We start from the raw sequence: 123451 nt of genomic DNA, 5'->3' as shown, positions 1-123451 counted from the left end.
ATCTCAGACGCCTGTGATAATTAGTTTGCCAGGTGTGCCCAATCAAAGGAAAACTACTTAAGAAGGAGGTTCCACATTATTAAGCAGGCCACAGGTTTCAAGCAACATGGGGAAAAAAAAAGGATCTCTCTGATGCCGAAAAGCGTGAAATAGTGCAATACCTTGGACAAGGTATGAAAACATTGGATATTTCAAGAAAACGTAAGCGTGATCATCATACTGTGATTAGATTTGTGGCTGATTCAGAGCACAGACGGGTTAGTTCAGATAAAGGCATAATGAGGAAGGTTTCTGCCAGACAAATTAATAGAATTAGGAGAGCAGCTGCTAAAATGCCATTGCAAAGCAGCAAACAGGTATTTGAAGCCGCTGGTGCCTCTGGAGTCCCGCGAACCTCAAGGTGTAGGATCCTCCAGAGGTTTGCAAGTGTGCATAAAGCTATTATTCGGCCACCCCTAAACAATGCTCACAAGCAGAAACGGTTGCAGTGGGCTCAGAAATACATGAAGACTAATTTTCAAACCGTGTTGTTTACTGATGAGTGCCGTGCAACCCTGGATGGTCCAGATGGATGGAGTAGTGGATGGTTGGTGAATGGCCACCATGTCCCAACAAGGCTGCGATGTCAGTAAGGAGGTGGCGGCGTCATGTTGTGGGCTGTAGTCATGGGGAGAGAGCTGGTAGGTCCCTTTAAGGTCCCTGACGTGTGAAAATGACCTGTGCAAAGTACATAGAGTTTATGACTGACCACTTTCTTCCATGGTACAAAAAGAAGAACCGTGCCTTCCGTAGCAAAATTATCTTCATGCATGACAGTGCACCATCTCATGCTGCAAAGAATACCCCTGTGTCATTGGCTGCTCTGTGCATAAAAGGAGAGAAACTCATGGTGTGAACCTTTGGAGCATCCTCAAGCAAAATATCTATGAGGGTGGGAGGCAGTTCACATCAAAACAGAAGCTCTGGGAGGCTATTCTGACATCCTGCTAAGATATTCAAGCAGAAACTGTCCAAATACTCTCAAACTCAATGGATGCAAGAATTGTGAAAGTGATATCAAAGAAGGGGTCCTATGTTAACATGTAACTTGGACTGCTAAGTTTTTTTTTATTGAAAGAGCTTTTGATTTCTGTAAATATGACCTCCTGATGCTGCAAATTCAACAAATTACCATTTTAGTTCTCTTTACAACCTTTAAAATGTTTTGATCTCTGTTGTGCATAATAATTTGAAAAAGTGCATTTTGAGTTTTTTACTTCTAAAAAAAAAATCTGTTATCATTAGGAGATTTGTTCAATAAAATTTGCATTATACTCCAACGGTTGATGGCTTGAAGATTATACTGACTGTCATTTGCATAGACTATTTAGGAAAATCAGCGAAAAATAACATTTGCATAATAATTTGGAACGCGGTGTACTAAAAAGAAGGCTCCAAAATCCACTAGGTGCTCATTTGCTTCTGTGGCCTGTGCCCCAGTAAATTACCACACTTGGGCCATATGTGGGATATTTCTAAAAAAATTCAGAATCTGGGCAATAAATATTGACTTGAGATTCTCTGGTAAAACCTTCTGTGTTACAGACAAAATGGATTAAAATTGAATTTCTGCAGAGCGATGCGGGATCGTGCAGCTCTTTCTTTTAAATCCTCCATAAGAACTGAGTCGGGGGAGTTAGCGTACAAGACGGAGGATATAGCATCGTCCTTTTGTGCGTACTATTCCTCGCTTTACAATTTGCCGCCTCCAATTTTGGGTAATATTCCTCCCGAGCCATTGCTATCTCTGTCGGAATATATGCGGGATACTGCGCTGCTTACGCTGTCCCGAGAGGAGGCTCTGAGTCTGGATTCGCCGTTCACTAAGGAGGAGATAGTGCTGGTTATTAAAGCCTTACCAGCTGGGAAGAGTCCGGGGCCGGATGGGTATACGGCGGATTTTTACAAGTCATTAGTGGAGGAATTGGTGCCATCGTTGCTGGAGTCGTTTAATTCGATATTTGACCATACAAAATTTCCGGATTCATTTTTGCAGGCTCATATCACGGTCATACCAAAGGAGGGTAGGGATTCGCAACACTGTTCTAATTATAGACCGATCTCTCTCATCAACACTGATGCTAAGATGTACGCTAAGCTGATGGCAAATAGACTGGCCGGGTTCTTGGGCTTAGCAACAAAACCTAAAGATTGGAGTCTGACACACCAAAATTAAATTAAAACAATGTCAATTTATTAGAACAGTTTAAAAATTGCAAAACACATTAAAAGCAGAGATGATTACCACAGTTCGGAAAGACAACCAGATCATACAAAAAGGTATATATATATTTGAATATAATGCTGTGTAAACAAAGAATGATAAAGTTATAGCAAATTGCACTTGTATGACATAATTGTATCACAGCATAGAAGAGTAACTCACTCAGCCTATTATATGTGGACTATATTGGACAGCTAATTCAAGTGGCCAAATGTAAATGAACATATAGTAGTTCAATGGTAAATGTGGATAATGATGTATACACCATGTATGTACTCTACATGATGCACACAGGAATTTGCCCAAACCAATAGAGAATAAATTTAGAAAAGAAGTAGATACATCATATATAAGAGGTATATTCAACTAACCAAGAGAGTCATGACAGAGGTCTAGAGATTAGTAGAGGAGACCTCCACTTTTGATATTAAATTAAAATTAAATAGGTTTTCCCTCCATGCTCAGGTGTACACCACCTATTAAATTGTAGAAATGATAGGAAAGGGGAGAGGAGGAAAAGGAGCGTGGAGGGTTAACAGTCGCCTTCAATTTTTGTGTATTGATACCGACTGGAATAAAAGCAGAAAGATTATGTTGTGCAATGTCCCCTTTTGTTATTGCCACGTTGTAAAATATTAATAAATTGTTACAATGTGTAGTTGCGACTTATATCTGATTCAACAAAGTAGAAAATCTATTAGTTGCTTTCACTACTTTGGTGAGAATAGAAGAGGTAGTGCTGCAAGGATAATTGGTATGTGTGAAATTCCTTGCATAAGCACTCCGCAAGAGGTTGTATTCAGATTCTGTGAACAACTGCGTATTGCCTGATTGCGTTTTTGGTGTCGTTCCAATTGGTTAGTTGGTTATACTATAGTGCAATACGGACTGCAAATTGTGCCGTTAAGCAGTTGGTTTGCTAGTGCGTTTTATATACAACGCTGAACAAATAGTATATATCGTAATGAACTGCCAGTTCATAGTCTATTGTGTATTATATTCAGGCGGCAGTATACACAGGTAGACAGGCTCTGTTTAAATTGTGAGCATTACTTGATAAAATCAATTGTGAGGTTTGCTGTTTTTTTGCGCCAGCAAATAATCAGGATGTAAGCTGTCAGAGCCACGACAGCTCAGTAGCCTGTGATGATATTATCACCACGTTCGTTAGTTCCCCCTTTGTGCGGAGCGAACTGACAGCTCAACACCCTGTAGTGATGTTACCACTACCTCCGTTCGTTCCGGGTTTGCAATGGACGAACTGATTGCGGTAAGATTAGATTTAAATTTTCTATTGCTAATCTTGCCCTCTATAGTCGATAATCTTTCCCTATTACCAGAGTCGGTATGGTCCCGACGCGCGTTTCACTGAACTAAGTCAGCTTCTTCCGGGGGCGGGAGCATTTTGTTTCTGGAGCTACTTAAAGCCCAGAAATTGATTGACGTTGAGTGTAGCCAATCAGTTTCAAGGTGATCTGTTACACTGTTACAATTGTGAAGGGAACTGTGATTGTATCCCTGTCAATAGTTGCAAAACAACCTCATTCCATACAATATTCACCTCAGCGATGTTTAGTGGATTGACTAAAATCTTTAACATTTATTTGTATGTCCAAATCATTCGGACATGTTATGTTGAATGGTATCACTTCTTATACTATATGTTATTCAATAAATTTAGAAGTAATATGCTACTGAAGTATTTTAGGCTTTACTTATTTTATTATTTGACCTACAAAATCTTTATTTTTTATTTTTTACTTTGTATATTAAATATTTTTGTAGTATTTTTAATATTAATTTTTATTTTTTGTTTTTTGTTTTTATTCCTTATTGTTTTTAAATGTTTTTGGAAAGATTTTTGGGGTTTTAAATAATTTTTATATTTATTGTTTTTGGTAATTCCTAACCCTTATAGGTAAAGTGCTAAATTATATATACCATTTCTGCTGGTTCTAAGTAGAAACCATGTATGCGTAAACTACATCATACATCGGTAAGGGGAATTGTCCCAAAATTGAGTCTACCCTAAATAGCTGATAGCTAGGATTCCGTGTATGTTTATGTAGAATGATTTCATGTGAATATTATCACTATTTGTCAATCCCTTGATTGTTATCTCATTAATATTCCAGAGGTTCCAACCTCTGCAATTCTTTGTTTCCTGAGACATGTTTCCCATGTACCCTTTTAGTGGATATTCCTTGAGATTATGGCATTTTATTGCACACAATCTAGCAGGATCTCCTAATTGTTTGTGATCTAATTTTATTTTTGACTTCTTATAATATACGACTGGCTTGAGACTGCATGTAATAACACATATTGCAGGCTAGTTATTTAGACTTCTTATAATAAACGATTGGCTTAAGACTGCATGTAATAACACATATTGCAGGCTAGTTATTTTGTCATGGGGAGAGAGCTCCCCATGGGATTAATGTGATTAGGGTGATTAATGTGAATCCATGGCTACTTACAATATAGTGGATAAAATCAAAGAACGACAAAACAAACAACTATCATCAGTACACAATTTATTCTCAGCAGAGGATGTACTAACAAATGAAGTGGATAACCCTAATTTAGACATTTCATCACTTTTGAAACAATTCAAGGACTTAACGCTACAACAGACTCAAGCCTGGTGGACTAAGTCCACATTAGAGCAATATCTGTCTTTAAATCTGATTACTAGAGGTTTGAGAATACCGTTATTCCCAAGCTATGAACTCAGTAAACCAGAATTAAAAACCAGGTGGGAGGAGGCTCTGACAGTCTGCTCTAGAACATTGATGACAATTCTGGTGGAAGATGAATCCATCCTGCTAGAAAAAATAGAACCCCAGCTTAACAAAACAATAGAAGCCCTTGAAACACACAAACAAAATAAAGAATTCGAGGATAAATTTGACAAAGTCCTGGTCCAGATTGATAAAATTGAAGCTAAAATAAAAGAAAAAAAGAGAAGGAAATTTTTACGTGACCAGCGTGACTACAAGTCCAATTCAGTATACATCTGGGGTAATAGATCCGAGAGGGCTGCAGACAAAAATTATAAAAAGAGTACTAAACCAGGATTCTCTCGCTATAATCAAGAAAATAGTGAATCTGAAGTTTCAGACTCTTCAGAAATAGAGGGGGAATCCGAAAGAACAAAAAGCAGTACCTCCAGGGGCTATTTAAACCCAGAGACACAACAAGTACAACAAACTTTTTTACGGGACAGATTACGCTGGGGATACAGGGGACAACAGAGAGACAGAGGAGGTCCCCCCAGGGGCAGGAGAAGGAGATAAATATACACACTGGTGAATACAACACAATGCAAATAATTAATCTGTCACAACATGTGCTTACGAAAGCACAAATCAATATCCTTAAAAGAGGTTATAACTTTTGCATAACACCTAGACTGAACAAGTTTGAGGTTATAAAAGACTTACACCTATTTGGTCGGAAATTAATATATAAAAAAATCTTTACTCAAAGAGATAGGGAAATGGACCCCTTCAAAAGGAGCCTTAATGCACAAGAAAGTGCAACCTTGAGGAACTTAGAAGAACTAGCAATAGAAGGCGAGATTTTGAGTGAAGTAATTAACTTGGAAATTGCAACAACAGAATTAGAGGAAACCAATACCCTAAATCCGAGATTAAAAATAAAATCTAAAAAAATGCCCCCTTTGGACATATGTCCACAAGTAAAAATTTTCGTGGAATTAGTCACAAAAGATCTTCAGAAAATAAATGAAAATCCACGACAAAATAATATCACACGTGACGAATATAAGGCTCTTGAAGAATTTAAAACCTGGACCGATGTGGTATTCAAACAATCGGACAAGGGTGGGAATGTGGTCATCTGGCCCAAGGATCTTTATATAAGGGAAGCCAAAAAACAGCTCAATAATAAAGATTGCTATAAACCCCTATGGGGGGATCCCACCATTCAATTTCAACAGGAATATGAGAGACTTATTAAGTCAGGTGTAGAAGAAAGGGACATTTCTGAAGGTGAGGCCAAGTTTCTCTCAGTTGGACATCCTAAGGTGGCAACCTTTTATATGCTACCAAAAATTCATAAAAATGCGGAACACCCACCGGGTAGACCAATTGTGTCCGGCCAAGGATGTCTAACTGAGAGGTGCAGTCAATGGCTCGATCAAGAATTAAGAGATTTTGTATATAAACTACCCTCCTACACCAGGGATACGATGCAAATACTCCAAGAGCTAAACAATGCTAACTTGGAGGAGGGAGAAATTTTCGTAACCCTGGATGTAGAGAGTCTTTATACGAACATCAGACATGATTTGGGCTGCAAAGCTGTGGATTTCTTCTTGGGACGAGAACAAGATTATAACCCCAACAGGAGGATCTTTGCCAATAAGATATTGAAATTTATTCTAAGTAGAAATTACTTTGTGTTTGACTCCCGCTTCTTCCTACAAATCCAGGGAACGGCGATGGGGACAACCTGTGCACCTACCTTTGCCAACCTGTTCCTTGGATGGTGGGAAGAAGAAGTTGTTTTCGGGGAGCCACTCCAGATGTACATAGATAAGATTACGATATGGCGAAGATATATCGACGATATCGTGTTCATCTGGAGGGGTACAGAGGGCGAACTACAAAATTTCATTAAGGAACTTAATACCAACGACTTGAATTTGAAATTAACCCTAAATTACAGCAGGCAGGAGGTCACATTCCTAGATATTAAAATTGGTACTGATCATAATCGTGATATTGTCACGAACCTGTATCGGAAAGAGACAGCTACTAACAGCCTGCTAGATGCAATTATAGGGGTCCCCAAAGGGGAATTCCTCAGATTAACCCCTTAACGCCGAAGGACGGATATATCCGTCCTCAGCAGCTGCTAGTTCGCGCAGGAGGACGGATATATCCGTCCTGTGATCGCGCGGGTACTGACAGTTTACCCACGCGATCAGCGGCAGGAGCACGGCTGTTATACACAGCCTGGCTCCTGCTGCAACTGCCGGAATCGAAGCACGCGCCGATTCCGGCAGTTTAACCCATTAAATGCCGCTGTCAACAGTGACAGCGGCATTTAATGTGTTTGACAGAGGGGGGAACTCCCTCTGTCTCCCGATCGGCGCCCCCGCAAACAAATCGCGGGTCGCCGTCGGGTTTCCATGACAGCCGGGGGTCTAACAAAGACCCCCAGGTCTGTCTTCAGCATCTGCCTGTTAGGCGATGCCAGAGGCATGACCTAACAGGTTGCCTGTCAGTTTTACACTGACAGGCAATAATGCTTTGGTATACGAAGTATACCAAAGCATTATATATGCGATCGGCATATCGCATAGTGAAGTCCCCTGGTGGGACAAAAAAAAAAAAAGTAAAACCGTTAAATAAAGTTTGTGAAAAAAAAAATAAAAAAAATTACAGTCAAAGTCAAATAAAACTACTTTTTTGCCCCAAAAAGTGGTTTTATTTAATAAAACGGTCAAAACAAATCACACATACACATATATGGTATCCCCGCGATCGTAACAACTTGACCAATAAAATGAACACATTAATTAAACCGCCGGATGAACGGCGTCCAAAGAAAACGCAAAAAACAACGGCAAAATTCTCTCTTTTCTCCCATTCCCCCCATAAAAAATAAAATAAAAGTTCATCTATAAGTCCTATGTACCCCAAAATAGTACTAATGAAAACTACACATTGTCCCGCAAAAATCAATCCCACGTACGGCCACATCGACGGAAAAATAAAAAAATTACGCCTCTTGGAACGCGGCGATGCAAAAACAAGTAATTTTTTTCTAAAAGGGTTTTTATTGTGCAAACGTAGAAAAAACATATAAAACCTTTACACATTTGGTATCCCCGTAATCGTGCCGACCCATAGAATAAAGTTAACATGTTATTTACGCTGCATAGTAAACGGCGTAAATTTATAACGTGAAAATTAATGCTGGAATAGCTGCTTATTTTCAATTCTCTCCTAAAATAAAGTTAATAAAAGTTAATCAATATGTTATAAGCATCTAAAAATGGTACAATTACAAAATACAACTCGTCCCGGAAAAAACAAGCCCTTATACGGCTATGTCGACGGAATAAAAAAAGAGTTACGACTCTTGGAATGCGACCGTGGAAAAACAAAAAATAATCCTTGGTCATTAACGTGCAAAATGGCCCGGTCATTAAGGGGTTAAGGAGAAACTGCTCTACCTTTGAAAATTTCAAGAATGGAGCAGTAGACTTGAAAAAAAGATTAAAAGACAGACATTACTCTGGACACCAGATAAAACAGGCATATAACAATGCACTTAGGACAGACAGGGACACATTGCTAGTTACGAAGGCAAAGTCGAAAAGCGACAATAGAGTAAGGTTTATCACCACACTGCACGAAAAATGGCAAGAAATGCATAACATCATGGCAAAACATTGGCAGATTTTACTACTGGATGAAGACCTTAAACAACATCTCGGTACAACAATCTCCTCAGGTTACAGAAAAAGTAACACCATAGAACAACACATTGTAAAAAGTCATTTTTCGAGGGATTGCATAAAAAAGAAACAACAAAAATACCCAGGGTTCTATCCATGCGGCCTATGTACAGCCTGTCAAATCCTCATAAAAAAGCAGGGTTTTAAGAATGCAAAAGGAGATCACTACAAAATTTGGGAACATATCACCTGTGCCACCAAAGGGGTGATATATGTCCTAAGATGCACGTGTAACCTACATTACGTGGGAAAAACCAAGAGAGATCTCAAAACTAGAATAAGGGAACATATTGGAAGCATAAGAAATTATGACAAAGTGGAAATGGAGACAAAAAAACAAAATAAACAGTTTCAACCAACACCAGTGGCCAGACATTTCAAACACAGCCATAATCTCAATCTTAAAGAATTATCAGGCTGGGCCATTTGCCACCTCACTACGGGAATTAGAGGTGGGGATGTGGACTCTTTGTTGCTAAAAGAAGAGAGTAAGTGGATTTTTAACATGAACTCTGTGAGCCCACATGGATTAAATGAATCCTTCAATTTTGGCTGCTTTCTTTAAATAAGTGACACTCCCATTTTCACCGTATCCACAATAATTACAACTTTCCAAAATAACTAGCCTGCAATATGTGTTATTACATGCAGTCTTAAGCCAATCGTTTATTATAAGAAGTCTAAATAACTAGCCTGCAATATGTGTTATTACATGCAGTCTCAAGCCAGTCGTATATTATAAGAAGTAAAAAATAAAATTAGATCACAAACAATTAGGAGATCCTGCTAGATTGTGTGCAATAAAATGCCATAATCTCAAGGAATATCCACTAAAAGGGTACATGGGAAACATGTCTCAGGAAACAAAGAATTGCAGAGGTTGGAACCTCTGGAATATTAATGAGATAACAATCAAGGGATTGACAAATAGTGATAATATTCACATGAAATCATTCTACATAAACATACACGGAATCCTAGCTATCAGCTATTTAGGGTAGACTCAATTTTGGGACAATTCCCCTTACCGATGTATGATGTAGTTTACGCATACATGGTTTCTACTTAGAACCAGCAGAAATGGTATATATAATTTAGCACTTTACCTATAAGGGTTAGGAATTACCAAAAACAATAAATATAAAAATTATTTAAAACCCCAAAAATCTTTCCAAAAACATTTAAAAACAATAAGGAATAAAAACAAAAAACAAAAAATAAAAATTAATATTAAAAATACTACAAAAATATTTAATATACAAAATAAAAAATAAAGATTTTGTAGGTCAAATAATAAAATAAGTAAAGCCTAAAATACTTCAGTAGCATATTACTTCTAAATTTATTGAATAACATATAGTATAAGAAGTGATACCATTCAACATAACATGTCCGAATGATTTGGACATACAAATAAATGTTAAAGATTTTAGTCAATCCACTAAACATCGCTGAGGTGAATATTGTATGGAATGAGGTTGTTTTGCAACTATTGACAGGGATACAATCACAGTTCCCTTCACAATTGTAACAGTGTAACAGATCACCTTGAAACTGATTGGCTACACTCAACGTCAATCAATTTCTGGGCTTTAAGTAGCTCCAGAAACAAAATGCTCCCGCCCCCGGAAGAAGCTGACTTAGTTCAGTGAAACGCGCGTCGGGACCATACCGACTCTGGTAATAGGGAAAGATTATCGACTATAGAGGGCAAGATTAGCAATAGAAAATTTTAATCTAATCTTACCGCAATCAGTTCGTCCATTGCAAACCCGGAACGAACGGAGGTAGTGGTAACATCACTACAGGGTGTTGAGCTGTCAGTTCGCTCCGCACAAAGTGGGAACTAACGAACGTGGTGATAATATCATCACAGGCTACTGAGCTGTCGTGGCTCTGACAGCTTACATCCTGATTATTTGCTGGCGCAAAAAACCAGCAAACCTCACAATTGATTTTATCAAGTAATGCTCACAATTTAAACAGAGCCTGTCTACCTGTGTATACTGCCGCCTGAATATAATACACAATAGACTATGAACTGGCAGTTCATTACGATATATACTATTTGTTCAGCGTTGTATATAAAACGCACTAGCAAACCAACTGCTTAACGGCACAATTTGCAGTCCGTATTGCACTATAGTATAACCAACTAACCAATTGGAACGACACCAAAAACGCAATCAGGCAATACGCAGTTGTTCACAGAATCTGAATACAACCTCTTGCGGAGTGCTTATGCAAGGAATTTCACACATACCAATTATCCTTGCAGCACTACCTCTTCTATTCTCACCAAAGTAGTGAAAGCAACTAATAGATTTTCTACTTTGTTGAATCAGATATAAGTCGCAACTACACATTGTAACAATTTATTAATATTTTACAACGTGGCAATAACAAAAGGGGACATTGCACAACATAATCTTTCTGCTTTTATTCCAGTCGGTATCAATACACAAAAATTGAAGGCGACTGTTAACCCTCCACGCTCCTTTTCCTCCTCTCCCCTTTCCTATCATTTCTACTCTCTCATGACAGAGGTCACCGTATCTGGTGTCAGCCCCTACGCGCGTTTCAGCCTGGAAGCTTTCATCTGGGGTTCTTGGGCTTGCTGGTTCACCCGGATCAAGTGGGTTTTGTCCCAAGGCGCGAAGCCAGAGATAATACGCTGAAGACCACCTCCTTGATTCACCATGTGAAGAAGCATAAGATTCCATGTATGCTCTTGTCTTTGGATGCTGAGAAGGCCTTTGATCGGGTGGACTGGGGGTTCCTGTAGGCGGCTTTAAGTCAGATGGGGGTGGGTCAGTTAATGCAGATGCGTATACTGTCTCTGTATCATAGTCCTCAGGCGAGAGTTAGGATCAATGGTTCATTGTCTGCTCCATTTAGGATTGGGTATGGCACTAGGCAGGGATGCTGTAATGACAGGGTAGGGAGACAGACAGGTGAGCTCTAATCTACCCGCCACTCAGTCCCTGCCTACTTGCAACGACCCGTCCTAAGCGACGGGGTACAACTGGGCGACGGTCCCTACGCTCAGTAAGTGCAAGACAGACAAACAGACAAGGGTACACAGAAGCTAGGGAAACGGGGCAACTGCCCAAGGAGACACCGTGAGCAACAAGAGTAGTGAACAAGCCGCTGAGCAGGAGAGTGGTCAGAAAGCCAAGGTCAATAACAAGCAGAGGATGAGTAGTACAAGCAGCAGCAGCAAGCCAGGAAACAAGCATAGAAGAATCACAGGCAAAGGAGGAACAGGAAAGGCAGGTACAAATAGACAGTGGGCGGGAGCTGGCTCCGTCTGGCAAGGCCGTGACAGGCTCTCCCACTCCTAAGCCTGCCATCCTGGGTGGTGGAAGATGGAGTCAGTCTCACAGACATAGGAGCAGGTGCAGACTGATTGCCCACGGGCGTCGACACAGAAGCTGTGTCTGGCAAATCCTTTACAGTACCCCCCCTTTTATGAGGGGCCACCGGACCCTTTCTAGGTGGACCTGGTTTATTGGGGAAACGAAGGTGGAACCTCTTGAGCAATACCCCAGCATGAACATTCCGGGCGGGTACCCAAGTCCTCTCCTCAGGCCCGTATCCTCTCCAATGGACCAGGTACTGGAGAGAGCCTTGGACCATCCTGCTGTCCACAATCTTGGCCACCTCCAATTCTACCCCCTCAGGGGTGAGAACAGGGACCGGGGGTTTCCTCGAGGGAGCCAAGGACGGGGAGCAGCGTTTAAGGAGGGAGGCATGAAAGACGTCGTGCACTCGAAAAGACGGGGGCAACTCCAGTCGGAAGGAGACAGGGTTAAGGACTTCAATGACCTTGTACGGCCCTATAAACCGGGGAGCAAACTTCTTGGACGGGACTTTAAGGCGCAAATTTTTAGAGGATAGCCACACCAGATCCCCGACCACAAACAAGGGGTTAGCAGAACGTCTTCTATCTGCCTGAGTCTTTTGTATGCTCTGGGACGCCTCTAGGTTCTTCTGAACCTGGGCCCAGACTGTGCACAGTTCCTGATGAATGACATCTACCTCGGGATTGTTGGAACTACCAGGTGAAACGGAGGAGAACCGTGGATTAAACCCAAAATTACAGAAAAAGGGGGAGACCCCTGACGAGTTACTGACCCGGTTATTAAGGGAAAATTCGGCGAGGGGAATGAATGAGACCCAATCATGTTGACAGTCAGAGATAAAACACCTTAAATATTGTTCTAGAGACTGATTAGTCCTCTCCGTTTGGCCATTAGTTTCAGGATGGAAAGCCGAGGAGAAGGACAGATCAATCTCCAACTTTTTACAGAAGGCTCTCCAAAACAATGAAACAAATTGTACCCCTCTGTCAGAAACAATATTGACAGGAACCCCATGGAGACGCAGGATGTGTTTGACAAACAAGGTAGCTAACGTCCTAGCATTGGGTAGTTTCTTGAGGGGCACAAAGTGGCACATTTTACTTAAGCGGTCTACTACAACCCACACCACCGACTTGCCTTGAGATGGAGGCAAATCGGTGATAAAATCCATGGAGATATGGGTCCAAGGTCTCTGGGGAATGGGCAAAGAACATAGTAAGCCCGCTGGTTGGGACCTGGGAGTCTTGGACCTAGCACAAACCTCACAAGCGGCGACGTAGGCCTTAACGTCTTTAAGCAACCCAGGCCACCAGTAGTTTCTGGCAATGAGGTGCTTGGTACCCAGGATGCCTGGATGGCCAGATAGTGTAGAGTCATGATTTTCCCTAAGTACCCTTAGCCGGAGTTGCAGGGGAAAAAACAGCTTGTTCTCAAGAAGGTTCCCGGGAGCTGAACCTTGATCAGCCGCAATTTCGGAGACTAAATCAGAATCAATAGAGGAAATGATTATACCTGGAGGCAAAATACAAGCAGGATCTTCCTCCGAAGGAGGGCTGGCCATGAAGCTACACGACAGTGCGTCAGCCTTAATATTCTTAGACCCAGCCCCATAGGTGACCAAAAAGTTGAATCTGGTAAAAAATAACGCCCATCGAGCTTGTCTCGGGTTTAGCCTCCGGGCAGATTCTAAGAAAACCAGATTCTTGTGGTCGGTAAGGACCGTTATCTGGTGCCTAGCCCCCTCCAGGAAGTGGCGCCACTCTTCAAATGCCCATTTAATGGCTAAGAGTTTGCGGTTGCCAATATCATAGTTACTCTCAGTGGGCGAAAACTTCCTGGAGAAGTAGGCACAGGGACGGAGATGGGTGAGGGACCTGGTACCCTGGGACAAGACAGCACCCACTCCCACCTCGGAGGCGTCAACCTCCACGATGAATGGCTCCATTTGGTTGGGCTGAACCAGCACTGGGGCCGAGATAAAGCACTTCTAAAGGACCTCAAAAGCCTGGACAGCCTCAGGAGGCCAGTGGAGGAGATCAGCACCTTTGCGAGTGAGATCCGTAAGAGGCTTAGCGATGACCGAGAAGTTAGCAATAAATCTCTTGTAATAATTAGCGAATCCCAGGAAGCGCTGTAATGCCTTCAGGGAGGCAGGTTGGACCCATTCCGCCACAGCCTGGACCTTGGCGGGGTCCATGCGGAATTCATGAGGAGTGAGGATTTGACCCAAAAATGGTATCTCTTGCACCCCAAACACACATTTTTCGGTCTTAGCAAACAGTTTGTTTTCCCGAAGGACCTGGAGCACCTTCCTGACATGCTCAATGTGGGAGGACCGGTCCTTGGAAAACACAAGTATGTCATCAAGGTACACTACAAGAAATACCCCCAGGTAGTCTCTTAAAATATCATTTATAAAATTCTGAAAGACCGCGGGAGCATTACACAACCCAAAGGGCATGACGAGGTATTCGAAATGACCTTCGGGCGTGTTAAACGCAGTCTTCCACTCATCCCCCTCTTTGATGCGGATAAGGTTATAAGCCCCCCGTAGATCAAACTTAGAGAACCATTGGGCCCCCTGAACCTGATTGAAGAGATCAGGAATCAAAGGAAGGGGGTACTGGTTCCTTACAGTGACTTTATTCAAGTTCCGATAGTCGATGCACGGCCTAAGACCACCATCCTTCTTCCCTACAAAGAAGAAGCCAGCACCTACCGGAGAAGTAGAGGGGCGAATGTAACCCTTGGCCAGGCATTCCTGGATATACTCTCTCATGGCTTCACGTTCGGAACAAGAGAGATTGAATATCCTACCCTTAGGGAGCTTAGCTCCTGGTACCAAATTGATTGCGCAATCGTATTCTCTATGAGGAGGTAACACTTCGGAGGCCTCTTTAGAGAAGATATCAGCGAAGTCCTGAACAAACTCAGGTAGAGTGTTCACCTCCTCAGAGAGAGAAATAGAATTAACAGAAAAACATGACATCATGCATTCATTACCCCATTTGGTAAGATCCCCAGTATCCCAGTTAAACGTGGGATTATGCAACTGCAACCAGGGAAGGCCTAAAACCAAATCGGACGATAATCCCTGCATCACCAGTACAGAGCACTGCTCCAAATGCATGGAGCCAACAAGGAGTTCAAAAACGGGTATGCTGTGTAAAATAACCATTAGCAAGAGGAGTGGAGTCGATACCCACTACCGGGACAGGTTTAGGCAAATCAATCAATGGCATAGCTAGAGACATAGCAAATTCCACAGACATAATATTAGCAGAAGACCCTGAATCCAAGAAGGCACTGCCGGTAGCAGACCTACCACCAAAAGAGACCTGAAAGGGAAGCAAGATTTTATTAGGTTTCATCTTAACGGGAAATACCTGTGCGCCCAAGTGACCTCCCCGATGATCACTTAGGCGCGGAAGTTTTCCGGCTGCTTATTCTTACGCCTAGGACAGTTGTTCACTTGATGCTTGTCATCCCCACAGTAAAAGCAGAGACCATTCTTCCTGCGGAACTCTCTACGTTGTTGGGGGGACACGGAGGCCCCGAGTTGCATAGGTACATCCGTGGAAGACCGAAGCAACGGAACCTCGGGAGGCATCGTGGGGGAGTCAGAGGAGAAGGCACAAAAACGTTCAAGTCGTCGTTCCCTGAGACGTCGGTCAAGTCGTACCGCTAAAGCCATAACCTGATCTAGGGAGTCAGCAGAGGGATAGCTAACTAGCAGGTCTTTCAGGGCGTTCGACAGACCCAATCTAAACTGGAACCTCAAGGCAGGGTCATTCCACCGAGAAGCTACACACCACTTCCTAAAGTCAGAACAATACTCCTCTACAGGTCTCTTTCCCTAACGTAAGGTCACCAGCTGACTCTCGGAATAGGCAGTCTTGTCAGTCTCGTCATAAATGAGCCCGAGAGCAGAAAAGAAAAGATCAACGGAGGAAAGTTCAGGGGCGTCAGGAGCCAAGGAGAAGGCCCATTCTTGGGGCCCGTCCTGGAGCCGGGACATAATTATATCCACCCGCTGGCTCTCAGAACCTGAGGAGTGGGGCTTTAAGCGAAAATAGAGCCTACAACTCTCCCGAAAGGAGAAAAAAGTCTTCCGGTCCCCTGAGAATCGGTCAGACAACTTGAGGTGGGGTTCAAGAGGTGAGGCGGGGGGCACTACCAGGGAAGCATCACGCAGGTTGTCCCTCTGAGCCAGGGCCTGGACCTGTAGGGAGAGGCCCTGCATCTGCTGAGCCAGGGTCTCAAGGGGGTCCATAGATGTGTCAGGGACCAGGGTAGACTAGGTATATGGGCCTGTGATTATGTAATGACAGGGTAGGGAGACAGACAGGTGAGCCCTAATCTACCCGCCACTCAGTCCCTGCCTACTTGCAACGACCCGTCCTAAGCAACGGGGTACAACTGGGCGACGGTCCCTACACTCAGTAAGTGCAAGACAGACAAACAGACAAGGGTACACAGAAGCTAGGGAAACGGGGCAGCTGCCCACGGAGACACCGTAAGCAACAAGAGTAGTGAACGAGCCGAGTCAAACCTGGAGAGAACGAGGTACAAAACGCTGAGCAGGAGAGTGGTCAGAAAGCCAAGGTCAATAACAAGCAGAGGATGAGTAGTATAAGCAGCAGCAGCAAGCCAGGAAACAAGCATAGAAGAATCACAGGCAAAGGAGGAACAGGAAAGGCAGGTACAAATAGACAGTGGGCGGGAGCTGGCTCCGTCTGGCCAGGCCGTAACAGGCTCTCCCACTCCTAAGCCTGCCATCCTGGGTGGTGGAAGATGGAGTCAGTCTCACAGACATAGGAGCAGGTGCAGACTGATTGCCCACGGGCGTCGACACAGAAGCTGTGTCTGGCAAATGCTTTACAGATGCCCACTTTCTCCCTTGTTATTTGCTGTGGTTATGGAACATCTCTTGGTAGCGGTGAGGAACAATGGTGACATATGGGGTATTCAGGTGAGGGATATGCAATTTAAGGTGTCTGCGTTTGCGGATGATTTGTTGTTTTATATTACACAACCACATTTATCTTTGCCGTCTCTGCTGAAATCCATACGAACATATAGTTATTTTAGTAATTATAAGATGAATATCTCTAAGAGTGAGGCCATGAACATCTCTTTGCCAGCTTCAGAAGTGGGACAGTTGCGCAGTAATTATTCTTTCTCATGGAAATCAGGCTCACTGAAATATCTGGGGGTAAAGATACAGATTGATCTTGCGGATTCCTACTCTCTCAATTTCCTGCCTATTATTCAAGCTATTAGAGCTGATTTGGCCAAATGGGAAACCAAGGATTTTTCTTGGTTGGGAAGAATCAGTGCTGTTAAAATGAATGTCTTGCCTTGGTTGATGTATTTATTTCAGACAGTACCGTGTATACTCCCTAGACAGTTTTTCCTTTTGTTAAATAAAGCTTTGAACAGGTTCATTTGGCGATCTAGACCACCTAGGATTGCGAAAGCTACTCTTATTAAGAGAAAGCGATATGGGGGATTGGGTCTCCCTGACTGTCAAGCCTATTACTTTGCGGCGGTGAGTTCTCGAATATTGGACTGGTTCCATCATAAAAATTCTAAGTTGTGGGTGAAGCTGGAGGAATTCTTGGCGCCGGTTCCTCTTTATGCCCTTCCGTGGCTTAGAATGCGGTATTACACAGCTAGTTGCAACACTCAACTCCCTTTTGTAGCAGGACAGGTAGTCCTCACATATAAACGGTTCTGGGGACTAGCGATAGTGATACCTTCAGATGGTCCGCTGGTGTCGATATCCCACAATGTTGATTTCCCCCCGGGGTTGCGCCCCAATTTTCTCTCTTATTCCTCTAGACCTTCTCCTTTAACTTTCCATCATGTTTTAATGACTCAGGGTCTTAAGTCTTTTGATGTAACTTGTCCCGGAATTGGAGAGATCTATAATTAAACGCTGGGACTTTTTACGGGTACAACACTTCTATAATGATAATAAGACGAAGCTGCGTCTGCATAGAGACCTGACACCACTGGAGCAGTTGTGTGTTGCCTCTATTCCTCCAGTTAAAACTATCTCTATCATTTACAATTTTCTGCAGGATTTAAGTAATGATACACTTCCATCCTTTGTGAAGGGGTGGGAGAGGGAACTTGCTTCGCCTCCGTCGGTGGTTGACTGGTCAAAAGCGTTTGCCTTGTGTCATAAATTCTCTCTCTTGTAAAGCCCAGGAAACTAACTATAAGATACTATCTAGGTGGTATAGGGTCCCGACGTTGCTCCACTCCTTTTATCCATCTGTACCAGATGAATGTTGGCGGTGCAACAGAGCAGGTGGCACTATTTTGGATATTTGGTGTGGATGCCCATTAATACACACATTCTGGTCTACAGTAGTGGACCTGATTCACAAGATCACAGGTCAGGTGCTTCCCAATACTCCGGAGGTGTTGCTTCTCTCTATGCTCCCTGGTGCGATTAAAAGATATATGAAAACCCTGATTAGTTTCCTGCTGATCGCAGCTCGCACTGTTATCACGCGTCTTTGGTAGACCAGTAGCGTGCCCAAGATTACTGACTGGATTCAGGAGGTACTAAATCTACAGAGAATGGAGGAGGAGAGTGGAGAGTATTCCGTGAGTCTGACGATTATTTGTTGTATGCATAGGCTTCATAGGGAGGGGAGGGCGGGTCTCCTTGCAGTTTGAGTCATGTTTCGTTAGCTGGGAGTAGGGGGAGTGCATGCCCTGTACTGATGGGGACATTGATAGGTTCTGGGGGGGGTGATATCTCAGATCCGTTAGAGTTCTCTGGGTTTTCTTGTTCTACTCCATTTCTAATCCTCTCTCTGACAAAGGCGGTGTACATTGGTGATCTGCACTGCTGAGTGGTTTTGGTTCTGGTCGCTGTGGTGCCTACAGTCCTGTTAGTAATGCTCATTTGTATTGACATGTATATGCTTTCTAATATCCATGCTTTCTGTTTCCATTATAACTGTTTCCTCTGCTGGGTCAGAGGACTGCTGTACATTTTGTTTTGGAACTTTGTATGCATAATAACATTTTATTATTTTGTATTACTTTCTATATGTATGCTGTGTGCGAATATTTTATGTTTTGCTGTATACTAATCCAGAGGAAAATATAAATCAAGAATGTTAAAAAAAATAAAAATTGAATTTCTGCAGAAAAAAAATTAAATTTCAAAATTTCACTTCCGCTTTGCTTTAATTTCTGTGAACGCCTAAATGGTTAAGAATCTTTCTAAATGCTGTTTTGAATACTTTGAGTGGTGCAGTTTTATAATGGGGTGATTTATGGGGGCTTCCTCAAAATATAGGCTCCTCAAAGCTACTTCAGAACTGAACGGGACCCTATAAAAATGGGCTTTTGAAATTTTCTTGAAAATTGGAGCAATTGCTTCTAAACTTTTAAGCCTTGTAATGTTCTAGAAAAAAAAAAAGGGTGTTCAAAAAACAATGCAAACATAAAGTAGACATATGGTTAACTAGTAACTATTTTGTGTGGTATTACTATCTGTCTTACAGATACATTAAAATTTTTGAAAATGCTAATTTTCTCTAAATTTGGTGTTTCCCACAAATAAGCAATGAATTTATTGACCAAATTTTACACCTGACATAAAGTACAATGTGTCACGAGAAAACAATCTCAGAATGGCTTGGATAGGTGAAAGCATTCCAAAGTTATTACCACATAAATTGAAACAGCTAAGATTTGAAAAATAGGGCTCTGTCATTTCGTCCAAAAGCGGCTGCGGCGGGAAGGGGTTAAGCTCTGTATCAGAAAAACAAATCTCCAGCCACGATAATGATATATTAAGAAATTAATCAGTGCAGAGTTTTGGACCCATTTGCTTTTTTATTTAAATGATGTTCATACGGAAATTCACTTTAACATAATTTTTAGTATAAACTTGGCATGTCTATTGATTCACAGACAGCCTTTAGTCATGGTACCTATCATAGCCTCTTATTCTCCATTTTTTTTCCAAGTCATAATTAGGCAGTATCAACTAATCCAGAGAGAAAATAAAGATCACGCCAAGTTCAACATCCCACTGCGAATCCAGTTTATTTTACAGGTACAGCAGTAAAGAGAGGCTCCAGAAGATGAACATAGCGAGAGAGGCCCGTGCAGTAAAAGAGATATTATTTACATGGTATCACAATAACAAGGTCATGTCATCTGTGGAAGTTTATATACATAAAAGGAGCGAGACACTAAAGAACACCATTGTTACGATTGTCAGACAAGTGGAATAACAAGACACAATAATATCCTATTGGGCCCATTCAGGCAAAGGGCAGGTGAAATTGCGCAAACAGCTAAATATTTATTGAGACGTTCAGCGTATTTACTAAGTACAGAGGAAGAGAAGAGCATCTGAAAAAACTCGTATCAGCTTCTTATAAATAAGGCTAGGGATTAGTAATATCCCCTTGAGACATAGTCCTAGTACACAGGCATATATAAAGTATACACCTCCCTTCCTACACACAGGGGAGCAGTCACTTGTATGCTGAACTCATAATCAATACTAATTCAGAGATTGGCAATGACCACACCATTGCTATGAGACCCAGGAGTCATGGGTAGCTGGCACCAACCTAAACTTTTAACAAGGGCACAACCTGGATAGCGGTAGCTGGTTTCTACAGAATGGTTGCATCTGAAAATTCCCTTTAGGGAACTTTAGGGTACTAGTGGCAATTGAGGACCCGCATTTTAAGGGTGGCTCTGTTTTGATATTCATTGTGGGAACTTCTTTATATGCCCTGTAACTGACATTAATGCCCCCACTGTGTGTAGAGTAATTGTACACTTAAAGCAGGATTTAGCAAACTAGAGTGCCCAAAAGTACGGTTCTTCATTAATACCTCGATAGTTACACTTTTTTGCGAACTTTTAGCAAATATCCTAATTTTGATATGTTGAAAAGCCTGTTTTACGAGCCACACAGTCAGTTTGTCCCATGCATCTATTTGTATATATAGAGCAGAAATATGTAGGAGTGATGTAAACATTTACTACAAAAACAAGTGCGTGCAGAACACTTTCGGTTTGGTCCCTAAAGCTACAAGTTGAAAGATACAAAGTGTGTAAACAAGTAGAGTAATCTAGATGATTGAGATTCCTCCTTTTATATGCACCATACTGACTCCTCCTATGTCCCATGGCTTTATATATACATGCATGCATACATATGCAACCACCTTGGGGATTATTTTATAGTGTTTTATGTCATGTATGTTTTTAATTATTACTACTGTGAAAATATGAAAGAGTGAAGCTGCCATTTATAGAACCTTCAGGACAGTTGCTCACATAGAAGGGTCCCCTGGGGGGTCATAGTGGTGATCAAAATGGGCCCCCTATTATGGTGCCAGGTTTGGTCACCCAGGACAGAAGTGTCTGGTATTTGTTTGTCACTTCACATCCTTTCCAAGACCCTTGTGCCAAGTTCCTCAGGAGAAGGTAGTCCTTCACAGGTTCTTACCGCCAGGTAGCAATGAGAATGGTACCAGCCAGTGCTGTGCCACATCTTTCTAAGGGCTTCATAGCAGCTACATGATCTGCGTCTATGGTATGTATGCCCTTGATAAGGATCTTCTACCCACAAATTCTCATCATGCATCCAGCCGAGCTGGGTGGCAAGATTGACACGTTTTCCAGGAAAGAGGGGTCTCTAGGCCCCATATTGAATTTTCTACGGGGGACCTTCCTCTTTCTGCTGATGAATATGGAGCAATATGGGAAATGCAAAACACTGAAGACGAGCAGGACTTTCTTACTTCCACCTATTGCTTGTGAAAATGGCACCTATCAGGGACACTGCTGTGTGTATGCCTCAAAGTTGTCCAAATATCAGTAGTATTTGTTTTCTCTCGATACATAATTCGTAAATGTTACAGGGGTTGTAAACGGCAAACAGATAAAATTCAATATAATAGTTTTTGCCCTGACACCTTTGCATGGGGTTAGGATTAGTCATTACACAAATTAGATGCATGGAGTTTATTTATTAAGGGGTACTTTTTGTGTTTGTAACCCCTTTAAGTCAAATGACTGTATGTCTAAGTGCTATAACCAAAGTCGTCTATTGACATCACCATGAACAGAGAAGGAATATAATAAATAATGCACTAAACAATAATATTAAAATGGTAACATAATTCATAAAAGCATGTAGTAGTGGCTTCTTATTATTGCGCCATTTTTGGCAGGACAGACCTTTGGCAGGCATGTTGTAACCATCGCCACTTGCACATGACTAAAATAAACACAATGCACTCTTAAATACGGCAAAAATAAACTTTCAAAAAGAGCCCACAAAACCAGTAATGTTGTCGTAAATGGAGTCCGTAAAGAAGCCGTCTAAGATGTGGACGATTATAAAAATGTATTTTCTTTGTGAGCTAAGCAAGTATCTGTCCCAAGAGTGAGTGGACATGCTGTGTTGTATGGTCACAGGCAGTACAAATCCCCTAAAAAAAGACACCTCAGGAATAAGTATCCCCTTCAAACTCTTGAGTCCATACATACGTAGTAGTAGATGTATCTCCCTTCACTGCCCCAGCCTGGAGAGCAAAGGAGCCTGTATACCTTATCTGACAGGACAGTTTTATGGATCAGGAGATCAAGACTCTGCCTTCTCTTTTTCCTTCTTTTTTCCTTTTTTTAGGAATGAAGGGGTGCGGAACTTCTTTTTCTTTTTGGAAGGGGATTTAGTAGGGGATCCTTCTGGAGAGGCATTGGACACTGTCTCGTTTTTCCCCTTAGGGGTTTCAGTGACTTTTGGAGGTGTCTCATCCTGAGGAGCTTGATCCTCCTCTTTGCCATTCAACACCACCGCTGGTTGGACCTTCTCCTCTGTGGCTTCAGTAGATTTCGGGACAGTCTCCTTCTTCTCTGCTTCTTTAGAAAAAAAACAAAAATGACAGTTCATTAATACCAACTACTTCTGGTTATTTTAATATTCACAGGCAAAACAGAGTATTCTCAAAAAGCAAGTTGACAGCCAATATGGCGACCATTAGGGTTCCCACAGTGGTTGTCACTAAGCTTTTGGTAACTCTTAAATTGGAAATCTGTCTGTTTATACCGTAATATAGGAGTAAGGACTATATTACCGTAGATTGGTTATCTCCGATCTTTCCCAGGAACAAATATGACTAAGGAATGACTGAATAGGACTTTTAGCAACTTTATACAGGGCAAGTGAACGACTTAAGGTATTATTACACGGCCCGACATGGGCCGTGTAAACAAGTGCCGATCAACAAGACAGATCGTTGATCGGTGCTTGTTTGCTCCTATCACACGGAGCAATGATTGGATATGTATTGGGACGAGCGCTAGTTACTATGATGGCTCGTCCCCATACATTTTCATCATGTCGGCAGCACGTCTCTCTGATTATACAGGAAGATGTGCTGCCAACAACGATGATTTTTAATTCTGCATAAAAGAGCAGATCAGCCGATGAACAGCTGATCGTTGCCCTTACTATACAGGACAATGATCGGGAACGAGCGTTCATATGAACACTTGTTTGCCCGATCATTGCTCCATGTAAAAGGCCCTTTAAATTTATTAGCGATTTTAAGCTTAAGAGGAAATATACTTTATAGGAAAAGTACTAAAAGCATTAATTTTTTTTTTTTCCGTAAGTTCTCGTGTGGAGGTATCGATGATTAAAGTTACAAGCCTGAAGGTCATTTAATAAAGTCATCCCACGACGACACTTCATGATTCATCATTAACGTACAGTACAGGGATTTTAGGTCGTTCGCCAGACTTAAAGGCTGTTTCTTTTTCGGTTTGACGGTTTCTTTATACAAGTGATAGTCGATAAGATGTCTTACTTCAGCCAGGCACCACTTCTTTACTTGTCCTCACATGCAAAAATATGTGAATTTTCACCGCAGCAATTTGATGATCATTCACCTGTAACTTAGACAGCAGCACCCACCTGCAGTAGTAAATTATACTACCCTACAGCAAGACTTTCACAATATTGTGGGGGAAATTCAGTACTGCAATGGACCCATTGAGCTGCAGATTTTGTGGGCCAATAATGTAAATAATTGCCCTCTGTATTCTGTGGATGTTGCTTGCAGGGAAGCAGAATAGACCTACCTCAAACTTTTGCCACAAAGGTAGGAAATCATAAATATCTAGAAAGTCTTTGTACACTAGTGCAAGTTGCAATGTGCTTTACCCGACTCCAGCTGATGCTTGTCATTGAGCGTGTTGATCTCACAATGCTGCTGTGCATCTGCTCGCCTGAGGTAACCCAATTCAGGAAGGTTATGCTGAACAGTTCCCATACTGATGTGACTTACATAGGAGGACATAGTAGTCAGTTTTGCAGCTGAAATGGTAATTTTTTTTCATGTACTGTGAGCTTGTACGGTCAATACTTTTGTGACTGAGCTAATGTTGCCCCTTGACATTGCCACTTTACATAAAAGCAATTACAGTTGAACTAGACCGCTAACGTAGGGCGAAATTTGACAAACTGACCTGTTCCAAAGGTGGCATCCTACAACAGCGCCATTTTAAACACTGTGCACATGCACCCTATAGTCCCATTGAAGTCCAGAGCTCTTTTATTCAAGAGACTAATGGACCACAGGCTCATGGACTCTTTCTATGACACTTTAGAAGTTTTAACAATGGACATACACTTTAATTTACACCATGGCCTAATAGCTGAGATCTTATGCACCATGGAACATATCATTTAGGACATCAGACCACTTTAAGCCAGGAAAACACACACACACACACACACACACACACACAGTTTTGATGCAGTTTTCGTGGCAGTTTTTGGCTCAGTTTTTTGAGCCACAGCCAATAGTGGATCCAAAAGGAAGGAAAGATCTAATGAAAAGACTGATGCATCTCCTTTCTTTTGTGTCCACTTCTGGGTTTGGCTAAAAAAACGGAGCCAAAAACTACATTGAAACGGAGTGTGTGATCCTGGCCTTACAGTGCCTGGTATAAAAACTACATCTCCCACAGTGCAACAGAGTTGAACATACTCTGTGCAGACAATGAATCAGCAAGGGCTACTGGGAGATGCAAGCTCAGCGCTAAAAAGAGCTAAGGGCTAAGAATTTTGAATGCATCTCTGGATGTGCATAGGTATGATGTAAATATCAACACAAAAAAATATAGACAATTATTTGTAAAGTTACTAACTGTAAAGTGCTGTACACATGTAGAGATACACTTTAACGCTAGTCAACAATAACCACAATTTCAAGCTCAATTTTCAAAGCAAGCAGCTAGAAGTATACACAACAAAACTCCACGTTAATAAGTGTTATTGCTGCTCTGGCTGTTAGTTAGTTCAAGGGGAATGCATTAGTCTTTTTGTGCCTGTGGCATTAAACATCACATCATAACAACATGCATTATTAGAGGGTCCTGTCTGAAGAAAATGTAATGCAAGTACTGTCCTCAAACTTACGGTAAAAAATGAAACAGAGTATTGGAAGAGGAGGTGATGTGCTGTTAGAAGGGGATCCATAAAGAATTTGGGTACCATGCAGTAAAAATATTGCAGATATTATATGCAATGTAACCATTGTGCTAATTGGAGTTTGGATTTGGATTTTATTTACAAACTGAAAATATAATAGTCAGATAGATATGAAATAGATAGATAAACAGATATGAGATAGATAGATAGATAGATAGATAGATAGATAGATAGATAGATAGATAGATAGATAGATAGATAGATAGATAGATAGCACATAGGTTTAGCTAAATTCTTTCAATATTGCATGGTAACCAAATATTAGAATTTTTTTATAGGTAATTCTCTGGGGAGCAGAAGCATAAGGGGTGAAAAACAACAAGCCAGGGCGTCTATACTTACTACAGAGACAGGTATTCAGAGTCTGAGGTGACTCCTGCCATGAGACAGCACATGGAAAAAGAAGGGAAACATTGTGGCGACACACACACAAAGACACAATGACAATGTATGATCACAATGAATACAGATAAAGCCGAGGGGAGAAGAAAGGGACAGGACAGAGGTAAAGATCGATTTCTAGGGAGTGACAGTAATATTCTGAATCTGTGTTCACATTAAGACCATATAGTGTGGGCCTACACACCAACCTGTAAGACCCCAGACCAGGGGGGAAGGAGAAGCCACAGGTCGCCTGGCCAGCCTGACTTAGTAAGAACTTTGTTGCTGAATCATCTATTCTACTAATTTAGAGTTGGGTTAAGCAGGACAGACACTAGATTTGCCAATAATGTGTCAAATTGTATTGATGACTACTGACCACCAGTGGCGGTATACACAATACTGGTAATACCGGCCCGACTATGAGGATGTACCCATAAGTATGTTCTACATAATAACATTGACCATGATTACTAATCCTAACTGAATACATGAAAGAATTTACCTTCGGAGGACTTGGAAGGAGACACGATCAGCGATGTGGTCTTTGCTGGACTTCTTACAGGAGAAGTGGGGGGTGTCACCAGTGAGGATTGAGTGTCCTCATCTGCAGCTTCTTTGTCTGTACACATAAACAGGGCATTGATGTAATACAGAGGCCACATTGAAAATATGCAACACATTTCTATAATGATGTGTGTTTGGAAGCAACTGTGGCGCATGGTAATAAAATGTGAAAGCTACACCTATTAAAGCTAACTTTACTGCTCTACCTGCATACACATAGTATAATTCATATTAAATTCCTTCACAAAATCTATGTTCATTTTTTTTCTTGCAGCTACTTTTAGGCCTCATGCACACGACCGTGTTTTTGCGGCCGCAATTCCCCCGAAAATCCACGGGAGAATTGCGGCCCCATTCTTTTCTATGGGGCCGTACACACGACCGTAGTTTTTGCGGTCCGTGCACGGTCCGGGAGCCCGGACCGCAGAAAGAACGGGCATGTCTTATTACGGCCCGGTTCTGCGGTCCGGGCTCATTGAAAACAATGGCCGCGGCCATGTGCATGTCCCACGATTTGCGGCTGGCCTGCGGCTGACAGTCCGCAGCGGGCCGACCCGAAAATCACGGCCGTGCACACGGCTACGGTCGTGTGCATGAGGCCTTAGTGTATTGTGCTGGTTGTGTGAGTTTGGGTTACCTAGCAACCAACTGACTTTATGTCTGGGTGACCACCATTTGAGTTTATGTAGCTACATTTAGTTAAGTGGTCACAGGAAGTTTTATCTGTCATAATGACTGCCTTCATATTTTGCAAGGGCTTGTTTTAGGATGCGTGAAGACTGCACAACAAATCATACAGTTAAGGGATAAAAAGAAAGAAAAAAAAAAGCAGGATCGTGGAAAATTGTAATTGATCTCTTCCAATAGCCAAAGGTGATGTCCTGAGATGAATGAACTGGAGAGGAGATTCTAGATTCATTATTTTGTCCAATAGACCCCAACCCGTAATCCACTATTTTAAATACTAAAGTCTGTTACACCATAACGTTTATTAAGTTTTCTTAATATTCGTATTAGTGTTTCAACTTTGTATATTCTGTTCACAATAGAGGAGAATAATAAAGTGGATTATCTGTGGTACCTCTGAGGACGCCGCATGAACGGAAACACGTCGAGCACAGCCGACCGCGTCAAATAGTTTTTTTTAAATTCACCAACAGTATAATACCCCAACAAAGCAACCCTGATGAGATATGAGCGGTGGCATTTGTGGGAGCATTCAGCTTTCACATGGGCATCTATTGGACCACATAGTATTTCTCATTAAAATCACAGAAAAGTGGATTAGACTCAATTCACATATCACTGGCCACACTTACTGATACTAGGCCCCACCAAAATACCAATCCCCAGCAGGATGCAGACAAGCAATATAATATATGGAAAGTCATAGGTGCCAAATACTAAAATATACCACATGGTTATGTCCTTTGTGCAGAATACTTAGTAGGTGCTTGGAGGGGAAGAGGCCCGCCCCGGATCTCCACAGACTGCCATAACAGGCCCCGTTACTGTGCCGTGGTTTATAGAAGGACCTGATGCCAAGCCGCGTTAGGACATTGATTGTGATGCAGCACAGAACGCCCAGCGTCAAGACCTTTTATGCGCCACGGCATCAGGGCCTGAATCAGTGGAGATCCGGGGTCTGGCCCTGAAAAAACACCATGAGTGGTTAGTAAATATCTTCCTTTTTTGTTTTAAAGTCTTATCTGGGGTCAGATTTAAAGGGGTTTTCCCATGAGAGATATTTATAACATATCCACAGGATACGTCATAAATGTCAGATAGAGGCAGGTCCCACCTATGGGACCCGCACCTATCTCTAGAACATGCTCCCCTAAACCCCGTTCTAGCTTTTTGTGCTCATGCTGACTCCCAGCCACTTCCCAATTACATGGTCGTCAGTTACGGAAACAGCATAACTCGCTGAGCTACACTGTTTCCATAACTCCCATGGAACTGAATAGTAGTTACAGAAACAGCGCAGCTCACATGCTACGCTGCTTCCGTAACTGCTGTTCACTACTATTGGAGTTACGGAAAAAGTGAAGCTCAGCAAGTTACGCTGTTTCCGTTACTCACGACCATGTAATCGGGAAGTGGACGGGAGTCAGCGTGAGCACATAAATCTGGAACGCGTTTTAGGGGACCCCGTTCTAGAGATAGGTGCGGGCCACAAAGGTGGTACCCGCATCTATCTGACATTTATGATATATCCTGTGAATATGTCATAAATGTCCCTCATGGGAAAACCCCTTTAAGGATCTGATCTTGGGGAGCTCATTCAAATGTGTGCCCCTGTGTGTAACCTGGGGATCTTGGGTGGCTTATTTGAATGATTACGCCCCTGGGTGTGACCATGGATGATAGGCATGTGAGTGGATGCTTATTAGTATATTGCGCCTGTACGGCCTCCATCACTTAGCATTGTTGCTTGCTTGCATCCTGCTGGAAACTGGTGTTTTAACCTGCCATTGTATCAGTACGTCAGACCTTTCCAATTATATGGATATCATTTTTGTGGAGAGGTAGACAGGAAATATACCAGACCTGCTTAACAAAATCAACAAAAAATGTTGGCGTCTTATACCCACCATCAATGGCGTGCTTCTTTCTCTCCACCTCTTTCTTATACTCTTCCAGCTCTTGGTCTGTCAGCTGACTAAAAGGGTTAGGTGGCTCAGGTTCTGGTGGGACCTCTTCCACTGGCTGCTCCTTCAGTTCTGCCTCTGTTTTGGATGCCAGTTGACTATCTGCAGACTTAAAATATTAATAAAAAGTGTTTCTCATTTACTCCTCATTACCTTAAAAAAACACCTATTAACTTTCCCGCAGTCCATCTATTTTCTAGCATCAGTCTAATCACAAGTTTTCCGTTTTAATGTAAATAAAGTGTAATCATTGTATACACTTTGAATAATCTTGAGAAACGGAATGACAGAGTGTATCTATTTGCTGTCAGTGAATGGAAAAATGATTGCTTACTTTCAGGGGTTGAAGACCTGTACAAACCTAATACTTCTCACAGAAAAGACTATGCTACAATGGTATCCAGTCTAGATTCTCCTCTGTGAGGTAAACAGCCTGGTCTCCAGATTAATGCACTGATACATTGTAGCAAACTATCAGGATAGTCAAAGACAATAGCCTGTATACAAGAGGCAATATAAATTAAATTGGCAATAGACATTTTAAAATGCTATACTATACCATTAATATCCGGCAAGTCTATTCTATGCTATAATATTCTACAGTTCTAAAATATAATATAGACATTCTAGATTTCTGCAATTAAGATGTCCGATACTGGCCAAAAATGCATATTAATTCGGTAGGGAAGAAGAGTGTCTGTCGGACCCTTGTCTGCTGCAAAACTTTCTAATTCATTTCTCCACCTATTAGGCTGGGTTCACACGTGGCGGAATTTCACTTAAATTCCGCTGCGGACACTCCGCAGCGTTAATCCGCAGCGGAGCCGTTTCTCCATTGACTTCCACTTTAATTTAGCAGTGTTCGTTTAGACGATGCGTAAAATTCCGCTGCGGAGCATAGGCTGCGGAGCGGAATTTGGTGTCCGCAGCATGCTCTGTCTGTTGCGGAGGTGTGGCGGACTGTTTGCGGACTCATTGCGGAATTTCTCCATTGACTTCAATGGAGATTCTAATTTCCGCAATGAAGTCCGCAGCTGTCATGCACATGTTATGTGTGCTGCGGATGCGTTTTGCTTTTTTAACTTGACATTTCTTCATTCTGGCTGGACCTATGTATTTCTAGGTCTACAGCCAGACTGAGGAAGTCAATGGGGCTCCCGTAATGACGGGAGCGTTGCTAGGAGACGTCAGTAAATAGTCACTGTCCAGGGTGCTGAAAGAGTTAAGCGATCGGCAGTAACTGTTTCTGCACCCGGGACAGTGACTACCGATCCCAATACACAGCAACCTGTCAAAAAAAATAGCAGTTCATACTTACCGAGAACTCCCTGCTTCTGTCTCCAGTCCGGCCTCCCAGGATGACGTTTCAGTCTAAGTGACGGCTGCAGCCAATCACAGGCCAATAACAGGCTGCAGCGGTCACATGGACTGCCGCGTCATCCAGGGAGGTCGGGCTGGATGCCGAAGGAGGGACGCGTCACCAGGACAACGGCCGGTAAGTATGAATTTCTTTGACTTTCACAAGGGAAAGTGCTGTCCCTTCTCTCTATCCTGCACTGATAGGGAGAAGGGAAGTACTTTTCCCGCAGTCCGCAGCAGCTAGTCCGCATCAATTTACTGCACATTTTGTGCAGATCCGCAGCAGAATCTGCAACGCAGATTCTGTGCGGCATTGATGCGGACAGTTGCGGAGGAAATCCGCCACGTGTGAACATGCCCTTACAAGGCATTTGGCCAGAGTCATTAGATTGACTAGTCATTAGATTATATAGTATCTATGGGCAATGTAAGGGGTTATCTGCTTTTGATACTCCCTTTTTTTAGAAGGCCCCAAAAAATAAGATAACAGGGTGTCCGAGTGCTGGGAACCCCAACAGTTATCTGTAATCTGCAGGAGAACCTCGCAAAAGTTGTCAAATTGCAGCGCCACCACAGGGATAAATAAGCATTACATTGTGCCTATTTGTTACAAATATGGATACCCTTTATTAACTCAGAATTTTTTTAAAGAATATTTAAAATGGTGTTTTCTTCACTAGACCACACCACTGAGGAACCACAGTAGACATGATAGTACTATCTAGTGGGCACTGCCCCATTTGTTGGTATGGATCCATTCAGATATACCCATGTAGATGAGATATCACAATCTGACGTCTACAGTACTTATAAAGACACCAGAAAGTAATCAGGTAGCCAAGTTATGGCTAAAAGTTCCCATTAAAGGACAAGAAGATGCATAACAGGACTGACTGATGTGGAAAAAGTATTATAATATTAAACATTACACAAAATATTCCTTCTCGATTAGCTTATAGGAAAAATGCACATACCGGACTTCTGCTCTTATCCGTTATCACGCTGGCTAATAACTGAGACTGAGGTCCAGCAGACTTCATGTCTTGGCGATTTTGCTCCCGAATCTGTTTAATAAAGTAAATATACAATGATTAACAGCAGGAAATGTAGCAGAGCCATCCATATGACATTCCATACAGTATGTTTTCGCATCAGAGACATTTATAACATATAAATTAGGAGTCTTCCAGGACCATGAAGAACTTTCTTATGTAAACGGGGGGTTTGCTGGAGCAGCAGATGGTGATCTCTTTGATGTTTAATAATTTGCATATATTTTTTAAACTTGGGATATATGTACAAAAAAAATCCAGTATGGTTAGGATTGCCTGATGGAATATCATTCATTAAATGTTGTAATATCAGATATTAAATTATAGGTGTATAATAGCGGAGGGCAATGATCGCCCAGATCACTTTCTCAAAATTTGGTTGAGCTGGATAGTTTAGATCAGGGGTATCAAACTCGGCCCGGTAAGTGGGCCACATATAGAAAAAATGGGAAGTTGACGGGCCGCATTACTTTCAAATTTGATACAATACTAAATTATTGTTAATCAATTAGTTATTTGAACTACTATAACACTACATTACTATAATAATACCGCTAGGTTTAGAGAGAATTCTCCATGTGCTTATTTCAACAATCCAGTTTTCCAGTTTAAGTGTCGCTAAATGCAGTCCGGCAGCTCAGTTGGTAGCGTTTGGCAGACACACATGTCAAGATTGGGCAGCCGCTTTTTAGATAATGCCACAGCGCCCTCTGTAGATCATTCCACAGTGCCCTCTGTAGATAATGCCACAGTGTCCTCTGTAGATACTGCCACACACCCACTTGTAGATAATGCCACAGTGCCCTCTGTAGATACTGCCACAGTGCCCTCTGTAGATGCTGCCACAGTACCCTCTGTAGATGCTGCCACAGTGCCCTCTGTAGATGCTGCCACAGTGCCCTCTGTAGGTGCTACCACAGTGCCCTCTGTAGGTGCTACCACAGTGCCCTCTGTAGGTGCTGCCACAGTGCCCTCCGTAGATGCTGCCACAGTGCCCTCCGTAGATGCTGCCACAGTGCCCACCGTAGATGCTGCCGCGGTGCCCACCATAGATGCTGCCACAGTGCCCACCGTAGATGCTGCCATAGTGCCCTCCGCAGGTGCTGCCACAGTGCCCTCTGCAGGTGCTACCACAGTGCCCTCTGCAGGTGCTGCCACATTGCCCTCTGCAGGTGCTGCCACAGTGCCCTCTGCAGATGCTGCCACAGTGCCCTCTGCAAATGCTGCCACAGTGCCCTCTGCAGATAATGCCACACACACCCCAAGTAGATAGCTCCATTGGGGCTCCCTCTAGGAGTGGAATCCCCAGTGTTGTCTGCACTTTGGCTGGGGATTCCTCTGCTGTTGGAGCCCCTGACGTCACTGTCCATACTCAGTGACGTCAGGGGATCCTCCTGGACCGGAATGTGATGGTCCATACACAGTGACGTCAGGGGATCCTCCTGGACCGGAATGTGATGTCAGGGGCAACCCCAGAGGCGGTGTAGAGCCACTTCTAGCACTTTGCCTGGGATTCCAGCTCTGGATGTCAGGGGCAACCCCAGAGCTGGAGTCCCGGGCAGAAAGCTAGTAGGCTCTTCCTGAGATTCCAGCTGTGCTCCTGACATCACTGGGACTCCTGCTCTGGGGAAGCCCCTGACATCACTGTTAATGTATGGACAGCGATGTCAGAGGCTTCCCCAGAGTCCCGGAGCAGAGCCTATACTAGCGCTATGCCCGGGACTCCAGCTCTAGGGAAGCCCCAGACATCGCTGTCCATATGTGGACAGCGATGTCAGGGAATTCCACTGAGTCCCGGAGCAGAGTCTGTACACGCGGCTCTGTGTCCCGCGAGCCACAGATGACAGCCCTAGGGGCCGCATGCTTGAGACCCCTGGTTTAGATAGAGTCCTGACTATTATCATTTAATCTTTTACGTAGTTATATAGTTAATACAGTTAAAAAAAAGACATATTTCTATCAAGTTCAACCAGGGAAGAGGAGAAAATGCGAATAAAAGGAAAGAGGGGAAGGGGTGGATCTAAGGCCCCATGCAGACGACCATATTTTTTCCCTCCCGTAAATACAGGTCCTCTGTCACCTGTATTCCACCCGTATTTACGGACCCGTTTTCTTTGCTTCTCTTTACACGTAGAGAGAGATATTGCACTGCACTAATCGGCAGCCCCTTCTCTCTATTCAGCACTGATAGAGAGAAGAGCCTGCAGATCAGTGCTGGATAGAGAGAAGGGGCAGCCCCTTCTCTCTATACAGCACTGATCGCCAGCCTCTTCTCTTTATCCAGCTCTGATCGGCAGACTCTTCTCTCTATCAGTGCTGGACAGAGAGAAGGGGCAGCCCTTTCGGGCAGAGTTATCGCAGCGGAACGCAGCGATAGAAAGAAAAAGAAGTTCATACGTACCCCGGCCGTTGTCTTGGTGACATCCAGTCCGACCTCCCTGGATGACACGGCAGTCCATATGACCTCTGCAGCCTGTGATTGGCTGCAGCGGTCACATGGGATGAAACGTTATCTCAGGAGGCAGTAACTCTTTCAGCACCCTGGACAGTGACTACGGCTGGACAGTGAATACCATGCGTAGCAACACTCCCGTAATTACGGGTGCACACACGTAGCCATCCGTAATTACGGGAGCCCCATAGACTTTCTATGGGCCTGCCCATGCCGTAATTACGGTCTGAAATAGGACATGTTCTATATTTTTCAACAGCCCGGGCACCTTCCCGTAAGCAAATGGGAAGGTACCCGTGGCCAATAGAAGTCTATGGGCCCGTAATTACGGGTGTTTTTACAGTCGTGTGCATGGGGCCTAAGACTTTGTTTCCCCTATTGATCCAAAAGAATCCAAAAAATGTGTATAAGGCATGAGCCAGAGGCATAGCTAGGGATTTAGCACAGGGCAGGCGAAACATATCTGAGTGGGCCCCAATCCAGTGGGCCCCTCCAACGCATGTAACACGCAGGATTGAGCGGTTACCACATCTAAGGCTTTGTTCACATCTGCATCGGGGTTCCAACACACCTTTCCGTCAGGGGAATCCATGAACAGAAACCGAAAGGAAACAATAGCTTTCCGTTTGCATTACCATTGATTTCAACGGTAACGCTTCCGTTGCTAATGGTTTCCATTTGTCCCTAAGGTTTCCGTTTTTCAGCAGAATCAATAGCGTAGTTGAAATCAATGGTAAGGCAAACGGAAAGCTATGGTTTCCGTTCATGGGTTCCTGACAGAAAGGTCTGACTGAAGCCATGAACGGAACCCAGAAGCAGATGTGAACAAAGTCTAAATTCATAACTTAGATGTGATCGATTACAAGTGATCCTGCATGTCAGAGACACACAGGATCCGCTGTTACTGAAACCGTCAGTCCCGCCAGCCTTGACAGATTCAGGTGCGCTAGATTCTCTGCGCTAGCTACAACCGCTCTGTATACAGGATATAAAGCAGCTGTATCTCAAAAAGTAAAAATAATTTTTAATAAAAACGAATTAGAAATTTGCACAAAACACACACACACACACACACACACACACACACACACACACACACACACACACACACACACACACACACACACACACACACACACACACATATAAAAAGGTGAACATAGCCTTTAATCTGACATCTGACAGAGGAGTTTGCATTAGAAAGTGTTGCAGACCTCTCTGAAAGTAAACGGAAGGGTATATAACCCCATCATCCCTGTATGTATGAACCATCATCCCCGTTACTGTAAATACCAGCCATCATCCATGTATATACCAGCCATCATCTCTGTATATATCACCCATCATCCTGTGGATATGTCATAAATGTCCCTGGGAAAACACTAAATGTTTCTTTCAGCAGCCATAACTTTTTTATTTTTTAATTGACCTGGCTGTATGAGGCCTTGTTTTATGCGGCAGAAATTGTATATATTTTTTTCGCAGTTTGGGTGTAGGTAAAACATTTTTACCGCTCAATCGATAAAAAATTAAAAAAGTTATGCCTCTCAGAATGTGATGATACAAAACTATTTTTTTTTTTTAACAAATAGTCTTTTCTTTGTAAGGGGGGATTCACACGAACGTGTATTCGGTCCGTGCGGGCCGCGTGGTTTTCACGCGCCACGCACAGACCAATACAAGTCTATGGGGCAGTACAGACAGTCCGTGCTTTTTGCGCAGCGTTTGTCAGCTGCACAAAAAACGCGACATGTTCAATATCTCCGCGTATTTCGCGCATCACGCACCCATTGAAGTCAATGGGTGCGTGAAAACCACGCAGGTCGCACGGAAGCACTTCCGTGCGAACCGACTGAAACAGCGCACCAGCTGTCAAAAGGATGAATGTAAACAGAAAAGCACCACGTGCTTTTCTGTTTCCAAACATCCAAACGGAGTGTCTTTTTAGATGAGCGAACCCAGACAACCGAACCGAACTTCACCGGGTTCGGCCGAACTCGTTTTGGCCGAACCCGGCAAAAAAATTTCCTGTACGCGACGTCAGGAGATAGTCACTGTCCAGGGTGCTGAAAGAGTTAAACTGTTTCAGCACCATGGACAGTGACTACCGATCCCAATAAACATGAACCTGTAAAAAAAAACGAAGTTCTGACTTACCGATAACTCCCGGCTTCTTCCTCCAGTCTGACCTCCCGGGATGACAATTCAGTCCAAGTGACAGCTCCAGCCAATCACAGGCCAAGCACAGGCTGCAGCGGTCACATGGACTGCCGCGTCATCCAGGGAGGTGGGGCCAGATGTCGAGAGGCGCGTCACCAAGGACGCGTCACCAAGGCAACGGCCGGGAGAGAAGTTCTCGGTAAGTACGAACTTTCTTTTTTTTTAACAAGTTGCTGTATATTGTGATCGGCATTCACTGTCGAGGGTGCTGAAAGAGTTACTGCCGATCAGTTAGCTCTTTCAGCACCTTGGACAGTGACGGGCGTCGACTAGCCTCATCTCTATGATGGCGGCTGCGCGAAAATCACGCAGCCGCGCATCATACACGGATGACACACGCAGCTGTCAAATGGTTTTTGCGCGCGCAAATTGCCGCGTTGTTTGCGCGCGCAAAAACGCAACGTTCGTCTGAATCTGCCCTAAGAGTAGTAAAATATTAAAAAAAAAACGATATAAATTTGGTATCACTGTAATCGTATTGAGACAGAATAAAATTAAGTTGACGTTTATACCGCACAGTGAAAGACGTAAAAACAAAACCCCAAAAACAATGGAGGAATTACAGTTTTTTCCAATTTCAGCCCGCAAATAATTTTTTTTCAGTTTCCCAGTACATTATATGATACTTTCAATAGAAACTGCAGGTCCTCCCACAAAAAATAAGCCCTCACACCACTCTATTGACAGAAAAATGTAAAAGTTATGGCTCTTGGAAGGCGGGGAGTGAAAAACGAAAATGAAAAAGCAAAAAAGGATCAGTCCTGAAAGGGTTAATTAATTTCTAATAAAAAAAACATTTATGACTACATGTGGGGTATTGCCGTACTCGGGAGAAATTGCTTTTCAAATGTTGGTGTGGTTTTTATCTTATATCCCTTGTGAAAATTAAAAAATTCAACCTTTTCGTGGACAAAAATGTTGATATTAATTTTCACGGCCTAATTCCACTAAACTCTACAAAAAAATCTGTGGGGTCAATATGCTAACTATACCCCTACGAAAATTCCTTGAGGGGTGTAGCATCTAAAAGGGGGTCACTTTTGGGGGGTTTCCGCTGTTTTGGTCCCTGCAGGGCGTTGTAAACGCAACATGGCACCGAAAACCATTCCAGAAAAATCTGCGCTACAAAATCCAAAAGGTGCTCCTTCCTTTCTGAGCACTGCTGTGGGTCTAAATATCAGTTTATGACCCCATATGGGGTATTGCCGTAATCGGGAGAAATTGCTTTACAAATGTTGGGTGCTTTTTCTCCTTTATTCCTTGTAAAAATGAAAAAATTCTATGTTTTAGTTGAAAAAAAAGGTACATTTTAATCTTTACAGACTAATTCCACTAAATTCTGCAAAAAAACTGTGGGGTCAAAATTCTCACTATACCCCTAGAAAAACGCCTTGAAGGGTGTAGTTTCCAAAATGGGGACACTTTTGGGGGGTTTCGATTGTTTAGGCACCAGAAGACCTCTTCAAACCTGACATGGTGCCTAAAATATATTCCTAAAAAAAGGAGGCTCCAAAATCCTCTAGGTGCTCCTTTGCTTCTGAGGCCGGTGCTTCAGTCCATTACCACACTAGGGCCACATGTGGAATATTTCTGAAAATTGCAGTATCTGGGCAATAAATATTGAGTTGTGTTTCTCTGGTAAAACCTTATGTGTTACAGAAAAAAAATGCATTGCAAATGAATTTCAGCAAAAAAAATATAATTTGTAAATTTCAACTCTACATTTCTTTAATTCCTGTGAAAAGCCTAAAGGGTTAAAACACTTTTTGAATGCTGTTTGGAATACTTTGAGAGGTGCAGTTTTCAAAATGGGGTGACTTATGGGGATTTTCTAATATATAAGGCCCTCAAAGCCACTTCACAACTGAACTGGTCCCTGAAAAAATAACCTTTTGAAATTTTCTTGAAAATGTGAGAAATTGCTGCTAAAGTTCTAAGCCTTGTAACGTCCTAGAAAAATAAAAGGACGTGAAAAAAATGATTCAAACATAAAGTAGACATATGGGAAATGTTAACTGGTAACTTTGTGTGGTATTACTATCTGTTTTACAAGCAGATACATTTAAATTTAGAAAAATTAACATTTTTGCAAATTTTCACCAATATTTATTTGTGAAAAACTTCAAATTTTACATTTTATATTTATCGACCAAATTTTTTCACTAACATAAACAATCTCAGAATCGCTTGGATAGGTTAAAGCATTCCAAAGTTATTACCACATAAAGCGACACATGTCAGATTTGAAAAATTCATCTGTGTCCACAAAGCCAAAACATGCTGCGTCCTAAAGGGGTTTTAAAAGTTCCACCGGATAGGTCATCAGTACATGATATGTGGAGGTCCGACACCCTGGCTCCGCACAGATCAGCTGGTCCGGTGCCTCCGTGCACGGGACGTACAAGTCGGAAGCAGTTAGCTCCGGCCACGGAATAGCGGGCGAGCAAGTGAATAGGAGCAGACCTGCAGTTCTGCAGCATGGCCGCTATGCTATGTACGGAGCCAAGTGCTTCTGGGCTCCGTACGTAGCATTATGTGCCACAACATCCAGTGCCCGCAGGCCACTGGAGCGGCTTATCGGTGCGGGGTCCGGGTGTCGCACCTGCGCCGATGACATACTGATGACCTATCCGGTGGATAGGTCATCAGTTGTCGGAATGTGGACAACCCCTTTAAGGGAGAACTTTACTTACAACTTTATCTTTTACTTCTGTATGCTAATACATTATACTGTGTCACTTTGACATAGTGTGCCCTAACAGCAGGCAAACTGAACAGTCAGCACTGGTGTCTTTTCTAGGTCCCCAGGGCTGACTGCAGAGGGATTCCCTGGTCTTTGATCACGTCACCGGGTTTTCGGTGACACAATCAAAGAGGGGAGTTCCCTTTGATCATGCCGTGGTCATGGACCGCGGCGATCCGAGGGTTAAACAGCTGGGGTCAGAATGTTTTCCAACCCCAGCTGGATTTAGCAGGCTGCTCTAAGATCAGGAGCTGTAAGTTCCAGCTTCTGCTTAGAGAATGAGCGCTCATCAGCCTCTTCTACAGCGACGCCAAAAGACGTCGCTGTAAACGAAGTACCTGCACCGCCTGAGGTCAAAAGACGGTGGGCGGTCAATAAGGGGTTAAATAAGTATTGACGTTGTTTTCTTGGAAGAAAACATCTAAGGTTCTGTTCACATCTGCGTCGGATGCTCCGTTAGGGGCCTCCATTGCAGTTTTGGTAAAAAATAGCACAAGAAATCGACAGAGATGTGGTAACAGCCCAACATGGCTCAGGTTTTATCTAAAGTATTTGAACACACCTTATTCCTGGTCTCTAAAACCTCACGAGGATCGGTAAAGAGCGGCACAAACTGGTTGGAGTTTTCTATACGAATGGGCATGCCGCTGCTGGGTTTTACCACTTCATCTGCTTTCAACCACTGAAAGATCAAACACAGAAATAATAGATTGGTATGACCCAAATATTAAATGGGTTATGTGGGGACTGAAAAATATTAGCAGTGTACTCACTGCAGTATGTGAGTACACTCGCTATTATACATTCCAGTCTCCAGTCGCAATGATTTAAATAGATTTTTATAGCACTGGCGGGGGGACCGGAAGTCTAGTAGAACAATCTTCCTTCATGACGACACGACACTCGTCGTCATGTGGCCGGCCCCACTGTACTCTATGTAATCGCTGTAGCAGTAGTACAGCGATTACATAGATTACATCGGGGCTGGTTACATGACGATGAGTTGTGTCATCATGAAGGAAGACTGTGCCATTAGACTTCCAGTCTCCCGCCAGCGTTATAAAAATCTATTAAAATCTCATAATCAGCGCGATGGGGGACTGGAATGTGTATTAGCGATTGTACTCACATTCTGCAGGGAGTACACTGCTAATAGATTTTGGTTCCCGCATAACCCCTTTAAGTAAGTAGAATGTAGATTAGAATGGCCCATATATAACAAATATCAAGATACTGCAGGTTTGAAAGATTTTGGGGCCTCTCAATGAAACTTCAACTCCTTCAGAAGACAGAGCAATGTTCTACCATGTGCAAACCATTAATGTAATAAGCAGCTGCCAAAAACATCATTAAATAATAACAATTATAGCTAAAGATCGTGTTTTATTTGTCATAAAAATGAATTATCTTATGTATGAATCATACTTGTGGGTGTATATATTTTTTTAAATCTAAAACTCAGCCAACTGCAGCAGAACTGAGTGAGTCCAATATGGTTGTTTACAGCCAAATAGAGCAAATTGTTTGAACATTTTACACAAAAGAAATTGTTCTCGATGTCGAAAGAGTAACCTATGTGTTCCCGAAAAGGTCATGTTGTATTTTGGGTGTTGGTTGGCTGAAACTATCCATGTATGGTGTCTGATTAGTACCAGTCATTCTCCATTTGGCGCAAGCGCATTTTGTTTTGTACCTACATTTTGTGTTAAAACATTCATCTGAATTGCTAGTTTCACATGGGATTTTGAAAGGAGGATTGTTTGTCTGTATGTCGGCTGTGCTTGGTCAGCTTAAAAGGATTGTCTCATCAGATTAAGGCAGCTCCGGTGATCAGCTGCTTCCAGCACCCCCGGCATACAGCTGATTTTGCCGGTGAAAGCCTTGTCTGGACAGACATTTCCCTTGCAGCAGCATTCAGATGAATGGCTTAAGTCTACTAGAGCTGGAATTACTGTAATAGAACGGTCCTCCATTCTGGTTCATAGACTAGGGCCCCCGAATTAAGGACATCCCTTTATGACGTCCATATGCCCTAATAGGGCATAAGGACAGGGGTTGTCTTCATGAAGTAAACCTCTTTAAAGGCTATTTCCAGTTTTGCCATTTTTTTTATAGCTCCAATGCATCTAAAACAAACAGAATGAAGCAAATAATCTTCATTAAAAACTTCCTACAGTTTTGTGTCTACAGCTCCTGTGCATACTTGTGTCTCGATGTTACAGACTAAAAGCAAACCCATCCTGCTAACACACATTAGGTATGTAGGGGGCAAATAAAAGGGAGTATGCAGGGCCGGCCTTAGGGGTGTGCGACCTGTGCCATTGCACAGGGCACATCACTCCAGCAGGTGGATGGGGGCGCTGCGCTGGCTCCGTTCCCCTGCTTGTGTTTCAGAAGCTCCCGGGCCCCGTCGACTCAGCAGCTGCCTTTCCGCCTGGGCGCTTCTTCTCTCAGTGGCGTCACTAGCAAACGCTGTGGCTGCTACATCGGTAGCGACGCCACATTCAATAGTATCTGTGTCCTTAGGACGCAAATACTATTGAACACTATTGCAGAGCAGGGAGGTATCTCCCTGCTCTGCAATCTACTAGCGCCACTGTAGCTCCCTGAAGGAGTGGAATCCCCGTATGGCCGGGAATTCCGCTCCTGGACGGATCGCTTGATGTCTCTGTCCATATATGGACAGTGACATCAGGGGCAACTCCTGAAGCATAATCCCCGGTCACAGCGTCGGCAACGCTGTGGTTGGGGATTCCGCTTCAGGAGTTGCCCCTGATGTCACTGTCCATATATGGACAGAGACATCAAGTGCTCCGTCCAGTAGCGGAATCCACGGCGACAGGGGCATTCCGCTCCTTCAGGGAGCTACAATGGAGCTATCTACAGGAAGGTGGATGGGTGCTATCTACAAGGGGGCTGTGTGGCACTACCTACAAGGGGGCTGTGTGGCACTACCTACAAGGGGGCTGCGTTGTACTACCTACAAGGGGTCTGTGTGGCACTACCTACAAGGGGGTTGTGTGGCACTACTTTCAAGGGGGCTGTGTGGCACTACCTACAAGGGGGCTTTGTGGCACTACCTACAACGGGGCTGTGTGGCACTATCTACAACGGGGCTGTGTGGCACTACCCACAACGGGGCTGTGTGGCACTACCTTCATGGTGGCTGTTTGGCACAACCTTCATGGGGGCTGTGTGGCACTACCTTCATGAAGGCTGTGTAGCACTACCTACAAGGGGGATGTGTGGCACTACCTACAAGGGGGCTGTGGGGCACTACATAAAAGGGGGCTGTGGGGCACTGCCTACAAAAGGACTTTTTGGCACTACCTACAAGGGGGCTGTGTGGCACTACCTACAAGGGGCTGTGTGACACCTACACCTACAGAGGGCATCTTTGAGTGGCGGGCAGATGGTCATTTTAGTGAGAGTGACGGGCTGATGGTCATTTTAGTGAGAGTGGGGGGCTAATGGTCATTTTACTGTGAGTGGGGGGCTGATGGTCATTTTACTGTGAGTGGCTGGCTGATGGCCATTTTACTGTGTGTGGGGGGCTGATGGTTATTTTACTGTGAGTGGGGGGGCTTATGGTCATTTTACTGTGAGTGGTGGGCTGATGGTCATTTTACTGTGAGTGGCGGGCTGATGGTCATTTTACTGTGAGTGGGGGCCGATTTTTTTTCCAGGGGTGCCTCGAGTCCAAAAAGGTTGGGAAACTCTGTACTAGGCTACAGGATCACGCCGGGCTACGCAAGGATCCCGTCTTCGGCATTGTGGAGCAGCTCAGTTCCTCGAGAGAACGGGGCCTATGTGAGTACAATTTTTTTTGTCTGGGGGGCACTGTGAACATGGGGGAGGTGGGGGCTGTATGGCACTGTCTACAAGGAGGAGGTGGGGGATTATGGCACTGTCTACAGGGAGGCTGTATGGCACAACCTACAGGGGGGCACTATCTACAAGGGGGGGGGGCTGTGTGTGGCAGCCAAGGGAAGGGGACATCATACCGTGTGGAGGCCACTAAGTGGACGTGATACTGTGGTCGGGGCACTACAGGGGGCAATATACTGGGTGTGGCACTTAGGGGCTATAATACTGTGTGAGCACAATTAGAGGACAAAATACTGTTTCCTTGAAGGGGTTATAATATATTATATTATTAAATATTATTATTATACTGTATGGGGGCACTAAAGGGTCATTATACTGTGTGGGGGCGCCATCTATCCTAAGTCCGGCGCTGGGAGTATTACTGCAGGATCAGACTACACTGGGTTTGTAGTCTGTAATTATGGAGACGCATAGGTGCTGCAGACACAAAACTGTGTGATATTTTTAGACTATTGGCAAAGTTGCTTCATTTGTATATTTAGATGCTTTGGAGCAATATAAAATAATGGTTACAAATGTGGACACAACTTTGCAGACAATGGATCTATAAGAATCATTAGTCACATCCTTTTGGCACGTTACTCACACGTGTGTTTATTGTGCAGGTGGCCATAGACATGAGATATTTGTTGTCAGATCAAGATGATTTTGATTAGATCTGCTGACAATCTGATGTGCATGGTTGGCAACAAACATTACACATCATGGGTTTGCTTCTTCTTCTTCTTCTTCTTCTTGTTCTTCTTCTTCATCTTATCTTCCAGGTGGATAAAAAATGTATTCACTTTGACCTCTATGCAGAGCAGAATGTATGTGTACCATTAAAGGTCTGTTGTGGCCTTTTGGTCCCCCTCAGAAAATGGGCCAGGGAGCGACTGATACCTCTGCACCCCTACAGTGATGCTCCTGTCTACACTTTAGAAAACTAGGGTTTAAACATAATACACGGCGGCAGCTTTCAGAATACAGTTATTGTAACCTGCAGCTCTGTATTCATGAGGCAGCACAGATTATACATGAGTAAAGGTCTTTTGATTGTAGACTCGATTGTTAAAGTTAATAGTTCTGTGTAGTTAACCTGTGGCACTATAAGGGTGTAATTACATGGGACATTTTGTGTTTTTCTTTTTGGTGGCACAATTTTTTAAATCGCTGCGGCAAAAAAAGAAAATCTCATATAAATACAACCTAATATTAGAAATTGGCCAGATTTACCCTATCTGAGGGGAGCATGTTTTTTCTGTATTTCCACCTGCTGGTAAACAGTGGTACAGCAGCACTTTTTCCAGTTGTGCTGAATGGACTTTAAAGAGACTCTGTCACCACATTATAAGTGTCCTGTCTCCTATATAAGGAGATGGGCGCTGTAATGTAGGTGACAGTAATGCTTTTTATTTAAAAAAACGATCTTTTTTCACAACGTTAGGAGCGATTTTGCTTTATGCTAATGAGCTTTCTTAATGCCCAAGTGGGCGTACTTTTACTTTCGACCAAGTGGGCGTTGTACAGAGGAGTGCATGACGCTGACCAATCGGCATCATGCACTCCTCTCCATTCATTTACACTGCACTAGCGATATAGATATATCGCTATGTGCAGCCTCATACACAAACCCTAACATTATTACAGTGTCCTGATAATGAATACACATGAAATCCAGCCTGGACGTCATGTGTACTCAGAATCCTGACACTTCTGACTCTTTTTTTGTGAGATTCCGGCAAGTGAAACCAAATCTCGCGAGATCACGGAGCTAAACGAGATTTGGTTTCACTTGCCGGAATCTCACAGAAAAGATTCAGAAGTGTCAGGATTCTGAGTACACATGACGTCCAGGCTGGATTTCATGTGTATTCATTATCAGGACACTGTAGTAATGTTAGGGTTTGTGTATGAGGCTGCACATAGCGATATATCTATATCGCTAGTGCAGTGTAAATGAATGGAGAGGAGTGCATGATGCTGATTGGTCAGCGTTATGCACTCCTCTGTACAACGCCCACTTGGTCGAAAGTAAAAGTACGCCCACTTGGGCATTAAGAAAGCTCATTAGCATAAACCAAAATCGCTCCTAACGTTGTGAAAAAAGATCGTTTTTTTAAATAAAAAGCATTACTGTCACCTACATTACAGCGACGATCTCCTTATATAGGAGATAGGACACTTATAATGTGGTGACAGAGTCTCTTTAAAGAGGATCTGTCACTAGTTTAGTAATGCCCAATCTCCTCGATAACCTAGTAGACACTGTCACACTGATAATGCTAGTGAGAATTGAATCCCAAAACATTAATTATTTTAAAAGTTATGAGCTTTTTTCTAAATATGTAAATGAGTCTATACCTGACAAATGGGAGGTAACAACAGCGATTCTCCTGAGGTAGAGCCACCTCACAGCCGCTGACGCTGTCCTATCAGCATGAAGCTGCTTTACACAGTGTGAGAGACTGAGGCTGGAGGGAAGGGAATCTCTTAAAACAGCCATATCTCGGGTTGTGGACCACCTAGAAGAGCGGTTCTGATATCATATGAAAGATGAGATTCTAATCTATCATATGACACCAGAATCGCAGTTCTAGATCAGGCTGTGTTGCTGGGTAGGGAAGGGAGAGAAGCTGTATGACGATTGGACAGCATCATACAGAAAATATTACACCGCCCAGAGTGAAAAGAAAGAGTTACCTCCCATTTGGCAAGTATAGCCAAATTAGCATATTTACAAAAATGCACGTAACTTTGCAAATAACAAAGGTTTTTGAAAAAAAATATCACACTGTTGTTATTAGCATCATAGCGCCTATTAGATTAGTTAGGAGATAGGGAATTAATAAAATATTGAGAGAGCCTCTTTAATATAAGTATATCTACTAAAAATGGCTTCACTCATTTCAAGTAGCTTCTTACTGTGGTCTTGCTCCTCTGGCTGCTCACATTTTCCTCTGACACATTGACCCTCAGGTAAGTGTTAGGTGTATTCAGCCAGCGGGTCTTCTCCTTCTGCTGTTTCTGGGCATGTTGTCGTAATGTTGAAAGTGGGACACCTTCTTCTTCAAAGACAAACGCAGTTACTGTGGCGGGTATCTCCACATCACTCTTGTGTCTTGTCTTTTCTTGTACAAATGGGTGCCGGTATGTATATCCTGTACGGTAACCCTATGGAATATAAATCACATTTTACTAAATATTATGTATGAGTGATCCCTTAATTTTAAGTTTATTTAGGCCATACAATACCCCTCAGATTTGCTTTTTGGTAAGTACATTATCCTGATAATGTGGTTACATTAGATTCAGAATAGTTATTGTTAATGTTGATTTCCTAATAACAGAATCTAGATAGGCTTGGCATAAACTGTTTTTTGAAAAATTATGTAAACTTACCAAATTATCCATCATTCTCATTAAAGCCTCAAATTCATGTTCTCCCAATCTGCTCTTCTGCATAGGTCCGAACATGCTCCCTGCCCAGCCAACTGTGCCCACTTCATGTGGACGATACTTTTCTCGGTCCAGCAGGATGAGATTCTCTGGTCCTCCAGCGCTAGGCACAGCTGAGACCTAAAACACAAGATTTCAAATTATTATTATAACATTTCATAAGATTTTCCAAATTGATTTAAGTGACATGCTGGTTCAGTGCAGTTTTGCAGGTAACTTTGTTGGTGGTTAGCCAATTCCTGGTAATTTAATTGCAGTGATTTTTATTGATGGAAATATGAATTGAAAGCACTAATGGCGTCTAACAGCTTTTGGGGAGAAGTAGGGCTATGCTATCTTCTAAAGTGAAGGATGCTATAGGGCAGTTCTGGTAGGAATGCCACTCACAACACATAGAGGGCAGCAGTGTGGTGGGTAATACAAGTTATTGTCATTATTAGATAATGAAGCAGATTTATCAATGTAATGTAAAAGAAAACTGAAGTAAATACATTGTAAAATATGCCATTCGGCGCGATATGGCATTCATGTGCAATAATTGTAATGATAATGAGATCTAGTTGGCTTGGGTACAAAGATGATATCCTTGAGTATCACTAGGAAATTATCATGGCACATGATTTCCTTGCCAAAGGTTTGCAGCTTCTAATATATCAGGTGTACAGCTTCACTTAGGCCTGATTCCCACGGACCTATGTAATTCAATGTGGCCGTTCACACAGCCGTTGTTTCAACGGAACGTGTGAAGGGTCTGTGGGAAAATAGGACATGTCCGTTCTTTTCACGCATCACGCATCCCTCCATAGACTCTCAACTATGGGGGATGCGCGACATCGCGTCCCGCAGCGCTGAGCACGGATGCACCTCGGATGTGAAAAACTGCAGTTTTTCATGTCCGAGATGCGCAGCGTTCGTGTGAATCAGTCCTTAATATCATAGAATAGTCTCAAGAAAGCAAACTAAAAAATTCACAGGTCACAATATTTAAACAGAAATTCTCCATTTTGATTGGCATAAAATGGATAATTTCTTACAATAGGGGAGGACTGGACAGGCATGTGTCAGGGTCAAATGCAATGATTTTTAAAGGGGGTTTCCAAGCATGTTGCTGCCCATGCTATGGACTGTGCAGGAATTTACAGACGATTGGTAACCTTGGTTAACACCTAATATCCGTGGTGGTTTGGCTATGTTCACACGGAGTATTTTGGGGGAGGAATATCTGCCTCAAAATTCCGTTTGGAACTTTGAGGCAGATATTCCTCTCCCTGCACGCCGATTTTCGCGGCGATTATCGCGCCGTTTTTCGCCCACGGCCATTGAGCGCCGCGGGCATAAAACAGCGAGAAATACGCTTTCTCCTGCCTCCCATTGAAGTCAATGGGAGGTCAGAGGCGGAAGCGCCCGAAGATAGGGCATGTCGCTTCTTTTTCCCGTTTTACTGCTCGCGGGAAAAAGACGCCGACGCCTCCCATTGAAATCAATGGGAGGCGTTCTCGGGCCGTTTTTGCCGAGTTTTGCGACGCGGTTTCCGCATCAAAAAACTCGGCAAAATACCCTGTGTGAACATAGCCTTAGGATGACAAGGTATAGGTGAAGATGGTATAGGGCAGGAAAATGTACCTACAATGTAGTTTGGTTTTTAGGTTTGTAGGTTTTTATTGATAAGAAAAAAATCCTCATGCAGGAAACAGCTTTATACATCACAGAAAAGAAGGGGGACTGTTAAGAAACAAACCGAAAGAAGGGAGCATGACAGGACTTCACATGGATATGTAGTTTGAGAATTCCACTACTTGTAAGTAACTCTGTCAGTGGCCTCAAAATTACTGAGCGGGTGATATAGGGGAGGGGGGAGGCATTGTAAACACACCTTTTTTCTCAGTCATGCAAGTTGATTAATTTACTAGGTAATTAAAATACTACATGTCAGAGTCATCATTTCGTTTTTCCCGTCAATGTAGATCTGTCCAGGAGCATAACTACAACAGGGAGCAGAGGCTGTGATCGTATCCGGGGTCCTGGAACCTTATCGGGTCCTAAAAGTTTCCTAGGAGAGTAGTATTATAATCTATGCATGAGAATGGAGGGGCTCTTACAGGTTTTGCATTAGGCCCCAGGAGATTTAAGTTAAATTTTTGTATCTTTATAGTGGCTAACATGGACACACTACACTTCTAAGTACCTCTGTGTATTTGTTTATTTAGACTAGTGGTCTTCAACCCGTGGCATTCCAACTGTTGCAAAACTACAACTCCCAGCATAGCTGTCAGGACATGCTGGGAGATGTAGTTTTGTAACAGCCGGATGCAGGCCTAACGTGTCTGAAGAGGCCTGCAGAGCAGTTCTGCTCGTCGTGGGAACGGGCTAGGTGTGTGTAAGGGGGGCACAATCTACAAGGTGGGGCTGTGTGGCACTATCTAGAAGAGGAAGCTTTGTGGCACTATCTACAAAGGGGCGGCTGTGTGGTACTATTTACAAGGGGGGTGTGGCACTATCTAAAGGGGGGGTGTTTGCACTATCTACAGGGGGATTGTGGCACTATCTACAGGGGACTGTGTGTGGCACTATCTATAGGGGGATGTGTGTGGAATTATCTACAGAGGGCTGTGTGTGGCACTCTCCACAGGGGGACTGTGTGGAACTCTCTAGAGGGGCACTGTGTGGCACTACCAACAGGGGGAATGTGTGGCATTACCAACAGGGGGCACTGTGGCACTATCTACAGGGGGCACTGTGGCACTATCTACAGGGGGGGTGACACTATATACAGGGGGTGTGGCACTATCTACAGGAGAGTGTGTGGCACTATCTACAGGGGGCACTGTGTGTGTGCCACTATCTACAAATCTTTACTACTGTATATACATTAATCAAAAGTATGTACATACATTTTGTATATAGCGTGAAAGGTTAGATTAATGTAAACTCCATTTACTTACCCCTTGATAAAGCTACAGGCGAAACGCGCGTTAGGGCGCTTCTTCACATCTTGGGTCATACTAACATTCTCTAAATATGGGTAAGTGCACCAGCTAGGCTTAATTAGGTCTTATGTTATATATCTAATGCACTTGTCACTTTAAGTAAATATAAGCTTTTACACTGAGCTTCTTACACTTCGTTTCCGTGCTATTCCTACTTAAGCCTACCTAAACAGATGTATCCCGTATTGGAGTTTACATTAATCTAACCTTTCACGCTATATACAAAATGTATGTACATACTTTTGATTAATGTATATACTGGTGATCCAGATACAGATTTGTTTTAGATTCTCTGTTTCTGTTCTTTTGTTGTTATTAATAAAGATTGTCTATTTTTCATACTAGATAAACATGGACTCTTTTGTTCTCTAGTTTATATATATTTCATTGTTAGAGTCCATATCTCTAATAACTTGAGTGGGTGGTTGAGATTTGCTTCCCACCCTGACATTTATATGCCCTGTGAGACTTCTTGTCTAATTATTGACAAAATGTACAGAGCAAAAAGGGGAACAGACTACAGCATATATTTCTGTCACTCTGATCTGAGATACAGTATATACATTACAATTTTATATACTGTACCTGGATTTCACAGGCCGCCTGCAGGTGAAAAATTTTATAATAGGCTTCTTCTACTGATTCACCAAGAGCCACAACACCATGATTCCTCAAGACAAGCACCTAGGATGTAAAAGCAAATCACAACTTATCAAGTTCCCTACAATGCCTCAGAAATAAAGATTGTATTGTGAAAGGCCCAAAAGTATGTAATGGAGAATAGATATGATCTAACCTTGCACGTTGGTCCCAAACACTTCTGTAGTTCAATCCTGTCCTTTTCTTCATCCATGTCGCCATTAAAATCATAGTACACCGCTTCTCCTGCCAGCAAAGCATTATGTGAGATAGGTAGGAGGCCACATCTCATGGCCGACACCTGCAATAAACCAGAACTATTTCAGGAGAACTTTGTGACCAGTCATGATTGAGCCACCCATCTCTGTATGAGCGGACATGTACGATACAATAGAAGTCCACTGGTCTCACCGCAGTTGTTGCTGCTGTATGGAGCTGAATAATACATTTCACGTCTGGTCGCGCTGAGTAAATAGCTGAATGTAGGCTGAAGTCGCTGGTGTCCACCTCGAAGCTTGAGCTACCAACCTCTACCATCTCCCCCAAAATATTTACCTTTACCTGTGAATGACATTGTACAAGTCTATAAATAGTGCCATAGGTGTAATAGTTTGGTGGTTCAATAATCATAAAGGCTTTGGAAGAAGTTTAGCATTTTAATGTGAGGCTCCTTGCTAAACATCCTGGCAGATAATGTGGGCCATGTAATAGGTCTAGGTGCAAATATGGGGAATGAACGAGCCACAATGTGTAGGCTCTGTATGGGGGTAGTCACAATTAAATGACCCTCCTACAGGTAGAAAATGCCACAAAAAGGAATTTAATGGAATGTAGAATTGGGCAACTTCTTTGTATCAATTATTCCCAAGTGAAGAGCAGTTCATTCCCTCAGGGCAATCGGCAGTCAGATTGGTATGAAATCATTGTCAGAAGTTATAAAACCCCTCGAGGCGGGACCTACTGAAAACCTGATTTTACATGTTGCATTCCAAAAGAGAAATGATGTGACACATGGCCGATTGGTTATTATATATAAAAAATACACTTCCCAAAAATAAAGGCTTTTTCCACCTTTTCAACCATTTTTTTTAATTATTATTCCAAATAATAGATGAAGCAACTTTGCAGATAGTCTTCCCGTCGTATTGTTTTTACAGCTTTTCTGCAGACGGTAACAAACAACAAACAAGTCAGGTGTAGTCTTATCCTGCGGTCACACTTCCTTTCATCTGTCCTCTACATACATCCGGCAGATTAGCCAAAAGTAGGAAACAGATAAAAGGGAGTATGACTGCAGGATTAGACAACACAGGATTTGTTTGTTATCTGTTACCATGGAGACACATAGGTCTGCATTGTAGCTGTAGAAAAAAATGTTGCTTCATTATTTAGTTTAGATGCATTGGAACAATAAAAAATGTTGTAACTATCATTACATGAAATTAAAGGAAATATTCCGAATACCAAATAATGAGGTAAATGGCTCATTAATGTATAGTATCTATTTATTCTACCTCTGGCCCCGTTATAGATTACTGCCATATATTAATAATCCAGCAGAGGGCAGAGCTCATCTATGTGATCATCATGTCTAGTGGTCATGTGATGTATTTGTGTTATTGCATCATCCAGGGCCTCAGGCTCTGCATGGATGTCTGATCTCAGACTGTGTTGATGCGTGTAGAGAGCCATGGCCCAGGACAACGCGGTCACGTGATTATATCATGTGACCACTGGGTGACATCATATGGATAGCTTTCCCCATAGTTTTATTGTTTCATATATTGATTATGCAGTGGAGAGGGGGGCAAAAATAAGACTATATACTGGTAAGTCACTTATGATCCTCTGATAAGAACGTTTTTTAGACTCTTGAACCCTTTAAGGTTTCCGTTTTTTTGCAGAATCAATAGCACAGTTGACTGAAATATTGTTTCCACCAAAAAACGTGAACCTTACGGAACAGGGACCAATAGAAACCATTAGCAATGGAAGCTTTACCATTAAAATCAATGGTAATGCAAACAGAAGCTATGGTTTCCGATTGCCTTTCCGTTGATGCGTTCCTGTGACAGAAAGCTCAGATGGAACCCGTCAAGGGAACCTAACGCTGATGTGAACACACCCTTACTTACTAGGATTGCAGCAGACACTTCATTACAAGCCACTCCACGCGGACTGATTAAGAAATGATCCTGTTCTTTATTAACCCTTATCTGGAAGCAGAATAATAAAATAACAGCATAATATTACTGAAATGACAAAATATCATAAACCCTATGAACTCTTTACCCCCTTAAGGATGCAGCCGATTTTGGGCTTTCAGGATTGGGTAAATTTTGTTTCATTTTTGTCATCGATGTATTTGAAGAGCTATAACTTTTTTATTTTTCCATCGACCCAGCTGCATGATTGCTTGTTTTTTTCAGGGCAAATTGTAGTTTTTATTTACCCAATTATGGGGTACATAAAATTTATTGGCTAAAATGTATTAATTTTGGGGGGAAATAGAAAAAAAACATGAATTTCGCCATCGCTTTTTACTTTTAAGTTGTGCGGTGTAAATAATATGTTAACTTTATTTGGTTTGATTATGGCGATACCAAGTTGATATACTTTGTTTTATGCTTTACTACTTCTCCTGAATGAAAATATTATTTGGCGTAAGTAATGGGGAAAAGAGCAATCCTGCCATTGTTTATGCAGATTTTTTTATGCCATGTCCAATATGGCTATCAAAATATGTCATCTTTATTCTACGGGTTGTCACAATTGCAGAAGTACCATATGTATATATATATATATTACTACCTAAAGAAGAAAAATCTATAATACAAAATATTTTTTTTTATACATTTTCTTTTTTGGTGGTAGTGGTGGCGGTGGGGGGCGTTATTTGATCTCAATTGTACTTTTTTTTTTGTTCCACTAGGGGACTAGAAACATTATTGACTGTCAGTGTAACATGGCAGTTAATATATCAGGCTAATGCCTACTAGGCTTGCACCCATTGCAGACCTTAGAGCCCCCTCTATCTGTCAAAGAACTTAGATGCAGTAGTGCCTATTGACATCTAAGGAGTTAAACTGACAAGATTGGAGTCATTTCCAATCCCGACAGTTGCAGCAGGAGCCCGGCTGTGTAGAACAGCCTCGCTCCTGCCGCTCATCTCTTGGGAACAGTGGCAGTGGCGTGAACTAGCACCCACTTGTGCCGGATGTACACTAAATCAGTACTGTGGGCACTTCATTCTCAGAATTGCTGGAGGTTCCAGAGGTCGGACCCCCACTGATCATAAAGTGATGGCATATCCTAGAGATAACACTAGTATAACACCTTTTTAACAGTTTGGGTAAAAAGCCTCTTTAAAGACTTTAAAGCCTCTCACAAAGACAACTCATATTTAAATTGAAGCCGGCAAGCTGATCAGTAGTTTGTCGCAGGTCCAACTTCTCTCGATCTTGGTGATCAACTCTTATCACTGAAGGAAGCCTCACCTAGGCATATATTTGCATTGGCCTTGGGAGAGGCAATAACACATAGCAGCAATGCAAATGAATGACCATCCATGTAATGTCCCTCTAGGACAGGGGTCTCAAACTCGGCCGGGTAAGTGGGCCGCATATAGAAAAAATGGGAAGTTGACGGGCCGCATTACTTTCAAATTTGATACAATACAAAATTATTGTTAATCAATTAGTTATTTGAACTACTATAACACTATATTACTATAATAATAATACTACATTACTATAATAATAGCGCTAGGTTTAAAATTTTAGATATTTCTCCACGTGCTTATTTCAACAATCCAGCTTTCCAGTTTAAGTGTCGCTAAATGTAGTCCGGCGGCTCAGTTAGCACACATGTCAAGATTGGGCAGCCCCTTTTAGATAGTGCCGCAGTGCCCTCGGTGGATGCTGCCGCAGTGCCCTCTGTGGATGCTGCCGCAGTGCCCTCTGTGGATGCTGCCGCAGTGCCCTCTGTGGATGCTGCCGCAGTGCCCTCTGTGGATGCTGCCGCAGTGCCCTCTGTAGATAATGCCACACACCCCTAGATAAGGCCACAGTGCCCTCTGTAGATAAGGCCACAGTGCCCTCTGTAGACAAGGCCACAGTGCCCTCTGTAGATAATGCAACACACCCCTAGATAATGCCAGTGTCCTCTTCAGATACTGCCACAGTGCCCTCTGTAGAGGCTGCCACAGGGCCCTCTGTAGAGGCTGCCACAGTGCCCTCTATAGAGGCTGCCACAGTGCCCTCTGTAGAGGCTGCCACAGTGCCCTCTGTAGAGGCTGCCACAGTGCCCTCTGTAGAGGCTGCCACAGTGCCCTCTGTACATGCTGCCACAGTGCCCTCTGTACATTCTGCCACAGTGCCCTCTGTAGATGCTGCCACAGTGCCCTCTGCAGATGCTACCACAGTGATATCAGGGGCTTGCCCAGAGCTGGAGTCCCGGAGCAGAGCCGCTTCTTGCACTCTGCCTGGGATTCCAGCTCTGCTCCTGACATCACTGTCCATATATGGACAGAGATGTCAGGCGCAACCCCAGAGCTGGAGTCCCAGGCAGAGCGATAGTAGGCTCTTCCTGGGACTCCAGCTGTGCTCCTGACATCACTGGGACTCCTGCTCTGGGGAAGCCCCTGACATCATTGTCGATGTATGGACAGTGATGTCAGAGGCTTCCCCAGAGTCCCGGAGCAGAGACGATACTAGCGCTCTGCCCGGGACTCCGCTCTGGGGAAGACCCTGACACACTGTCCACATATGGGCAGCGATGTCAGGGAATTCCGCAGAGTCTGTATGTAGATTGCCTGTTACAGGAGCTTTTCCTGACTTTTGACATACACTTACAGTCCCGGAGCAGGGCCTGTACTAGCGCTCTGCCCGGGACTCCGGCTCTGGGGAAGCCCCAGACATCGCTGTTCATATGTGGACAGCGATGTCCGGGAATTCCACAGAATCCCGGAGCAGAGCCGACAACAGCGCTCTGCTCGGGACTCCGGCTCTGGGGAAGCCCCAGACATCGCTGTTCATATGTGGACAGCGATGTCAGGGAATTCCAGAGTCTCGGAGCAGAGCCGATACTAGCGGCTCTGTGTCCCGCGGGCCGCAGATGACAGCCCCAGGGGCCGCATGCGGCCCGCGGGCCGCGTGCTTGAGACCCCTGCGCTAGGACTCCCATATGCCATAATGGGGCATGTGGACACAGGTTGTCATCTTTTAAAGATTTTTGAGTTACATTAATCCATGGCAGTCAGCAAAGTACATGTCATTCAGCATGTACTTTGATCTGCTTAGTGCTTTTTTCCTACAAAACCCAGTAATTTCTGGTCTGGTAGGTCTAAAAAAAAAAAAAGACTATATGGGCCACAGACATTTTTCCTGAGAAGATTGTACTGTGGCAACAATGATATCACCCTCATTACCAATCTGCTCAAGAGCGAACATATTAACAGAAAATAGGCAGATTACTCACTGAAGCAGAAGTACCACTGAGTTGGGCCCATCCATAGAGGTCAATGAGTCTGTAGATACTGGCCAGTTTGCATCTCATTAGCCTTTCTCCCTTTGCCAAAGGTACAGGATCATTGCAGTGGATGTCATTAATAGGCGCCACCATGGACGAATCTGAAAATGAAGGTTACGTTTTTAGAAGTTCAATCCTTGGACAATTTATACCAATAGGACAAGTCAGATGATTAGTGATTGCAGAGGTGAGTACATCCCATTTATAGTACTTGTGATAGTAAATATAATTATAAATAATATAATTTCTTGTCAGAATCTACGTTATCTTCCTAATAATGATGATAATAATTATTTTTTTTTTTTTTAAATGGACACTAAAGGGGGTTTTACACAGGACGATTATCGTCCAGACAAGCGTTAATATAATGCTCGTTGCCGATAATTGCCTTGTGTAAACAGGGCAGCGATCAGCAGATAACCGAGCAAACGCTCATTCATCTGCTGGTCGTATTGTTTTAAAAAAGTAAAATATTATTGTTGTCGGCAGCACATCTCCCTGTGTAAACAGGGAGCCGCCCTGCCGACATGATAAATAATGTATGGGGACGAGCGATCATAGTAACGACTGCTCGTCCCCATCCATAGCTCGGTGTGGCAGGAGCAAGCGAGCGCCGATCAACGATGTCTCGGCTGGTGTAAAAGGGCCTTCACTTTCCAAACAACTAATGCTTATCTAAAAGTATACCTGATATAGATCAACTTTGTTATTTACTTACTGATAAAATTTAGTTGTTTTATTCATGCAAATTCTGTTAAGTTATTGCCACTAGGTGTCACCCTTCCTGTAATCTGCTGAACACCCCCTGTTGCCTGATTTCAAGATAAATCCATCTCTAGCTACAGACGGATTGCAGAAGGTGGGGTGATTCCCTTCACTGCCTGTCTATACAAGTCAATGCAGACGGAAGGAGGGAGCAGGAGAAGGGAGCAGAGAGAGAAAGAGACACAGACACGTTGCCTATACAAGTCCATGGAGAGGGGGTGAAGAGAGAGAGAGTGAGTCAGCAACAGATACGCTGCATACAAGTCTATGGAGAGGGGAGGGAGAAGCAGAAGGAGGAAGCAGGAGCAGAGTGAGAAAGACACAGACTGCTGGTAAGATTTTTATGTCAACCCAGTGCTGGATTCTCAGCTACACTTCTCATTACTGCTGCATAATTCTCTCTCTCACTCTCGACGTCAGCACCTGGCGAACCCGGGCAAGTGCCGGGGCCCACGACACCGGGGTGAGCCCACACGGCCGCCGGATGCTGACGCTGTTGTCGTCATGGCATCACTGTCCATATATGGACAGTTATGTAAGGAGGAGAGAAGGAGTCCCAGGCAGAGCGCTAGAAGTGACTCTGCTCCGGGACTCCGTCTCTGGGAAAGCCCCTGACATCACTATAGGGGTCGCAACTGCGACTGGGCCCCTAAGCCTGGGGGGCTCGCAGGGCCCCCTTTGCCACACAGTGCTGACCACGCTGGTCCCGCTTCCAACTGAATCTGCGTCCGCAGGATGCACATTCAGCTGGGTTCAATGCTGGAGCCTTGCAACATTCACTGTGCCGCGAGCAGCTCGGTGAAGGCAGGCGCGATGTAGTGGCGTCATCGCGCCTGTCTGCACCGAGTCACTCACAGCACAGTGCAGAGGAGGAAAAGACCTCCTCCCCCATCATGGGAATGGACATAGGTAAGTAATTATGTTATTATTTTTCTATTAGGTACATACATATGGGGGCATTATACTCTATGGGACAGCTAAGGGGGGCATTATACTGTATGGGGGCATTATACTGTATGGGACAGCTATGGGGGGCATTATAATGCATGGCAGGCATTATACTGTATGGGGCATTATACTGCATGGGGGCATTATACTGTATGTGGCAGCTATGGAGGGCATTATACTGTATGGGGGCATTATACTGTATGGGGGCATTATACTATATGGGGCAGCTATGGGGGCATTATACTCTATGGGGTATTATACTGTATGGGGCAGCTATGGGGCATTATACTGTATGGGGACATTATACTGTATGGGACAGCTATGGGGGCATTATACTGTATGGGGCATTATACTGTATGGGGCAGCTATGGGGGCATTACCCTGTATGGGGCATTATAGTGTATGGGGCAGCTATGGGGGCATTATACTGTATGGGGCAGCTATGGGGGCATTATACTGTATGGGGCATTATAGTGTATGGGGAAGCTATGGGTGGCAATACACTGTGGGGGCAGCTATAGGGGCATTATACTGTGGGGGGCAGCTATGGGGGCATTATATTGTGTGGGGCAGCTATGGGGGCATTATACTGTGGTGGTCAGCTATGGGGGGCATTATACTGTGTGGGGACAGCTATGGGGAGCATTATACTGTGGTGGTCAGCTATGGGGGCATTATACTGTGGGGTGGCTATGGGGGCATTATACTGTGGGGGCATTCATGGGGTCTGTCGGGCAAGGCAGCTGGGCATAGGCATGTGCAGGGGTCTGGTGGTGTTGGAGAGGGGTAGGGGGGCCCAAGTTGAATTCTTGCACCAGGACCCATGAGCCTTTACCTACGCCCCCGGTCCCAGGCAGAGTGCTAGTAGTGCTCTGCCTGGGACTATGGCTCTGGGGTTGCCCCTGACAACACTGTCCATATATGGACAGTGATGTCAGGGGCTTCTCCTGAAGTGGAATCCCCAGCCGGAGCGTCGGCAAATCACTGGCTGGGGATTCCACTCCTAGAGGGAATCCCAAGGGCGATACCTACAGGGAGGGGGGCTGTGTGGCACTACCAGGGAGGGGGGCTGTGTGGCACCACCAGGGAGGGGGCTGTGTGGCACTACAAGGGAGGGGGCTGTGAGGCACTACCTGGGGTGCTGTTTGGCACTACCTGGGAGGGGGGGTTCTGTGGCACTACCTGGGAGGTGGGCTGTGAGGCACTATCTACAGAGGGCACTAAATGTATGGGGGTACAAACCGGGGGCCTAACTTCTATATGGGGGCATAAACAGGGCCTAACGTCTATATGGGGGCACAAATTGAAGTTTTCTGACATTTTACTGGCGCCATGAGTTCCCCCGCAAAGGGGCCTAGTAAGTCTGTGTTGCCCAAGGGCCCACATAAACCTGGAGTCGGCCCTGTTTATATATATATATATATATATATATATATATATATATATATATATACATATATTATATATATATATATATACGGAACCATAGGAAAAGGAACGGCACCAAGACTTCGGTAGAGATAAACACACGGTTGTTTAATTCACCTCAAGTGAGCAACGTTTCGGTTCAACATAGAACCTTTCTCAAGCTCTGTGTTGAACCGAAACATCGCTCATTTGAGGTTTATTAAACAGTGTGTTCATCTTTACTGAAGTCCTAGTGCCGTTCCTTTTCCTATGGTTCTTTCTATATTCAAGCTGGGGAATTGATTCATCCTTGGGTAACGTGCACATGGCCTGATATTCATTTTGATTTGAGTGCTCTGTTCATCTTTGTTTGGACTGTATATATATATATATATATATATATATATATATGGGTCAAACTAGCGGGAACGCGCTCAAGTTACTGTGAAGTGTCGGATGTAACACACAGCCGACACCCGCCCCATACTTCCCCTACCTGGCTGTGACGTAGGTATACCTCATACGTTGGGAAGGGGATAAAGAGGCTGAAGATTCTACAAAAATAACTTGTGGCTCTCTGGCCAGACACTCCTGTGTTGAGAAAGCCCTTGACATCATGGTCCATATTTGGACGCTCTGGCTGGGGATTCCGGCATCTCAAAGCCCCTAACATCACTGTCCATATATTCTAGGCAAGGAAATGGGGTTTCCAAAGGCGCGCAGCTAACATCCATAAAATTGTGATAAAAGAAAATAATTTCTTAATACTTATCATGGCAACGCGTTTCAATGCAAGTCCGGCGTCTTCCGTAGGCAAATTGGCTATATGTTAGCATCGCCTCTTTGGAATTTCCATTTTTTATTTTTCCTTGCCTAGAAATCGTATGCATATTAAAGCGGAGGTGGAATTTACCCACCAGTTGGGGATGGCAGCGGTTGACATCTGTCGACACGCACACACCAGAGTTGTACTTGGACTGTACAACCTAACAAGGTGAGCGCTTATACGTCTAACACAAAAAAGGCCATACTTACTAAGTGGGTAGGTGGGTGGGTGAAAACCCGATCCCAGCAAAATGCTGCATTTTTTGACCTGTCTGCGTCCTGCTGGGAACGGGATTTCACCCACCCACCCACTTAGTAAGTATGGCCTTTTTTGTGGTTGTGAAGTTATCTATGTCCCATTTTTCTTCTGGTGTTTTTAAATTAGGAACGAAAAGTTCTAGTTAGGGACTCGAAAGGCACTGGGGACCCTTGACGTTGGGTTGCGAGCTTTGCGTATTTTCGCCAAAATAACAACTAATACCCCATGTTTCATGGATATTTTTACTATGTATACTTTTTTTCAGGACGCGGCCAGGTCTTATATGCTGGGAGGGCATGATGTGCTGGCGTTTGGTTTGGCATGCAGAGCAGCCCGCCTTAGCTAACAGTAGCGGCGTTACAAATAGGCTGTGATCCGGCAAGATATGCTATGCCTGACGACCAGCACATTATCCCTCCATGTATTACACATAGTACTGACACCCCATGTACTATTCACAGTACTGACCCCTATTCATCACACATTTACTTTTTATTACATTATCACACAGTTCTGACACTTCCATACATACACATTTCTTTTTTACCATACATTCACACCCTAGCACTACACTGACACCCATTTATCACACACTTGTGAGCACTTAGTTCGCCACTACCCTCAAAACTAGTGGGAGTGGCTATCACTATTTAATGCACCCTCCTTCTGCAGCATTTTTTGACCTGTCTACGTCCTGCTGGGAACAGGTTTTCACCCACCCACTTAGTAAGTATGGCCTTTTTTGTGGTTGTGAAGTTATCTATGTCCCATTTTTTCTGCTGGTATACTTCTAACGATCCCCCATGTCTCTTCCTACTTAATAAACCGCACGATGTGACGATGGACAGTGATGTCATAGGCTCCTCCTGGAGCGGAATCCCCGGCCACAGCGAGAGGAATCTCCCATAGCGCTGGCTACAGTGGGGGGTAGCGCTATCTACATGGGAACTGTGGCACTATGTGGGCATTGGCACTTTATATATGGACACTGGCACTAGGGGCATTATACTGTATGAGGGCGGCTAAGGCAGCATTATACTGTATGGGGCAGTATAGGGAATTATACTGTATGGGGACAGCTAAGGGGGCATTATACTGTATGGTGACAGCTAATGAGACATACTGTATGGTGTCAGTTAAAGGTACATCATACTGTATTGGGCAGCCATGGGGGCATTATACTGTATGAAGTAGCTATATGGGCATTATACTGTATGGGGCAGCTGTGGGGGCATTATACTGTATGGGGCAGCTATAGGGGCATTATACTGTGTGGGGGCAGTTATTTGGCATTATATTGTGTGGGGCATGGCTTAAAAGGGAAAAAAAAATCCGCACCGCGCTACGTATCTGTTGTCCTTCTTTGAGATACTAAGCCCAGAATGAGCAGAGGTTTAGATCAATAAATTACAAGTTCTACTGAATAAGTCCCCACAATCTTCTCAGCTCCTCCTGTTCTATAACATGAGAATATCACCTACGTCAACAGCAGCTTATTGATGGTTTGCAGGAAGCAGCAAACATTACAAATATTCTAGATTTTACTATTACTTGTTGTACAGTCAATAAAGCTTCACTTAAAATAAATTAAGCAACAATTAAGGAACCGCTACTGCAATATTTAAGTCCACATTTTGTTATTTAAGTAAAGAGTAGTTCTACTTTTTTCCTGCACAGACATTTCAAATTCTCACAGTTGCTTCTTAGATACAAACTAAATTCTCCTAGTTTCTCCATAGCAACAGACTACAAACTCCTTGTACTAACAAAGGAGCAATTTGAAGTGTGCTGCAAAATAAGCAACAGAGAGAGTATTAAAAAGGATCTGCCAGGTGTAGGCAAATACTGCATATTACAGGGACAGGTCTGCCCTTTAAAAGCCAAAATGGCACAAAAAAAATATGGTGCCGTTTGGCTAATAGTAGCGATCAAAGAATACTCTGGATACACTGCAGCCAGCCATCAATCACTGCAAGGAGGTGGGGGAGGTTGTGGATCGCTCTCCTTATGAATAAATCTTTGATCGCTCCTAGGAGAACGGACCGTCCCTGTAATATGTTGCCCTTACCAATTTCCTACAAAAGTGGAGTTGTTCTTTAAATAATTTCCAGCTATGTAAATGATGCTCAGAGAGGACAGCTCACTAGCTTCACCCTCACTAGCCCAACTCCCTAGAGAAAAAGTGGAAGAACGTACTGACTGGACAGGTGGGGAAGACAGAAGGTGCAGTGCTGGCCATGAAGTCAGCGATTTGCCTGAGAGCCCAGATATTGGAGGAGTTGTTTCCTTTCTTCATCTGCTCCTGAATTAAACTTTCCAGTTCCTCCCTAAAAGACTGAAAGAAAATAGATCCAAACATAACACTGATGTTAGAAGACGATAAAACAAAGTGATCATCATATTATAAGGGTCTGTTCATATCAGCGTCACCCTTCCGTCCATGGGTTTCCGTTAGACCTTTCCGTCGGAGGCGACTGCGCTATTGTTTCCGAAAAAAAACGGAAACCTTATGAAACAGAAACAAACGGAAACCATTGGCAAAGGAAGTATTACCATTGAAATGAATGGTAATGAAAATGGAAGCTATGGTTTCCGTTTGCCTTTCCGTTCATGGGTTCCTCCGACAGAAAGGTCAAACGGAACCCATGAACGGAAGGGTGACCCTAATACAATATACTATTAAATAAAGTGAACTTATTACAAGTACTATTATATACAGTGAACTTATAGAATGATTAACATTTTTTTCTTATACAGAATTCATCATGAAAAAAAATCTAAATACAATTACAAACATAGGGGTCCTGTGTTGCATGAATGTTTTAGCCCTCTGTAATAACCATTAGAAATTAGTCACTAATGCATAAAAATAAAAAAAATCCATCTAATTGTGGTTTCGAAGGGCTAAGGGGTTGGCCGAGAGCCAATAGAATGATGGTAATCATCTTTTTCTATTATCAGACAACTAGAAAGTTGTATTCTACATTGAAGGTGAAGTTAGTCGAGGGCACCAAGCGTGTACATACTATAAAGGCTGTAACGTCCGCAGCCGAAGACTCCTCTCATCCTGCTGACGCCTTCCTTCCCGGAGATGCCAGCACATGCGGCCATCCTGGCCTGCAGTGACCACTAGGGTGCGCGAGCGAGCTCAGTCCCGGCCTTAAAGGGCCAGCGCACACACTTGTTTAGAATTGTATAATCACCCTGGACTTTAAGAAGGGCCCTGCCCCTTTACTCATTGTCTGAGCGTTGATGTGTTGTCCTGTGTCAGTCTAGCAAATGGTCCCTTAGTGTTTTCCTGTTCGCAGTGTTCTTAAAAAAGAGTTGGACTCGTGTTGTGTTACCCCCACACCAGGTGTCTGCTGCCAAGGTCCCATCAGAGCCTAGCCACCGCTACTGTCTGTACTACCACAGGTACCCTTGCTTGGACTATAGATTTTACTTGGTACACTGTTTGGCCAGCTGCTATCCCGCTACAGCGGTATGGCCCAGTGGGTCCACATACCCACAGATCGTGACAAAGGAATACCATGTCATTGCTTTTGGGCCACTGGAGTGAGTGGGCCAGTCCTGGTTGGTCACGTCCTTTTAGCTATTGGGTGGTAAATACCTGTGCACGACTGTCCTCTACAGAAGAACTACATTGTCAGCAAACAATGGGGCATGGAGGGGGAACAAACACTAGGCCATTTTATCCTGCATGGAAAAACCCAGCATCATAATGAAGGCCAATGATGATATTTTCTTTAGGGCCCTTTCTTATACGTATGCCACTGAAGGGCACATATGCCAACGCATTTCTGCCTGGACACTAGTTACTGCAAAACAATGTGTGAAAGAATTGAAAGTTTTTGCTATGTGAAGCACTAGGAAGGCCCTGACTGGGCTCATATTACCCTCTTACACTAGCCAAATAGCTAGTATACGTTCAGCAACAGACAATATATGCTTGTACTGTACATTTGAGATATTTTACACAATGAAGCAGTTGTCCTTGAGGTAGTAGTTTTAATCATGGTAGGGAACATTTGGAAAAACATGCAATTCTTCATTCCCCATTCCAACTACTCACCGGGCTCTGTAGAATCATGGTTACACGTTTTTTCTGCTCCATGACATTAAAATCCTGCCTCAGGTCGGCTGCCATGTTCCTTATTCGGAGGTATTCTGGATCATTCTCTGTATTTCGCTCAAAATATTTCTGTCCCTCTAAGGGAGGGGAGGACACAGCCTCAGGTGTGGTTTGGTTGCTCATTTTGGTGGGTTACTTCTGTCTCCGCCACACATGAGTCCTATGTGTTACAAAGAAGATTGGTTAATATCTAATATCAGATGTACCCATCACACTGTTACAAATGGTGTATAGAATGCTTTCAATGTGATTGACTGGTCTGGTATAGCTGTTTACCAAACTGGACTGGACCCTATGTATTTAGTAAAATGGCCCAAACACACGAAATCACTATCTTGTAAATACGTTTTGATTCCAGCTTTTGTGATCTGTGACTCCGATTATGATATTTGATAATCCAGCAATCCAATCAAACAGGATCAGTATCAGTCAGGTCTTTAAGCGTGGACCAGTGATGGCCTCCATTGACTAACATCTAGCTTGACTAGCAGTACACATGCATTCTTTGTTCCCTTTGTATGTCTGAATCTTCAAGCCAAAAATTAAACTTTTGAATATAATTTTGCAGTTAGATATAATTGAAATAAAAGTTCAGAATATATTATACAGATCCTGTGAAACCGCAAATCTTACATTCCAAAGCTGCATCCAAAATCGTGCTGGCCTCTGCTGGACATAGCTACTACATAATTTATCTGCCCCTAAGGCCTTATTTACACAAGCGTAGTTCATGTCCGTGATCCGCGCGTGAAAATCACGCGCGTCGCATGGACCTATGTAAGGCAATGGGGACATTCAGACATTCCGTGTTTTTCAAGCAGCGTGTGTCCGCTGCGTGAAACTCACAGCATGTCCTATACTTTAGCGTTTTTTGCGCATCACGCACCCAATGAAGTCAATGGGTGCGTGAAAATCATGCGCAGCACACGGACGCACTTCCGTGTGCCGAGCGTGATTCGCGCAACAGTTGTTCAAGAAATGAAGGGGAAAATAAAACCACCTCCTTAATTTCATTTTCTAAACCTCAAAACCGCGTGTCATAAGGATGCCATATGCGCGAAAATCCCGCAGCCACGCACCAAACACTGATGACACTGCGCAAAAAACGCAGCGTTTTTTGCGCCCGCAAAAGGCACACGTTCGTGTAAATAAGGTCTAACAGTTTGGCTGAGCTCCTATTATTGTCCATTCTGGGGAAATATGGTGATATGACTACACGCTCCGGTATTGAAATCTTCAGACCTTGCTCTGTAGAGGCACTGAAGAAGCAGGGAAGTCCCATGAATTGAATTAAAAAATAAATAAATTGCAATCAGTACCTTATGTAACAAACTACGCCTTTATAGAATACTACATCCTGTATAGCTGCCTGTTAAGCTACACCTAAAAAGTCAGAGCAAGGAGGCATAAGGGACGCCATGCGTGTCCCTTAGCCATTATTAAGGGTAAAATGGCTGCAGCCGCATGGTTAGAGGCGCAGGCATGTTTGAGGTGGTAAACTTATTTATGTCTCAAACACACAATTTGTGCATCAAAATAATTCTAGACATATAATTGTCCAAGTAACATATATTTTATTATTCCATAAATATGGAAGCCCCCCACAAAACCAAACAAATATACATACAAAATTTAAAACATACTTAAAATAGTAGCTCTTAGGCCCCATGCACACAAACGTAAAAACGCTCGTAATTACAGTACGTAATTACTGGCCCATAGACTTCTGTTGGCAACGTGTACATTCCCGTTGGCTTACGGGAAGGTGCCCGTGCCTTTGAAAAATATAGAACATGTCCTATTTCAGGCCGTAATTACGGCACGGGCAGGCCCATAGAAGTCTATGGGGCTTCCGTAATTACGGGTGGCTACGTCTGTGCACCCGTAATTACGGGAGCGTTGCTAGGCGACATCAGGGGTTAGTCACTGTCCAGGGTGCTGAAAGAGTTAAACGATCAGTGCGGGATAGAGAGAAGGGGCTGCACTGATCGGCAGTAACTCTTTCAGCACCCTGGACAGGGAGTACCATGCGTGGCGCTCACAAAAACCCTAAAAAAAAAAAAGTTAATACTTACCAAGAACTCCCTGCTTCTTCCTCCAGTCCGGCTTCCTGGGATGACATTTCAGCCCATGTGACCGCTGCAACCAATCACAGGCTGCAGCGGTCACATGGACTGCCGCGTCATCCAGGGAGGTTGGACTGGATGTCAAAAGAGGGACGCGTCACCAAGACACCGGCCGGGGTACGTATGAACTTCTTTTACTTACAGTCGCTGCGTTCCGCTGCGGAAACTCTGCCCGAAAGGGCTGCCCCTTCTCTCTATCCACCAACGCTCCCGTAATTACGGGTGCACAGACGTAGCCATCCGTAATTACGGGAGCCTCATAGACTTCCACGGGCCTGCCCGTGCCGTAATTACGGCCTGAAATGGGACATGTTCTATATTTTTCAACGGCCCGGGCACCTTCCCGTAAGCCAACGGGAAGGTACCCATGGCCAATAGAAGTCTATGGGCCCTTAATTACGGTCGTGTGCATGGGGCCTAAGACCATCAGCAAAGTGCCAGCAAAGCCATATAATGTATAATGATCATATAATATGCAACAGGTTAACAAGGAGAAACCGAGAAATCATGTGATATGCCTCAATCACAATTCCCCCTAACAAAATCCACAGTCTATACAACAATATGTTGATGGCGGTATGCACACACAATAATCAGAGACGTGACGATCTCAATAAACTGTAGCTGGAATGATGGCTATCAGTGGTCTCAGAGAAAAACACCTTGACGCTGCGTTTCGCCCCCTTGGTCATGAGCTCCTGATGGTCTTAGAGCTACTATTTTAAGTATGTTTTAAATTTTGTATGTATATTTTTTCGGTTTTCTGGGGGGTATCCATATTTATGGAATAATAAAGTATATATTATTATATGTCTAGAATTATTTTGATGCACAAATTGTGTGTTTGAGACATACACAGGTTTACTGTTGTTTGGATTATGTCTTGCGCTAATACTAATGCCTAAAGGGTAATATAGGTGTTAATTAATGTTTGAGCTGGACTGGGTAGGTAGCCCATCTGGGGTGAAAAAGGGGGCATTTCGGCGGGAAAAGCCCGCTGAATGATTGGTCAGTCAGGTAAAGTGGGTGGGAGGATAGGGGTAGATAAGGGGTGGCCAAGTAAGAGGGTGGCCAGTTCTTTGTTGGAGAGCAAGGATACCCACCTTCCCTCTTTCCCTGTTGAATGTTATGTTAATTGTTGCAATATATTGTAAGGCGGATCCCGACACTATGCCCTGAGAAAGGCGGATTAATATGGTTGGCCACAGCGAGCAAGCCATGAGCCGTATAGCAGGGCGACCTTGCTAGTGGGGAAACACGAGCCCTACAGCAGGTTCCCAGGTAGGATCATGGCTCGGGTAGCTACGAAGGTCAGCTTACGGCTGCCCGGAGGACTAACCGAGTGTAGGCGGGTGGGGTCGGTATTACGGTAGGAGGCTCATAGAGAGTGGTGTCGTGATTGATCAGGCTCCCCTTATCACTGTAATAAAATGGGTTGATAGCCAATGTTTTTTTTACAAAGATGATGTGTTGTGTATTTACTGTTGGGGGGGTTGGTCAAAGGGATAGGGGAGGTAGCATGTGCGCTCCTTATGTGATTTTGTAATTGGAATCTGCTGGGCTGATGCAGAAAATTATTTCACAAAAAAAGTTTCATCATGGTGGGAAGTTCAATGCTAGAATCTAACGTCTAATCCCCTCATAATGCGGTGCTACAGCAAACAGTGGTGTGTGGAAGACTATTAACACAATAAGCCACTGTAAATCTATTAAGTGATTGCGACTTTTAATCTGGATCCTGGAAACAGGATTGTGTGAAGCTGAAGGTAATGCTATGTCTTAGACACTGAGGTGTGTTATCGCCTGTGCAGAGAAAAAAAGTCTTGTGTGTAATGATGTTACCTATACTTGTAACCCCAAGTAAATACCCCTCATTGACCTAGGGACATCCATAGAAGACAGGGGGCTACAGGAAATGGTTCTGAACCACTCCCTACAATACACCTTTCTCCTGGGAAGGAAGACTGCAGTCCTTGTTCAAGCTCTAACCTCCTAAACACTTGCACAGGAGATGAGTGACCCATCAAAAGGACAGGAGGATCCTACATTGGGCCCAGGCTGTGATAATGAACTCCAGCCAAAACAGGGCCTATGAGGTCCAAGGAGTTAACAAAGCAACTAAAGGAGACATAAACCTGTTCTGTATAAGTGGGTGGAGGTTTCTTCTCCTCTGGTGAGCTTAAAGAAGTCCAGTCCGACCATGCTCAAGCCAGATTAACCCTCTATAGCTTGCTATGTTAAAGGGTTATTCCCAACATAGAGATCAATGTTCCAAGCCCCAGACATGTAAAAAATAAACATATTTCTAAATACCTTCTGTTTTCTGTAGTGCAGCGTTTGTAACATATGCCCTCCTCTGAATCTGTTGTATTTAGATGTGCTGGTCGTTTCCATGGAAATGACCACCGCCGGCGTTTCCTTTATTATGTCGCGCTTGTGCACTTCTTTTTCTCGTTCCTATTCTGTAGCGTGAGCGCGCATAACACGGACACCCTTTATGCCGAGGGCACCGTGTCAGCCGCTATGGCTGATACACTGGTAGTTACACCGCCGGGTAAAGGGGTGAAGCGCTCGGTGGGGGTGTTCTCAAAGACAGCTATGATGCGCTATGAATGGTGTATCATAGCAGTCTCGGGAGCACGCAGATACAGCAAGCAGCGTTGTCATTTTATTACATTGCCGCTTGTTGATCAATAGTGATATAAAGGGAGATATTTAGTAAAAATCTGAAAAACATTTGTGATTGAAAGTGATGAAATAAAAAATAATAATTGACTTACAAAAAAATATGTAAGGGAAAATTATTATTTTAAAATAATTAAGAATCTAAATAAAAATTAAACATTTGAGTGAACTTGGGAATGACACTTTAAGTTTCACATTGCCTAAAAGAAAGTTATATGGGATCACTGTTCACAAGCATTGGTTGACTATATGCCCTCTATATGCATTGGACTCATTTCACTACCCACAACCAAACAACTACTGCCATCCTTGGAAAGTGAAGATAAAAGGATTCAAAACCTCACCAGACTGCTCCCATTCACCCACAATTACAGCTTTTTAACCATTGTCTTTTCTTGCCATATTGATCACTCATTGACACCAATTCAGTGTCCTCAGGGAAGTCTTGCTCTTATTTGGTACATTGTGTTAATAAATTTTATGCCCCAAGATACCATTATATAGATATAGAATATTCAACCCTCATTTTACAAAAATATACTCTCACTTATAAAGGGTTCTTCTGTAATATAATGTCGATATCTTCAGGCTTGGGTTTGTAGTGAAGTCCACACAGGCTTATGCCTAAGGCACACACTTTATGGACAAAGTATTGGGACATATTCCATTCAATCATTGAATTCAGGTGTTTCATTTAGTCCCATTACCACAGGTTTATAAAATCAAGCATCTAGCCATGCAGTCTGTCTTTACAAACATTTGTGAAAGAATGGGTCGTTCTAAAGACTGAATTCCAGCGTGGTACGGTGATAGAATGCCACCCTGCAACAAGTCAGGTCATAACATTTCTTCCCTCCTAGATATTCCACAAACAAATGTGAGTGGTATTATTGCAAAGTGGAAGTGGCAGACCACGTAAGGTTACACAGCGGGGTTGGCGAAAGCTGAAGCGCATAGTGAATAAAAGACGCCAACGCTCTGCTAACTCAATAACTGCAGAGCTCCAAAACTCCTCTGGCATTAATAACAGCACAAAAACTGTGCCCTGGGAGCTTCATGGCATGGGTTTCCATGGCCGAGCAGATGCATGTAAGGGTATGTTCACACGGCAGCCTCCAATACGGCTGAAATTATGGAGCTGTTTTCAGGAGAAAACAGCTCCTGAATTTCAGATTTAATGGCAAATGCAGGCGCTTTTCACTGCGTCCATTACGGACGTAATTGGAGCTATTTTTCCATTGTGTCAATGGAAAACGGCTCCAATTACGTCTCAAGAAGTGACAGGCACTTCTTTGACGCAGGCGTCTTTTTTACGCGCCGTCTTTTGACAGCGGCGCGTAAAAAAAATGACCGTCGGTACAGAGCATCGTAAAGCCCATTCAAATGAATGGGCAGATGTTTGCCGACGCTTTGGAGCCGTATTTTCGGACGTAATTCGAGGCTAAAACGCCCAAATTACGTCCATAAATAGGGTGTGTGAACCCAGCCTAAGACTTACATCACCAAGCACAATGTCAAGCGTCAGATAGAGTGGTGTAAAGCACGGCACCACTAGACTCTGGAGCAGTGGAAATGTGTTCTGTGGAGTGATGAATCACGATCCTCTATCTGGCAGTCTGATGGATGAGTCCGGGTTTGGTGAATGCCAGGAGAATGTTACCCAGTGGCGGATTATCATATGGGCGAATCGGGCGGCCGTCCGGGGCCCGAGGCTTCCAGGGGCCCATGGCAGCCCGAACCGCACATCATCTTATAAATATATTCAGCGCGCTAGCACTGCTAACTGCCGAAGATGAGGAGGAGGAGCAGGGAATTGGCCGGGAAAGGGGTAGGACACGCCTCCCTGACAAGTGCGGGCCGCCGCCATTGAGTAACAGAACAGCGATGGACAGCTGTTCTGTTACTCCAAAGCAGCAAGAGAAGAGCCGGGCGGGCGGTCACCGGCGCTGAGGTTAGTTGGCTTAACCTCCTGCCCAACTGGTTCCCGACCGCTGGCTGTATTTTTACGGCCAGCGGTCAGGAACGGGTCGTTAAAACCCGAGCCATAGACTTTCTACGGCTCGGGTTTTAACTTGCTGCCCGCGCGATCGGGCAGCTGAATGTCGGGTCTCCGGCTGTCAGTGACTGCCGGGGACCCTGAGGAGAGGATAGAAGCAGCTTTCACTGCTTCTGTCTTCTCTGATGACTTGTACACAGCGCTGAATGCGCGCTGTGTACAGGAATAGAGACAGCAGCAGCGGCGCTGTCTCTATTCCTCCCGGTGATCATGTGACTGGTCACATGATCGCCGGGTGCCGTTAGTGGCAGACTGTTGCTGGGTCTAACTAGACCCAGCACAGCCCTATTAGTGACAATCGTCACTATGAGAGGGCTGATTTCCCCTGTAACTGGGGCTGCTGTTCAGCCCCAGTTACAGTGGAAAAACGTGGTGTAAAAGAAAAAATATATATAAAGTTCCCCAAAGGTCTTTTTTGACCTTTGAGGATCAGACCGCAGTAATAAAAAAATTGTAAAGTAAAGTGCAAAAAAAAATTCAATAATAAATACACATAAAATACCCACCCCAAAAAAACGTTCCCCCCCCCGCCAGCGCTGACCCAATTACCCTAATATAGACATGTAATATATAAAAATTTACGGTAAACAATGACGATTACAAATAAAAGGTCTATTTTAGGGTAAAACTATATTACCCAAAAAAAAATAGCTGAAACTTAAAAAAGCTTATTTTTTTACTATTATTTTCAAACTATGAATAAAAATTCTAAAATTGCAAAAAAGGTGTGTATAAAAAACGATAAAAAACGAAACCTGCATTGTCTACGGAAAAAAACGTCGCAAAAATCACGTCGGTTTTATTTTTTTTTAATAAAAATGTGTGTTTGGTGCAACTTTGTAATTACGTTTTATTAAAAAATATTTTCACTTTTTGAGATACAGCTGCTTTGTATCCTGTATCCGTCAGGTCAGCAGGACTGACGGGATCAGTGAAACGGGCCCTGCGCTAAATTATAATCTTAGATGTGATAGATTTTTTTTTTTTATAATTGTATGTTTTTTATTTTCATTTATCATAACATAAATATACAAAACCGTAGTAAATTCAGACAAGTAGATACATCTTATTCGGATAAAGGCGACAACATTTTGCATAGTATATTGGTCATTTTTACAGACGTCAACATCTTATTACCCCAGTGTAGCATATGGATTCCATATGCAAATTGCCCTCTGTCCGCTTATATATCCGAGAAACATTAAAGAGGTTATTGTCTGTTCTGAGTATGAAATAAAGGATATGAAGTTTTAACTCGTTCCTCAATTCACAGTTGTATCTCTCGCCTACACAAAATAAAGATTAATTCCAACAATATTAACACGACAATCGACAGACACATTAGGATAGGGAAGGGATAAGGTAGGAGTTGTAGCTTTAGGAGATATCTTAATCTCTATATTAAACCTGGATGTACTTTAAGAACAGTGGTCTTTCTCTCTCATGGAGGTCTAGAGGAATCGTACATGTCCCAAAACCTCCACACACTTGTAAGATGTGATAGATTTGAGGTGGATCCTGCGTGTCACTGATCCTGTCAATCAATCAATCACACTGATACACACACATACTAATATATATATATATATATATATATAATTATAATATAAAGTTTTTAAATGTGTACATAACCCTGTGGCACTATATACAAGGGGGAGCGCTGTGTGGCACTATATACAAGGGGGAGCGCTGTGTGGCACTATATACAAGGGGGAGCGCTGTGTGGCACTATATACAAGGGGGAGCGCTGTGTGGCACTATATACAAGGGGGAGCGCTGTGTGGCACTATATACAAGGGGGAGCGCTGTGTGGCACTATATACAAGGGGGAGCGCTGTGTGGCACTATATACAAGGGGGAGCGCTGTGTGGCACTATATACAAGGGGGAGCGCTGAGTGGTACTATATACAAGGGGGAGCGCTGTGTGGCACTATATACAAGGGGGAGCGCTGTGTGGCACTATATACAAGGGGGAGCGCTGTGTGGCACTATATACAAGGGGGGCTGTGTAGTGCTATCCACAGTGGTATGTGTGTGGCGCTCTTTATAGGGGGGGCTTTTTGGTGCTATTTACAAGAGGGGGAGGGCTGTGTGGCGCTCTCTACAGGGGGGCTGTATGGCACTATCTATAGGGGGCTGTGTGTAACGCTCTCTACGGGGGGGATGTGTGATATATAGAGGGGGCTGTGTATGGCGATATCTATGGGGGTGTGTAATATCTACAGGGGCTATGTGTGGCACTATGTACAGGGGGCTGTGTGTATGTGGTGTTTTACAGTGTGTGGTATTATTATATTCAGGCGCGCAGTGTTTGGTGCTATTATATTTAGGGGCACAGTATGTGGCATCATGATAACTTTATTTTCGTTTATAGGTGTGGAAATGTTGGAAAAGTGAGGAGACGTCTGAGTGGCAAATTCTGCAGAAATGAGTCATGGCCGGGAGAAGTCGTCATGAGCGCTGGACCGGATGAAGAAGAAAAGAGGAAAAAAACTACTAGAATCTGAGACGTCGTCACCTGTGAGTCACTAGATTTATAGAGAATCTGTCACCTCTCCTGACATTTTTATTATAGGAATCCTAGTATTTCACAAAAAGTATTTCTGCAGTCCAGGACTGATAGACAATTCCCCTTGTCAGGAGGTTGTGTCCCTGCACAGTGTGACAAGGGAAATCGTAACACTGTTAATGCTTGCCCAAAAAGGTAGTGTTAAAAATAGTTACGGCGCACAAGGGCGGCGGTGAGGAAGGGGGGCCCAAGTTTGGGTAACAGCCCAGGGCCCATGGTCTACTTAATCCGCCACTGATGTTACCTGTCTGACTCCTTTGTGCCAACTGTAAAGTTTGGTGGAGGGATAATGCTATTGGTTTGTTTTTCAGGGGTTGTCCTAGGCCCCTCAGTTCTAGTGAAGGGAAATCTTAATGCTTCAGCATACCAAGACATTTTAGACAATTGTTCAAACAGAGCCCTGACCTCAATACCCTCGAACATCTTTGGGATGATATAGAAAGGAGATTGCGAGCCAGACCTTCTCCTACCAATATCAGTGTCTGACCTCAGAAATGCTCTTCTAGATAAAATGAGCAAAAATTCCCACAGACACCCAAATTTTGTAGAAAGTCTTCCCAGTAGAGTGGAAGCTGTTTTAGCTGCAAAGGGGGGACCAACTCCATATTAATGCCTATAGGTGTAATGTGTAGGTTTTCCAATACTTTTGTCCATATAGCGTATCTGAGAATTCTCCTGACTTGAGAATTGTGCAATGGGTAGAACTTTGTTTCAAGTTAGCAGAACCAGATTTCGTAAGGCTGGGTTCACACGTTGTGGTAGTATCTGCGTATATAATGCTTGTCAGTGACAGTAAGTGACAGATCGGTGCCAAAAAGTGGTTTTTCAGAGGCCACTAACGTTTTGATTCACTGCTTTTAAAAATCTGGTAGTTGCTCCTTAGAAGCATGATACAAACTGCCTTGAGAATATAAAGAGGCAGTTTAATGTTAGGCTATGTTCACGCCCTAGGCAAATCCTTACACTTGGATTCGTGGCAGAACTCTGAAGCTTATTGTGGATTTCTGCCATGGATTGGCATTTTGTTGTGCAGAAGATCCCGACACGGATTAGCCCCTTTCAATGGGGTTAATACACATGTGGAAAACCGCCGGCTTTTCCGCACGGAATCCGCCTCGAGTGACATGTCACTTATTGACGTGGATTTAAAATTCACACAGTTAATTTCTGTGACGTCAGTACAGACATGCACATTCCCACAGTTGGAGACGGATTTCTGTGTTAAATCCACACAGAAATCAGCTTGAAATAATAAATGTGTGAACGAGGCATTAGTTGCTGAGATGCAGCGGTCAGAAAATCAAATGTCATGCAGCAAATATCAACTAATCTCCATAACCTTTTCATGGTTGCGTCCCCCAGGGATCCCCCTTCCTGTCTCATGTGGCAGATAGAAACTTCTTACATCATCGCAACGTCTCAGGTTTCCATGACAATTGCTCACATGAAGTTTCCTTCCTACATTCGGGCTGTAATGTTAAACATACGCCAGCTTTGAGCAGATCCTATCATGTCAGTAGCATCTTGCTAACCTATAGAATCTCTTTAGCGCACTATACACCGCATTCGGCCATTAAAATGTTCGATGTATATTAATGCTGACATTACACGTCAAAGACAACTTGTAATTTTTGCTGCGATTTTTGTAAAATTGCTGTAAAATGGCAGTTTTGATAGCGACGTGTGAACACAGCCTTATTTCCTAACTTCATGAAGTTTGTGATCACCACTGATTTCTGGAATGAACGAGCTCTATAGAGAGATCAAACCCCTTTGGCACTGCCTAAAGAATTTTGTGACTAGAAATCGGACACAATATTATAAATTAATGGTTAATCGTTTAGAATGTTGTGTCAGATTTTTGCTAAGAGGAAGGGGGTTTGAGCGATCTTTAGAGCCACTTTTGATACCCTATCGCTCTGCAAACCGGCGGTGGTCCAAGATCAGACTTCACCAATGTGGTATTCTCTTACGTATCTATGACATTTCAGAAGATCAGTTTGTCTGGGTTCACCCTTAAAGGTTAAAAAATGAGACATACGGGGCTGCTCAGAAAACCTAAAAGTAAATCCAGGCCCTGCTATTAGTCATTAAACACAATGCTTTCCAAACAGCCCCGTATGTAACCACATTAGTCTTTCTCCCAGTACATTATATCTCCGCACAGTACTCTGGCGCTTTCTGGTCCAAGCACTTAGCACAATGATGATGATGATGAATTTCTGAGTCCGGCCTCCCTGCTCCATCAGAATAGTCTGCGGAGAGGATTAGAGCTGTGAGATCAGCCTGTTGTCCCAGAACTGCACATTCACATGCCATTAAAATGCACGCCTCAGCACATCAAAATTATACTATAAATCTAACGTTGAGTAACTGGCACCAGGTTATGAGCTGTGCTGAATGTGCTGTCTGCAGAGAGGCCAGCAAATTAACGATTTACATCCTGGACATTTGTAAACCTCAGTGTGTACATGGCCTTATTATCAGCATTATTGTAAGATAAGCTCATTTTATCATATGAATTTATATTTTAATCAGGAACTTGAGAGGTGGATCTATAAGATGCCTATGGTGTGTAGTAAAACGATTAGTGGACCCTATGGAAGCATATTACATAGCACCCACAATCAGTTTGTGGGGCAGAACACGGTACACCTCTTTCACTACTGAGTTGAACTGGATGTCTGTTATATTACAATATTTGCACGCCTAACCTATATATTCAGGGAGCGTGGCTAAGGGTAAAAAAAAGTGTGTGCCATGCTCCACTTTATGCGTTTGCAGTGTGCATTTTGCCATATGCGCTGGGAAAGTGCGCTTTTGGCCTCAGTTGGACCAGTATCCATTGAGTATACTGTTTTTCTGCTGTATGGAATAGCGCATTAGACTGCGCTATTCCATAAGGAGGCATCCAGTAAAGAAATGTATACCGTGCAGGAACCTATGGGTGACGGATGCCACTGTATGTTATCCGTCACACCCTCTGCCTTGCTTTTCCTAAGTTATAGGTATTATGCCTCATTTTACGTCTGAAAATACGGCTACAATACGTCGGCAAACATCTGCCCATTCATTTGAATGGGTTTGCTGACGTACTGGGCCGACGACCTGTCATTTACGCGTCGTTGTTTGACAGCTGTCAAACGACGACGCGTAAAATGACTGCCTCGTCAAAGAAGTGCAGGACACTTCTTTGAAACGTAATTTGAGCCGTTTTTCATTGAATTCAATGAAGAACAGCTCAAGATTACGGGCGTCAATGACGCCCCGCAAAATGCGAGGAGGAGCATTTACGTCTGAAACGACGGAGCTGTTTTCTCCTGAAAACAGTCTATAATTTCAGACGTAAAAGCGAGCTATCGTGTGCGCATACCCTTAGCTCCTACTATGGACATCTTATAAATTCATTTTGGCCGTGGACCTGGTATCAATTTCAGACAGAACAGTGAGGCAATTTAATGCTCTAACCATCACCTACACTAACAATGGAAGGGGGAAAAAAGGAGAATAGGCAAAGGGACACAGAGACATTTTTGCCTTTGCAATGGTTTCGATGGTAAAATGTTTCTATTATTTCTTTTTCTTTTTCTTTAGTGTCCTATTAAATAGAAACGTGTAGAGACTTGAACAATAAACCCAGCATCAGAAATCACGACTTCATCTGGAGAAAACATCACATGAGTAATAAGATGTCAGATGACAAATAAAGGCTCTGAGCATGGCAGTGAATGAGTTACTGGCGCATAATTCCCACTTCTCCATCGCCTCCTCCTTCCAGGGTTGCAGCATCTCTGGAGTTGCTAGGACACAGACATGGGGACGGATGCTCCTATAGCTCGCTCGTTGCATCTCTGCACACACACATTACAAGAATAAGCACAGCTGCTGCCAACCAAACACACCTAACACTGCCAACCCGAGGCACACACGCCACCGCAGCTGAACCCGGCAGATCAGCTTTACATGTCACAACTTCTGAGTGGCGGCCAATTGTTTGCAGAATTACAACCACAGCAGAATAGGTCGGGAGATGCCACATTTACAGCATCACGAGACTAAAACCATCTGTGCATTCTAGATCTATAAATGCAATACATTTGTGCCATTTTTAGATTTTGCCACTGAACATTAAGGGCGGGTTCACACATAGCGGAATTTCACTTAAATTCCGCTGCGGACACTCCGCAGCGTTAATCCGCAGCGGAGCCGTTTCTCCATTGACTTTCACTTTAATTTAGCAGTGTTCGTTTACACGATGCGTACAATTCCGCTGCGGAGCATAGGCTGCGGAGCGGAATTTGGTGTCCGCAGCATGCTCTGTCTGTTGCGGAGCAGTGGCGGACTGGTTGCGGACTCATGGCGGAATTTCTCCATTGACTTCAATGGAGAGTCAAAATTCCGCAATGAAGTCCGCAGATCTTATGTGTGCTGCGGAGCGTATTGTTTTTACTACCATGACATTTCTTCATTCTGGCTGGACCTATGTATTTCTAGGTCTACAGCCAGACTGAGGAAGTCAATGGGGCTCCCGTAATGACGGGAGCGTTGCTAGGAGACGTCTGTAAATAGTCACTGTCCAGGGTGCTGAAAGAGTTACGCGATCGGCAGTAACTGTTTCTGCACCCGGGACAGTGACTACCGATCTCAATATACATGTATCTGTAAAAAAAAATATAAGTTCATACTTACCGAGAACTCCCTGCGTCTGTCTCCAGTCCGGCCTCCCAGGATGACGTTTCACTCTAAGTGACGGCTGCAGCCAATCACAGGCCAAGCACAGGCTGCAGCGGTCACATGGACTGGAGCGTCATCCAGGGAGGTCGGGCCGGATGCCGAAAGAGGGACGCGTCACCAAGACAACGGGCGGTAAGTATGAATTTCTTTGACTTTCACTAGGGAAAGTGCTGTCCCTTCTCTCTATCCTGCACTGAATAGGGAGAAGAGAAGCACTTTTCCTGCAGTCCGCAGCGGCCAGTCCGCATCAATTTTCTGCACATTTTGTGCAGATCCGCTGCAGAATCTGCAACGCAGATTCTGTGCGGCATTGATGCGGACAGTTGCGGAGGAATTCCGCCATGTGTGGTCATGCCCTAAACACAAACACTTCTTAATATAGACTCTGATTAAAATGTAATGTAGTCTTCAAGGACAGTCTCAAGGCTGCAAGAAGAAACATGGCCATGTATTTGGTGTTTTTTACGGAATTATCTCATGTCTCACATTCATATAGCAGCCTCTATGGACGAAATGTACCAACAACGTCTCCCCCTGCAGCTGATTTCCTTAAGATGACTGTATTTTAACAATATATACTAGTAAATGTGAGAACAATTTTATTTTAGTGCTATTTATAAATCTTATATAACCCCTTTAAAGAATTATGAACAGTCTGAATTATTTTTCTCTAAGGGGGTCCTATTACATATATCTTAAAACAGGGGGGCTCAATGCTTGTAGAATAGAAGGGCGTTATGGCCCATGGGTCAGCTTCCCCCTCTCTTGTTTGCTAAATTTGTAGTGCTTATAGAGACGGGGGCCCAGAATAGGTCCACATTACTTCTTCTTGCCATGGACCACAAGTCAGCCACAGTAGATGTCTCTATGGTACATATGTCTTTGTGTATATAGTACTGTATGTTGTAAAATCCCCATCAATCTAATCTGCAAAAGCTATTAATCACTAGATATAATATACAAATATGTAGTATACGATTTAGTCTTTTGGACCATGAATATAACCAGGACTGAATTAAAGTTGATGGAGGCCTGTGGCCCATGGGCAACACATTTGGTGGGGGTCCGAACCCACTTCTGGAACCCGGACCACATGACCCCTTATAGCCCTGCATGCGTCTTCCTTCTCCACTAAAAGCTATGGGAGTTATAGAGATAGCTGAAGAAGTAATTCCCTTTGCGACACACATGCGTCTCCACTTCTTTTGGTTGGAAAGTATCACTGAATGGCCAACATAGTTTTCCTGAAACATGTATAAAGCATGTAACTAAACTAAAACATAATGATATATGGTAGGGTAAAAAAAACAAAACCCACATAGTAATGGTAAAATACTGAAAAATAGGGACTGGATAAGGCTTTGTTCACGTCTACATTGGAGGCTCCATCACAAATTCCATCACATTCTTCCCATCTATGGACTCCATGATGCAACCAACGGACCCCATTATAAGTCAATTCATTGTATAATAGGTCTGGAACTGCATTGTGGTTTCTATTATTAACAGAAGCTAAAATACACATGTGAACAGAACCTAAATAATTAATGCAAATATATAAATAGCACGGAGGAATTAGTCATAAAGATAGAAGAGTATCAGAAATAGTGATACAATATTTGTAAGCACTTAGTGGAAAATGGGGCAATATGTGATAAACTATAAAGAGCAAGAAATACTTAAATAATCTATGTGTATATAAATAGTGCCGAATCAAGGATTAAAACACAAATTGGAACACAAAAATAAGTAAACCAAGGACATAATAATTCTAACTGTGTGTTTGACCAAAGGGTTCTCTATAGCAATGTTTAACATAACATATTAAACTAATAACTTAGCTGTCATGGCTCTTTAAATTCCACAAAGTTTAGCAATAAACCAAATAAAAAACTATTTTTTGTATTTTCTTTTCATACAGAAACAGTCCTAGGAAATGTTCCTCAAACTGATTATTCATAGAAATAAAAAGACACTGGTGCCTACATGCAGCGCACATGTCTGTACAAATGCCAGGAGAACATCATCAATCAGTCATGGTGCCCAGTGCACCAATTACTCACCCTATGTATGGGTATAAAATAACAGACAAGGGGCCCAGTATTTTGGGTTCTTCAACTGCAGACAACCTGTCCTGAGCTCAGATGGCGGTCCCATGGGGTAAAGTGATGTGTACTTTCTATAGAACATGCAGAATCACATGTGCCTCAGTTCTGCTGAGAATCTACTCTGTAATCTGGTGACAGAGGGAGGACAGATGGCTGTATTTAACAGATAAACCATAGCCTACCCCACCCAGATTTTAACACCCCCCCCCCTACCAGAGAATCTTAAAAAGCTAAATCAAACATCACAGAAGAGGCAAGCAACAGAAACTGAGTGTTATATTATTTGGAGCTGATGGAGGCTGCAAGGACCATCTCTCTCAGAGGACACAGCATGTCAATGCATTACACGGACAGCCCATTGATTACAATGGGAACTACAGATGTGTCCACCTTTACTTTTTCTTGAATCGCGTTAAATTATACAATTGGTCATTAAACCAATTTAATACAAGTTTTTTTTTTAATATGGGAGTCCATAGGCGACGTATGGCCAATGAATGGTATCCGTCAGAGGCTTCCATCACAGCCATCCAGTAAAAAAAGGTATACAGTAAACGTATAATTTTTTAAACATGGGAGTCTATGTGAAACGGATGTCTGATGAATGACTCTAATGAATGCCATCCATCGGCTATCCGTCGCACATAGGCTTCAATGCTAAGAAGAGTATACATTTAACATATACTTTTTCTTACTGGATGGCTGTGACATATAGTTTTTTTTTTTTTAACATGGGAGTCTAGAGGCAGAGGCATACTTTTTTTTATATGTTTGTTTAACATCTCGCTCCATGCATATCGGGTTATGTCGGATTGAGAGAAAAGTAAGGGAGGACCGTTTTGTATGTAATACTTTATTTTCTTGTGTGAAGGCACTGCAGGGGAGGGGAATTGGATACTTGCTGATTGCTGGGGATTCCAGTAGCAGGACACCCTGTGATAAACTTATTTTTTCTAATAAAGCAGGATTATTGAAAGTGGACAGCCCCCTTTAAAGTGGACAACTCCTTTAAAGATATAATCCCATTATGTTAAAATGGTCCCCCAAAAATAAGTTGGTCACAGAGTGTCCCACTGCTAGGACCCCTAACAATCAGTGGTAATTTTCAGAAAAACCTTTTCTCTACAGCGCCAACGAAGGACATAAGAAGCATTACATTGTGCGTATTGAACTCAACGGGCTGTCCATGTATTGAATAAAAGTGTCAGGGAGAGAGAAACGCCCTTTGTACCCATTCTCCTCTCCAGTTAATTGATAAAAGTTCAGAATTAAGGACTTTTCTCTATTAACTCTAAATTCTCTGATGGTGCAGTCACACGTGGTAGATTTTGTTGCAGTAATTTTCTGTGACTAAAAATCAGTCCCATTCATCTAAATGAGCTTGTTAATACAGCAGGTGCGGAATTTCTACAAATTAAGTTCAGATGAATGAAACTGATTTTCAGTTGCAGAAAATTTCTGCAACAAAATCTGCCGCATGTGACTGCACCCTAATAGGGTATATGAACATTTTCTAAACCAGGCAACCCATTTAAAGGGTATTTCTCATCAGAGACAGCCCATTTCAGAATGCGGCCCCTGGGGTGATCAGCTGATTGTCCTGGGTCCCTCTCCTGGCGCAGCTGATTTTGCCACGGAAGCAGCGGCCAGCCAGATGAATGTCAATCCTTCTATTGCAGTCTGTAATAACGGAAACCACATGTTGCCGCTATGATGTCCATCTAATATCCTAATAGGGTATATGGACAGGGGTTGTCTTCATGAGATAACCTGTTTAAGTCATTCTTGTCTGTCATTCTGTACAGCTGTACATAACAAGATATGGAACTAAAGATGTATTACTTACATTTTTGTATATTTGCCATTCAGTTGTCTAGGAAAGCTAGTTTTAAAATTAGTAAATGTTGCATATTAATTGTCATGCAGCGTCCCAGCTTACTCAGAAACTTTTTTTTTGTGCTTTTAGGGAAATATTCTTTAAAGGGCTTTAAAAGGTACAATTGTAATAGTTGGCTTCCTGAGATTCCCACGGAAGAACCAATTCAGGTGGCACAATTCGCCAATAGGACCCCCCTTTCCTATGACTGCGGTTTGGGTCGAGGTGCTCAGTTGGCCTCAGGACTTTGGTGCCATAAGATAGTCCGATGTTTGATCATCTGGATAATGTCTAGTGTAGGTGGAACGAGAATGCTTGAGGATAGATTTGAAATGCGGCTGCTAGAACAACAAAAGAAAGTCAATGCAGAAACGTACCAGTGAAGGATGTTTGATGAACTGGGGATATAGGAGTAAGTAGATGTAGTCAGGCTGGACGAGGTTGGTAACGGATGTCAGAATAAACTGTGATATGGTACCGTGAAGTAAACAGGAACGTAGTCAAATAAGTCAGGGGCCAGGTAACGGATGTGAGGCAGATTCGGGATGTGGCGGTGTGGAGTAAGCTAGAATGTTGTCAAACATGCCGGGGGTCAGGTAACAGAATTCAGGCAGAGCGGGTATGCGGTACCATGGAATAATCCGTATAGTCACACAAGCCGGGTCACAACAGGTCAAGACAATTGTTTGTATGCAGAATAGCAGAGAATAAGAATAATCCAAATCTGAGTAAGAACAATTAAACCTGGCACAGCGGCCATTTCAGAAAGGGTTAGATACCGAATGTAGTGTTCTTTACTGGATCTACTGCACCAAATGTTGTGATAACTAATTTATCTTACAAATCTCCAGTTAGGAGAACCTTCAGAAACATTTGCATACATATTAGTGAAAGGTATTAAGCTCTGTTCACACTTTTGTTAGTTCGTTTCCGTCAGGTTTTCGTTGCTTTTTAGAGGTCGGAATAGTGCTTTTATATACAGTAAAAAAAAACAACAGGTCACTGACAGACCCATAGGTTGTGTTCACATCTGCGCTAGAGGCTCAAAAATTCCATAAAAAAAAAAAATTGTGCAGCATGTAGCACAATTTTTTTTAAGTAAAATTACGGAACCCCAAAGGAACTTATTAAAGTCAATGAGGTCCTTTAGTCGCTGCTGATGTCCATCATGTGACAGATCTGGCACTACCATTATTTTAATTTTCTGTTCCTATGATGGCATATACAAATGTAAATAGCAGCGCTAGTGTGCACACAGCCTAACCAGCTCATTATTTAAGATGCAAGTTTTACGGTTAATGCTACTGTCCCTTTTGCTAAACTTGACAAGTTATGATTTTACTTAGATTAAAGGGTGTGTAGACTTTTGCAATCATTTGTATTGCCCCAGTGCATATAAAATAAAAAAAGATGATATTTTTCAATCAGTATAGATTGTATACCGACCTCTATCTCCATGGTTACAGACTACAAACAAACACTAGGTAGTCTGATCCTGAAGTCTTGTGTTAATTTTAGCAATATGAACAATACACAATTTGCAGACTATTTAAGCCATTCTATAGACACTGACACTGAGGGCATCACGCATGGAGTAAACTCCATAAGAGAAGGATAAGCCATCGTGACCCACTTCTTTCCCTGCTCCAACTTCTTCTCATCATTTAGCAGTAACATGCAGCAGAGAGATTATCAAGCCCTTGTACCAGAGCCCAAATTTGCCTGGGATTATTTCAGATGCAGTTTTAATAGGTTAAACCCTCTTTGTTAATGCATGTAGACATTTTAATGCTTATGTATTAACAGAAGTCACCCCTGGTAAACAAAATGTAACTTATATCTGCGGGGCTAGAATGTGCAATCACCGTACAAGGCTTCTTCATTACCCAAGAATAAAAACATGATCTGTGAGCGGAAAAAGATAAAAACATTACCGGATGTCTCCTATCTCGTACAAATATGACCGATAAGGTGAGGATGTGGGCTACTTAGCTCAATTACTATTATTGACAAATGCAATGTTATACGGGATATCTCAGGCACAGCAGCATCATAATATCATAAAAGAGGTTACGAGACAAAAGAGGTTGATTCCTAAGGGTATGTTCACACAGATTATTTACGGACGTAATTCGGGTGTTTTATGCCTCGATTTACGTCCGAAAATGCGGCTCGATAGCGTCGGCAAACATCTGCCCGTTCATTAGAATGGGTCTTACGATGTTCTGTGCACATGGTCATTTTTTTTACGCCTCGCTGTCAAAAGGTGGGGTGTAAAAAATACGCCCGCGTCAAAGAAGTGCCTGTCACTTCTTCAGACGTAAATGGAGCCGTTTTCCATGGACTCCATGGAAAACCAGCTCCATTTAACGTCCGTAATGGAAGCAGCAAAGAGCACCTCAACATGCCATTACGGCTGAAATTACGGAGCTGTTTTCTCCTGAAAACAGCTCCGTAATTTCAGCCGTTACAGACGCTGCCGTGTGAACATACCCTAAGGCTTCATGCCCACTTCAGTCTTTTCCTTCAGGGTGCTATCCGTTTTTGTCACTGATAGCACCCTGAATCCATTCATTTCAATGGGCCCATGCACACTTCAGTTATTTAAACGGATCCGTTGTTCCGTTCCGTCAAAATTAGAGCATGTTCTACTTTGCTCAGTGATTCAGTGACCGTGTGGCCCATAGAAGTCAATGGGTCAGTGAAAAAAACGGAGGGCACACGGAAGGCTTCCGTGTGCTGTCCGTTTTTGATGGATCCGTTGCCATAGCAACGGCTGGGTGAGCCAAAGTTCACAGACTCACAGACTACAGTACACATTCATTCCTGAAGATGGATGTGGAGAGACTCATAGCATTGGTGCATGATCACCCAGAACTGTGGGATACGCGGGCAGAATGCTACCACGACCGCTATAAAAAGGACGCCGCGTGGGAGGAACTTGCCAAGGAGCTTTTGACGCACAGATGGCAGCAGAAACTAGTGCCCAGCGTCACAAAATATGTAAGTAAATGCACACATTTCACTCCAAAAAAACAAAGCAAGCCAAGCAGAGTAATCTCAAAACTGTTCTCTATGCTCTGAAAGCTGCAGAAAACCACACCAAAAACTTCTTGTAACCTTTCCATGGGTGTTTCCTGGGACATGTGACAAGTTCAAATGAAGTTTACCTTCCGTTTTTTAAACGGAAAAACGGAAGCCAAACGGAAGCACAACGTCCGTGTAAAACGGAAACATGAAACGGAGTGCACACGGAAACCACACGGAAACAAAAAACCGACACACGGATCCGTCAAAAACGACCGATAAAACGGTGATGGAAGTGTGCATGAGGCCGAAGGCCTCGTGCACACTTACGTCACCGTTTTCACGGCCGATTTTGACGGGTCCGTGAACCCGTTTTAGCGGCCGTGTGGTTTCCGTGTGCACTCCCGTGTGCACTCCCGTGTGCACTCCGTGTTTCCGCTTCCGTGCGCCGAGCATGGTACTGTCCAGGGTGACAGTACCATGCTCGGCGCGCGGGAAAATACAATTTTAATGTAATAAAAAAATAAGTTCATACTTACATTCCTCCTGTCCGGCCTCCAGCGATGACGTTCAATCCATGTCGCCGCTGCAGCCAATCACAGGCTGCCGCGGCCTCGGCAGCCAATCACAGGCTGCCGCGGCCTCGGCAGCCAATCACAGGCTTGCGCGTCATTCTGGAAGGTCAGATTGGAGGAAGAAGAGGGACTCGTCACCAAGACAACGACCGGGTACGTATGAAATGCTTTTTATTTTATTTTTAATTATCAGTTATTGATAGAGACAAGTGGCTGCCGATTAGTGTAATATTTTTCTAATGTTTTTCTGCCCGCCCGGCGGTTGCTAGGCAACGGCTCCGTCACACACGGACAGCACACGGATGCCTTCCGTGTGCCTTCAGTTTTTTTGACGGCCCCATTGACTTGCATGGGCCTCACGGTCACGGAATCCCGGACCAAAGTAGGACGTGCTCTACTTTGGACGGAAAGGAGCAACGGTCCGTCAAAAAAACTGAGGTGTGCATGGCCCCATTGAAATGAATGGGTTCAGGGTGCTATCCATGACAAAAACGGATAGCACCCTGAAGGAAAAAACTGAAGTGTGCATGAGGCCTAAATGTTGTCAAAAAGTACATCACTTTATGAGTTGTCAAAATTGGCACAAATTCCACCAAATTGATCAAAATAGCACACGTGGAATGATACATTCAGTATGATGAACTCGCTAGACATATTAGTTTAGTAAGGCCTCATGCACACTTCAGTTTTTTCCTTCAGGGTGCTATCCGTTTTTGTCACTGATAGCACCCTGAACCCATTCATTTCAATGGGGCCATGCACACTTCAGTTTTTTTGACAGCCCGTTGCTCCTGTCCGATAAAAAGTAGAGCATGTCCTACTTTGGTCCGGGATTCCGTGACCGTGAGGCCCATGCAAGTCAATGGGGCCGTCAAAAAAAACTGAAGGCACACGGAAGGCATCCGTGTGCCGTCCGTGTGTGACGGAGCCGTTGCCTAGCAACCGCCGGGCGGGCAGAAAAACATTAGAAAAATATTACACTAATCAGCAGCCACTTGTCTCTATCAATAACTGATAGAGAAAAGAGGCTGCTGATTAAAAATAAAATAAAAAGCATTTCATACGTACCCGGTCGTTGTCTTGTCTTCTTCCTCCAGTCCGACCTTCTTTTGTGACGCCGCAGCCTGTGATTGGCCGCAGCGGCCGCGGCAGCCTGTGATTGGCTGCAGCGGCCGCGGCAGCCTGTGATTGGCTGCAGTGGCCGCGTATAAGTATGAACTTCTTTTTTTATTACATTAAAATTTTATTTTCCGCGCGCCGAGCATGGTACTGTCACCCTGGACAGTACCATGCTCGGCGCACGGAAACGGAAACACGGAGTGCACACGGGAGTGCACACGGAAACCACACGGCCGCTAAAACGGGTTCACGGACCCGTCAAAAGCGGCCGTGAAAACGGTGACGTAAGTGTGCACGAGGTCTAAATCTCCTCCAATGTGTTTTCTTTTAATCTCCAGGTCTGACTTCTAGATAAACATCTCCTGCTGGTATGTAAATACATTGAAATTCCTTTAAAGGGGTTGTCTCACGAAAAAAAACTCCTTTTATGAATAGAAATCAGGCTGGCAATCATCTGATCACTACTGGTACGGATTCTATAACTACTGCCGATCAGCTGGTATGCCAGGGGAAGCCACATCTGGCCAAGCACTGTAGCATTACATGACGGCCATTCAGGAGAAGAAAAGGTTCATCAGATTGGGAGCCTTGAGCGGGGAACCTCTCTCTATGATGTCCATATGCCCTACCAGAGCCTGAGACAACCCCTCTAATCCTGTATCTGATAATCCAGAAAGCCTAACAATCTTTACCTTGTTTCCAGCACTGAACTATGATATAATGTGGAATTTCCCAAGACCAGCGAACAAATCAGAAAAATTCTAAGACCAAACATCAAAGTTAGAATTGCAGATTTTGTTTTAACATTTTGGGGTTTCTTCCTGAAAGTCCTCTACCCATTTTTATACTTTTCTATGTATGTTAACAAGGCACCTATCTGGTCCCATTGATGCCATGTTAAACGAAGTGTAATATTCCTAATTGTATATATATATTTGAGAAAGGTCTTATATTTCATTACTTCATAATGTTTCCCAGGTAGCAATAAGTCCTCTTTAAGATCTAATAGGCTATTTGTGAATCAACCCATAAGGAATAGACACTAGTGAGAAGTGGTTGGCTCCAAATGGGATTGTCTTCTGCTGGACTTTTGGGGCCCATTATTCCTTTAGGGTATGGGCCCAACCAAGGTTCCCCTGGTACTCTAGACTTGTGGGTCAGTCTGACACTGATCCTCTTCATACTTTACGGCACAGACCATGCGGTTTCCTTGTGTTTTTATTATCGGCAATATGGTACCCCAAAAACAATATTTTTAGGAACATTTCCTAAAACTGCTTCTTAAAAATAAATTAATTAATTAGAATGATAATGCAACAAAACACATGCATTTGCCGTAGTCATGTGGCTGAGTGTCTCTCATCCATACCACTGCTGCAAAATGTGATCAGGCCCAAGAGGGGCCCGAAATGACCTTTAGAGCACTTCTAAGACACTGTCATCTTTATGTGGGGATGGAAAACTATTAGCAGTGTACTCCCTGTAGTATGTGAGTACACTGTGCCACTAGACTTCCCGAATGTATATTAGCAATCTTCCTTCATGAGGACATGATTCGTTGTCATGTGACCGGCCCCATTGTACGCTATGTAATCGCTGTACTACTGCTATAGATTACAGCAGGGCCGGTCACATAACGATGAGTTAGACTGTGCCACTAGACTTCCGGTCCCCCGGCAGTGCTGTAAAAATCAATTAAAATACAATCAACGCGACGGGGAACCGGAATGTATATTAGTGAGTGTACTCACATACTGCAGTGAGTAAACAGCTAATAATTTTCCGTCCAAGCGCCAAGGTCGGGGTGAGATCTCTTCCAGGGAGATCAGGAAAGCCTTTCTCAAAGAAATACTTTAGATAAGGCTCTTCTGATCTCCCAGGGTGGTATTGGATCCGGTCTTTGTCACTATATATACGGCTTCTCTATATTGGGCATTTTATATTTTAGGCCTCATAGTCCTTAAACTTATAGCCACAACACTATAGATTTTCATTAATACTTGTCCTTGTGCGCATAAAGCAAATGGGAGATCTCCGAATGAAAGCCTACAATTAAAAAAGTCAAGTCGGCACAAAATGAGAGGAAGGGAGACGACAAATCAATGTTATTATGTGTAACCTTTCAGAATGAGTCACAATCACACTCTTGGCTGTTTTTTAGTATGCCAGTTGGGTATTGTGTTGTTGCACTTGTGCCCAAGACGTTATTTTGAGCGCGTAATTAATGGCTGTTAAAGTGACATTATACAACTGTGAAACAGCGGGAAGGTAGTACAAGGCTGTACAGTGCGCCCATGGCAGATTAGTAGCTGGAATGCCCTGGCTGTTACCAAGACAGTGAAAATTGGCTTCCATTGTTGCTAGGCAGAAGCATTTCCCATTGGGAAAGGCTGCTCTTAGGATTATAAAGTGCTCTGTCTGTGACTTCACCCTGGATCCTCTTAAAAAAAAAAAGATAAATTACTGTTAGTACATCTCTATTTAGAGGATCGGGGGGTTGTTGAAGAGAATTTCTGGGAGGTGAGGACTACAAGGCACATATGGACATTGCTTGCGGACTAGTTTGTAAACTATCTAATTAATCCACTTTCGTTTTGGCATTTTTGGGGTTACTTACAAATCAAAAGGGAAAGGAAAGCTAAAAAGTGAAATTGCATGAAAAAATACAGCAAACATTATTTAATTTAATATAAACAAAATTAAATGGGAATTTTATCTCTAAAGTAACTTAAAGGTCATATCAGTCCCAATCTAAAGAAAACCTAAATAGCATTGATTTAAGCGAGTGCCCCAGAACCCATTAAATCTGCTCAAACTGCTGCTGATTCATTTTCAAAGGAAGAAAAAGTCATACTTCTAAACCCATAAGGTCTTATTCACACGAATGTTGAATACGTCGGTGTGACGGCCGTTAAAACAATGGCCATCCACGGATGCATATATTTCAATGGGGCCGTTCATATGCCCGATAATTGGCCAGTGTAAAAGGGCCTTAAGTATGCAGCAGGTCCATAGACCACCATATAGAAATACATAGATAAGCAAACAAACAAACAAACAAACAAATGCAAGAGGACTAGAAAGATTTAGAATTTGAAGTGTCTCTAGCGCCACTTGCTAAGTTTACACCTCCTTTGGATCCCCAACCTACGTAGAACAGCAAATAAATATGTTGATTGTTGGATTTTATAGTCAACATACATTTTTAAGGGGGGAGTATCTGACCGTTTGACAAGCAATCTCCTACAAGATGGGGCACCGATTTGGCCAGTTCTATAACTATTCTTAGTGGTAGTGGAAGGGAAAGGATAATTACTTACTGTACTTGCTTTTCCATTGTTGCTTCATGTGTACGTTTAATACAACATGAATTTTACATCCTTAGAATAAAGTCACTGCTAGACGGGTAGTGAACCAGGGAAGATAAAAGGATTATTTATACCTCAAGAGCTCTGCCACCGCTGCAGGCAACGTGGAGCAGCTGATCGAGCAAACTCTCGTTCATCTGCTGAACGTATTGTTTTAATATTATCGTTGTCGGCAGCACCTGTGTAAACAGTGAGACGTGCGGCCGACATGATAGAAATGTATGGGGACGAGCGGTCGGAGTAACGAGCTGTCTCGTTGATCGGCGCTTGTTGCACCTGCCAAAATTGGCCGATGTAAAAGAATGTTTAGCCTTCTATGTCTATATAGCGAGTCTATAGACCTGCTGCATGCTTAGCCACCCATGTCTATATGGTAGATCTATGGACCTGCTGCATACTTAGCCTTCTATGTCTATATGGTGGGTCTATGGAACTGCTCAGGGTTGCCAACCTTCACTTCAGCAATTTCTGGACAACTGAGCTAAAAGTCACGGACAGACCAAAATTTTTATGGACATATTACAAAATCAAGAATAAGGGCCTGTTCACATCACCATTCATTTCCGTTCCGGGGTTCACCCGACGGAAACCTCAGACGTAACCCCGGAACGGAAAGCGAACGGTCATGTGAACAGGCCCTTAGTGATACTAAAGATGATAAGTAACACCTGATCACACCAGTGGGATAGTCAACTAAAGTTGAATTAAAAAATGATTAAAGTAATACAATTGAGATATTTAAAAAGAAAACAAAAAAAACTGCACAGCTTTTCCGTGGGCCTTTCAACATGTAAGGCAAACATGCTATCCACTACACTACAGAAACTTTGATACTCCATACTCATTGACAGTGTCATATAAACTTGATGACTAGTACAAGTCAGTCAGACACTCACTCTAGTAGTCTCCCGCTCGCTCGGGCAGTCAGTCACAGTGTTGGTTGGTGGAGTCTGCTGCGGGTCAGGGACCACCAGCTGCACACTACACTGCTGGCTCCTGCCTGTGCTGGGACTGCAGTGGGATTCACCAATAAACAGCCCCGCTTGTAGCTTTCCCACTTAGCGCGGGGAAAGCTGCAAGCTGGGCTGTGATTGGTGAGTCCGACTCACTCACCACTCATCCACCCCCGTTCTGCCTGACATTACTCACATTTAGGAGCAGAAGGAGGGCAGATGGAGCCAAGTGAATGACGTGGCAGTGGTCTGAGTTGGGTCGGGGTCAGCCCGGGAGTGGACCATCAAGTCACCTAACCCCATGTCTCTGATATGAGGTCAGGTGACAGGACTGGTCCACTCCTGGCACCGACCTCACTCAGACCATCATTCACTTGGCTCCGTCTGCCCTACTCCTACTCTTCTCTTGTTTGCACTGCGCATGTACATTTTGGCGCATGCTCAGTGCAACGTTTCGGGGGATGGAGACGAAATCACAGACAGTGTTTTTTCCGCCGGGCACTACAGACGGCGAAAAAAACTACCATTTTCTGTGGACCGTCTGTAAATTTACGGACGGCTGGCAACCCTGGACCTGCTGCATACTCAGCCATCTATGTCTATATAGGGGGTCTATGGACCTGCTGCATACTTAGCCTTCTATGTCCATATGGGGGACTATTAACCTTCTGCATATTTACCCATCTATGCCTATGCTACATGCTAAGCCTTCTACAATTATATGGGAGTCTATGGACCTGCTGCATATTTACCCATCTATGCCTATGCTACATGCTAAGCCTTCTACAATTATATGGGAGTCTATGGACCTGCTGCATATTTACCCATCTATACCTATGTTACATGCTAAGCCTTCTACAATTATATGGGAGTCTATGGACCTGCTGCATTTTTACCCATCTATGCCTATGCTACATGCTAAGCCTTCTACAATTATATGGGAGTCTATGGACCTGCTGCATATTTACCCATCTATACCTATGTTACATGCTAAGCCTTCTACAATTATATGGGAGTCTATGGACCTGCTGCATGCTTTGCCTTCTATGTCTATATAGTGAGATTAAGTTCCTGCTGCATGCTTAGCTTCTTTGTCGATATGGTGGGTCTATTTACCTGCTGCATGCTGTGAAATTATGGACCTGCGGCATATTTAGCCATCTATGTTTATATGGTAGTGTTATGGACCTACTCCATACATAGCTTTCTATGTCTATGTGGTAGGATTATGGAACTACGGCATATTTAGCCATCTATGTCTATATAGTGGTATAATGAACCTGCTGCATGCATAGCCTTCTATGTCTATGTGATGGTATTGTGGATCTGCTAAATGCTTAACCTTCTATGTCCAATCGGTGTGTCTATAGACCTAACCATATGGACTTCCATGAATTTCTATGGATTTAGCTGAACACTACTTGCTAAAAGTTTACAATTCCATTAATGGTCTTTACATGACTGTTGTTCATTCAGAGAAAAGTGAACTAGAGTGCTGAACTAAGAATCTGAACGCTTAGACATGTTAAAAGCCAATATTATGGGTTGTAGAAGGTGTAGAGAATAAAGGTCTGGAAACTATCACCATGTTGAGCCACATGTAGCGAAGCGCTGACGTAAAGAATACTACTGATAAACCTGGCGAAACAAAATAAACTGCAAGTTGTTGGCTAGAATAACAGGGGTTGTTTGGTTTAGAAAACCCATTTTCATTTAAAAGTGGGGGTCCATCTCACATGCTGACGAACCTGGCATATCCAGGCCTTTCACGACCAGCCGATTTATTTTAATGAGAACTGTGTAATGCTTCCTTTCCCTTGTGGTGGCGCTACAGGGAAATGCACAAATGCTGATGGTTTCCTAAAAGATTACAGTAGATTGCTTGGGGTTCCAGCAGAAGGATCAGTTTATCACCGGAGGACCCTTTTAACCAAAATGGATTTTCCAAAAAGCCAGCAACCCCTATAAAACCCGCACCACACTTTCCTGTGTACATCTATTTGTTTTTCCTTGTGGTTAAAAGTTCAGCCTCTAACATTGATTTATAGTCTTTATCTATAATCTGTATTAGTAAAATCAAGATTTTTTTGCAATATATCTTCATTGCTTTTTTGATCCCTTATTTTTTTGTTTTTACTGTAATGTACGCATCTCGCCACGATCCAGTGGTGTCTCTCTATGCTAGCCACTGCAATGAGTCTCTCGTCAGGGCTGGCAGGAATGTCGGGCAGTGCATGTGTAGTGCGCATGGCCGCCTGACCAGTCAGAGCCCTGGGTGCGGTTTTCAAATGCCCCGCACGCTTGACTCAGTGCCTGTTATAAGTGTTTATTCCCTTACCTAGTTTTGCTATATCTTAAACTTAATTATTGTAATCTGTTTCTGTCCCTGACTAGTCTCCTGGATTATCCCTTGTACCACAAACCCAACTCTCCTACATCCGCATTACCAAACCCTGGATTGCCTGACTACTCTCCTGACTACTGTTTCCGTACCACGCACCCGGCTTTGCTACATTCAGGTTACCGAACTTTACACTGCTTGACTCTGCTGCATGAGTATCTTAGACTTTTACTGGAATATTGTGTACAATTTTGGGCACCTGTGTATAAGAAGGAGATGGCTGAACTAGAACGGGTGCAAAGGAGAGCGACCAAGGTAATTAAGGAAATGGGCGGATTGCAGTACCAAGATAGGTTATCAAACCTGGGGCTATTCAATTACAATGTACAAATATATAATTGTACAGTGTAGAGATCTTTCTAATGATCTTTTTACACCTAGGCCTGTAACATGGACAAGGGAGCATCCTCTACGTCTAGAGGAGAAAAGGTTTCACCACCATCACAGACAAATATTCTTTACTGTGAGAGCAGTGGGACTATGGAAATCTCTGCCACAGGATGCTGTGATGGTTGATTCTTTGAACGAGTTCAAGAAGGGCCTTGATGCCTTTCTTGAAAAATATAATATTACAGGTTATGAGTATTAGATTCTGAAGATGGGACGTGGATCCAGGGATTTATTCTACTTGCCATGTTTGGAATAGGGGAGGAATTTTTCCCCATATATACGAAAATTGGCATCAACCTCATGGGGGGTTTTACCTACCTCTGGATCAACACGGTAGGATTATAGGTTGGACTTGACGGACCTGTGTCTTTTTTCAACCTTATCAACTATGTAACTGTTATTACATGTAGAAACCGCATCATTAATCTCCCTTGTTTGGTTCCCCTTCCGCTGACATTATCCAGAGGCACCTAAATCCTGGGACCAGACAAATGCCTCGACTCTAATCGAGCACGTCGGAAAGGAGGGTGCTAAAATTAAATTGTGCCACTAGGATTTTAAAGAGCCATCAGACCCACAGCACAATCCCAACTGTAGATCATTGTGTACTCAAGCTACAAAACACAGACACATAGTAAGAACAGATTCTACAGCATCGTGTTCAAATGTCACTGAGAAAGGCCAAGCGTATTGATATGATGATATAAGGGCAGGTTTAAATACCACTTCCCAATCATCTGATGATACTACAGCAGCTTGCTGACTGACTCCAGGTAGCAACTGGAATTTCCCTTATAATTTACTGATACAAGATTTTATTAAATGAAATCTAAAGACATTTTTAATAGGTCATAAAATGTGACTATTTACACAGTGAATATTGTTACATAACAATATGACAATGGCAACGCATACACAGACTTTGTATGGTAACACAGCTAGCCCCAACAAATCCATACTAAAGACCTGTAGGCACTCCGTGTGCCACTGTATTATGACTCTGTGAGGCACTTTATTCTTACCTAGAAGTAATGTTTCTAGGGGAGAATACCTCTGAAATATTGTATATGATGGAAACCACCACAATGTTTCATATGAATCCATTAGATTTTTTTTTTTGTATGAATCCATACAAAATCATAGACTCACTGAGGTATAGTATGGACTTACAGCAGGTTATAGGTGCCATATATTGGATCCATACAAAGTGGTCTTGTGTATAAGCCCTTAGTTATCAGTCATTGGACAAATATCTACACTAGACTAAACCATGTATTGCAGGGGTCAGCAACCTATGGAACATGTGCAACAGAAAGCACGCGGGACATTTTTGCCTGGCACGCTGAGTCGTAAGACCAGCAAGTGCTCTTTAGCCTAAACCTAGCACAGCGCTGTTTCCTTGGCATGATTAATAAATTTAGTGAGCGTCAACATCACTGGTTTCTTCAGGGACAGTGATTGCGTGAGATTTCACTATAGAAACCAGTGACGTCTGCAAATGCTAGAGCCGCCAATCAAGCCAAAGAGGCGGCGTTTAGCAGGGATGTAGGTGCCAGTCTCATGTACGCAGTGCAATTCTTCTATGAACGGCGGCTGTGGCCCCTAATACAACATGTCCACTTATACGTCATAAGCCACATAAGCCCTGCAAAGAACAATAAATGAGCTTGTCTCTGAGCGACTGTAACTTTGTTTTACATATCTGTGTGAGCAGGTCTTCTCACACCAGACTATCTTTGCAAAGAAAGTCAGGGACAAAGCTCACACTGAAATGTACATTTGATTAACTGATTGATTGGTTTATGTCACATACATAGTAACAGTCTGTGTTATATGACTTTCTTGTTGCATGACACATTAAAGGCCCTTTTACACCGGCCGATATGAGGCCACTGCAGCGAGCGCCGATCAACGAGACATCGTTGATCTGCGCTCGTTTGCTCCTGTCACACAGAGCTATGGATGGGGACGAGCGGTCGTTACTCATACGCTCGTACCCATACATTATTACCATGTCGGCAGCGCGTCTCCCTGTAAAACGATACCACCAGCAGATGATCGAGTGTTTGCTCGTTCATCTGCTGATCTTTCCACTGTTTACACTGGGCAATTATCAGCAACGAGCGTTCCTAGAACGCTTGTCTGCCCGATAATCGTCCAGTGTAAAATCCCCTTAAAGAGACTCTGTCACCACATTATAAGTGTCCTATCTCTTACATAATGAGATCGGCGCTGTAATGTAGGTAACAGCAGTGTTTTTTGTTTAGAAAAAAACCTATCAATTTTCACTAAGCTATGAGTGATTTTAGATTTATGCTAATGACTTTCTTAATGCCCAACTGGGCGTGTTTTTACTTTTGACCAAGTGGGCGTTGTGGAGAGAAGTGTATGACGCTGACCAATCAGTGACCAATCAGCGTCATACACTTCTCTCAATTCATTTACTCTGCACATAGTGATCCTGCGTTGTTCACTATTTCATTTACAGCGTGATCTCGCGAGATTATGCTTGCTGTGCTGTAAGTCCCACACAAACGTTACCGAAGTGTCGGGTTTGTGAATAGACATCCCGTCCTGGTTGGACGCGGTGTTTATTTACTGTCAAGACACTTCAGTAACATTAATGTGTGAGTAAGTGACTGCACATAGTGAACAACGCAGGATAACTATGTGCTGATTACATGAATGGGGAGAAGTGTGTGATGCTGATTGGTCACAGATTGGTCAGCGTCATACACTTCTCTTTACAACGCACACTTGGTCAAAAGTAAAAACATGCCCAGTTGGGCATTAAGAAAGTCATTAGCATAAAGCTAAAATCGCTCATAACTTGGTAAAAATAGATAGTTTTTCTAAATAAAAAACACTGTTAGCTACATTATAGCGCCGATCACATTATGTAGGAGATAGGGCACTTATAATGTGGTGACAGAGGCTCTTTAAGTACTTCATCATTGATGTTTTTTTTTAAATCGACACTCTGTACAAATAAAGTTGCCGAACCCTGATGTATCGAATGGCTTGTCTGGTTAAAAAACCAAATGTTAAATGCCTTAAAACAGCATACTGGGCTAATGGGGTTGGGAATTCCACCTATTAGGTACATCCAAGAAGTGACCAGGACTATTGAACGATTGCTGAACTATTACAATATATATGTAACAGCAAGGCCTTGTTCAGAGGAACGTGGGGAAACTCGGACGTGAAAAACTGCAGGTTTTCATGTCCGAGTTGCCCCCCATGCGAGTCTAGTTTTCACGGATCCCCATGGACTTGAGTCTATGGAGGGATCCATAAAAACGGAAGAAAATAGGACATGTTCTATTTTTCAACGAACCCTTCACACGGTTCATTGAAACAACGTCCGTGTGAACGGCCCCATTCGAATACATGCATCCGTGTGACGACCGTTGTTTTAAAAGGCCGTCACACGGACGTATTCTTTGAGTAACAGTCACTTATTTTGTTACATTCATCCTGCTACACCACAAACATTTAAAGGGGTTGTCCAGGCACGGGGCAGTTTTCCATACTGATGACTTATCCACAGAATAGGTCATCAGTATATGATCGGCGGGGGTACGACATCCGGATTACACGCCGATCAGCTGTTCCGGCAGTGGTCGTGCCGGAAGCAGACGGTTCCGTACACTGTATAGCGGCCGTGCTGGGTTATTGCAGCTCTACTTCCATTGAATAGGCGAGGAGCTGCAGTGCAGCCGCTATACTGTAACCAGAGCCATTTGCTTCCGGCACGGACATCCGGAGCCAGCAGGAGCAGCTGATCAGTGCGGGGTCGGGTTGTTGGACCGCCACCGATCATATACTGATGACTTATCTTTAGCCTTTAAGTGGAGACACCCTTAAATAGCATCTAAAAGAACCTGTTACATACATGTAATCATTACTGATAGTTGTCTCCTCTAAGGTGGTCATTTTCTTAAGTTGTGTCTTTTAAGTGGAAAATGAGAAGACCCCAAAATATGCCTTTGAGTTAATGAAACAAATAGATTGTTCTAGTAAATTATAGACATATAATTAATTACAGGCTTGGAACTGATTCCACATCCAGACAATCCGTAATTAATGAGAAATGGATGTTTCGTGATGGAACCAAGTGGTAAATACAAATGGAAATGAATAATGCAGCATCCCAGTTCCTGCTGTCATCCTGCCAGGCAGACATTATAGTGGAGCACAGTTAACCCTGTCCTGTTGACACAAGCAAATCAAACTTTTCGGTGGTTCCTACATTAAATGGTGGACATGTACCAATATTGTCTCTTTTATGAATTGTGACATTGTTAATTTTGTTGTGGGTGATGTATTCTACAAAACTTCACATCCCTTACAGAATTTGGTGCATAATATTAAATCGGTGGTTCATAAAGTTATGACATATCACTTTGATACCTATTTGATATTGCGTGCAACTCTCTAACGATTACCCTTTCTAATGGCAGAGAAGAAAAATGTTGAAATAGTTGGTAGTTACCCAAATTGCCCTCAGTGGGGCTATCTCATGAAGACAACCCCTTTCTTTAATATAAACTGGAAATTATGGAAAGCGGTTTCTGGTCAGACAGTTTCTCCTGTAGCATTATATGGCAGCGATTCAAATGAATGGCCATTGATGTAATGCATGTATGGGCTCAGCCCACCATGAGACAACCCTTTTAATATGGCCCATATTTTTATTGTGTACTTGCTTCATTTGCCTCAGTTGTGCATACAAGGGTAAAGAAACAAAATGTTGTAAAATTGTACAGATAGAGAAAAATCTTTTAGATTTGATACTTTCCACCTTTGCTACCACTATATCCATATAGTTTATTATAAAAAAGGAATGAATGAAGTCTCTTGTGTGGTCAATACAAAATATATGTGTGGTCAATACAAAGAACTGGGACATAATCTGTTCTTTTCAAGGATTCTGCAAAGCACCAGGGGACATTCATTGCATGTGGAAGAAAGACATTTTAGACCAATATAGGAAAGGATTCTTTACAGTTAGGCCTGATTTACACGAGCGTGTGCATTTTGCGCACGCAAAAAAACGCAGCGTTTTGCGTGCGCAAAAGGCACTTGACAGCTCCGTGTGTCATCAGTGTATGATGCGCGGCTGCGTGATTTTCGCGCAGCCGCCATCATAGAGATGAGGCTAGTCGACTTCAGTCACTGTCCAGGGTGCTGAAAGAGTTAACTGATCGGCAGTAACTCTTTCAGCACCCTCGACAGTGAATTCCGATCACCATATCGAGTAACCTGTTTAAAAAAAAAGAGGTTCGTACTTACCGAGAACTTCCCGGCCGTTGCCTTGGTGATGCGTCCTTGGTGACGCGCCTCTCTTGACATCTGGCCCCACCTCCCTAGATGACGCGGCAGTCCATGTGACCGCTGCAGCCTGTGCTTGGCTTGTGATTGGCTGCAGCTGTCACTTGAACTGAATTGTCATTCCGGGAGGTCAGACTGGAGGAAGAAGCCGGGAGTTATCGGTAAGTCAGAACTTTTTTTTTTTTTACACGTTCACGTATATTGGGATCGGAAGTCACTGTCCAGGGTGCTGAACCAGTTTAACTCTTTCAGCACCCTGGACAGTGACTGACTCCTGCCGGGTTCGGTCAAAACGAGTTCGGCCGAACCCGGTGAAGTTCGGTTCGCTCATCTCTAAGACACTCCGTTCGGATGTTTGTAAACAGAAAAGCACATGGTGCTTTTCTGTTTACATTCAGTTTGACAGCTCTTGCGCGAATCACGCAGTTCGCACGGAAGTGCTTCCGTGCGACATGCGTGGTTTTCACGCACCCATTGACTTCAATGGGCGCGTGATGCGCAAAAAACGCACGATTATAGAACATGTCGTGAGTTTTACGCAACGCACTCGCGCTGCGCAAAATTCACGCATTGTCTGCACTGCCCCATAGACTAATATAGGTGCGTACGACACGCGTGAAAAGCACGAGCGTCGCACGCGCGTATATTACGCTCGTGTAAATGAGGCCTTAGAGTAGTTAAACTTTGGAATGCCCTACCCAAAGGGGCAGTGCAGACTGTCCGTGATTTTTGCGCAGCGTGAGTCCGCTGCGTAAAACTCACGACAGGTTCTATATTTCGGCGTTTTTCGCGCATCACACACCCATTAAAGTCAATGGGTGCGTGAAAATAACGCGCACCGCACGGAAGCACTTCCGTGGGACGCGCGTTATTCGCGCAATAGCAGTAAAAAAATGAATGTAAACAGAAAAGCACCACGTGCTTTTCTGTTTACAAACATCCAAACGGAGTGTCATTAATGATGACGGCTGCCCGAAAAGCACTCAGCCGCGCATATATATGAACATGACACACGGAGCTGTTAAGTACCTTTTGCGCACGCAAAACGCTGCGTTTTTTGCGTGTGCAAAATGCACACGCTCGTGTAAAGCCGCCCAAAGAGGTAGTAAGGGCAGATATTATGTCAGCATTTAAAAAAAGGCTAGATGAATATTTACTGACAAATGGCATTTAGGATTATAATTAATCTAGCAATAAATGATGCATAATTGATTGGGAAAGGTCCTGTGTCTTTTTTCAACCTATGTAACTATATAAATTCTATCTAATTCCTCTATAGTAGTTATCCCCAACAAGTGCCTCAGAAGAAGCATGTACATCAACACATGCAGCATACTCTATGTAACGGGCTGTATGCAACGGTACCACTGGGTTGGATCAGACTCTTCTTCAAGAGGAGACAGCATACAATTATAGAGAAGGAGATAGCATACAAACTACAATACATAAAGTTCCTCAGTTTATTATCACCTGTTCACGCAATGTTTTGGCTGAAACTAGTCCTTAAAGTGGTTGTCCCAGAATTGACAAGTATCACCTATCCAGGGATAGGTAATATTTGTCTGATCGCTGGGGGGCGCCACCACTTTCACAACTATGAGAACGGGGTTCCTGAAGCAGCAGATCCTCCTCACTGCACCCCTGCATTGACAGAAACAGCCAAGTACTACTCTCAGCTGTTTCCATCAGTCCCATAGACTTTGAATGGAGCACTGCGCGCATGCTCAACGTCCTCCTCACTGTGGTCGAGCAGTGAAGAGCAACAGGAAGGTCGGCACACCCGTTTTTGTGAATGATGGGGGTCCCAGTGATCAGACAATTAGCACCTGTGGATAGGAGGTAATTGTCCATTCTGGGAATATCCTTTTAAGCTTGAGAAAGTCCCTAGAATAAACAGAGTAACTTTATGCAGTGAGGTCTGTATGATGTCGCCTGTTCTGATTTGTTGTAATGTCTTTCCATATAGGTAATATAGGGCGAGAGGGGATGCTATGCCATATCCCTCTGCTGCATCCTTATATATCATGTGAAAGTCATCATGCTTGTCCTTCATGTACGTCATATTATCAGCTTGTTTCATATCATGCATGTACCCAACATCAAGCTGCATACTATGATGTGTCCTCCTCTGTGATATTGTGACTGGTGCCATTATCATGCTTATCTAATGACAAATGGCACATGGGGTTATAATTCATTTAGCAATGAATGTTCCTGTATAGAACTGATCAAGGCAAAGTTAACAATAGTTTGACAGGGATCTGTGTTTTGCCTTCCTCTGGGTCAAACAGATAAGTCTGAGAATGGTTGAAGTTTTTGGATAAGTGTATTTTTTCAACTTAAGTAGCTATGCAATTATGTAATGTACCACATATCAAATTTAATTATACATTTTAGAATAAAATTCTAATATATATTTATTAAAACAGGGTCCCCGTCTCATTCTAATTCATTAAGGCACCAGTTTAGTAAAGGGCCTTTTTAACCCATTGGTGGGCACAGTACAAAAGTTTCATGAGTGTACCCCATCAAAGATGCCTAGCTACAACTACCTGCCACAGATACAGCACAGAAACCAGCCTGGTCTTACCCCCGTACTGGGCTTCTCTACTATGTTTGTGTACTTTTCCCTCCTTAAAAATACATTACGTGATGTTGATGTCACACAGGATGTTGCCATCACATGATGCGAGAAATACGGTTGTGCACACGGGCATGTGTGGGATATCATCATCATCCCTAACCTCTAATTGTGCAGATTTTGTGCCAATTTTTTTGTACCCACCATATTTGATGCTACTACTCATACTGCTTTTCAATCTCATTGTTCATGATTCCCAATACAGCAGCTACACAGGCAATAGTGTGATATATCCTAATCTTCTTCTCTATAGAATACCAAGCTGTCAACAGAAAGCAGCCCTATAAAGTGGCTTTTATTTTTATGGGATTCATAATAATAAACCAGAACTAAATGGGGTGCAGCACCTTGAATGACAGAATGGTCAATGCCCTGCATCCAGGCACTGTTGAGAAAGAGGGTTAAAACCGGTACGAGTGTGTGTGTAGTGTGTATAGTGTATGCTTTGTGTATAGTGTGTGTGTGTGTGTGTGTGTGTGTGTGTGTGTGTATAGTGTCTGTGTATAGTAGAGCTCAACGGCTCATCTGACAGTTTGGTCAAATTCCAAATGGACCAGTGCTCAGTGGCCACTGACACAATTATACCTGCTCACAACCATAGTGGCTGCTACGGTGCCTGTGGACTCAAGAGGGCTTGGTGCTGGCTGTTATCTATTGGATTTGATATGCATAATGAGGCAAATTAAAGTCAATAGATGGCGTCCACCATCACTTGTTTAATTTTAGGGTTGTAATAGCAAAAAAAACAAACAGACAATGATGACTTATTTGGGCGCTACTGTTCCCTTAACAAAAAATTTAATTATGGTGGGCCCTTACAGATTTTTTGCCCATGGGTTTCCACCAACCTTAATCCGGCCCTGGTAATCAAATGTGCCTTTAAACATTTTTGAACCTTCAACCAAAAGGACTAAATAAAATAAACTTTTCATGCAACTATTTCCATGCAAAGAAGAACAAGCTCAGAATTAGATATTTAAGGTCTACAGGAATTTAATGAGTCTGAAAAAATTCCCACTAGGGTCATTAATTTGTGCAAATGGAGGAGGATAAAGAGTTTTAATTGAGCAGAATGTGTCTGATCTTTTGTGATTTTAAATTGTTACTTAAAACTCTTACCCTTTTCACTCTTCTAAATGGAAATGCAAAATCAAAAAAGAGAATCAAGTTACAGGTTTCTCAAAATAATCATCACAAAAGCTGGCCGCACACTGGCCCCAATGCTGTGAGCCTTCTAATATTTTTTACTATTGGGACCTTCATCAGGATAGGTACATACACAAAAATAAATTTCAGACAGTAGGAACTATTTTCCCCATCGATAAATATTTTTATGATGGGAAATATCGTACCCTTGCTCTTTTCTCAGGCGGTATTAGGGTATGTTCACACGGCCTATTTTCGGGCCGTTAGCGGCCGAAAAATCGGAAGCAGAACGCCTCTAAACATCTGCCCATTGATTTCAATGGAAAAAACGGCATTCAGTTCCGACGGGGCGATTTTTTTTTACGCAGCCGTTTAAAAAAAATAAGAGTGAAAAACGAACAGAAAAAAAATCAAATAATGGCTTCGTCCCGAAGGGGTTAAATAATCATTGAGATTAGTGGAAAATGGTTTCAAAAACGGATGCAAAGTGATGTCAAATAGATTTACCAATAAATTTAGATCAGTTGCAGAGCAAAAAACATACTGCAAAAAAATAAAAATAAAACAGATTATCTGTCCAATAACACCGAAATATAAAAACTGGGAGCAGCAAATCATATATAGTTTAAAGTGTCTTTGATGCTGGGAGAGCATGGTGTGTTGTTGTTTGGCATAGCAAGCAGGGTAGCCCGCTCTATGAATTATCAAGGCGTCACAAATAGGCTTCTACCTGGCTATACACGTTGTGCCTCATGACGTACACACTATCCCTCCATGTTTCACTCACTTGCACCCCATTATCCATTTATTTCTATTGAGGCACTTCATTTATTACTGCCCCCTATATTTCACTTATAGTATTACACTTGCACACACACTATTCATTTATTTCTTACTACACATCCCATGCACCACACACCACTCCCCTCAAGACTAGTGGGAGTGGCTATTATTATTTAAAGCACCTGCTCGCCCTTTCATCAGCATTTCTGGCCTGGCTGTGTCCATTTGTAAGTATGGCCCTTTTCGGTGTTTTTGTATATGTCCCTGTGTTTTTATCGGTTCTGTTTGTGCATCAGGAACGTTCTGTTCCAGTTTAGGATTTAGGGACTCGCAAGTCTGGGGATCCTTGTCGTGGATTGCGTGCTTGCGTCCTTTTGGCCAAAATGATTACCAATACCCCAGGTATTTTTCATTATTATGTATATTCGCTTCTCTTGGACACAGCCGGGTCTTTGATGCTGGGAGAGCATGGTGTGTTGTTGTTTGGCATAGCAAGCAGGGTAGCCCGCTCTATGAATTATCAAGGCGTCACAAATAGGCTTCTACCTGGCTATACACGTTGTGCCTCATGACATACACACTATCCCTCCATGTTTCACTCACTTGCACCCCATTATCCATTTATTTCTATTGAGGCACTTCATTTATTACTGCCCCCTATATTTGACTTATAGTATTACACTTGCACACACACTATTCATTTATTATTTCTTACTACACATCCCATGCACCACACACCACTCCCCTCAAGACTAGTGGGAGTGGCTATTATTATTTAAAGCACCTGCTCGCCCTTTCATCAGCATTTCTGGCTTGGCTGTGTCCATTTGTAAGTATGGCCTTTTTCGGTGTTTTTGTATATGTCCCTGTGTTTTTATCGGTTCTGATAGTTTAAAGTGTAGCTAAACGTTCGGCAAACTTCTGACATGTCATAGTGACATGTCAGACGTTTGGATTGGTGGGGGTCCGAGCACGGAGACCCCCACCAATCGCTAGAGGACTCCGCAGGCACAGCGCTACTGTAAGCGCTGTGCTCGGGGTAGCCCTTGATGTTACTGTCCATATGTGGACAGTGACGTCAGTGGCTACTCTTGGAGCGGAATCCCCGGCCAGAATCGCTGTAGCACTGTGCCTGCGGAGTCCTCGGCGAGCTGAGGTGCTACCTCTGCTCCTAACCAATTCTGAAGCAGGGAACTGATGGTTCCCTGCTTGAGAATTCGTGGCTACTCCTTGAGTAGAATCCTCATTGCGATCATCTGGCCAGGGATTCTGCTCTTAGAGGAAACCCCTGAGGTTACTGTCCATATATGGACATTGACGTCAGTGGCTCCTCCTAGAGCAGAAACCCCGGCCAGAGTCGGTAACGGAAATACCGCTAATGGAGTAGCCACTGATGTCACTGTCCATATGTGGACAGTGACATCAGGGCTTCCCTCTAGGAATCCCAGGCCTATGCTCCGGCTGGGGATTCCGCTCCTAGAGGGAGTCCTAATGGCGCTATATACAGGTGTGGGCTGGCTCTATCTTCATGGGGGTGCGGCACTATCTACATGGACATTGTGGCACTATATAGGGACACTATCTACAGGGAACACTGTGGCACTAGGTACATGGGCACTATATACATGGGCACTGTGTCACTATCTGCAAGGGCACTGGCACTAGGGGCAGCTAAGGGGGCATTATACTGTATTGGGCGGCTATGGAGGCATTATGCTGTATGGGGGAATTTGGGCATTATACTGCATGGGGGCATCTGTATGGGCATTATACTGCATGGGAGAATATGTGTGGGCATTATACTGTATGGGGGCATCTGTGCTGGCTTTATACTGTATGGTGGCAGCTATGGGGGCATTATACTGTATGGTGGCAGCTATTGGGGCATTATACTGTGTGGGGGCAGCTATTTGGTATTATACTGTGTGGGAGGCACTATGGGAGCATGATACTGTGTGGGTTGAATCGGGTGTGTATGGGCGGGGATTTGGGTGGAATTAGAGGCGTGGATTAAAATGAAAAAACTGTCGCAACGCCCTGCATTGGTTATCCCTCTTTGTGATTCTTGAAAGTTGGGAGGTATGGTCTATGCAAGGCTATATGGGACCCTAAGGCTTCATTCAGACGGCAGTATTTTGGTCAGTATTTTGCATGAGTCTCTGGAGAACCAAATCCAGGAGTGACAGAGAAACATATAATAGAAAGATTTATACGTCTTCCGTGTTTTGGAACCACTCCTGGTTTCGTCTTTCAAATGATGACCAAAATACTGAACAAAATACTGCTGTGTGAAAGAGGCCTAACTGATATTTACACATACAGTATCTCTCAATTTCGGTCATCTGAATGGGGTAGTTTCTGCAGCAAGCACAGTGATCTCACAGGGATACGGTCAGAAATTCTTAGGCCTCTTGTACACTTCCGTTGCCCGTCGTACGGCCGCTAATGACGGATCCGTAAGACACGGACTGCACACGGATAGCTTCCGTGTGCAGTCCGCTGTTTCAATGGACCAAATTAATGAAAAGGCCGAGACTGTTCCGTCAAAAACGAACAGGAGTAGGAGCTGTCCTATTTTTGTCATAACGATCCCATTGTTAAAACAACAGAAGTGTGCACGGCCCCATAGAAATTAATGTATCAGTGTGCTAGTGGTTAAAAATCCCGGATAGCATACTGAAAAAAAAAACTGAAGTGGGCATGAGGCCACACATCGCGTACGTGTAGCAAAACCCCATTCGGTCACAGCTGATTGAAGGCATGCTGCAGAAGTTGAAATACATAACATGCCCTGTCTGTTAGGGCTTATTCAGACGAACGGGATATACGTCCGTGCAACGCGCGTGATATTCACGCGCGTCGCACGGACCTATATTAATCTATGGGGCCGTGCAGACAGTTGCGTGATTTTTACACAGCGTGAATCCGCTGCGTAAAACTCGCGACATGTCCGTTCTTTGTGTGTATTTCGCGCATCACGCACCCATTGAAGTCAATGGGTGCGTGAAAATCACGCGCACCACACGGAAGCACTTCCGTGGGACGAGTGTGATTCGCGCAACAGCTGCCAAACTATGAATGTAAACAGAAAAGCACCACGTGCTTTTCGGTTTACAAACATCCAAACGGAGTGTCATAATGATGGCGGCTGTGCGAAAATCACGCAGCCGCGCATCATAAGGGGCTGCCACACGGAGCTGTTAAGTGCCTTTTGCGCACGCAAAACGCCGCGTTTTTTGCGTGCGCAAAGCGCACACGCTCGTATGAATCCGGCCTTACGGAAATGCTGCAAATTTTCCCAGCGGATTTCATTCATTGCAATGCAAGGAATAAAAATCTGTGGCTAACTACCGCACCAAAAACAATAACAAACTATATGTGGATCTCATTGTGGATTTTGGTATGGATTTTTAGGCTGGTTCCACCTACCCTCACATACAGTGGTAATGGTGCAGCAGAAAGACAGAAACCATGGCAAAAGCCTTTTTTGTTGCAATTGTAGACGCAGGTTTGATTAGAAAAAGTTCTAGGAAAAAATTTTTAGGACTGTGAATGCGAACGTTTTCTATTCAAACTACAGCAAAACCACATACAATATGCTGGTAGACACATACTATATTTTTTCCCGGTGAATCATTACCTAGATGTATCCTTATCAGTGATTGTAAGGCCATTCTGACGGGACAATCTGCTTTTATCTTCTTTAACACTAGCGTTAGTATATGTTTACCTCTCTTCCGTCAGAGGAAGAGAGGATCGGAAGATTAAATGGAAAGAAACGGTTCCGTTAGACTTACCATTGATTTCAATGGTAATTATTTTGTTTCAGTTGCTTTCCTTTTGTCTCCGTTCGCTAAGTTTCATGGAAACAAAAGTTCTGCAGACTGCACTTTTGCTTCCGTCAAAAAGAAACGGAAACCTAGCGAACGGAGATAAACGGAAAGCAACTGAAACAAAAGAATTACCATTGAAGCCAATGGTAATTCTAACGGAACCGTTGAATTCCGTTTAATCTTTCGATCCTAAACGTATACTAACGCTAGTGTGAACTTAGCCTTAGAGTGTAGAGAAACCTTCAAACTGATGTATTAGGGCTTGTCCACGCATAACGGACTTGCTGCAGAAAATTTCTGCAGCATTCACGCATCAACTAGCAGACAATCGGCTGTGGAAAATTCGCACCATGTGATGCGTTTTTTACGGCAGAAATGAGTGAAGATTTTTGCTCCGATTTTTTTGTGTGTTTTTTTCAAGGGATGTGTGATGGTGATATTTCTTCTTCCTGTGATGTAATTTTCATCCCCTGTAAGAAATTCCGCAGCAAATTCCGCAGCACATCAGAAAAACGCTAGAAATTGGTTCACTTTCCGCAGCAATAACTGACATGCTGTGGAACTAAAATTATGCACCGCAGATGAATTTCTGGACTGAATTTTTCTGCAGCGTGTGGATGACATTAGTTAAATCACACCTACAGTACTCCGCTGTATTCCGCTGCATATTTTCTGCCCGCAAATATGGATGGAAAACATGCAGCAATTCCGTTACGTGTGGACAAGCCCTTAGAAGAGAACAAGCCGGGGACAAAGTCTCTAAGATAAAATGTATTTAAATTTTTTTATTTAATCCCGTATATGACTACAACACAAACAGCTAATGCATAGCACATAGAAAGGAATCCTATCCTTTTAGAAACATGTCATCTCCTGCAATGAAGGAAATGACGGCACCAAGGTTCTGAGGGACTCTGGATGGGACTGTGCTGTGAGGTTTGCCACCATCATCGTGTCTCACAGCGAAGAATTCCCTTGTGCAGAAAACCAGCTCTCTCTCCTTTTTAAGTGTTAATTTTTCTATTAAACGACAACGTGATGGTCCCCACAGCAGAGGCTTTCAGATTGTCATGAGGAACTGGCAGATTGGTATTCACACAGCTGCGTGGGCAGATCACATAGGCGTGAATCTAAAATAACTCGAGTGAGTCACATTGGAAGGTGATTTATATGTAACCCACTCCTATAGGCAGTGACACACATGGGGCAGCAACGCTAGGTGAGACAATGGGGGAGCAAGGATGATAATGTATTGCAGATCACACTCCGCTACGGAGCAGGGGGACAAGTTTTGGGTTCCAACCAGAATGCAACAACTTTCAGCAATAAAAACAAAAATATTTTCTATGCATTAGATTAGGGATCTGAAATAATGGGATGAGGAAATTGCCTGTTCCCCCAGCCTGGAAATAAAAAAAATCACTAATCCCGAAAAAAAAATTACATTTTGCAGAATTTTGTCTAATAACTAATATTGCATCTCTGGCTCCTCATTCCATCAGCCGGGCACCTGTTTGACTCCAGTGCGTTAATGTACATTGGGTTAATGTATACAGCCATTACTACTATACACATTTCATTGGATCAATATAGTGTTAGTATGTCATGTGTGTAGTGATAAAAGGTTGAGCCAGCATGTACTGTAACATACGACTGACTATATTAACCTTGCTTGTCCTCCATATCAAGGGCAATTTTTTTAACAGACCAGTTACATTAAAAAAAACATTTTGCATGGGTGTGGACTACTGCCTTCAGCATGGACTGTATTACAGATACAAGATTCCTGGCTACAGAAGCATGATTGAGTAAAATGATTATGTATTATTAATATGAACAGTAATAATTGCCATATAAAGCTTTTTTTTAATTATCTTGAAATTACACATATATTTCCTGAGAAGAGTTTGAGAAGTATAGTAAATTAGTGGTGTACATAGAGGACGTGAGTCCTGCAGCATAAATTATGAGGTCCCTTTAAAGTGTCGCTTGACACCGCCACACTACTAACCACCCGCAATAGTCTCATTTTCATCATTTGGGTATATTTCGCACTTTCTTTGCTAAAATTCGAGCACCTGTGGAAACCACATCACTGTGCAGGTTGTCGCAAAAATTTCTGGAACAAATAGTCTGCGTGTGAATATGCCATTAAAGTGCGGACAAGACCAACCTGGAATGGGCCCCCTCTCTCCAGGCTTCCCATAGACGCTACATGGGATGCTTCTATGGTACCTACACCCTTGTAGTTAATACACGCCAGAAGCTACTTTTTTTTTCTCATCATCTTTTGATTTATCTTTTAAACATCTGGATTAATCCAGTACAAGTCCTTAGTGAAGAAGACCTGGTACATGTTCCATAATTATATAGACAACTAGAAATTACAAGTGACCAGAGTCAGAATAAGATATCAGTATAGATAATATATATATATATAGATATATATATAGTAGTCCAATGAATCCACATAAAGTAAGGAGTACATGTCCATAAAGCAGTTAAAGAGATACAGCTTTGAAATCCATTATTGTGCTGCAACAGATGACCTCATGCAATACTGCAGGCGAGCAAACTATGAATGTCCAGAAATATGACCCCAAAGTGAAAAGAGACATATGCGAACATTCAATGCGGCAAATCTAGCCGTAGATGACCAGCAATAAACCAAAAGTGAGTCCAAAAGGAACTTATGTGCTCGCAGAGAGCTGTGTCCTCAGAGAAGTCAAATTTTACATTTTCAGATTTGATAAGGATAATGGATTAATGAAAAAGCATTTTACCGTAAAGCCAGGATCACACACACACAGTTTTGATGCAGTTTCTGGAGGAGTTTTTGGCTCAGTTTTATGAGCCAAACCCAGAAGTGGATCCAAAAGGAAAAAATATATAAATAAAAGACTGATGTATCTCTTTTCATTTGTGTCCACTTCTGTGTTTGTCGAAAAAAAAACGGAGCCAAAAACTGTGTCAAACCTGTGTGAGTGATCCTGGCTTTAAGGGTATGTTCACACGCGGAGTCAAAAACAGCTGAAAATGAAGGAGCTGTTTTCACAGAAATCAGCCTCTGATTTTCAGCCGTTTTTGAAGAGCCGTTTTCGGAGCTGTTTTTCCATTGACAAGGTGAAAAACAGCTTAAAAAACGGCTCAAAAAGTCACATGCTCCTTTTTACAGGGTATTTTATGTGCCGTTTTTTTAAAAAGGGCGCCGTAAAAAAACACCCCGTTTTAACGCCCTGAAATATGCCTGACAACACAGCGTGTGAACATATACCCTAAAGGGTATTCCAGACGATAAATGTTGGATTAAAAGGGGTCTGAACACTGGGACACCCACCAATTACTAAGGCTCTTACCTCCATACCACCCTCAGTCATGCTCATGGAGGAGGATTCGGGTGGCCGGAATACCAGCAAGGATCTAACATTTATCACCGATCCAGTCGGCTGGAATACCCCTTTAAACCAAAATAATCATTGTTATCTAGAAGTCCATGTTGTGTTCTCTAATGTTGTTATAAAAAGCAATACGTTTTTAGTTATATGTTTCTGTATGGCTGCCCCTACAGGTTGTCACTCACTTTTCCCAGACTCTTCAATGCACGGACGTACTGGCCTGTCTCTATGATGTGGTATGACTAGGCTGATTTACCATTCATGGGTCTGGAAAAGCTGAAAATTTAAGCGCTAATGGTGGCTATATTGGTTTTTACCCAACTTTCCTAAGAAAGTGATATAAGTACGAAACAACTAAAGAGAATATTTGACTCAACAAAAGGCGATGAATGACTTGAGGACTTCCTGGTGATTTTTTTGATACTGGGGGGAATCAATACATGCAACGTCCAGATGCCGAGGAAGCAAGTTTATAGCGGACATAAACCAGGCACTCCCAGTATATAATCAGAACATCGCTGTATTCACAGTTGGCAGGCCAACATGGTCACACCCTCATCATGCATTTCACTCATTCAGTAAATTAAGGGTTAAAAACGTCCGCTCCATTAATTGACATGTCTTGATGATGTATACACACACTATAATGGTAAAAACAGATCTAAAAATGAAACCTCCTTGTTAGATAATTGATCATAGGAGCATCAGGTATCTCCATGGCTTGTGACAGGACAGAACATATGAAGAGCTGTGATCTAGGACCAGAGCCTCTCCCGTCCTCCCACTCTCTGGCTGCATTCATTACTGCTTCTGCATTGCAACAAATGGAACATGCCAGACAGCTGCATGTCTTGCTGTCATGTTTTGTCGTTTTTTGTACTAATATAAAATATATTATTTTATTATGGTCAACGAATCCCTCCCCGGTGGCTGCTTCCAGTACTGCAGCCATGAAAAGAATCTCAGCAGGGTGCTTTATTTCACAGCTCCGTTACATCCATTATTTTTATTCTCGGATGTACGCGTCTATAAAAATATACAAACGCCAGTAAAGAAATGTTTAATAATTATTCGAATGGCCACGCTGCTTAATGCTGTAGCATCATTATTCTACTCCTATAGAATTGGCCCTACAGAGTGTACGAGTTCTCAAGATGGGGAAATTAGATTGTAAGCCCCATTAAATACAGGGACTGGTGTGAGCTATTTCTCTGTACAGTGCTGCGGAATATGTTGGCGCTATATAAATAACAGATAATCAATAGATAAGTCATGCATCAATCTAGTTATGTATACAAGGGGTTAATGAAGGGCAGCACAGATCTGGTACTGCACCTATGCAGTATGTCGGTTGCATCAGATAGGGTTTTCAATATAGCCTGGTATTAAATAAGGAGAGGATGGAGACATACCTTTAATCTCTGCAATGGGAATGTTATCTCCTGCAGGTTGTGAAGCCCATGTTTTCTCCTCCTGGTTTCTGGTTATGAAGCTCAAGCTCTGCCCCTCTCTCTGTACAGCTGGCAAACAAAAGGCAGTGACAGTGATCGCTGTGTGCCCTCCCCCTACCACACCCACCCACCGAGCAGCATCCCTGGGATGCTCTGTACAACCTCATCACAATAGACCAGGGAATATCCCCAGCTGCACTGTACAGAAGAGATGGCACAAATGGACCAATGAGGATTTTCAGCAATCAAGAGGTTAACAATGTAATCCACACCAAGAGATGCACCTTCCCACTGGCAGTGATTGGGTTAAATGCGTATTGCAGTCGGAAACAAACGGTATTTCTAATTTCCATAAAGGAGACATTGAATACAAACAATGCAGAAGGAAGACGCAGCTACAGGGCTCACTCCAGCTACCGGTTATTTGCTAAAGGAATAGTGGGCACAAATTTACCCGCTCTCCCCATGATGGTTACTTCATGCAGCAAATGAAAAACAATGAAAAAGTCTTCCTGTAGCACCAGGTTATAAATCTATGGTGTTAGATCAATGTGATATAATAGCCAGGTCACATGTAGTGCTCTGAATTACTAATATTCTCTGTCCCCAACATGGTGTATGGCTCCTGGGTGGGGAAAAAACGGGATGGGGGGATTGCGGGACGGATTGGTTTACCTATGATCATTTGGACATCTCTAGCACCAGTGCCAAGACCAGTGCCTTGTCACCACATTTTAGTAGAAAGCATACAAGCTTCTAGTGCCCTCTGTTATTTAGGACCGGGCCAATTTTTTTAAATTTTTCCTATTTGCATTCCAGTAGTCATAACTTTTTTATTTTTTGTTTGACGTAGCTGTACGAAGCCTTTGTTTTCTGCGGGACGATTCGTACTCTATGCCTGTCATTTTTGGTACGTATAAATTAGTGGTTAATTTACATTCATTTTTCTTTTGGACAAAAATGGAGAGAAAAACAATTCCGCTGCAGTTCTTATTTTTAATTGTTTACGGCTTAAACTAAACATCATAACTGATGCAATACATTTATTTATAACAGGTTGTTACGGTCGTGATGACACCACATATGTGTATATTATTTCATGTTTTGGGACTTACATTTAATGTCGTTTTTGTTTTGTAAAAAATAAAATAAATAAATTTGTGCGTGTTAAGTTTTTTTAAGCATTACCCCTTTCTTTTAATCCCATAAGGAGATCTTTCATTTAGATTTTTTGTTAAACTATATTGTACTGGCATATATCTATATACCAGTACATTAGCCTGTGTCTAATATGTCTAATAGCACATAGGTATGCCATAACTACCGCCTAAGTATGCTCTAACACAACAAAATATGGCCAGAAAGCCCTGGGGTCCTTCAATTGACCGTGAGCTGTCTGTCCTACTAGTTATGAGCCTCGATCGCGTCACAGGAATTCTCGGTTACGCGATCAAAGGGGGGCACCTCATTCTTTCCTTTTGAATGCCACAATCAGAGTCCTGACGCTCAGAATGAGCATTCTCCTCCTGAGTCATCAATGAGTTACAGGCTATGTCCATCGTCCCCAAAAATTTTTTTATAGCTACAATACTGCAAAAATTAAAAATTAGGCAACCTTGCAAATGATCTGGATTAAAAATCTTTGTCTGTTTTGTGTCTACAGCTCCTACGCAGACCTATGTATCTCTAGGGTTACAGACTACAAACAAACCCTGCGTAGTCTGATCCTGCAGTTATACTCTCTTCCATCTGTCCCCTACCTCTCGCTAACTGCCCAAACGTAGAAATATATACATGTATGTATGTTAGTAATAATAAATAGAGTTCCTTTAAATTGATCAGCGCCATGGAGCAATCTGCATTGATTTATTGATAATTTCAGATACAGAGCAATATTAAAGATGAGCTTACTAGAACTAAAGGGATTCTATGGATTTGACCCTCTAAGTCTAACGCCTTATTCAAAACGAGCGTGTCAAAAAAAAATCGCACCCATGCAGGACCCGTTTTCACAGATCCTACATAGATTTGAGTCTATTGAGGGATCTGTGAAAATTGTCAAAAATAGGACGTCTTATTTTTTTACGAGCCATTGACACGGTCCGTTAAGACAACGATCATGTGAATAGCCCCATAGAATTACATGCAGCCGCATGACGGCCGTTAAAAAAAAGTATATTTATTTATATGCTCGCCTGATTAAGGCATAAGTCTCAGATTCTAAGCTCGTGAGAGCAGGGTGCTCACTACTCTTGTTAGTTTGTCACTATATAATGTCTGATATTGTCTGTACATGTTCCCTCTGAATTGTGAAATGCTGCGGAATATATTGGCGCTATATAAGTATAGATTATTATAATAACCTTTTTTGGTTACATACAAAAAATATGGAGACGTTTTAGCTCAAAGAGTGAGTATTTTTCAAGCTTTTGTATGAATGCATCACCCTGGACTCTTTTTCGGATAATATGCAGTATTATCACAAACCAACATCACAATCTGTCAAATTATTGGGTCACATTTGTTTGCAAAAAGGTAATACTCTGTTCACATCTACATCACAGTATTCACCTATAATTAAACAAAGTAGTGCCCGGACCATTGAAAAATGGATACCACCGGCATCCAACAAACCCCTATTAACTTATAATTGGGTGCATTAGGTTCTGTCGTGGTCCGTTGTTTGAATAGAGCTTCATGTAGCACTATTCTTCCCATCAAATCTGACAAAATTTACGACGGTGGCTCCGAAAGGGGCCTCCAACTCATATGTGAACAGAGCCCAAGATTGTGGCTGTGCAAACATGAGACAATGTAGCTCTGCTATGTTGCCTTACTGCTCTGGTAGCATAGTATGCGATTTATGTAGTGAGGTAAATAGCTCTAGCCTAGGGGTCTCAAACACGCAGGCAGCATGCAGCCCCTGAGGCTGCGATCTGCGGCCCACTGGGAACCGTAGCTCCTTCAGGAGAGGAGAGAGCAGGCCGAAGGAGGAGTGTCCGAGTGCTAGAAGCGGCTCTGCTCCGGGAAGCCCCGACATCGCTGTCCATATATGGACAGCGATGTCAGAAGCATAGCAGAAGTCCCAGGCAGAGCGCTAGAAGCGGCTCTGCTCCAGGACTCTGGGGAAGACCCTGACATCACCGTCCACCGTCCATATATGGACAGTGATGTCAGAAGCATAGCAGGAGTCCCAGGCAGAGCGGTAGAAGCGGCTCTGCCCAGGACTCCGGCTCTGGGGAAGCCTCTGACATCCCTGTCTATTCTTGTGTCTGCCAACTGAGCTGTCAGACTGCATTTAGCGACACTTCGGGTATGTGCACACACACTAATTACGTCCGTATTTGACGGACGTATTTCGGCCGCAAGTACCGGACCGAACTCAGTGCAGGGAGCCGGGCTCCTAGCATCATAGTTATGTACGATGCTAGGAGTCCCTGCCTCTCCATGGAACTACTGTCCCGTACTGAAAACATGATTACAGTACGGGACAGTTGTCCTGCAGAGAGGCAGGGACTCCTAGCATCGTACATAACTATGATGCTAGGAGCCCGGCTCCCTGCACTGTGTTCGGTCCGGTACTTACTAAATTTAAAAATGGGAGGATGTTCTTTGGAACAATACCTAGCCCAGTAACTACGTTAAACCTCTGGAGACTATTGGTTATAATCATTATCTTTCTGTGTCTTTCACAGCGACTGGTATCCAGCCTAATATGGATTTTCGAGCACGTGATCAGTCATGGCTCGCACAATTAGACATGATTTTTAAGGAGGACTCTAATTTGTTTTTAGATACTGGTAGCACCAACATTAGGGAACGTAGCAGCAAGCTTAAATCTCTCCTCAACAAAAGAACCAAGCTCTGGTGGAATAAGGCTTTCCTTGAAAAATATATCTCCAAGGGGCTGATACCGAGGGGCCTAAGGGTTCAGGTTTTCCCTTCTTTTGATATGGAAAATGACATGTTTAAAAAGAAATGGGAGGAGCTGGCTGACACGTGTTCTAGGGGGTTTATGAATCTCCTAATTCAATCCAACTGTAATACCTTGCTAGAAATAGAAAAAGAAATAGAAGGGATACAACTTGATCTTAAAAAAGAGTTCTCTACTGAGACTCTTGCCAAAATGCAGGAAGATCTGGACAGAGATTATGTCAAATGGGAAAAAGAGATTTGCACAGTAAAATCAGGCAAATTTCAGAGGGATGTGCAGGACTATAAATCCAACAGGGTTTATAAATGGCGGTCCAGTTATGATAGATCAAGACCCATATCACGTTCCAGATCTTCCTCAATGTCATCACGCACCTCTGGGGATGAACCAGGTAGAATAAGGGATGCTATGATTGTGGGCAACAGTAGTAACAACCCAGGCGTCTACATGCCAAGAAGACAGTATGACAGGAATGCTAAGCGCAAAAAAACCACAATTCCACAACAGGAGAAGCGACCCGGAAACCAACTAGAGGTAATTAACTTGTCTTCACATTCCCTCTCTGATGCCCAACGTGAGGTTTTAAGTAAGGGTTTGACGTTTTCTCCTACTGCCCCTTTTGATTTTTTTACAGTTTTGAAGGATCTACATCTTTTCTCTAGAAAACTTGTCCTTCATAAATTGCACAATAGGGGATGTGGCACCCTTGAAATTGACAGTGAGATGGAGAGGGAAGCATTATCAGCTTTGGAAGAACTATTAAGGGAACAGAGTACAGTAATAAGTAAGTTCCCTTTGTCGGCCTTACCCAAATCCACAAAGTTTCCCCCCTTGTCGCTGTGTCCTCAAGTGGAAATATTCACCAGATTGGTAGTGGATGACCTTAAACAAATATCAAGATTTGGGTACAGGGACAACCTCACTGCCCCCCAAAGACTGGCCTTGAGAGAGTTACAATGTCTTGAGGATGTGGTCATCAAAGCCGCGGACAAGGGGGGTAACATTGTGGTATGGCCGACAGAAAAATATGAAAAGGAGGCATTTAGACAATTAAGGAATAAACAGACCTACGCCAAACTTACATTTAACCCTATATCAAAATTCTTCCTGGAATTGAAGGAGATCCTGAATAGGGCTTTGGAGAAAGGGATCATCACTAAGAAGATCTTTGAGGGACTAATGACAGAAGATCCTAAAATACCCACGATTTACTTCCTGCCAAAAATCCATAAAAATCTGATGGAACCCCCTGGACGCCCCATTGTGTCAGGTATGGGAGGTCTATGTGAAGCTACATGTAAATTTATAGATTACTATCTAAAGCCATTGGTAATGGAATTGCCATCACATGTAAAGGACACAACGGATGTCCTGGGGAGAATTGATGGGATCCAGATAGAACCCGACATGTTTCTTGTAACTGCGGATATGAAAGCCTTTACACATGTATCAGACATGGAGATGGCTTGGAGGCGGTCCGCTTCTTCCTGGGGACTAGCAACTGGGATGACGAACTATGCGAACTTATCGTGGAATTGTTGCAGTTTGTTTTGAGCCACAACATCTTTGTGTTCAAAGACACTTTTTATCTGCAAACTCAAGGCACTGCCATGGGTGCGGCGTGTGCGCCATCCTATGCGAACCTGTTTCTCGGGTTTTGGGAGAGGCAGGTTTTCCATGGGGATGGCGCTCGCGCCGCTGACCATGTGCAGTGCTGGCTCCGCTACATTGACGATATTTTGTTCGTGTGGCAGGGCTCGGAGTGTGAGTTGAGGAGCTTTATGCAGCAACTTAATACAAACCAGGTGAATGTCAAACTGACATATGTATTTCATACGTCCAGGATTGAGTTCCTGGACCTATTGATATTTACGGATACAGGTGGTTTCCTTCAGACGGATGTCTATCGGAAGTCGACCTCCGTTAACTCATTGCTGCATGCATCCTCTTCTCACACCCCATCTACTGTTAAAGCCATCCCAGTTGGCCAATTCCTCAGGATGAGGCGGATCTGCTCCACTGACCATCTTTTCGAACGACAATCCGAAGATCTTAGATACAGATTCGAAAATAGGGGGTATAGTAAAAGATCCATCAAAGCAGGATATAGGAGAGCAAAAAAGACCCCTCGTGCCAATCTGTTGGTTGGCAAAACCCCTGAAGTAGGAAAAACAGCCGTCAGGTTCATCTCCACCTACAACAGTAGATGGGGTGAACTAAGGACGATTCTGGGACGACATTGGCCAATTCTAAGGTCTGAACCCAGCCTGGCCCTCTGTCTTAGTGACAAACCAACAATGACGGCCAGGCGGAGTAGGAACCTCCGGGATATTCTGGTCCATAGTCACTATACCCCTAAAAAGGTCAATTTTTTCGGATCTCAGGGACAAAGAAAAGGGTGTTATCCGTGTGGCAACTGTGTCGCGTGCCCCAATATTTGTAGAACAAACAAATTTGAGTCAGTGGATGGTACCAAGTCTTTTGAGATTAAAGACTACATATCGTGCAGTACTACACATGTAGTGTACTATGCGGTATGTGGTTGCCCAAAGATCTATGTGGGCCTGACATCAAGGGAGTTGCGTGTACGCACTAGAGAGCACGTGCGGGATATCATTGGAGCCGGGGCTATTGATGACCCTACAGAACTCAAGACCATACCCAGACACTTTAAAATGTTTCATGGTTGTAACCCAAGATCCCTCAAAGTTCGGGGGATCGAACGTATACGTTGCGGCATCAGGGGGGGTAATGTGAAGAAGGTTCTGGCACAGAAGGAATGTAGGTGGATTGTGCAATTGGGCTCCATGGCACCGGCCGGACTGAACGAAAAATTAAGCTTTGCACCCTTCTTATGAGGATGTTGGAAATATCCGATTACCAGTATAATGTAATTTTAATTATTTTAAATTGTGGATTGTATGTTTGTCTAGTTTTTAACTACTATTTTTTTAGTAGGTATGTGACATAGCGGCTGATGTTTAGTGAGGCGCCTATGTACCCCCAGAATATGTTGTTTTGAAGCCCGATGACTCTCTGGATTGCGGACCCTGATGTGGAGTCTACATATTTGGGACTCTATATATGGAATCTAGTTGCACTGTTGTGTGTTTTTTTTTTTGTTTTTGTTTTTTTTCTTGTGTTTTTGTTGTGTTTTTTTGCTTTTTTCCTTCTCTCATGTACTTGTATTAGCACTTAATGTTGTCTGAATTTTTCCACAGACGACCGTATATGACTGTTACCTTAAGAGTAATATGTCTCTTAAATAAAAATACACATATAGATTTAATAGCACTGTTTTAATGATGGTGACTATGTTCGCATGGTCTAATTTGGAGTTGTATGTATCTCCTATATTTCTGGTTTTATTACCATTACTCATCAAGCACTGTTACACCTGTAATGTTTTATTATTTGATACGGTATATAAAAATTATATAATTTTTCCATCGAGTTGCGTCTGGTGTTTGGTGTGTTTTTCTTTTTAAATACATCAAGCCATTAGACGTAACTGCCATCCCTACAAAAGTGTTTCTTCTTTTTCCCTTTTGTCCTTTCCTTAAACACTGTACCATGGAGACAACGAGATTGTTCTCTGCCTATGCATAAAAATAACTTTTACGATTTACACATATATTTGAGCCAGCACTAAGCACTTTATTGACACAAACCTGGTTAGAGTGAACGTATCCTAACACAAGTAATCACTAGATATCCTGTCATATATTTACCTGCCCATCTGTTCTGCGCTGTCCAATGGGGTGCGCGCTTCTGGCGTGCGCGGCCGGGACTGTGGCTGGCCACGCCCGCTCCTCTGTCAGTGTGGTGCGCATGTCCGGATCTCTTGGTACGCGTCGAGGGTCCGGATGTGCGCCGCAGCACTGGAGGGCGGAAGTGGGGCGTGCCACACTTCCGGCTGCGCCGTCGGATGCGCGCCGCATACTCTTGGACAGGGTAGAACGCATCCAACACACACCTGGGCTACTAATAGAAGGGGCATAAATAGGGAGCTGACGGACATGTACACCACACCCCCTTGAGGAAGCGAACATTCGCGAAACGCGCGTCGGGGCGCACACAGCGATCACCAGGGACCACACAGAGACATTTTATGGGTAAGATTATCCTGCATATTTTCAAGCTCTTGGGGTATGGTTTATTTCTACCTTCTCTATTGATCATGGTGTCTGTTTGGATCAATCTTGTCCTGCAGTAACATGTTGATGTGTTTTTGAGTTCAATCGCCATACTCCAAAACTGGTGATAATCTTGCCTGTAACCCATTGTTATAAAAGGGCTTACTATGTGTTACTTTGGTTTCCTGATGTATCTCTGTGTTGACTTTAGATTGAGTTTCTCCTGTCATATACGATTTTAAAAATGTTTATTGTTATGCATATTTAATAAAGAATCTTTTTGATACCTTTGGATATATACTGGCTTCAAGACTCTGTGTTTTCTTTTGCATCTATATATATTATAGAGTTGCCTTAAATTTAAAAATGGGAGGATGTTCTTTGGAACAATACCTAGCCCAGTAACTACGTTAAACCTCTGGAGACTATTGGTTATAAGTATTATTGTAATGTAGTATTATAGTAATATAGTATATTGTTATAGTAATGTAGTATTATAGTAACGTAGTATTACAGGAATATAATATTGTTATTGTAATGTAGTATTATTATTGTAACAGTATTATTATAGTAATGTAGTATTATAGTAACATAGTATTACAGTAGTATAATATTATTATTGTAACAGTATTATTATAGTAATGTAGTATTGTTATAGTAGTGTATTATAGTAATGTATTATTATAATATTATAGTAATGTATTATTATTGTAACAGTATTATTATAGTAATGTAGTATTATAGTAACATAGTATTACAGTAGTATAATATTATTATTGTAACAGTATTATTATAGTAATGTAGTATTGTTATAGTAGTGTATTATAGTAATGTATTATTATAATATTATAGTAATGTATTATTATTGTAACAGTATTATTATAGTAATGTAGTATTATAGTAACATAGTATTACAGTAGTATAATATTATTATTGTAACAGTATTATTATAGTAATGTAGTATTGTTATAGTAGTGTATTATAGTAATGTATTATTATAATATTATAGTAATGTATTATTATTTTAACAGTATTATTATAGTAATGTAGTATTATAGTAACATAGTATTACAGTAGTATAATATTATTATTGTAACAGTATTATTATAGTAATGTAGTATTGTTATAGTAGTGTATTATAGTAATGTATTATTATAATATTATAGTAATGTATTATTATTGTAACAGTATTATTATAGTAATGTAGTATTGTTATTATAGCAATATAGTAGTATTATAGTAATGTAGTAGTATAGTGATGTAGTATTACGGTATATTCACACTCTTAGCAAAAAAAACGTCTGAATATACAAACGGAAAACAGCTCCTGATTTTCAGAAGTTTTTTTTTTTATACCAACTCACGTTTTTCATGCCTGTTTTTGGAGCTGTTTTTCTATAGACTCAATGAAAAATGGCTCAACAAGTGACATGCACTTCTTTTTTGCAGCTGTTTTTCGTCTGTGTACAGCCCGAAAAACGGCCGAAAATAAGCCGTGTGAACATACCCTCATAGTAATGTAGTATTATTATAGTAATTTAGAATTGTTATAATAATGTAGTATTGTTATAGTAATGAAGTATTGTTCTAGTAGTGTACTATTATAGTAATGTAGTATTATAGTAATGTAGTATGATTATAGTAATGTAGTATTATAGTAATGTAGTATGATTATAGTAATGTAGTATTATTATATGAACAGGAGTACAAGGAAGTATCCAGCACCAAAAAATTGAGGAGTAAACTTTTAAAAAGGAAACGGAGTTAGAATTGTATTTGAAAAAAATATTTAAAATTAAGGACAAATTTCCAAGTGCAAAGGTGGATAGAAAAGTATGCACGCTGCCTACGCGTTTCAGATGGCCACAGCGTCCTTAATCATGATTAAGGACGCTGTGGCCGTCTGAAACGCGTAGGCAGCGTGCACACTTTTCTATCCACCTTTGCACTTGGAAATTTGTCCTTAATTTGAAATATTTTTTCAAATAAAATTGGAACTCAGTTTCCTTTTTAAAAGTTTACTCCTCAATTTTTTGGCGCTGGATCCTTCCTTGTACTCCTGTTCGTTCCGTAGATCGTGTGCAGACACGAGGATCCGGGCGCAGCAAGTAGCGTGATTCTGCTGAAGGTTACCTCCCATATCCATTTTCTATTTAGTATCATTATAGTAATGTATTATTATAGTAATGTAGTATTGTTATAGTAGTTCAAATAACTAACAAATAATTTTGTATTGGATCAGATTTGAAAGTAATGCAGCCCGTCAACTCCAAATTTTTTCAATGTGTAGCCCATTTACCCGGACCTCTGCTCTAGCCTAATGCATTCCTGTGCGGACTACAAAAAAAAAAAAAAAAGTCTAGGTCACGTCCCAGCCTTTTACACTTCCATTTCTAAGTGATCAAGTCAGATACCCACTAGTATCCTATGCTAAAGGACAATTCCCCCTGTAAACATTTATCCCATATTAAAGGACTCTCACATGGCTGTTTCTGTGTCTCAGAGTTGTACAGATTGGCACATGCTGGGTGGAGGTACATGGGGACCATGGTCCCCCATTCCATCGATCTGTGATTCCCAGTGGTTGGTACCTTACTGATATAATCCTATCCCATGTATTGGTGATAAATGTTAATTGCCGGTATACTCCTTTAAATTATGTAATTTATGTCTTAATTCATTGGTGAAATTGTATTCACTAAATGGGCGTTTGACAAGCCCAATGGGGATGTGGGGGAATGGAATAAGTCACACAACATATACAAACATGCAAATGAAGTGGCTCCATTCTACTAAAAAAATATGAGCGATCCTTTCAGGCCTATCATGCACAACAGCTGCATTATTATTTATGGATGAATTCACATATGCCGTTTTTTGGGG

General features: G+C 42.9%; 1 protein-coding gene across 3 annotated transcripts; it reads right to left on the bottom strand.

Annotated features, from left to right (window-relative positions):
* Positions 1-20177: 20177 nt before the first annotated feature.
* ADD2 (adducin 2) lies at positions 20178-112594 on the bottom strand. Of its 3 annotated transcripts, XM_075858494.1 has the most exons (16): positions 112460-112593; positions 111009-111109; positions 63868-64087; positions 61992-62130; positions 55541-55692; positions 52198-52278; positions 50474-50623; positions 50220-50363; positions 50009-50107; positions 46380-46556; positions 45903-46151; positions 39673-39792; positions 31618-31707; positions 29228-29393; positions 26572-26688; positions 20178-23047 (listed from the first exon to the last, which is right to left on the bottom strand). In XM_075858494.1, the coding sequence occupies exons 3-16, from the start codon at positions 64048-64050 to the stop codon at positions 22770-22772; spliced, it is 2145 nt and encodes a 714-aa protein (XP_075714609.1). In that variant the 5' UTR covers positions 64051-64087; positions 111009-111109; positions 112460-112593; the 3' UTR covers positions 20178-22769. The 3 variants fall into 3 exon arrangements, with proteins under 3 accessions (XP_075714609.1, XP_075714610.1, XP_075714608.1); XM_075858495.1 differs by lacking the exon at positions 111009-111109 and having other exon boundaries at positions 45930-46151; positions 112460-112594; XM_075858493.1 differs by lacking the exon at positions 111009-111109.
* Between the last annotated feature and the right edge of the window lie 10857 nt (positions 112595-123451).

The sequence above is a fragment of the Rhinoderma darwinii genome, chromosome 3 (genome assembly GCF_050947455.1).
Source record: "Rhinoderma darwinii isolate aRhiDar2 chromosome 3, aRhiDar2.hap1, whole genome shotgun sequence".
NCBI lineage: Eukaryota > Metazoa > Chordata > Amphibia > Anura > Rhinodermatidae > Rhinoderma > Rhinoderma darwinii.
The sequence above is the reverse complement of the archived record's forward strand: the minus strand, read 5'-3'. Positions and strand labels throughout refer to the sequence as shown.

Excerpts from the sequence above, each read along its gene's own strand:
- ADD2 (XM_075858494.1), bottom strand. The coding sequence starts at position 64,050 with ATGAGCAACCAAACCACACCTGAGGCTGTGTCCTCCCCTCCCTTAGAG. Across the intron at positions 46,557-50,008 it reads AGGCGGCCTGTGAAATCCAG|GTCTCAGCTGTGCCTAGCGC; the intron begins GTACAGTATATA and ends CTTGTGTTTTAG. Across the intron at positions 23,048-26,571 it reads TCCTTCCAAGTCCTCCGAAG|AAGCAGAGAAGAAGGAGACT; the intron begins GTAAATTCTTTC and ends TTTTTTCTAAAG.